At 48.6% G+C, this 144,179-nt stretch overlaps 1 protein-coding gene across 1 annotated transcript; it reads left to right on the plus strand.

Moving 5' to 3' along the window:
• Positions 1–49,987: 49,987 nt before the first annotated feature.
• APBA1 (amyloid beta precursor protein binding family A member 1) lies at positions 49,988–121,022 on the plus strand. The gene is made up of 12 exons (XM_056118746.1): positions 49,988–51,402; positions 84,571–84,666; positions 90,337–90,376; positions 93,472–93,617; positions 104,362–104,394; positions 105,401–105,487; positions 105,947–106,132; positions 108,830–109,009; positions 110,224–110,436; positions 118,548–118,667; positions 119,531–119,671; positions 120,820–121,022. The coding sequence occupies exons 1-12, from the start codon at positions 50,044–50,046 to the stop codon at positions 120,889–120,891; spliced, it is 2,673 nt and encodes an 890-aa protein (XP_055974721.1). The 5' UTR covers positions 49,988–50,043; the 3' UTR covers positions 120,892–121,022.
• The last annotated feature ends 23,157 nt before the right edge of the window (positions 121,023–144,179 follow it).

Raw genomic sequence — 144,179 nt, forward strand, 5'->3', positions numbered from 1 at the left:
TTGCAAGAGAGGCATTGAGTGGCAATCATGTTTGGTCTATAGTCTACTTTCAGCATGCTTCTCCCATCCTGGGAGGATTCTCCCAACATCCTTTATTTGGTGCTCCCTTCTCTATCTGAGCTCCCTTTTCACCTAGCACGTGTGGCTGGCCTTCCAGTCATGGAGCAAAATTCCTGGTACTAATCTCAGCCATTCTTGGGTGTTAGTCTCCCATTTTTGTTACTTTATGTTCCCCAGATGAATGCAGTCTTTTTCTGTCTATCCCTCTCTTTCTGACTCATTTCGCTTAGCATGATACTTTCCATATTGTACCACTTGTATGTAAATTTCATGACTTCATCTTTTCTAACAGCTACATAGTACTCCATTGTGTAAATGTACCAAAGTTTCTTTAACCAGTCAACTGTTCTTGGAAGGCACATGATCTTAATGCACACAAACCTGAGAGTGGGCAAATCTGATTCAATCCCCTGTACCATGTGGTCTCTAGGGCATCATTGGGTGTTACCCTAGAAGCTTTGGGCATCACCCAGGGGCCCAGATACTTCCCAGCACTGCATGTCCCCAGCACTACCACACCTTCACCCCTTGCGTTGAACTGCCAACCCAGGAAGCTGATCATCATCGTCAAAGGGGTGCCCAGCCTCCTGAGCACTGCTGGGTTTGGAACTACTCGGTTTTGTTTTTCTTTCTTGGGTTTTGAGGCCACTCCCAATGATGCACAGAGCTGACTCCTAGGTCTGTGCTCAGGAGTGACCCTTGACAGGAGAGCACTGTATATGGTGGGGTGGGTGAAGTGCTAGGCAAGCTCCTTAAACCCTGTACCATCTCTGCAGCCCCTTGAACAACTTTTGAGCAAATCACTACACATCCCTAGGGTAATATACTTTCATACATTACGCGTATACTTATGAAGATTTTAACACAACACGGAAAAAATACATGTGACTTGGATAAATGCCTTTGGGGTAGCCCCAGCCCCTACATTTCACGTTGTCAAATGTTACAGCCTAACGAGGGAGGGATGGAAAATCACTGGTGTGGCTCTGCAGATCTTTGTTCGCCTGCATACAGCCTAATGGATGTTTAAAATCTGGGTTGAGCTGCTTCACATGGGCCCAGATCCCTCATAGGCCCTGGGAAGTGGCCGTGCAAATATTCTGTTTTCTTGATTAAATCATCAGCTACTGTTTCGAAGAAACCCAGATCGCCTCCAAGCCAAATGAATGTCTGACGTTGCAATGTTCTTGTGTACAATGCTTCACTTCATTCAAATACGTAACTTATGGGGATGTCGTCTTCTCGGGGCATGTGCAGGGCATCAGACTGACCAGTCAGTTCTCGTCTCCCTTAGCCCTTCTCTATCCTCTCATTTGTTTATGTCTGCAACGGGTTCTTAAGAAGCTCACTTGTGAAGATTCCCGAACTTTCTGCAGGTGTGCTTACTACGGAGTCAAAATGAAAAGAAAAACCTCTCAGAGGAAGGCTTATCTTGGGATTCTGTGCTATGTGAATGTGTGTTTGAAGCTAAAAATAGCTAACAGTCTTTGCTATTCTTAAAAGAGTCTGCCTTATTGGAGAGGCAGTCGCAAAATCACACAATCACAATAATTTTATTTTTAAGGTGGGAAAAATTAGAAGCGATGAAATGTTTTGACAGCCGCAGCACTGAAGCACTGATGATGCTGTTCTTATAAGCTTTTGTTTTATAATATTTAAGCACACGCAAGTGCTGGATGCAGATGCAGACTCGGAGGTCTGTCTGCATGCCAATTTTTATGGCATTTTTGGGATTCCTTTTCAGGCAAAAGCATGGTGCTCATCAGCAAGACTGATATCTGATTTGCCTGAGGATGGAATGTTTGGTGCGTCCTCATTTTATGATCATGTCTGAGTTTAAAGAGGACCCACAAGGATTGGAATGTGTGACTGGGAGCCAGGATCTGGCTCTGCTGGATGTGAGCTGTATGGCCTTTATTTATTGATTGATTCATTTATATTTATTTTTTAGTGAATGCCTAGTCTGTTTTTATTTAGACAACAAAATCCCCCTGTCAAGTTTACAGTATGTAATTAAATTTCAGAAATAATTACTCCAATTGTCATAATGCCATTACCTGTCACATAAAATGAAGAAATCGTGAAAACATTTTCCTAATGGAAATTATTGTACAGTTCAAAACCCTAAGCCTGCTTGGTGATTGGATATTGAGAAGTTGGTCGATACGTGGGATACTATATATAATGCTTATTATATATCACGGTCACGGTCCTCCCGTTGTTCATCGATTTGCTCGAGCAGGTCCAGTAACGTCTCCATCGTGAGACTTGTTACTGTGTTTGACATATTGAATATTGAATACGTCACGGGGAGCTTGCCAGGCTCTCCGAGAGGGGCAGAGGAATCGAACTCGGTTCGGCCATGTTGGCCGCTTGTAAGGCAAACACCCTACCTATAGTATTTATTAATTATCTTGTATGAGCTTTACTACCGAGAGTATCTCACCCGCACGGCAAAGCCTGGCAAGCTCCCCGTGACGTATTCAATATGCCAAACACAGTAACAAGTGTCACAGTGGAGACGTTACTGGGCCCGCTCAAGCAAATCGATGAACAACGGGAGGACAGTGACAGTGACCTTTACTTAATACCATTGAGTTTCCTTCCTCACCTGGAATGTGGGAATAACAACACTCACTTATTAGGCTTGTAATGATTAAAGCTACCTTGTGTAATCTATAAGAACCAACACATAAAAATCATCGCTATTGCTTCCTTAGCATCTTCTTAATATGATATACACTAGTACTGCAATAAATTGCTTAATTTACCTGATCACCATTGCTTTATGGTAAAGGTAAAGGTAAAGGCCCTCCCGTTGATCGTCGATTTGCTCGAGCGGGCCCAGTAACGTCTCCATTGGAGACTTTGTTGTTACTGTGTCTGGCATATCGAATACTCTCGGTAGCTTGCCGGGCTCTCCGAGAGGGGCGGAGGAATCGAACTCGGGTCGGCCATGTTGGCCGCTTGTAAGGCGAACGCCCTACCCGCTGTGCTATGAACCTAAATTGACTGCAATCGTTTTCATTTCAATCCTGGGTGAGGAATTGCTCCAGTTGAGCTTTCCCACTGGTTCTGTGCATTTTCATTTCACTGGCATCATTGGTCAGTGGGTCCTTGTTTTCTGAGAGTTGAGAATGATGCTTTTCTCACCAGAAAACCGGCAAGCTCAAACAGGATTCAATCCACACTTTTATATTCATTAACACCATGCTGGACCACAGATATTTAATTGGATCCTTAATAATTCTGATTCCAACACTTTATATGGTGTGAGAAAGATATATTCTATTTATGTCAGGAACTTGTAATGTAAAGTATCCAGAACAATCTGTAAAAAAGAAAAAATCTGTGCCCATAATTTAGAATGCTGAGTTCATTTTCTATGTTTCTGTAGTCCAGTCTTAAACCCTCTGAAGATCTGTCAAACAGAAATATCCACAGTGGAGATGATCCAAATAGCCACCAATAAGAGAAGAGATGAACAAAATTGTAGCAATAAGAAATCTTGGGTTATTGATAGATGCAGTGGCATAGATTAAATTTAAATATGTTATGCAGATCCAAGCCAGACTCAGAAAAAAAATGTTCTAGATCTTTGGTTTTTGTCATATTCCAGAGGAGACAAATCTTTTCCCTGGTAAGAGAAGTCAGAGTTGCAGTTGTGTCTGGGACTAATGGCTATGATTGGGGTAACAGGAAATTTTTCTAGGGCAGTAGTTTACAACCACCAATCCAAACTCATGATGCTTTGTGGGCTTGAAAAAGATGGAAGGGAACCTGGGGACACTGATGCTGGGAAATGTACACTGGTGGAAGGATGGGTGTTGGAATATTGTGTGACTGAAATCTACTCATGAACAACTTTGTAAGGGTCTATCTCACAGTGATTCAATAAAAAAAAAAATTTTTTAAAGTTGAAGACCTGGGGCTGGAGTAGGATGTTTGCCTTGCACGCAGCTGACCCGGGTTTGATTCCCAGCATCCCATATGGTCCCCCAGCACGACCAGGAGTAATTCCTGAGTGCATGAACCAGGAGTAACTCCTGTGCATCGCTGTGTGTGACCCAAAAAATCCAAAAAAAAAAAAGTTGAAGACCTGTGCTCTGCTGTAGTGGTACTTACCTGCCCATCAGTGCACTGGTGCCTGGGCAGGGGGTGTTCCTCAGGTGTAAAAAGGTAAAAAAAAAAAAGTCTTAAGATGATAAAAAAGTGTTCTTTTATAGATGCAAAATATGTGTATACATGTATCAGAAAATACACTTTAGATGTGTGCATACACAGAATAGAGTATAGCTTATTTGCAGGAGAACAGATTCCCGGCAGTGTTTGGAGACCTGGGAGCCACTTGCTTTGATACTTGGCCCAGTTCCACAGGTCTGACAGCTTGGTGTTTGGGCTGGTCGAGGGTGGAGGTCACCTAATCAGCCCAGTGGTCCAGTGTATACACTCTAGCCCTATGAGTCCCATCACTGTATCACTGTATCACTGTCATCCTGTTGTTCGTTGATTGCCTCGAGCAGGCCCCAGTAACGTCTCCTTCGCCCTAGCCCTGAGATTTTAAAAAGTGCCACATTCAGTGCTCTTTCAGGGTTAGGAGAATGAGACCCATCATTGTTACTGGTATTTGGCATATTGGGTACGCCACGGGGAGTTTGCCAGACTCTGCCATGTGGGCAGGTTACATTCGACCCGGGTTCAATTCCCAGCATCCCATATGGTCCCCCGAGCACTGCCAGGAGTAATTCCTGAGTGCATGAGCCAGGAGGGACCCCTGTGCATCACCGGGTGTGACCCAAAAAGCAAAAAATAAAAATAAATAAAAGTATTGTAAATCACAGTGCCTCAAATAAATAAAATAATAACTAAATAAAAAACAGATCTACCTTTTTATTCTTATTTTAAAACTGAATACAGTTTGTTAGGGAAGCTCCCAGTCAGTAAAATGGTTACCCACTCTTTTGGGGTGTCTCTAGCTGGTGGTACTCAGGGACAACGACTGAGAGTTCCTCGGGGGTTGCCCCCAGGGTGCCTGGGGGACTGGGGAGACAGGGATGGAACCAGAGTGAATTGCATAAACCAGCAGTTTTCAACCTTTTTAACATCCATGCGTCAAGCCTGGTCCAGTAGAAAGCCACTGGCATAAACAGTCCCAAGTCAACAGTGAGTCCAGCCAATAAGTGATAAAACGTCCATCTGTTTTGAACATAGAAGTGACATTGATTTGATTTTTATGTATTCCTTGGTTTGAGACCCAAATGAGCAGTGCCTGGGGGCTACTTTTGGGTGGTGTTGAGGGGTTAGCCAGCGATGTTTAGGAAAGACCACTTGGGATTGAACCCACGATTTCCATATGCAAAGTATGTGCTCCAGCCCTTTGAGCTGGTTCCCGAACCAGAGGGACAATGATTTTAAGTGTTGCTTTGGATGCATCAATATCAGTAAAGAGCGATAAACAAGTTATGTCAGAAATTTATTTTCCCCTTTTAGGCTCGTTAAACTCCTGCATGGGAGAAGAAGGAGGATGAATTCCTCAGAGTTTAGTGGGAGCATGTGTTTAGACTCAGTGTAAATTGATTTTCATGTGGACATCTTCATTTAATGCATAGATACGGAACCATTAGTTGATGACTCTCTGTTCCCTGGCCTGCTTCTTGTGAAGGCAGAAGACAAAATCACAACGAGTCAAACAAGAGCGGAATGTTTGAAGCAAACCTAAATAAATGCCTGATTAATGAAGACCATCTAGAAGGCAAACACTTCCTTACTCCATTTTTCCTTCTAAAACTTCATGATGGCTTTTAAAATTGTGTAAGCAAGCTTCTCTGCTATAGCTGTCAAAGCCTGTCATGATCCTTTGCTGTCAGTCTTTCTAAATATCCCCACTCTGTTTTTTTTCTGCAAGAAACCACATACTCAACTTTCCATCCACTGGGAACTGTGTGAGATTTCTTAAAAACTCTAAACAGGGGCCAGAGAGATAGTACAGCACACCTAAGGCATCTGCCTTGCACATGGCTACCCTAGGTTTGAAATGATCCCTGAGCACAGAGCCAGAAGTAAGCCCTGAGCACTGCCAGCTGTGGCCAAAACAAACAAACAAACAATTTCATTTTGGTATCTCAGCCTGACACCTCTCCTTATTCAAGTATTTCCCCAACTCTCACTATAACCACAAATATCTACCTTGGGCAAAGGAGGTATGACAGGTTTGCAGAATAAGGGAGGCGGGAAAAGAGGACGCCTGTTTATTCCTGAACTGCAAAGATTAAAAGGAAAAAGGAAATTGTTTCTGATTCCCCATTTCATGGTAGGAGGATTTGAGGCTCACAAAGATTTCATGGAACCACTCAAAGATCTCATCCCTGCTTTAAAATTCCATAATACCGAGGAGTAATATTTTCATTTCAGAAACAAAAGTTTGCCAGACACTTTTTGTAACAATATAAACAACTCAAAAAAAATCTAGGTAGGAGAAATATTGGCACTCAAACTCTGTAAGTTAAAATCTGCAAGTGAAGAGATTATTTTTAAAAATATGAACTTGAAGTTTAATCCCCCTCCTCCCACTGTGAACCCCCAAATATGCCAACATCTTGAGCAACCATAACCCCATCTCCTAAGATCTGTCACCAGAGCCAAAAGATATCCATGGAATTGTTGTTCCAAACAAACTTCTTTCCAGGAAACTGAATACTTGAGGACATATGAATATGTCAGCATTCTTTTTTCTTATAGCTAAGGATGCAGCATTACTTATGACACAGTTGTAAGATGTGCATGCAGACATTTAGTTATTATATATTTATATACATAAGAACTATTATGTGGGACTGGAGCACTAGTACAGTGAGTAGGGCATTTGCCTTGCATGCAGCCGACCCAGGTTTGATTCCCAGCGTCCTATATGGTCCCCAAGCACCGCCAGGAGTAATTCCTGAGTGCAGAGCCAGGAGTAACCCCTGTGCATCACTGGGTGTGACCCAAAAAGCAAAAAAAAAATTATTGTGTATATATATTTATGGAGGGACTTCCCAAGCAGTGCTCATGAGTCTAAAGATCACTCCTGGCAATACTCAGCTGACCAGACCTGACAACTCAATGCCAGCAAGGCGAATGTGGGGCTGCCTAGACCTTGAAGTGCCCTAGACCACCAAGGGTACCCAGGTGGTGCTCAAGGGCCAGCAGGGCTACACCCAGCAGCTTTGGGGAGCCATGTGGCATCAGAGATAGAACCGGGGTCTGGAACATGAAAAACTTACACCTCCTGACTCCTATGTTATCTTCCTGGCCTCTACAGAATATTCATTGTCATTAAAGGGTTACCCCCGCCCCACCGTATCCATTAAATGGAAATCCATTATTGACCCATGTTGTGCAGAGGAACCGGCAGAGGAACAAAGGCATGCGGGTCCTGGGGCTGAGATCTCCAAGCCTGTTCGGATCGGGGCTAAGCATCCTCCACCCAGATCCTCCATCTTCCAGTAGGCGGGGATCACACCCACCAACTGGCCCCCTGGCACCATGTAATCCCATCAACAGCCAAGATCCAGAGACTATAAAACCCAGCTCCCGAAAGTGCGTGGTCACATGCGCAGCCGCACAACATCTTATTATCTCATTCTTACTTTGGACAAATTGGCAGGCTACAGAATGTAGCCTGCCCACACGGCAGAGTCTGGCAAACTCCCCGTGGCGTACCCAATATGCCAAATACCAGTAACAATGACAGGTCTCATTCTCCTAGCTCTGAAAGAGCCTTGAATATGGCACTTTTCAGAAAATCTCAGGGCTAGGATGAAGGAGACGTTACTGGTGCCTGCTCGAGGCAATCGACGAACAACAGGATGGTCGAGATCATGATCGTGATTGTTGTACATTATCTTTGCTTCTTCTTGCTTCTCCCTCAAATTCTTTGTACCTGCTGTGCCTTCTATCTGGAACACTTTCCCCAGGTAACTGTTGACTCCCTCTCCTATCTCAACCCCTACTTCCTCCTTTTGCAGTCCTCAGACCTCAATAGCTGTATTTGTGTCCTGCTCTGGTCAGCTCCACAGTGCCAGACCCTCAGGGGCAACAAGCTGGTGTGCTTTAATCATTTGATGACTCTGCTACGTCACACAATGTCAGGCCTAGAACAGGAGCTCATTAAATATTAGCAAGATGCATGGACCAAGGCATGACTCAAGCCACTGATTCAATCCTCTTCCATCCATGCGTCCCCTCTGTCTTATTACCTATAAGAAACTTAATTCAAGGACACTTTTCAAACCATATGGAACAAACCAAATACAGAGGAGATAAAAAACAAATCAAATACATGCCCCAAGTTGCCTTGAGAAAGAGGAGGAAAACTTTAGAGAGCATTTAAAAGAGAAGAAATTATCCCCATTTGACAATATGGAAAACTTTCTGCTGGATAGAAATCATATCATTTATCACACAGAGTCTCCTGCCCCCACACCTGGCTGTCCTCACCGGGGCCCCTTGGAGGGGAGCGGGTTGAGTTTTCCTCTCCGCCCCGACCAGGGCTCCGGCAGCTGAAGACCTCCAGAACCAGCCACCACCATGCTGAGACCACTCTCTGCACACATGAAGGTACCGGCAGAGGAACAAAGGCATGTGGGGCTGAGATCTCCAAGCCTACTAGGATCAGGGCTGAGCATCCTTCACCCAGATCCTCCAAATTCCAGTAGGCGGAGGTCACACTCACCAACTGGCCCCCTGGTGCCGTGCAATCCCATCAACGGCCAAGACTCAGAGACTATAAAACCCAGCTCCCAGAAGCGACATCTTATCATCTCATTCCTACTTTGGACAAACTGGCAGGCTACCGAATGTAACCTGCCCACATGACAGTCTGGCAAACTCCCCGTGGCGTACCCAATATGCCAAATGCCAGTAACAATGAAGGGTCTCATTCTCCTAACCCTGAAAGAGACTCGAATATGGCACTTCTTTTAAAAGTCTCAGGGCAAGGACGAAGGAGACGTTACTGAGGCCTGCTGGAGGCAATCGACGAATAACAGGATGGTTGTGATTGTGATTGTGATCATTTATCACACTCGTTGTGTGTATGTGGGGGGGAGGGGAGAACGTCCCCAATTGTAGGACCCCAGAGGTCGCTCTCTGAGTAATTAGTCTTGACAATCCAGGCCTCACAGATGCTTGGGCCCAACAGTGCATGGGGCAATAGGTATTACACCTAGCAGTATCCAGGGGGTTATGTCATGCCAGGGATCAAACTGTGGCCTTACACATACAAGGAACATATTCTACCCCTTTGAGCTATCACTCCAACCTCAGATTTTTGTTTGTAAGAAAAAAAATTAATCTTTTGAACCCCTAAGAAATGTTTATCTGAGTAGCATTTTGTGGCTAGAAATACATTAGAAATAATTGGTCCTCGCTGGGATTTTACCCCCTAGCTTTCCTTCCTTATATACCACTTGGGAGTAGGATCATTGGCTGTTTGTCTTTATCATTCTGACTTAATTCACTACCAAGACCCCTCCAATTCCATCTGTGTTGTCACAAAAGGCACGATTTTGTCTTTTCTTGCAGCTGAGTGGCATTCCACTGTGTACGTGGCATTCCACGTCTTCTTTTTTCACTCAAATGTCTTTGGGTACTTGGTTGTTTGCAGATCTTGCCTCCTATGAGTAGTGCTGCAAGGATTTTTGCAACAAAGTGCAAAAATCTCTGGGAATTAGTGTCTTAGGTTCTTCAGGTGAATACCTAGGAGTGGAATTGCTGGATTCTATGGTAAAGCTATTTTCGGTATTTTGGGAATTCTCCCTACTAATCCATAGAGACTGAACAGTTTGCGTTCCTACCAACAGTGTGTGTGTTATATTTCTCCACACCTCTTTCAATACTTATTTTTATTTGCCTTTTTTTGTAGGCTATTATTACCAAAGTAAGGTGGCAATTCTCTCTTTTATTTTGATTTACATTTCCATAATAATAATAATGTTTTGTTTTGTATAGATTTAATTTCATTTTTTATTTATTGAATCACTGTGAGAACAGTTACAAAGCTTTCAGGTTTAAGTCTCGGTCATACAATGATCAAACACCCATCCCTTCACCAGTGCACATTTTCCACCCAGTATACCCCCATTCCACCCTTCCCCGTGCCTGTGAGGAAGATGAGTTCCACTTAACTCTCTCTCTACTTTGATTACATTCGTTATTTCTTTTTATTTTTTTGCTTTTTGGGTCACACCTGGCGATTCACAGGGGTTACTCCTGGCTCTGCACTCAGGAATCACCCCTGGCAGTGCTCAGGGAACCATATGGGGATGCTGGGAATTGAACCCGGGTTGGCCGCATGCAAGGCAAACGCCCTACCCGCTGTGCTATTGCTCCAGCCCTACATTCATTATTTCGACAAAGGATGCACTATTATTATTTGGAATTTTCCCCCAACACTCAAACCTGCTGAAAAGGCATCATGAAATAATTTATTTTCTATTGAGGGTTATGAAGACCATATGATGTCTCGGCGCGAGACCATGTGATTTTGGATTTCTAATATTTTACTAATTAAGTCTGGAGGGATTTCTGCCAAAAGCTGAATAGTTCCGAGATTGGTTTGTGTGCCTCTGGGTCCATGAACGTGCTGGAGAGCTGCTCACGGGGGGCAACTCATGGTCTCTGCAGGGCAAGAAAGACGTGTCGGTTCCGCCCCCCATCCCATGAGGCCACAGTTGCCCTGTCACCGCCGGCTTATACCTGGCTGTCCAATAAGCTGAGGCGGTGGCCACCATGCCACCGGGGGGGGGGGGGGGGGGGGAGGGGGGGGAGGGTGAATGACGGAAGAGACAGACACCCTTTCCCTCCTGGGGGTAAGGGGGTGCACAGCGCCATAGCTTAATTCACATTTCTGCCGGAAGCTGCTGGGTTCCAAATTAGGTCCGTTTGCCTCTGGGGCCATGGCCATGCCAGAGAGCCGCTCGTGGGGGGCAACTCATGGTCTCGACAGGGTAAGAAGCGATAATAAGAATTTTTATTGTTAGCCGTCTCTAAGTCTTCTCGGCTGAAGTGTCTAGTTAGCTTTTCTCTCTACTTTTTCATGGGATTATCTGTTTGTTGTTGTCGATGTTGTTGTTGTTGTTATGTGATTTACTTATTATTTATTAACCTTCATCATGGAGTATGAATGCATTCTTCAATTTGATAGGAATTTCCTTCCTCCCTCCCTCCCTTCCTTCCTTCCCTCCTTCCTTCCTTTCTTCCTCCTTCCCTCATTTTCATCTTCATGTATTTCGAGTCTGGAAGTCTGATGCCAAGATCTTTGATCCATTTGAATTTGGATGGGTTGAGTTTCCATGAGTTCTTTTAACATAGGGTTGAACAGTTTTCCCATTCCCAAGTGTTGAAGACTGACCTTTCTCCACTTATACTCCTGGCTTTATCTGTTATGAATCTGTTGTCTATAAATGTGAGTATTTATATTGTACTATAGTCATTATTACAATAGGCATTAAAATTTTTATTGCTCCCATTTCTCAGGTGTGTTGGCTAAGTTTCAGGGACTTTAAATGACTTCCTCAAGCTGGTTTATTTTAGGCATTCCAGATTCCAGGCTTCATAGTAAATTCCGAGGGGGGAAAAAGCTATAAAATAAATTTAGATGTTTTCCTATTGACATCCACATAAAGAAATTTATTTTTTTTTCTTTAGATTACAAACTCATTATCGAAGTCCCATACTCTCACTTTCAGACGCTCTTGGTTGAACTGAAGTGATGGAATGAATTGGGTGCAATGGAATCATTAGCTCTGCAGTTTCTTTCTTTAACCACGAGAGGTCACTTGCGACCCATCCAGGCCATCTAGACTATGGAGGGGTTTTTGAGCTGTCAGGGCAAGGGAAGGAAACTCTCATGACCCCTGGCAAGGTGTGTTGATGACTCGGAGACCCGATGGGAATCCAGGGATCAAACCTGGGTTGGCCCTGTACACAGTAAATACCTTACCTGCCCAACTCTTTTTTTTTTAATTGTATAGGTTTTTGGGTTTTTTAAATTTTTTTATTAGTGAATCGCTGTGAGGTACTGTTACATACTTACAAACGTTCGTGTTTTCATTTCAGTCATATAACGATCAGTTACCTATTCCTCCACCAGTGCCCATTCTCCACCACCAATGATCTCAGTATCCTTCCCACTCCCATCACTCTCTCCCCCTCCCCACCCTGCCTCTGTGGCAGGTCATTCCCTTTTGTTCTCTCTCTCTCCTTTTGGGTATTGTGGTTTGCAATAGAGGTATCAAGTGGCCATCATGTTCGGTCTATAGTCTATTTTTGGCAGCTCCCAACCCGAGCGGGTCCTCCCAGCACCCTTTACTTGGTGTTCCCTTCTCTGTCTGGGCTGCCTTTTCCTCCAGCATGTGAGGCCAGCTTCCAAGCCTTAGGGCAAACCTTCTGGTCCTTATCTTACTATTCTTAGGTGTTAGTCTCCTATTCTGTTACTTTATATTCCACACATCTTTCTATGTCTGTCCCTCTCTTTCTGACTCTTCTCACTTAACATGATACTTTTCATGTTGATTCACTTATATGCAAATTTTTTGACTTCATCTTTTCTAACAGCTACGTAGTATTCCATTGTGTAGATATACCAGAGTTTTCTTAACCAGTCATCTGTTCTTGGGCACTCGGGTTTTTTCCAGATTTTGGCTATTGTAAATGGTGCAGCAATCAACATACAAGTGCAGATGTCATTTCTACTATACTTTTTTGCCTCTCTGGGGTATATTCCCAGAAGTGGTATTGCTGGGTCAAATGGGAGCTCAATTTCTAATTTTTTAAGAAGCATCCATACTGTTTTCCAAAAGGGCAGAATCAGTCGGCATTCCCACCAGCAGTGAAGGAGAGTCCCTTTCTCCCCTCTTCCATGCTAACACCTAATTGCTTTTGTTCTTTTGGATGTGGGCCAGCCTCTGTGGTGTAAGATGGTATCTCATTGTTCTTTTGATCTGCATCTCCCTGATGATTAGTGATGTAGAGCATTTTCTCATGTACCTTTTAGCTATTCTGATTTCTTCTTTGAGAAAGTTTCTGTTCATTTCATCGCCTCATTTTCTGATGGGGTTGGATGTTTTCTTCTTGTGGAGTTCAACCAGTGCCTTGTATCAGCCCTTTATCAGATGGGTATTGGGTGAATATCCTTTCCCATTCTGTGAATTGTCTTTGTATTCTGGTCACTGCTTCTTTCAAGGAACAGAAGCTTCTTATTTTAAGATAGTCCCATTTGTTTATCTCTGTTTGCACTTGCCTGGTCAGTCTGCCCAACTATTTTCTTCAGCCCCTGACCAAATTATTTCCTTCTGCAAACACTATTTTAGGCTCCCGGGCATGTCTCAGACACTGCCCTGGGGGTTTGACAGCAAGGATACAAGCCTCTTCCTCCTTGAATACTGCAGAGTGATTGCCAGCTGCCACGTCCAATAGTGTCTGCGCTTTGCTCTGGGGGGGAGGAGCTTACAGGTTGAGTACCTACGTGGGTCTGCACGCTAGGTTTGTCCTGGACCAGACCCCACAGCTCCGTGGTTTTGCAATCATTTGCTTTTTCATAAACTTGCTGGCTTCACTTTCTGATGCCAGCCTGGCCCGTGGACACATATGGGTTCGGTGCCTGTGACTTCCCTGTCTGCTGTTTCTCATCTCACCCTTGGTGAAATGGACCCTGGTGTGCTTTTGGAGGTCTGGTTACCAACCAGGCATTTTCTTCCTGTCTCAGCAGCTGCTGCAGCTAAGGAGAGGGCAGCGGCTTGGCCACCAGATAAAAGCTGAAGACAAATGACCTTGTCTAAAAGAGAAGAGCCAAAGGGCCTGGCCCAGGAGCTCAGGGTTGCTGTGCGGCCAATTAGTGGGAGTTTTTAATGGCAGCATCTTGGATGTGCCACCCGAGAGCGCCTTGGCCAGCTGTCGGGTGGCACCAGACCTCGGCCAGCAGACAGCAGACAGCTCTGCCCTTTGTCCCCCCAGGAGCTCTCATCTCTCCTCCCATCTTGTCTCTTATCTCCCTTTGTGTCTTACTTTGTCTGGTTTCCCTATTCTCATCTTTCTTCTCTTGTTATCAGCAATATCTGCCCCCCAGGTTGTTTGGCTGGTGCTGGGCTTGTTTCGTTCTTTGTTCTTTTTCCACACATTGAGATTTAAATAATAGTTTACAATCATTTTCAGGATTACTAGACGTCCCACCCCTTTTTTTTCAGCCACCCCTGGCAATGCTCAGGGGCTACTCCTGGCTCTGAACTCAGGAATTACTCTTGGTGGTGCTCCGGAATCATATGTGGTGCAGGGGACAGAACCCAGGTCAGCTTCTTGCAAGGCAAGCTCCCTACCCATGTACTATCATTCTGGCCCCAGAAGGCTCCCACGTCTGATCCCACTTCTCTGTGTCCCCATCCCTCCACCACTCACCCCCCTATTCCACCCCACTCCACCCCCCTCCTGACTCCTTGACATATACTTTTTTGGGGGGGTCACACCCAGTGATGCACAGGGGTTACTCCTGGCTCTGCACACAGGAGTTATTCCTGGCGGTGCTCAGAGGACCAGATGGGATGCTGGGAATTGAACCTGGGTCGGCCGCGTGCAAGGCAAATGCCCTACTCACTGTGCTATCTCTCCAGCCCCAACACATACTTTTTTTAAAAAAAAATTTTTATTTTATAGAGTAGTTCACAATATTTGCTTACATTTAATATTAAAACACCAATCCCACCAACATTACACCTTCCCACCACCATATTTTGGGTGTTTCCATCCCAAACCCCAATCCTTGCCCCAAAGCAGAACCCAAACAATATAATATTTCCCTCCAAGGTTGGTTGCCACCTACTTTGAATCCCATCAAATGTGAATCAAGAAAAGTTTCACTTGTGAGTGAGGCTCAGCCCAAGCATGTGGAAAGCAGCTGTGAGCATGGCGGCAGTTGAGTTCTGGGGGTTTTCGGCTGCCAGGGCTGCATCCGTTGGGGCAGGGAGGGGTTCTCACTTGCCCCACTCTGGGCTGCCCTAAGTTAAACAGCCTGGCACGGGGTCTGGCAGCAGACACATAACGTTTTTAAGTGTAACGGTTGTTGTTCAGGTCCCATGTCTACAGCTAGCATTGCGATTAGTGTTTAAGTTACTTCTGGATCTCTACTTCTTGGCTTCCTCTTCCATTTTTCTCCTTCCTAAGCATTTTTCTTTTCGTAATCTAGACTCAGTGTTTTTCCCCACCTTTGACCTGCATTCGATTCCTCCGCCCCTCTCGGAGAGCCCGGCAAGCTACTGAGAGTATCTCTCCCACAGGGCAAAGCCTGGCAAGCTACCCGTGACATATTCCATATGCCAAACACAGTAACAACAAGTCTCACGATGGAGACATTACTAGGCCCGCTCAAACAAATCGATGAACAATGGGAGGCAGTGCAGTGCTGCTACCATCATTCCCTAGAAGTTATTTTATATTCTGTCAATTTATGAGAGCATTCAATATTTGTTCTTACTCTTCTGAATTACTTCATTTAATCTCAGATCCTCCAGTTCCATCCAAGTTGGAGCCAGTAGCATGATGTCATCCTGCCTGCAGCCACGTTGCATTCCATATATACATCACAACTTCGTTATCTAGATGCTCATCTGTCCTTACTCCCTTGGCTTGTTTGCATCTCCTGGCAATTAGTGGACATACGTATGCCTAGATCTTCTCAATTGAATATTTTTCCATCTTGTAGGTAAATACTAGGAGTTGCATCACAGGATGACATTGGAAAGTTCTAGTCTTACTTTTTTGGTTTTTTTTGTTTTGTTTTGTTTTGTTTTTTTAAGGAATTTCCATAATGTCTCCCAGAAAGGCTGAAGCAGACAAGAGTTCCACCTGTCTGGTGCTGGGTTTTAAGGTCGCTTGCTTTCGAGGGCCTTTAGCCATAGCCTCCACTGTCTAGTTCTTGGCCTGAACAGTTAGTCACGGCTGCTCTCCACATGCTTGAACTGAACCTCACTCAGGAGTAAACCTTTTCTTGGTTCACATTTGATGGGATTCAAAGTAGGTGGCAACCAACCTTTCATTGACTTCCCTCCCCAGCACTAAGGCTGCCAGCACGACTAGATGCTACATCTGTGGTGCTGGTCCCACTGCTCAGGCATGGCTCTTCCTGCACCAGGATCTCACACTTCCTGGTTCCCACCCCCCTTTAACTTATCCTGAACAAGTGGTGTGTCAGGTATAAGTTTGCCATGTGTGAAGAGCACGGGCTGACTTGCTGATGCCGAGGACCTTCTTGTCTGTGTTCCTTGCTCCTCCTGGTACGAATCATGAGACACCTGAGAGACTTGACATGACAAATACTTTTTCTCCCTTTGCCCGCTTTATTTAAACACCAGGGTTTAAATAGGATCATACTGTAGACTCTTCAGGGGCCATTATTTAACTTTAAACTTCTTAAACATTTCCCACTTGTAACCTTTTTCACCAAGAAGTTTTTACCCAACCCAAGTATATCAAATAGACATACAAATCATTTGCACTGTACCACTGTCCCCCCATTGTTCATCGATTTGCTCGAGCGGGCACCAATATGGTCTCCATTGTGAGACTTGTTACTGTTTTTGGCATATCGAATACGTCATGGGTAGCTTGCCAGGCTTTGCCATGCGGGCGAGATACTCTTGGTAGCTTGCTAGGCTCTCTGCGAGGGCCGGAGAAATCGAACCGAGGTCGGCCCGGGTCTGCTGCATGCAAGGCAAGTGCCCTACCCACTGTGCTATCACTCCATCCCTTAACTGATACTAAATCATAAATGTATTTTATTTTTTAAAACCATCTTTACTGTGGTACCTGAATTTACAAAGCAATTAATCATACTCTTCATGCGCACATCATTCCAATACCACCCTCACCACCAGTGTCCCAATGAGCCTCTTCCAACCCCTCTCTCTCATTTTTGTTCCATTCTACAGACAAAATCTTTAGTTCTAATGTCTTTGGCCACTCTCCCTTACTATGTTTCTTTTTTTTTTTATGAAATAGGTACCTTTTCATAAATTTGTTTTAAAACTAAAATATTTGTGATACCCTCCTTCCAATTCAGTTATATGACCCTATCTGGAGCTGGAGAGATGTACTATGCAAAGGGCACTTGCTTGGCATGTGGCCAACCTGGATTCGATCTCTGGAACCACATATGGTCCTTTGAGCCTGCCAGGAGTGACCCCTGAGTGCAGAGCCAGGAGTGAGCCCTGAGCACCTCCAGGTGTGGCCCCCAAGAACAAACAAACAGAGAAGCCCTGCTCTCTTCCTCCAAACCATCCATCCCAGTCCTTGGGATCTTAGTGAGTTCTCACATCAATCACGTTTCTTATTAGAATTGGCAGTTGCTTCTCAAGGTGGTTCGAATGCACCCAGTAAGGCACTTAACCAACAGCAGGGGAGCCTGAGTTGTACCTTCTCTGAGATCAGGACCTGAGGGGGTTTCTCTATGAGGTTGCCAGCTGCGTGTGTGCTTGGAAATGGAAAATATTGGTGGTCTGAATTTTTCATTACCAAGGGTCATTATCGATGCTTTCCTTTTAATTATGCACCTAGATTTTATTGGGGAAAGTGAAAAACAAAACAAACAAATAACAACAACAACCAAAAAAAAAAACCAAAGCAAGCAACAAGGCCGATGATTCTATATGATCCTTATAATCAAGTTTCCTTAAGGGTTAACACTTTTTTAAAAATATGTATTTTTTTATTTGAGGCATCGTGATTTACAATACTGTTAATGATAGGGCTTCATGAATACAGTGTCCCGGTGCTGTTGCCCCCCACCAGCGTGTCCCCTGATGCCATCAATCCATACCCCTATCTGGTTCTGTACTCCCCCACCCCCCCCCACCCCTCCGCCATGGTTAGCTAAGTTCTATAGACCAGTTCTTCTCAGGTTCTGTTGTCTTTGGCCATTTGGTGTGACATATTTTGAGTTGAGGGATATAAATAAAAATCTTTGGATAAGCAAGAAAGAAACATCTTTAAAGCAGCTGATTCCACCAATACACACCCCTTCTCAGCCCCCCCACCCCCAACCCGTCTAGTCTACAGCCTGGAATACAGAAATGATGGAAGGTGCTCAGATGGTCTGTTTTCTTGAAACACTGTGTAGGAAAATCAAGTCCTACAGATGGCAGATTGGAAATCTGGAAAGGGCCAATTATTACAGAAACCCCATAGCAACCCTGGACTACCTCCTTCTGGATTTCTTTTCTTTGAGAGAAAAATATGCCAGTGATGCGGTGGGAGAGGAGAAAACACTGGGAATATTCTGTTTCTAAGCAACTGAATTAAATGCCTCTCTGGCCTCAGCTCTATCAATTGATTCTTATTTTCAGGACAGTCACAAGATTGAGACGAGTCTTCTAACAATAGAAAATGAGCTGTAAAAAAAAAAATAAGCTTTAATTCTACCAAATAATTTAAAAAGTAGTTACAAATGTATGCTAATACTTTTTAAATTACAGAGGATTTTCGTTTGTTTGTTTTGGGGACTACACCTGGGAGTGTGCTCGGGGTTCACTCCTGGAAGGCTACAGAGGATTTTTCATATACAGCATCTTTTTTTTTTAATCTTAAAATTACTCTCCAAAGCAGGTAGGTCAGATATTGGTGATGCTTCAGGAAATGGACATTAAAGAGCCTTAGCAATCTCCTCACAGCCCCCCAGTCCTTATTATCTTGAGTCTAAGCCATTTGCTCTTTCCTGGTTTTCTTTAAGAGTTCTTTCTGAATGTTATATTTTAAAAGACCCATTTGTAGTATTAGAAAAAAAAATTTTTTTCCTAATTGTAGCACTGTAGCACTGTCCTCCCGTTGTTAATCGATTTGCTCGAGCGGGCCCAGTAACGTCTCCATTGTGAGACTTGTTGTTACTGTGTTTGGCATCACGGGGAGCTTGCCAGGCTTTGCCGTGCGGGTGAGATACTCTCGGTAGCTTGCCGGGCTCTCCGAGAGGGGCGGAGGAATCGAACCTGGCTTGGCCGGGCTGGCCGCGTACAAGGCAAACACCCCACCACTGTGCTATCGCTCCAGCCCTTTTCCTAATTATGTTTTCTTAACATTTTTTTCCTTTTAAACCTACCATGCACATTTAATATAGAGACCGTGTACGGTTTTTCTTCTCAACATTTTCTGCCCCCAGTACGGAAAATTTCACTAAAGTGGATTGTAATTAAGGAGTCATCAGTTTCAACACAGAGATCTCTAAAATGCAGTAGGCAGGGCCTGGGGATACATCTGGGATCCTGGAAGCCCCTGGCAGTTGGGCCCTGGGGTGCTCTGACACTTTCAGGCTCTCTTAGTTGCTGCTGATTAAAACACAGGCTGGCGGGTGAGAACAATTCCTAGAGAAACAGAATCATGGTCTGGAAAGGCATCCTATGAGCCCTGTGCAAGATATTGCCCAGCATGAAGAGAGTTTGATTGCTGAGTAACTCCCTCAGACACTCTAGTAAACTGGTCAGAAAGCCGTGACATTTCCTAGTTGCCTGGGATAGCCTTGAAGGCAAGATGCTGAAGTAGAAGTGGAAATAAAATCGAGGCCCCCAAATATAAACAACACCCCAGGCCCACATGACCCCTTGTTTTTAAGACTGTGTCCAAAAACCAGACAGACCGATTTCATCTAAAAGGCTGATGAATTTTCAGTTCAAACTCTGAACTGTTCCAAGTAAATCTGACCTGTGTCATTTCAAGATCACAATATTTGGGGGAAATGTATTAGTTGTTGGTGTATTCCTGCCAGTGAGAACAGTGATTGCTCTTCAAATCACTGCCTTTTCTTTGAGGAGGAGAGATATCTTCCCTAATGCTTAGTAGTCTTTCTGGGGCTGGAGTGATAACTCAAAAAGCTGAGTACATGCTTTGCTTGTGGGGAACCTGGGTTCAATCCTCAGCGCCCATGGAAGCACCCCGAGAGCACAGAGCCAGGAATCAACCCTGAGCATCTTTCAGTGAGGGCCCCCAAACCTAAAGTAAACAAATTCATAAAATAAAATGTCCTATGCTGAGTGATTCTTTATTGGTTAATCAGATGTCTTAGATATTCTGTTTTCAAATTCTGTTTCTTTTAATCTGAGATCATTTCACATCTAAGTCAGAGGGGTAAATTGGAGATTGTGAAGAAAAAAAAATCAGCGACCTGAATTCAAATAGATAGAGTGCTCCCTAAGCTGGAGCAATAGCACAGCGGGTAGGGCGTTTGCCTTGCACACAGCCAACATGGTCGACCCGAGTTCGATTCCTCCGCCCCTCTCAGAGAGCCCGGCAAGCTACCGAGAGTATCTCGCCCGCACGGCAAAGCCTGGCAAGCTCTCCGTGACGTATTCGATATGCCAAACACAGTGACAATTGTCACAATGGAGACGTTACTGGGCCCGCTCGAGCAAATCAATGAACAACGGGAGGACAGTGACAGAGTGCTCCCTACCACAAGCAGGCTGCAGACAGCCCCGGGGAGCAGAAAAATGAGGAGAACAGGAGAAGAAGAGTTTGTGGTGGGTTGGTTGGAATTTTGCCTCGCTTTCTCCTGCCCTGTTTTGGCTCTGCTGTGCCCATCAGCACATCTCCCAAGTACACTGTATCCAAGCAAAGTCACTACTTCTAAAGTGATTTAGGTTTCCCTGTTCATGAAAATGGTCCTGATTAGAACTGAGACGGGTGACTCCCATTTCTAAATTCCCACAGAAAGAACTTTCTCTGCCAGGGATAAGGGTCCACCCCTAGGCTTGTGGATAAGGTCAGGTGGAATACCAAACAGCAGAGGCCAGCAGGAGAGATGACACAGGAATTATCATGCCAGTTTTGCCTGCAGCCAGCCCTGCTTTGATCTCTGGCAAGACATCGGGTCTCCGGAGCACTATTTGGGTGGGACCCCCTGAGCACAGATCCAGGAGTAAACCTTGAGCACAGCTGCGTATGGCTCCAAAACCAAATCATCATTTATGACAATAACAAGAAAGACCAACCCATAGGCTCCTGTGGTTGAGAGTAAAGAAATTCTAGAGACAATGGGACAAAGTTTTGCAGAATCCACAAAGGTATCTTATCGCCTGACTGAAAACTGTGTATTGGTTTCTGTCTTGTGAGCCAAGGTCTTGGGTGAGGAATGGCAGGTGTGTGTGTGGGGTGGGGGGGTGTGAGACCCCTGATTGTAAGGGGAGGAATGTCTTCCTTGAGAGCATCCACATAGCTAAAAAGCATGCTTCATAGAGCAAATAAGTAGTGTGTTCTGAGCACTGGGGTGTGGGTGTTTTCCAAATGGTTGGAGATACTCATCATTCATGCCATTTGAATTTCTTTAAATGCACTGCTGAATTAATATGTTTTAGTCACAGGCCTCTTCAGTCACTGGGTACTCAGCGTAAAGCTGAGTTCAGGATTTCCCTGGCTGCAGAATAATTGAGGAGCCCTGGGTGTATGGTATGGGAGAGAGACAATATTAGTAGTGATGAATATTGACTGGGATGAATATTGGCGGAGATGTTCAACAGGAAGCTCTTCACAAAAATGTTATTGAAATGGCCCTCAACAATTTTATGTTTTATAAGTCTGTTATAGAGCCCCCCCCTTGCTTCAAGTAAATTGGTGTGTGTGTGTGTGTGTGTGTGTGTGTGTGTGTGTATGTGTTATTCGTTGTCGATTGCCTCGAGCAGGCCCCAGTAACGTCTCTTTCATCCTAGCCCTGAGATTATATTCAAGGCTCTTTAGGAGAATGAGACCCATCATTGTTACTGGTATTTGGCATATTTGGTACGCCACGGGGAGTTTGCCAGACTCTGCCCTGTGGGCAGGCTACATTCGATAGCCTGCAAGTTTGTCCAAAGTAGGAATGAGATAATAAGATGTCATAAAAAGATGTCCTGATAAGGCGTCGCCCGGCCGCGACCGCGTGGTTCTGGGAGCTGGATTTTATAGTCTCTGAGTCTTGGCCGTTGATGGGATTACACGGCACCAGGGGGCCAGGTGGTGGGTGTGACCCCCGCCTACTGGAATTTGGAGGATCTGGGTGGAGGATGCTCAACTCCAATCCGAGTAGGCTTGGAGATCTCGGCCCCGGAACCCACGTGGCTTTGTCCCTCTGCCGGTACCTTCAGGTGTGCGGAGAGTGGTCTCAGCATGGTGGTGGCTGGTCCTCCAGGTCTTCGGCTGCCGGAGCCCTGGTCGGAGCGGGGAGGAAAGCTCAACCTGCTCCCCTCCAAGGGGCCCCGGCGAGGAACAGCCAGGCACAGGGGCAGGAGACTGCACTGGTCTCGTCCGGGAGCTGGATTTTATAGTCTCTGAGTCTTGGCCGTTGATGGGATTACACGGTGTGTGTGTGTATTTGATGGAAATACCATTCTGAATAACAGCGAATGTTGAAGTGATCGGGCTTTATTTTTACTATGTTCAGAAACTCGGACTACAAAGGGTGAATGAGTAGTCAGGGCCCTTTTCAATGCACCAGAAGGTATATTTAAGCATGACTTGTCATTTTCATGGTGATTTCTGACATTGGAGTAAATGCTTTTAAAGTGTTTTAAGTATTGCCCTGGAGAGATATGCAGGAGGCCTAAATTCAATCTCTGGCACCACAAGATCCTCCCAAGGACCCCAGGGAGAACCCCAAACATGGAGCCAGGACTAGGGCCAGACCCACTGCCAGGCGTACCCCCCCAAACAAAAAAAAATAAAGGTGCTTTAAACACTAGACACCCTGTTTGCACTATTACAAACTCTATTGCTTAAGGAAGGCTTTGTTTCAGTCTAAAAATCACTGAGTAACAACAAAACCCTTGTGAACAGCAAATGCTCCCAAGGGGTTTCTTGATGTATGGCCGTCAGTATTCTACATGCTTCTTTTCTTTCTATTCCTGCTACAAATGTCAATACTGCGTCTACTCTGATTTTAGAGAGCACAAAATTGAATCTGAGACACCTGCAATTCATGTCGAATTATCAGGATCTAAATTAAGGTGCTTTTACTTTGTAAAATACACCCTCCATGGCTGAGAAATCCAGCAAACCCGTTAGGTTTCCTGGGGAAATTGAGTCCGCGACAGGGTGTGGAAGAGACAGAACACAGCTCTGTCATCAAGGCCAGATTCTGGCACAAACCAGACAATGTACACTCACCCCCCCCCCCCCCCGGGAGTAAATCATCTTTAATCCTCAAACCAACTCCTTGCTTTGTGACCCTGGGCAAACTTACTCAATCCCTCTGTTCCTGTTAGGCCTGAAATCCTGCGGATTTCAGCGACTGGAGAGATAGCACAGCATAGTAGGGCGTTTGCCTTGCACGGGGCCCACCCGGGTTCGATTCCCAGCATCCCATATGGTCCCCTGAGCACCGCCAGGAGTAACTCCTGAGTGCAGAGCCAGGAGTAACCCCTGTGCATCGCTGGGTGTGACCCAGAAAGAAAAAAAAAGACGATTTAAGTGCATAGGAGAGTTCCTGGAGTGTCTGAGGTGCAGGGATGGGCCGTTCTGCTTTTATGAGGTCAACCGCAAATCAGTGTGGTCCACGGTGGATTTGCAGCCCTTGGCCCCGCGGAAATCCTGCAGCTCAGAGATCCTCACAGGCTCCCCTCCAATCAGCAGCCACAGCCTCCTTGGGGACTGGGTCGCTCCTTCACTATTCATCCGTGGAGGGCCCTTCCAGGCAGCTCGGGACCGAACCAATTGGACCCAGAGCGATGGTTTTCGGCAGGTGTGCCTGTGGGGTCTGCACAGTCTGACCACGTGCCTGGCCCAGCTGCAGCCGCAGGAACCTCTTAACCTCACTCTGCTGCTTCCCTGCCAGGACAATGAGGGCCGAGCGCTCACCCTCTCTCCAGCCCCCTCAGCAGTGCTCGGGAGATTAATGGTAAATTGATTCATTTTTGATTTGGTTCAAAGAAACACAGCTACAAGAAATTCTGTTTGTCTGGAGCAGAGAGACGCTGGCTCTGAAGCGACTGTAGCTCACCCAACCTGGGAATTCTGAAAATAAAGGAGAGGCACTCAACACCACTGCAATTAAGCGCTCTTTACAATAGCCAGAAACTGGAAGAAACCTGAATGCCCAAGAACAGATGACTGGTTAAAGAAACTTTGGTACATCTACACAATGGAGTACTATGTAGCTGTTAGAAAAGATGAAGTCATGAAATTTACATACAAGTGGTACTACATGGAAAGTATCATGCTAAGCGAAATGAGTCAGAAAGAGAGGGATAGACATAGAAAGATTGCATTCATCTGGGGGATATAAAGTAACAAAGTATGAGATTAATACCCAAGAATAGCTGAGATCAGCACCAGGACGATTACTCCATAACTTAGAGGCCAGCCAGGTATCCTAGAGGAAAGGGCAGTTCAGATAGAGAAGGGAGCACCAAATAAAGTATGTTTGGAGGATCCTCCCAGGAGGGGAGATGCATGTCGAAAGTAGACTATGGACTGAACATGTTTGCCACTCAATGCCTCTTTTGCAGACCACAACACCCAAAAGGAGAGAGAGAACACAGGGGATTGCCCTGCCACAGAGACAGGGGGGATGGGGGGATGGGGGTGGGAGGGATATTATCCATGGTGGTGGAAAATGGGCACTGGTGGAGGGATGGGTATCTGATCATTGTATAATTGAAACCAAAGCACAAAAAATTGTAAATCTACAACTTTAAAAAAAATAAAATAAAATAAAGGGAAAAAAAAACACCACTGCAATTATATACATCTTCTTAGAAAACAGTTGAGCCAGTTCATTTCTGGGGGTGGAGTTGGGGGCGGGTAACACTCAGTGGTGCTCAGGATTCGGTCCTGGCTCTGCGTTCAGTCAGGGATCTCTCTGGGGGGTGCTCAGGGATCCAGATGTGGTGCTGAGGATCAAGCTGGCGTTGGCTGCGGGCCAGGCAAGTTCCTTCACCCCTGGACTGTCTCTCTGAGCCCCCAGTTTAACAATTTTCTAACAAAACCACATACGTTTATTCTTTTGTGAGCCTAGGAAAAGGGCTGCAAATCCACCGTGGACCACACTGATTTGCGGCTTGACCTCCCCCTCTCTGCTCCTCTTCTTTAGATGAAAGGTGGGCCTGGCCACTTCGGAGAGCTGGTCTGAGGATGAAAGGCGATCTAAGTGCATAGGAGAGCTCCTGGGATGTCAAAGGTGCAGGGTCAGACAGGTCTGCCTCTGTGAGCCCTGGCCCGCTAGAGCAGTCCTGAAGGGGTGGGGGAAGGTCCTAGGGACACTTGTCCAACCTGACCAGTCATTTCAATACTGGGGTCCGAGATGTACAGCTGCTCAGCAGTGTCAGGGACCATCTGGCCACCCAGAGGTATTTAGGGACCTCCAGGGCCACACCTAGTGGTGCTCTGGGACCACATAGTCCCATGGATTGAACCCACACCCCCCTGCACACAAAGCGTGCACCCCTGGGGCTAGAAAGATAACTCAGGGGTTAAGGCACTTGCCTTATTGGTTGTAGACGAGGGTTTGATCCCCAGGACCCCATATGGTCCCCCGAGCCTCACCAGAAGTGGTCCCTGAGTGCAGAGTCAAGAGTCAGCCCTGGTGTGGTCCCCAATGCAAAGTAACAGCAAAAAAAAATCAACTAAAAAGCAAGGTATGCATGGAACTTGGATGCAATTGACATCTTCAGTAGGTGAATAAGCGGAGGTAGTGTGGTCCCAGCAATGGAACATTATTCAGTGCTAAAAAGAACTGGGCAAGCAAGCCTTAAAAAAATAGATTTAAAGAAGAGCCAGAGATACATAACACTAAATTTATTATATATAAAGGTAAAGGTAAAGGCCCTCCCGTTGATCGTCGATTTGCTCGAGCGGGCCCAGTAACGTCTCCATTGGAGACTTTGTTGTTACTGTGTCTGGCATATCGAATACTCTCGGTAGCTTGCCGGGCTCTCCGAGAGGGGCAGAGGAATCGAACTCGGGTCAGCCATGTTGGCCGCTTGTAAGGCGAACACCCTACCCGCCGTGCTATATTAATTGAATCTATAGGTTAAAACAAGGAAGCGTAGGTACAGATCAATGACTTAATGAGCTATAGGATGTAGGAGAAAATAGTTTTTTGTTTTTGTTTTTTTTAATTTTTATTAGTGAGACATCATGAGGTACAGTTGTAGACTTACAAATTTTTGTGCTTGGGTTTCAGTTATACAATGATCAAGTACCCATCCCTCCACCGGTGCCCATTCTCCACCACCACTGATCCCAGTATCCCTCCCACCCCTCATCCCCCCATCCCAACCTGTGGCAGGGCATTCCCTCTTGTTCTCTCTCTCATTTTGGGTGCTGTGGTTTGCAAAAGAGGCATTGAGTGGCAATCGTGTTTGGTCTAGAGTCTACTTTCAGCATGCTTCTCCCATCCTGGGAGGACCCTCTCAATACCCTTTATTTGGTGCTCCCTTCTCTATCTGAGCTTCCTTTTCACCTAGAACGTGTGGCTGGCCTTCCATTCATGGAGCAAAATTCCTGGTACTAATCTCAGCCATTCCTGGGTGTTAGTCTCCCTTTTTGTTGCTTTATGTTCCCCAGATGAATGCAATCTTTCTGTGTCTATCCCGCTCTTTCTGACTCATTTCGCTTAACATGATACTTTCCATATAGTACTACTTGTATGTAAATTTCATGACTCGTCTTTTCTAACAGCTACATAGTACTCCATTGCATAACACTAAATTTAAAAAGTTATTTGAGGTCCAGAGAAATAGTCCAGTGGATGAGGTGCTTGCCTTGCACACAGACCATACCAGTTCCATCTGGAGCACTACCAGGAGTGATCCCTGAGCACAGAACTAGGAGTAAGCACCAAATACATCCAGGTGTGAACCAATAATAAAATACCAAGGAACCAGTCAGAAATAGTAACAGACCATGAGTCTCCCTACTCTGCACTAAGGAAATGGCGATAGGTTTTTTTTTCATTTGTTTGTTTTATTTCTAATATCTCTTTTCTGTTTCATTATTTGTATAGAGGGAAGCCATGAACTTTTGCATGTTGATTTTTTAATCTGCCACTGCTGAGTATGGCTGGGAAAGACTCCCCAATTATGGAATTGTGACCATATTTATCACCTCCTTATAGTCACATTTTAAAACTATTTTTAAAAATATAATTCTTTGAACAAAAATTCCTCTTATTAAACAATAATGCATTTGGGTAATCTTAAAAATTTTAGGACTGTGATGTCTTAGTCTCAAATAAAATCCCCAGATTTGAAGCTTCAAAGGAAATATGGATCCAGCATATCGATTGGCAAATGACTTTCCTCGGACATATTTCCACTTCTGTGGAATAGCAATGCTGTCAAACGTGTCTCTCCTTCTTCTAGATTTTTCTTATTGATCTGTTGTGTAGGTCACATTGTATCCAGAGTCTAAAACACATTGATGCTGACACTACCATTTGTATTAATTAAGACATGTTCTTGTGGTACATGCCAGAGTCAACGTGTTAAATGTTTTACATATACTAATGAAGTTCAACTAAGCAGAGAATGTTTGGCTACATAGGTAACTGACTAAACTGAGCACATGCTTTGCATATGGGAGGTCCAGCTTCCACCCTGGACACTGCATGATCCCCTGGACAAATCACCAGGAGTGAACCTGAAGTAAAGAGTCAGAAGTAATCCCCAAGCATCACTGGTTGTGGCCTCAAAAATAACCACATAAATAGTGGGTTCATTCATCTTCAGAAAAGGTATTGGGCAGTTTTTTGTTGAAACAGACTATTCCCGGGCAGGGGTAAGATAGTACAGCAGGTGAGCACATGTCTTGCACACGGCCAACCCAGGTTTAATCCCCAGCACTGCATAGGGTCCTCTGAGCACTGCCAGGAGTGATCTCTGAGCCAGGAGTAAGCTCTGTGTGGGCCACCCTGTGTGACGCAGAAACAAATGAAAAAAGTTACAAATAAATTAAACAGGGGCCACGGTGAGAGTACACTGGGTAAGGCACTTCCCTTGCACAAGGTCAAACTGAGTCCAATTCATAGCATCTTATATGGTCCCCTGAGCCTGCCAGGAGTGATTTATGAGTGTAAAGCCAGGAGTAACCCTTGAACATCACCAGGTGTGGCCCCCAAATAAAAACAAACAGAACAGTGACATTGAGCAGGGTCATGAGGAAATGACAGAAATAAGTCATCTGACAATTACAGGGTACATCATTCTATAGTGAGGGAACAGACGCTGCCAGGCACACATTGGCATGTCACAGAATTGCAAGGAAACTGGTGCACTGAGCAGACGTCAGCCCTGAAAGTTGAGATAAGAGAAGAAGTAAGGGCGAGATCACATAGAGCCCATAAGTCATTATCAGGATTTGGGTATTTACTTAGTGGGAGACAGGAAATCATTAGAAGAGATTCATCATCTGACTTGCATTTTGGCAGGATTGTGGAAGCCTGGAGACCCATTAGGAAACTGTTGAAATGGTCCAGGTAAGAGCTGGAAGTGGTTTCCATGAAGGAGGAGTAATTTTATTTTCAAGTCTTGATTTATTTTGGAAGTCCAAGCATTGCTGACAGATTTGATATAGGATATGAGAGGGAAGATTTAAGGGTACACCGAGGTTTTGCCAGAGCAACTGAAAGAAAGGCAACAGGAAAATTGTGAAAGAAAACAGTTCAGAGTGCCAAAAGAGAAATTTTTCTCAGATGTAATATTGAGGTGCCTGTCGGGTATCCATGGTGAGGTCTCAAGGGGCAGCTGGTGTTTAGAACTGTTGTGGGAAGTTGTGGGAGTTGTGAATGAGATCTGAGAATTATCCTTTTATGGATCGGTTCATACATAAAGCCACGAAGCATGAGATCATTTGACAGGATAGTGCAGATGGCAAAGAGGAAGTTCCCAGGATCCTCCAGCGTAGAGAGGCCTGGGGATGAAGAGAAACCAGCCACTGTAACAGGGAGACAACACCCAGAGAGGAGAATCAGGAGAAAGTGGCTTTCCTGGAAGCCAGAAGAGAAAAGTGCTCAGAGAAAGAGGGTGTGATCAGCTCAATCAAATGCAGTCAAGCCCAGGGACTGCCCAGTTTGACAAGATGAAATTTGTTGATCTGGACCAAGGGTAATTCAGTGGCATAGTAGGAATAAGAATCAGATTAGAATGGGCTGCGCACACAACAGAAGAGAAAGGAGCAACTAAAGTTGAGAAAGGTTCAGGAATAACAACCCATCTCAAGGGAACACTCTGTGAGAGGGATTGTGGTTCTAACTTGGATCTTTCTTTCTCTGGACACCTGACAACAGGGGAAGGAGTTTTGCACAAGGAATTGCTACCTCTTTGACATTACGGTTATATCAAGGGCTCTGAAGTTAGATCTCTCTCCCCTCTCCTCTGTGTTTCCATACCTAGCTAACCTTTCCCTTCCCATCCCTTTCCTTCCCATTCTTCTCTTTCTACCTTTCTTCTTCCTTTTCTTCCTTCCTCCCCTTCCTCCCTCCCTTTCCCACCTTTATCTCTCTCTCTTTCATTATTGCTTCTTTCCTTCTTTCTTTCTTCTTTCTTTCTTTCTTTCTTTCTTTCTTTCTTTCTTTCTTTCTTCTTTCTTTCTTCTTTCTTTCTTTCTTTCTTTCTTTCTTTCTTTTTTTCTTTCTTTCTTTCTTGGCTATGCCCAGCAGTGCTCAGAGTTACTATTGCCTCTGTGCTCAGCACTCACTCTTGGCAGGGCTCAGAGGACCACATGGGATGCTGGGGATTGAAACCCATGTGCAAGTGTACTATCGCCTACTCACTGTACTATGAATCCCTTTGGCTGCTGCTGATCTGTTTCTTTCAGGTGCCCTACATTGCTAAGTAAGAGTAATAGGTAACTGGACTAGCCTAGAAGGTAGGAGAGGAAGTTAGGGGTGACTCCTGGTGAGAAGGGCAATAGCCACTTCTCCTTTCTGAAATAAATAAGGAGGTTGGACCAGGAAAATCCCAAAATGCTTTCTCGTCCTTATACAACATGGACTTAGGAGATTATCACCTCTTGTCACTTCCAGAGAAGGAGAAGAACTGAGTTGTTATTTTTTCCACCCCCTTTGGGTGGATTGGCGTTTTAGAGATATCAACCCCTGACTAGAATGTCAAAGTGGGGGAAATGTGTGCTAGTCACTTTAGATACAATAGTACAGGAGATTAAAATCATTTTGAAGTGACCTCATTCACTTTCCAAACTGTTTCCATTGCTTTTACAATTTTCCACCCTGTGAGTGGCCAGGGTGACATATGGGTCGCTGGGGGGTTACTAGTAGATTTTGATAAAGTTATCTTTGTCAGCCAAAGAGAAAAGGTAAAATGATTACAGCATGTATTATTTCTTACTGCATTCATAAGAACACAAACAGACCTCAGTCACTTTCAATGGGCTATTATAATATTTCCAATAGGCCTGGAGTACATGAGATTGTATTGTATTTCATTGTACCAAAGCAGCCCTTATCTTGCTGGATGATGCAACGAAAGAAAAGCTTTAAGTTCCTCCATGAAAAGAAAAACTGCAAATTCAGTCAAAATACAAAGCAAGACCCAGGGGGGAAATATTAACAACAGTGTGATAATCAAAAGGCTAACTTCCCTATTATCAAGAATGTCCTACAAGTGGACAAATAAAAGATTTGATAGAAAATCAGGCAGTCCACAGGGGAAAATGCATGGAAAATAAACCTATGAAAAATAGGTCACCTTGTTCTAAGGGAATTTTATGTTAACAAATCACCTTGTGGATTGGCAAAAATGAAGTGAATTGAAGTATCACTCAGGGAACGCTATTTCTTTCCCTTGTAAGCCATTGGGGTGTAGCACTTGGGGCCATCTCCTTGTCTCTCATTCCCTCAGCTCCTGAAAGGGAAACATACTACTGAGGAAGGAAGCTGAATGGATAGGATTTCTGCTCTCTGAACATTCTTTGCCAGTTCCAACTGCCAGCAGTGATACTTCAATGTGCTCCTAATTGAACTTAGTCCCAAGTAGGATCTATACCTGGGAGGGACAGTTGTGACTGACTGATGTCCCAATGATGAGATAGATGTATTTCTCTAGTGGAAAATTTGGCTAAAAATTTGGTAAGACCCAATCCAGTTTTTCAGATGTTATTTCCAAATTGTCAGTTATGTGGCTTCTTTGCCTCTTACTGGTTCAAAGTAGAGAAAAGAGAAGAATGTTTGTTTTCCGTCTTCTGTCCCTTCCACCAGAGCGGGAAAGGGGAGAAAAACATCCATGGCAGAATGTTGAGAAATAAAATTCCATGGAATTGAAAGATAATCAGATTTCGGGGAAGTGCCTATTAAAATTTTAACATGTATATGTTAGCAAGACATTGGTTTGGTGTCTAGCATTTGTTTTAACATAATCCAAGAGGAGGATGAAAGTAGGTAGGGCTATGGATGCATCAAGACTAGTCTTTGGGGGAGGGGGGCGGAGAGATAGCACAGCGGGTAGGGCATTTGCCTTGCACGGGGTTCGATCCCTGGCATCCCATATGGTCTCCCAAGCACCGCCAGGAGTAATTCCTGAGTGCAGAGCCAGGAGTAACTCCTGAGCATTGATGGATGTGACCTAAAAAGAAAAAAAAAAGACTGGTCTTTGTGAGATGGAGAGATAGTTAGGTGCTTGCCTTGCACATGGCCTGCCCCAATTCAATCCCCAACACTACAAATATTCTTCTGAGCATTTCCAGGAGTGATCCTTAAGCACAGAGCCAGGAGTAAGCCCTGAGCACTGCTGAGTATAGACCTTCCCCCACCCCCCCCAAAAAATAGATTTTTATCATGTCTGCAAGGTTTTACACCATGTCCATCAAATTAAGACAATGTTTATACTATTTTCTTCAAATTTCTATTTATTTGACATTTTCCATAATAAAGGTTGTCATATAAAGGCATACATCTTTCAACCAGCAACCTTACTTTTAAGAATTTATTCCATAGAAATAACTATCAGCTATAAGAATACAAACCTATGAAGATCTTTGTTGAAGCACTGCATAAGAGAAATACAGAAATTTGTTGATGATCATGAATCAAAGGAAGTTTAAACAATGGCGTATCATGATATTGTTGAAGAACAATTAGGGGAACATACTTATTCAACACCAAGGAAAGCTCATACATATACCTAATCCTTGATTTTTATTTATTTATTTATTTATTATTTTTTACTTTTTGGGTCACACCCGGCGATGCACAGGAGTTACTCCTGGCTCTGCACTCAGAAATCACTCCTGGCGGTGCTCAGGGGACCATATGGGATGCTCGGAATCGAACCTGGGTTGGCTGCATGCAAGGCAAACGCCCTACCCACTGTGCTATCTCTCCAGCCCTTTTTATTTTTAAAATATTAAGGAAAGGTAATTTTGATCACATGACACTTGCTTATGAAGATGTGAAAGGAGATAAAAAGGGAAATACATGTTCAAGAGCGAATATGGACTTTTCCAGAGTGGAAATAGACAAACAAAGAAACATAAAGACATTCAAGTGAGATGCATGTTTAGGAGACAACATGGCATGTTGAGCAAGCCTGATCCTTGTCTCTTAATTACGAAAGGACAACAATCACCAATACATGTGTGTGGGGCTTGGGGAAGAGGTATAGTAACATGAAAGAGAAAGACCAAGTTCAACAGAAATACTGACACCAGAGAAGCAAAAGGCAATCTAGTCAACTTCCAACAAACAATAGCGCCTATTCAGAGATCTTGAAATTCATTATTCATCAAATGAGTGATAGGAAAAAAATAATAGAGTGGAAATTCTTAGAGATCAGACATAGGCTATTTCAAATTCCAATAAAAGGATTTATGGAAAGGTGAGAGAGACAAATCTAATACAATACATAGTGGGAAAAGAAAGGGAACGAGAAACTGAGAAGTTACCTGAAAGCTCTATTGAAGCCACTGTGGAACAAAATACGGAGGGTCCCCTCCAAATTAAAATTCCAATGATCATGTAATGCAGAAATCTCATTCTGTATCTCTCCAAAGCAAAACAGACCACTGTATTAAAGCAATAGCTGCATGCTCCTGTTCATTCGTCTTATTCACATTCAATCTAGGATTATTTTTCATAGCCAAGATATAAATACAACTTGTGTCCAAAAATGAATGGATGGATAGAGACTATGTGAATCTATATACATGAATATTACTCAGCCATGAGATGTAAAGGAATCCTTGGCATTTGCAATGGCATGGGTGGAGACCCCAAGGATATTATGCTACTTGGGATAAGCCAGACAAAGACAAATACTGTATGACCTCATTTATATGTGGGCTCTAAAAGATCCAAATTCATGAAGACAAGAATAGAAGGGAGGTTAAAGGGCTGAAGTGGTAATAGAAATGGGGAAATGTTGGTCACAGCATACAAACTCCCTATTGTAAGGTGAATAACTTCTACGGTTGGTGGAAATGTCGACTGGTTCAGCCCTTCTGGAAAACAGTATGGACAATTCTCAAAAAATTAGAAATTGAGCTCCCATTTGACCCAGCAATACCACTCCTGGGAATATACCCCAGAGAGGCAAAAATGTATAGTCGAAGTGACATCTGCACTTGTTTGTTCATTGCAGCACTCTTTACAATAGCCAGAAACTGGAAGAAACCTGAATGTCCAAAAACAGATGACTGGTTAAAGAAACTTTGGTACATCTACACAATGGAGTACTACGTAGCTGTTAGAAAGGATGAGGTCATGAAATTTACATACAAGTGGTACAACATGGAAAGTATCATGCTAAACGAAATGAGTCAGAAAGAGAGGGATAGACATAGAAAGATTACATTCATCTGGGGAATATAAAATAACAAAATATGAGATTAATACCCAAGAATAGCTGAGATCAACACCAGGGGGATTACTCCATAGCTTAGTGGCCAGCCGGGCATTCTAGAGGAAAGGGCAGCTCAGATAGAGAAGGGAGCACCAAATAAAGGGTGTTTGGAGGATCCTCCCAGGACGGGAGATGCATGTCGAAAGTAGACTATGGACTGAACATGTTTGCCACTCAGTGCCTCTTTTGCAGACCACAACACCCAAAAGGAGAGAGAGAACACAGGGGATTGCCCTGCCACAGAGGCAGGGGGGATGGGGGATGGAGGTGAGGGGGATATTATCCATGGTGGTGGAAAATGGGCACTGGTGGAGGGATGGGTATCTGATCATTGTATAATTGAAACCCAAGCACAAAAATTGTAAATCTACAACTGTACCTCATGGTGTTTCACTAATAAAAAAAAAGAAATCTAATAAACCTCTTTGTGATTAAAGCTAATAAATACTATTATATACTTTAACATCGATCTGAACTATCCTCACCACAAAAAAGAAAAGGTAATAGTTTGGCCTGGTAGAGGCATTTGCAATGCTGTGGTGGTAATCATTTTCAGTTTTAGTTAGCCTCTGAATTTTAACATGATCCCCAGCTGATTCGTATGCATATCAATGAACCGGAACACAATGCCTCATGATTTCACAGTAGGAGGGGGAAAAAATGAACTTAGGATTCTATGTCCAATAATCAGTTGAGTGTAAGGAAGAATCCAAGCACTTGAAGGCCTGCAAGTACTCCAATCTCACAGACACTTTGCTTGAAAGTTTCTGAGGATACGGTCTAGCAAAGAAAGAGGGAAGAGAGAAAAAATGGAAGCAGCCAAAAGATCCAGAATTCAGGGCCAGAGAGATAGTACAGCTGCTAGGTGCTTGCCTTGCACACAGCTGACCTGGGTTTAATCGAAGACATTCCATATGGTCCTCTGAGCACTGCCAGGAATAATTTCTGAGTGCAGAGCCACGACTAAGCCCTGAGCATTGCCTGGTGAGGCTCAAAGAACAGAAAACAAAACAATATCCAGAATCCATCTTTCCTATCAGGAGACTATGAAAGGAAAATTCATCACTGTCCCTGTGGATTGAAAGAATTAATGCTGTTGAAACATCCACCCATTCAAAGCATTATACAGATTCAACAATATGACTTACTTTAAAGAAGTTTATTGAATTAAAGAAAAAATGTGGGGCCAGAATGATAGTACAGTGAGTAGGGCGTTTTCCTTGTATGCAGCCAATGCGAGTTCAATCTCCGGCATCCCATAGGGTCCCCCACCTGAGTGCAGAGCCTGGAGCAACCCCTGAGCAATGCTGGGTGTGACCCAAAAAGGCAAAAAAAAAATGCTATTTTAGCTTCACTACTAGCAAAGTTCTTTGAAAGCCCCAATAGTCGAGATATTGGATTTATGAACACAAAAATATAATTATTGTTTCTCCAGCACACTGGGTAATATTACTTACATAGTCATAATGAATTAGGTATTGTTCACTGGTTTTTCAATACTTCTGGTCAAACTATAAGCAGAATATATAGGACATAGTTGTGATTATAAGACAATTCAATGTCATGTCATGTTGACAAGCATAACCCATAAAGTTTCAGTTGACAACAGACCAAGAAATAAGGTAACAAATATAGTCAACTGGTCTTTGGCAAAGAAGCACAGGGAATTCAATAGAGTAAATGCAGTATTTCAATACTGCAGATTACCTGCAGTGCAGATTACCAAGTAGTGTGGGGAGAAAGGAAAAAAGGTGACTAGAGGTGGTGCAGTAACTTTGTATTTCCAAACCACAAACTAATATTTATTGTAACCACATTACCCGAACTATATTAATATATTTTTAAAGACACCACATTCACACCAAGGCCTATTCATGGGTACTTAAAGTTACTTTATTTTTAAATGCCCAAACTGGAAATTCATCAGATGTCTTTCGTAGGTAAAAGATAAACAAGCTATAGAACAATCAGACAATAGAATATTTATTCTGCCCTGAAGTATAAAATGCTACCAAGTCACCAAAGACCGTAAAGGAAACTTAAATGCATATTACTAAGTATAAGAAATCAATCTGAGAGGGTTATATGCTTTATGACTCCAACCTTATAGCTTTGTTGAGAGAGGTTTTGGAGCAGGACAGATGAACTGAATTCTTGTAAATCCTTTTTCTACTGCTTCCACTGGGGATTTGTCACCACTTGTCATGTTTTTTACAACCTTATTGCAACTTAGCCTGTGTTTCTCTTTAAGCTCCTCTCCCCACCACTCGGAGCTCTGTTGGTAGATTGCAGAGAGGGAGGTGGTAAGTAGGACCTTCTCAATAAGGAAGGATGATCAGTTCTCTGAGGCTCCTCACACTTACTTCATAAAGCAGCCCTGGTGCCAAGAGGACAGGTGGAACAAGTTAATATGTTCATGACCAAGTTCAGTTTCCTAAATAGGTTTATGGTTAAAATATAGTAGCACTGTAGCACTGTCCTCCCATTGTTCATCGATTTGCTCAAGCAGGCACCAGTAACGTCTCCATGGTGAGACTTGTTGTTACTATTTTTGGCATATCAAATTTGCCACGGGGAGCTTGCCAGGCTCTGCCGTGTGGGCGGGATACTCTTGGTAGCTTGCCAGGCTCTCAGAGAGGGATGGAAGAATCGAACCCAGGTCGGCCATGTGCAAGGCAAACACCCTACCTTCTGAGCTCTCGCTCCAGCCCTGGTTAGCACTGTAGCACTGTTGTCCCGTTGTTCATCAATTTGCTGGAGTGGGCCCAGTAACGTCTCCATCATGAGACCTGTTACTGTGTTTGGCATATCGACAACATCACGGGTAGCTTGCAGGCTTTGCCGGGCGGGCAAGGTACTCTCAGTAGCTTGCCTGGCTCTCTGAGAGGGGCAGAGGAATTGAACCTGGGCCAACCGGGTCTGCCGCGTGCAAGGCAAACAGCCCAACCTGCTGAGCTCTCGCTGCAGCCCTGGTTGACATATAAAAAAGAATAAAAGATAGAAAGCTTTCCATCCCACCATCTGTTCAGTTCTCAGTCATCACCACCACCACCACCACCCCAACCTGTGCCAGCTTTGTAACTGATAGATTTGAGAACCCTGTCTGACGCAGACAGCGGGACAGACAATAAAGTGAAGGATATAGACATTTATTTGCAGGGGGACCCTAGAAGTCGCCTCCCCAACCCGCAGGGAGGGTTCCGGGTTCCGTATGTGCAAGGAGGGATCGACCGAATGGACATACAGACACAAGAAGAGACAAGAAGCTAAGAGAGAGAACAGGACAGGACAGGACAGGACAGGACAGGACAAGCTTTATTTAGGTCAGCAAGGTCTTATATACCTATCAGTACAGGAAACTATGCATACAAAGCATGAGGCAGTTACACAAAAAGGTCATGTCCATATATGGTTAGGAAAGTTACAAAGTCTATACGTTTCACATACATGGTTAATCATTGTCAGTTACTTCTTGTTTTTGCAGACAGCTATGACAGATGTTTCTGTGAATAAAGCCTGGTTGGTGGCTTCCTATCTGTCACCAGGTAGGCCATAATTCCTGTCTTCCGCGCTGGGGACAGGGTGATCTTTGATTCTGGGAATGTCACTATTTCATCGGCTGACCACCAATTGGTTTCGAGCAAACCTTACAGTTATATCAGAGAGGCTTACGTGTGGGTACTTTCTTCCCTTCTGTACCACATGTGATACTCACTGCACATTTATCTTGTCCTCTCTTATTTTGATATCTAGACTTTCCCTGGCTCTTCAAAAGGAAAAAAGTCCCAATTTGGTATGATTTGCTAAGTTGTGCACAGGATTTGGGTGTACTTTTGGCGTTGCTTTATATGGAAAACAAAGCATTCTCGGGCCCCCCATGTAAATCATCCCAGATATGAATGTTCTTCTTTTGCTGTGTGTGTTGGGGGGCTGTGGGGGGCTGGGGACTGAACCTAAGGCTTCACACATGCAAGGCATGTGCTCCTTCGCTGAGCTATGAGCTGAGCCCTAGGAGTGCTGCAACTTAGACAACTCCCAGTGTCCAACTTTCCTGTGTCAAGACTTGAAGATCAGCCGTCTGTGTTTTAGAATTCTCTCTACAGTATATTTGACCAATATCTTAACAACTGACTATTTCATTGTTTCTGGGCTTTTGTGAACACAAACTATACTTCAATCATTTCATATACTTTAATCATTTTATTTTTGTGTGTCAACCCTTCACATACTTGTGCATGAGAGTATCTGTAAATTCTCCAGAGTGGTTATTTTGACAAGACACTTTCAAATTAGCACCATGGACCTGCTTGATAGGTAAAAAAAGATGGTAGGAATTTGTGATACTCAAGGGCAGTGAACAGCTTGCCTTCTCATCGCTAGGACTTTGCTGAGCTGGAGCTGGCTAGATGTGAAACATACAAAGTGAGAGAGATTTAGGGTTGTAAGCTAAAACCGGGCTGCTGGGAGGTCGGTCAGTAAAACCTCTCGATAGCTCACCGAGGCATGAGCTGGCAAAATGCAGATGGTGCTAACACGATGGGAAGTCATAGCAGCAGATGTGAGCAGGGCTTCGAGCCAGGAGTCCACAGTATGGACTCTGGCTAAGTGGAAAGCTTCAGAAATAGCAACCACGTACAGACACACACTCTCACACTCACATGGTGAACGTTCAGACAGGTGAGCAGGAGGTAACACTTGATGCCAGTTGGTTCTTGCAACCTGCTCCTGGCTGGACCCCTCAGGTCGTAGCAATGGAACTGGAAGAAGACTGTGGCTCTCCTGTGGCTGACCCTCAGGTCACTAAAATCCAGTAAGTAGGACTACATAGATCTGTCAAATTGTAGCAACCTTGTTTCTTTTTGATAATGTCATATTTCCATCTATAGGTAGGTGTATGATTCATCTACATCTATATCATAGCAGGCATTTATATGATCTCGACACATATTTACAATATAGCTATTGTATAAGTAAAACTATATATTTTTCACTTTTAAAAAAATTATTTAGGGATGATGATTTACAAAGTTTTTTTTCTTTTATTTTGGTTTAGGGCTCACACCTGGTGGTGCTCAGGGCTTATTCCTGGCTCTGAACTCACAGATAATTCCTGCTGGGCTCAGGGGACCATATAGGGTCGTGGAGATCAAGCCTGAGTCAGCTGCAAGCCCAGCAAGCACCCTACCCTCTGTACTATCTTTCCATGCCCTCTAAGTGTATTTTTAAATTTTAGGGCAGTTTTTATGTTCACCAAAAAAAAAAAAAATGGGTGGGAAATGCATTGTTTCTGTCGTTACCCTTGTCCATCTTCCCTCCTGTCAACATCCTGACATGGCAGGGAATATAAATCACAACCGATGAACCTTTTGTGGACAAATCAGCATCACCCAAAGCCCGCGGTTCGCATCGGGTTTTGCATTTGGTGTTGGACATTTGATGGGTGGACAAGTAAGCTTTTCCGTTGTTGTCTTTAGTGCTGCGTTTACTAGTTAAGTTTCTGATCACCCACTCAGAGAAGAGGTATCTGAAGAACAGTGAGATTAGGAGACTTGTCCTAGATCCCACAGTGAGAGTTAAAACTGACTTTGAACTCAGATCATCTGATTCTGTGTGTATTTGACCCCAAGCTGCCTGTGCTGCTATCCCATCATCCCTGGGGTTCTCCTGTCCCGTCCCACCCTTCCGGTTCCCGAAAGCTTCTCTCGGCTTTCATATGCCAGACCCACCTCTGCCCCCCTTGTTTATTTGAGGCATCTCTGAGCAACTTCTGCCACGTTTGTCTGCAGGGGGGAGTCCTGGAGGCTAAAGGAAGGGAGTGAAGGTTCACTGTGGTCCTGATCCTGGAGGTTTTGAGTGTCAGAGGGGAAGAGGAGAGCAAGGCAGGGAGAGATGGAGAGGGGTGAGGAGCAGATACATCCAGGCTGGACTCAGAGCTCCTCAGAGATGTGCAAGGTGGACAGCAGTGACGGGGAGGGAGTCTGTGAGACTAATGATGAGCTGGGCAGGGTCAGTTCACAGCAGAACCAGGATTCTCGCACATTCATGTTATTCCTGATCTCTTGTTATTCAGAGGGGAGTTCCAGGTAACCGAAGGAAGACCTTTTGTTCCCTGAAAAGAGAGGACACTGATAAAGTGTCTCAAGAAGATGGTTTAAGCATCCCAGAAGAAAGATCTAGAACTGAACTGTTCATAGCACACGTGGTTGTTGAGCATTTGAAATTTAGCTCATTTTGAAACAGACCTAAGTATAAAATGACATTGACTTTTATGGCATAGTAGAGAAATAGAATCAGTCTTGGTAATAATTATTTATATTGATCAGATGTTTACACAGAACCACTTTGAATATATTAGGTAAAATAGAATGAATTATTCAAATTATTTTAGTTTATGTATTCTTTAATGAGGCGACTGGGGTGGAGTGATAGCACAGTGGTAGGGCGTTTGCCTTGTGCCCAACCAGCCCGGTTTAGCCGGGTTCGATTCCTCCACCCCTCTCGGAGACCCTGGCAAGCTACCGAGAGTATTCAATATGCCAAACACAGTAACAGGAAGTCTCACAATGGAGATGTTACTGGGCCCGCTCAAGCAAATTGATGAACAACGGGAAGACAGAGTAACAGACAGAGTAATGGGGCGACCAGGAAAGTTTCAATAACCTACATGATTTACATATATTTCTAGTGAACTGATATATCAAGAAAAATAAAAGCCATGAAAACTCAGAAATGCAGCTTCATGAGGGAAAGAAACTAGGGGATGGGGGAAACTTTATAAAGGAAGATGTGGAAACTTGAACCAAGGCAAATGTTCTTGGAGAGTGGTGTGATATGTCATGTAATCTCTCACCTTGGTCCACATCTCTCAAAAGTGAAATTAGGGCCGGAAAGATATGCAGCAGGTAGGCTGCTTGCCTTGCAGGTAGTTGGCCTGGGTTCTACCCCTGAGCACTGCTGGGAGTGATCTCTGAACACAGAGCTAGTAGTGAGCCCCGAACACCACTGGGTATAGTCCCAAAACAAACAAACCAAAACAACAAAAATTCTCTTTTGTCTACATTATTCACAAATTATTACTTTTTAAAAAGTTAATTTGGGGCTGGAACGATAGCACAGTGGGTTGGGCATTTGCCTTGCACGCGGCCGACCCTGGTTTGATTCCTCCGCCCCTCTCGGAGAGCCTGGCAAACTCCCGAGAGTATCACGCCCGCACAGCAAAGCCTAGCAAGCTACCCGTGACGTATTCAATATGCCAAAAACAGTAACAACAAGTCTCACAATAGTGATGTTACTGGTGCCCACTCGAACTCAAAATTTGGGCTGGAGCCACAGCACAGTGGGTTGGGCGTTTGCCTTTAAGGTGATTGACCTCAGTTTGATTCCCAGCATCCCAAATGGTCCCCCAAGCCACTCCAAGAGTAATTCCTGAGTGTATGAGCCAGAACTAACCCCTTTGCATGGCCGGGTGTGACTCAAAAAGCAAAATAATAAATAAATAAATAAATAAATTTTTAATCACTGTGAATTGCAGTTACAGAGTTATTCATTATTAAACTTTCAGGCATCCAATGTTCCAACACCAATCCCTTCACCAGTGCCCACTTCCCTCTACCATGGCCCCCAGTTTCTCTCCAGCCCCTGAGCCTGCCTCTATGGCAGGCACTTTCCCTCACTATTCCAGTGTTCTCTTTTCTAACTCATCCCCCCACCCCCATTCCAGTGGCAAGCTTCCTACTGAAGAACAGTTCCCCTGCTCTTCCTTTCTACTGCCTTTGAAACTTTATTTATTCCCTTCCAATGTTCACAAATTATTTTTTTATTAGTGAAACACCATGAGGTACAATTATAGACTTACAAATTTTTGTGCTTGGGTATCAGTTATACAATGATCAAGTACCCATCCCTCCACCAGCGCCCATCCACCACCACAACAGGTCCCAGCATCCCTCCCACCCCCCTTCCCCCCATCCCACCCTGCCTCTGTGGCAGGGCATTCCCTTTTGTTCTCTCTCCTTTTGGGTCCTGTGGTTTGCAAGAGAGGCATTGAGTGGCAATCATATCTGGTCTATACTCTACTTTCAGCATGCTTCTCCCATCCTGGGAGGATCCTCCCAACACCCTTTATTTGGTGCTCCCTTCTCCACAAATTATTTTTTAAGAGAAAGCAATTTTCCCCTTTTCCCATGTTCTCTTTCTTTCCCTGTTTAGCCTTTTGCTAATGTGACTGAGTTAAGAGAGTTGATTGTCTTGGGAGGTTTTGAATCAACATGGGATTTCTAGCACATCAGATTCAAATTCAAGTCATCACCAGTGTTACCACTGACTAGTTTCTTAATGGATTTTGGTTATTTGGGATTTGTGGAGTCAGGGCCGGAGAGAGAACATTTTTGGATATAGCACTAACCCATCGTCTACTGTCATCTTGGTATCAGGTCTGAAGCCTTACTAACAACCCAGTTGAGACCGGGGCGTGCGTACCCTGGATTCCTTTACTCATCTTTGAATAAGAAGCTTGAAAACAAGAATTTAATTTAGAGGCTTTCTAATTATGCTCATGGCTGACATTCTGGTGTGAATTTGGGAAAAGAAAATGCTAGAGGAGCTGCAGAAAACACGAGGGAGTCTAAAGGAGCAACTTAACTGACTTTCTAATGAGCCAAGTAATTTGTAAAAGCAACAGCAGCAGTAAATTTGAGGTGACGTGGTCTCAAAGGAAAGATTCTATTTTAATGAATTACTGTTCATTTCATCCCTCGCCCAACAATCCCCTGTTCCCATCCCATTTTTGCAGAATGAAGTAATGAGCCTCTGAAAACTAACACAGCTAAAGAGAAGGCCTGTCTTTTACACCCCAATGTGGTTGCATGTATGACTTCCTGCAAAAAAACAGAAATATCAGGGAAGTGGATTAGATGGATAATAACAAAGATGCATTGCTCCTGAAATTAGCATTAGGTAGCATCAGAGACAATAAACTTATGAAGGTGAGGAAAAAAATTGTGGAGTGGCATGAAAGAAGGAATGGATTCAAGAAGAGTTTGTGCAACTGTCAATAAAAATGGATTTATTTAGTTGAAGCTCTGCTGGCTTTTTATACCAGGGGCATTTCACAGAAATTCAGATAGGCTTTTAATCAACTATGATTTCCAGAGAAAGTCCTTTGAGTTTTTTATAAAATTTGCAAGATTTCCCCTCTGACTTTCTGTAATTGCATTTAAGCTTATTTTATATACTTATTGGAATCAGTAAAAGACAAATTATTTGATTCTTAAAGTACTAGACAAAGAGCAAACAATGAAGTCTGGGTACATTCAAAATTTTCTCTTTTATCAGAAGCAGGCAGGGTTGCAGTTGACGCTTTTGAGTTGGCACTACCAAATCCGTTCAAGCCAACAAACTGCCTGATTAATGTTGTGCATGATTATAGAGATTTCAAGGTCAAGGAAAGTAAAAAACCTTATTCCTAGAAATCTCACAAGTATATATTCATCCAAGTGGTCTGCATCCCCTTGTTTACACTATAAAGATAAACCCTTGTATTAAAGTTGTGGCCACTGGCCAGAGCAATATTTTATTATTTTTTTTTTATTAGTGAAACACCATGAGGTACAGTTATAGACTTATAAATTTTTGTGCTTGGGTATCAGTTATACAATGATCAAGTACCCATCCCTCCACCAGTGCCCATCCTCCACCACCACAGGTCCCAGCATCCCTCCCACCCCCCATCCCTCCCATCCCACCCTGCCTCTGTGGCAGGGCATTCCCCCTTGTTCTCTCTCTCTTCTTTTGGGTCCTGTGTTTTGCAAGAGAGGCATTGAGTGGCAATCATGTTTGATCTATAGACTACTTTCAGCATGCTTCTCCCACCCTGGGAGGATCCTCCCAACACCCTTTATTTGGTGCTCTCTTCTCCATCTGAGCTTCCTTTTCACCTAGCACGTGTGGCCTGCCTTCAAGTCATGGAGCAAAATTCCTGGTACTAATCTCGGCCATTCCTGGGTGTTAGTCTCCCGTTTTATTGCTTTATGTTCCCCAGATGAATGCAATCTTTCTGTGTCTATCCCTCTCTTTCTGACTCATTTCGCTTAATATGATACTTTCCATGTAGTACCACTTGTATGTAAATTTCATAACTTCATCTTTTTTAACAGCTACATGGTACTCCATTGTGTAAATGTACCAAAGTTTCTTTAACCAGTCATCTGTTCTCGGGCACTCAGGTTTTTTCCAGATTGGCCAGACCAATTTTTAAAGCCATCTTTTGGAATAAAGTTCAGAAGTTGAACTAAATAAGCATTTACAAAAATAATTGTGACTGTTGCAGGAAGGGGGATATAGTAGGGCTAGAGTGTTTGCCTCTCATGGAGGAGCCCTGGTTCCATCTCTGGCACTTCCCTACCCCAATATATTACTTGTTTCACACCTTCATTCTTTAGATACAGACTTGATATTTGGAGAACATCAGCTAGCTTTCACAGCCAAATCTTGTATATAATGTGGGTGTTAAAATCTTGATGATATCCTTAGGAGCAAAAAAAAATTCAAAGATGACTCAAGACAACTATAGCATATTGAAAGTTATTTTCCGGTAACTTCAGAACCTTTCACTTGAAATCTATTCCCCTATGGAAGAAGCAAAGTGTGAGGAGCAAAGGCAGTGACCTCAGAACATGCAAGTCTAGCAACTGCCAAGGTGACCATTCTAAGAGGAATGACACTAATGTAGGTGTTTTGTTTTGTTTTGTTTTTGTTTGCTTTTTGGGTTACACCTGGCAAAGCACAGGGTTACTCCTGGCTCTCCACTCAGGAATTACTCCTGGCGGTGCTCAGGGGACCATATGGGATGCTGGAAATCGAACCCAGGTTGGCCGCGTGCAAGGCAAATGCCCTACCCGCTATGCTATCTCTCCAGCCCTTGTAGGTGTTTGTTTTTAAAAACCCATTGCGTTGCTTATTACTTTGGTGAGACTGTAACAGGAGAAACATCATCAGGGAGAGCCAAACTGATTGACTTTCACCTCTTTGGCTCTGAGTGACCTTGGATAAATTATTTAATCTGTTTAAGCTTCAGCTTCAAAATTAGCCACTGGAGGGCTGGGGAGGTAGTGAGGGGCTGACTGTATGCCTGGCATAGAGTAGACCTCAAGTTTAAGCCCTGGCACCTCATTATGTCCCAAGCACCCCTGAGTATGACACTAGTGGCCACTGGCCTGCTGGGTCCAAGCAGCACTGCATTGCTGATCCAAACATTGAACTGTGTGGCCCACATGGCCAGGCTAATATCGTTGGGAATGGTCCTGGGTTCCCTGAGCAAAGTTTGGGAGGTTCATCCCACCTCCAAAATTAGAAGCTTGGCATAATAATTCCCCTTGGGGCTGTGGTAAGGTTTAGAAACATAGTATATACAGTGTCACATATATTAACTTACATGCCCACAGTACAGGGCTTGTTATGATTATATGATTGATGGGCTCATACCCAGCCTTATTTTACAATGGGTTAAAAGTAGTTTAATGCTCGTTTCCTATATTATATGATGTATGCAGAAAACACATCAATAAATATGAAATAGTACTTATAATATATCAGACACTTCTGATTTTTTATTCATGTTAACTCATATCAGCCAATAACCCTATGATGTAGAAACCGTTACTCTCCTCTAGTGGATAATTTTAGAACTGGAGCATCTGCATCACAACTGTGAGTTAAGCTAGCCAGAATCAAAGAGGTAGTAAATGGAGAAAAAAAGGAGACACATCTAGACAGTCTGAGTGCACCCCGTCCCATGAGCACCTCAGTAAGTGTAGTACAAGATGGGGTGACCCATTAGGAATGGATGTGCTATTGAAAAAATTTCAAGCAGCATTCCAAACCAATTCTAGGTAATAATGTAAGAGATGATTCTCTGAGGATAAAAAGAAGTCAAATATGACTAAAACAGAGTAAATTTTTTTGTGGATGAATTTGAGCCACACCCAGTAGAGCTCAGGGGATACTCCCAGCTCTGTGTTCAGGGGTGATGCCTGGTGGTAATGGGGGGCCAAATCTGTGTTGACAGCATGCAAGGCTTAACCCTTATACTATCTCTCTGGCTCTATCAATAGGGTATTGATAGTGGTTTGCCCATAAATTAAGTCTGAAAGCTCATCCATTAAAGAAGTGTGCAGATAGGCTGGAGAGACAGTACAGGGGTTAAGACATTTGATTTGATGCCTCTAACCCTGGTTTGATCCCTGCACTACATGGTCCCCCAGCACAGAACTGTAGGAGCAGACCCTGAGCAATACCTACTCCCTCCTAATGAAGTAACCAGAGTCTTTTGAGCCAAGAAAATGGCTTAAATGCATAATAAGTATTGAGCCTTCCTAGGTAGACTGAGGAAGATCAGGTCCCACCTCCTCACGTTGAACCATTGGTGGAAGCCAAGTTCAACTCTTAGTGTGTGAAAGGAAGTTGAGTTCAGCAGTGAGTCTTCTCTAAGGCTATGACAATCATCATTGAGTTATTTGAATTATTAATCCAGAGAATCGGGTATCTAAAGTGATGAAAAATGGGGAGCAGAATTAAGGCAATCTGTCTGTAAAGGAAGAAAGAACCCAAAGCACTGATCAGCAGCCAGATCCTCGTCCTTGAGTGAGGAGCAAAGGTGGGTCCAGAATTGGGTTTAGAGAGAGACTCAGAAAAGCTGAGCCTAACAACAGCCTGAAGTTTAACAACAGCCTGGAGAAGCAGGAAAGATCTCAAGTTCTCTGTCTTTGGGAGAGAGAGAGGCCAAGTTCCAGGCAGGCAGACAGGTGGATTTTTATGCTCCCGATGATCTCCCTCATGGGCTGTCTCTGTCAGTACTCTGAATACTGCATCTCCTTTGAAGAGACAGTGCTGTGAGTTTAGAAGACATAATAGAGCCTGGTAAAGAATTTCCACTAAAGTGGAAAGCACCTTCATGATTTTTACTGTAGTTGTAGTATTTGTCTTACTTTTATTTGTACATTGACTAAAAGGTATTTTGATTTATATTTTTATTACCTACCTACATGAGTATTGTCTTCAGGACCAATTAGAGTCTGAGTGAGCAGGAAATGGATCACTTGAATAGATGAGAAGAAGGGAGTTGGAAAGAGAGGATAATTATAAGGGGAGGGGGTGTCTCTATGAGGTACTATTGCCATCCATTACCCTGGTGGGATAGAAAGGAAATATCACGTGAAAATATGGAAAAGATTCCAGGATAGGGGCTATGCTCTTTGTACAAGGAACATTGGCAATCCCAGGAGATCTTGTAGAGAGGGAACTTCGAATACAAACCCCAACTTTAGTCTCTCTGATGTCCTATCATAGCTCTCCAGTAGTTAAACCAAATGCCAGAGGAATAGGGAGATACTGATGAGTGAAATTCATGAAACACAGAACTGAGTAAGAAAATACAGAATGGAACCAGGGTTGCGGGATATGGGTGGACAGAGATATCCTGCCCTTGCCTTCATCTAAGCTGGACAGGTCAAGGGCATAGACCTGAGGTCTAATCACAGATATCTCACTCTGGTGAGCATCTAGCCACTCAGCAATACTCCTGGAGTTCAGAATTCAACTCACTCTCAATTCATTATCAGTACTATCTGCCAAGCCCTGCTTCACAATTTCAGGCACAAGGATATCAAGGGAAACAAAATATTTTGCTGAGACAAGATGTTCTGCATGGGAAGGCTTTTGCTGACAAGCGAGCCTATTCAAACTGAAAATGGTTTTCGGGAAAGAGAAATTCATGGTCTCCATCTTATATACCAGTATCACTAAGTTTAATTTCCAAATGAATCAAGAAGATTAAGCTTTCAGGAACCCCGATCTTCTTTATTTGTCTTTTTACTTTTACTCTTATAAATAGATGCATTGCATAAAGAAGTGCTGGTGATTTGAGAAGGGTTCTTGATGGCCTTTGGGTTCCCTCCTAGATGTTCCACAACTCATGGAAAGTTGTGTCCTGCCATTACTACATCACTCATAGTTCATGGAAAGAAACCATATTTAGGGGGCTGGAGCATTGCACAGCGGGTAGGGCATTTGTCTTGCACGTGGCCGACCCGGGTTCGATTCCCAGCATCCCATATGGTACCCCGAGCACCGCCAGGGGTAATTCCTGAGTGCAGAGCCAGGAGTAACCCCTGTGCATCGCCGGGTGTGACCCCAAAACAAGCAAAAAAAAAACCCACCACATTTATCAAATACCTTAATTCTTACCGTCATCTTTCTTGAGAACTATTTATCCTCCAAACTACTCAGATTGTAAACTTTTCCAAGAAAACCTCTCCTCACTAATGACTGTTTATTGCTACGGAAATTAATAAATTGCCTTAATCTCAGGGTCATGAGCTGCCCTTCAAGTGATGTGAAGGCAAATAGCATGTTAACTGGAATAGTGTGTGTGTGTGTGTGTGTGTGTGTGTGTGTGTGTGCAAGTGCATTCAGATAGGCCTCAGACCCAAGTCATGGTACATTACTTCCATTCCAGCAGAAGATGAGACCAATCATTAACTCCATGGGAGGTGATAGTACTTCTTTAATACATGCAAAGTATAAAACACACAAATGGAATAACAGTGTTCATTCTTGTTTGGGGGAGAGGTTGGTTAGCAAGGGTTTTTGGACCCTCCCTCTATTTCATTTTTGTTTCCTGTACCTGCATTACCACACACACACACACACACACACACACACAACACTACAGGAAATCCTGTATGCATCCTGTATCTTCCTCCCCTTAAATATTCACAATGAAAAGTTAACTCGAAGTCAGCATGTCCCAAACTTATTTGACTCTGAGATTTTCAGTATAAGAGCTATTGATAGCTATTAATAGCTGTTAATAACTCCTACAGCAAGTCAGTTCACTCTCCCTGTGGAGGTCCAGAAAACTAAGCTGCTTGCTGTAGTGAAGGGAGGCGGTAATGGCAGGACACGAAGCCATGGATGGTTGGTAGCCGCTTTGTGGATGGCTGCAGACATTTCAAGATTGTTTTCCCCCTTGAAATGTACTTAAACGATCGTTTCTTGAGAGCATCTAGGATCCTGGCTTAATTTAGACAGATTTATTCCTTAACAGATGGAAGATGTGTCGATTGGCCCATTCAATTTAGTTGCGCTCTTAATTCACGCCACAGAAATGGGACCTGAATGGTAAGCGTGGTGGTGAACCAAACGCTCCTGAGGATTTCGGTCTAAGGAGACGAGAAGGGCCAAAGCCAGTAAGCAATTAAGCAAGTAGAGGCCTAATTGCAAATTACTAGATTAGCACCAAGCAAGGGATCCATGGGCTGGAGAGATAGCACAGCGGGTAGGGCGTTTGCCTTGCACGCGGCCCACGTTCAATTCCCGCGTCCCATGTGGTCCCCTGAGCACTGCCAGGAGTAACTCCCAAGTGCAAAGCCAGGAGTAACCCCTGTGCATCCCAGCATCCCATGTGGTCCCCTGAGCACCGCCAGGAGTAATTTCTGAGTACAGAGTCAAGAGTAATCCCTGAGGGGCTGGAGCAATAGCACAGCCGGTAGGGCGTTTGCCTTGCACACGGCCAACCTGGGTTCGATTCCCAGCATCCCATAGGGTCCCCCAAGCACCACCAGGAGTAATTCCTGAGTGCAGAGCCAGGAGTAATCCCTGTGCATCGCCAGGTGTGACCCAAAAAGAAAAAAAAAAGTGATACATGTGCTGTCAGACTGAGCTGAGATTTGCAACCATTTTTTTTAAATGATTATTATTGGGGCTGGAGCAATAGCACAGCGGGTAGGGCGTTTTCCTTGCACGCGGCCGACCTGGGTTCGATTCCCAGCATCCCATATGGTCCCCTGAGCACCACCAGGGATAATTCCTGAGTGCAGAGCCAGGAGGAACCCCTGTGCATCGCCAGGTGACCGCCCCCCCCCAAAACAAAAGCAAAAAAAATGATTATTATCGATTCACACTCCGACGGGATCCATCGCGATGGCTTTTGGTTTCAGTTCGCTGCTAGGCTGCTCGGACCGGGTCGGAACCACCTAACAGCCCCGCTCATTCTTATTTATTTATTTATTTTTTTATCTTTCCAGGGACTGGACCAAAATGAGCGCTCAGTGAGCCGGCCCGGCCTCTCTCCCAGCCGTCCCCGACGCCCACCATGAACCAGTTGGAGGGCTCCGCGGAGGTGGAGGTGACCGAGGAGGCGGCAGGCGGGGAGGTGAACGAGTCGGTGGAGGCCGACCTGGAGCACCCCGGGGTGGAGGAGGACCACCACCACCACCACCAGCAGCAGCAGCAGCAGCAGCCACCGGGGTCGCCGCTGCCCCCGCCGCCGCCGCCGCCGCCGCAGTCGCAGTTCGCCGGCCGCCCCGCGCGCGGACGCGGCGCCGTCGGGGACCCCCGCGCGCCGCCCGCGGGGGCCCGGGGGCCGGAGGAGGAGGAGGAGGAGCGCGGGGAGAGCCTGGCGCGCTCGGCCAGCACCGAGAGCGGCTTCCACAACCACACGGACACGGCCGAGGGCGACGTGATCGCCCAGGACGACGACGAGGCGGAGCGCGCGCAGGACCCCGAGGATGAGAGCGCGTACGCCGTGCAGTACCGGCCCGAGGCCGAGGAGTACACGGAGCAGGCGGAGGCCGAGCACGCCGAGGCCAGCTCGGCCCCGCCGCGCCGCGCGCTGCCCGGGCCCCTGCAGCTGCCCCCGGGGCTGGCGCGCGAGGAGGCCGTGAGCGCCGCGTACTCGGGCTACGTGTACACGCACCGGCTCTTCCACCGCGGGGGCGGCGGCGGCGACGACGAGCCCTCGTACGCCGAGCCCTACGCCGACTACGGGGGGCTGCAGGAGCACGTGTACGAGGAGATCGGGGACGCGCCCGAGCTGGACGCGGCGGCGGCGGCGGCGGTGGCGCGCGACGGGCCGCGGCTGTACCCGCGCGAGCGCGACGACGCGGCCGCCGCGTACCGGCACGAGGCCCTGGGCGCGCGGCTGCACCACTACGACGAGCGCTCGGACGACGGCGAGTCCGACAGCCCCGAGAAGGAGGCCGAGTTCGCGCCCTACCCGCGCATGGACAGCTACGAGCAGGAGGAGGACATCGACCAGATCGTGGCCGAGGTCAAGCAGAGCATGAGCTCGCAGAGCCTGGACCGGGCGGCCGAGGAGATGCCCGAGGCCGAGCAGGACCTGGAGCGCGCCCCGACCCCCGGCGGGGGCCGCCCCGACAGCCCCGGCCTGCAGGCGCCCGCGGGCCAGCGGGCCACGGGCACCACGGGCACCACCGGCACCACGGGCACCACCGGCGGCGGCGGCGAGGCCGTGCAGCAGCGCTACAGCAAGGAGAAGAGGGATGCCATCTCGCTGGCCATCAAGGACATCAAGGAGGCCATCGAGGAGGTGAAAACCAGGACCATCCGTTCGCCTTACACCCCCGACGAGCCCAAAGAACCCATCTGGGTCATGCGCCAGGACATTAGCCCCACCAGGGACTGCGATGACCAGAGGCCGGCGGATGGAGATGTGAGTACGCGCGCGACTCGCGGGGTACCATTCGCTCCCCGAGGGGGGTCGGGTGTTCTGTCGGCCTGGTCTGTCCCCGGGATTGGAATGACTTTGAACTAGGGGCTCGGTGCACCCGCCCACCCACCCACCCAAGGAGGCACACAGTGAAGCCTCCGGAGTGAAGGTAAAGAAAAGTTAAAGCCGTGAAGGCGGGAATGAGACCCATAGAGAGGTGCCTATAATAAGTTGGTGGCTTGCAAACTGCATGCACCAGGGGTACTTGTTTGGAAATCGATTTCTGGGCGCCTTGCCCAGTGATTTTCATTGCAAAAGGTCTGGAGGCTGGCCTGGGATTCCCCCACTCCCCCGCCCCTCCAGTGCGAAATTAAAAAGTCAGGATTGAGGCAGGAGAGACTCTGCTGGAAACAGTGCAAAGGAAAGAAGGCATAGCAATAACTGAGGACCGTTGTAATAGATCCTCTGACTGGGAGTCCGCAAAAGCCTTTAGGGTTGGGCCAGTAAAAAAAAAAAAAGGAACAGGCGGGGCTGGAGCAAAAGCACAGCGGGTAGGGCATTTGCCTTGCACGCAGCCAACATGGCCAACACAGGTTCGATTCCCAGCATCCCATATGGTCCCCCGAGCACCGCCAGGAGTGATTCCTGAATCCTGACCCAAAAAGCAAAAAAAAAGGAATAGGTGTTTATATTATTTTTTTTATTTCTTTTTGGTCACACCCGGCGATGCACAGGGTTTACTCCCGGCTTATGCACTCAGGAATTACTCCTGGAGGTGCTCGGGGGACCATATGGGATGCTGGGAATCAAACTTGGGTCGGCTCGTGCAAGACAAATGCCCTACCTGCTGAACTATCACTCCAGCCCCAGGTGTTTATATTATTTTATTGGGGGAGGGGGTCCACACCCAGCAGTGTGCTCTAAGGCTTACCCCTGGATCTGTGCTCAGGACTGCCTGGACCCAGGGTACCATATGGGGTGTTGGGAATGGAGCCAGGGCCTACCCACTATACTCTCTCCAGCCCCTAAAGGAAGAGGGTTTATAGGCAGGAGTAAACAATGCCGGAAAGAGCAAGGTGTGAGAAGTGGAATAACAGCCTGGCTTGTACGTGTTGCAGGAGTCTTTATCTGAGTCCTGCCTTTTCTGGGAAGGGCTTTGGCAGTGGGGTATGTTCTGGCCAAAGGCCAGTGATTTGGAGGAAGGAGAGATGCTAGACCAGAAGTGGTATAAATCGTCTTTTGTTCTGTTAGTCAACAGTTTGGCTTATCACTAGTGAGACTGGAAGGGGATTTGGAAGGTCTATGTCAGGCCAGGTCCTAGGTATGCTGGAGGACCCTGTGAGTCTTATCTAGGCTTCAGGGACCTGGATATTTGTAAACTGCCTGGGACAGTGAGGGTGAGGACTGTGATGCATCACTAGCCCAGTGATGCAGGTAGTGCTGGACGATAATCTGAGAACCGTTAAAGGATTGGGGAGGGCAGTGGGGCCTCTTTGCAGGGAATGAAGAAATTCCATCTGAGGGCTAGAGAGATAGTACAGCAGGTAGGGCACTTGCCTTGCACGTGGCTGATCCGGGTTCGATCCCCATTTGGTCACCATTTCCTCCAGGAGTGATCTCTGAGCACAGAGCCAGGAGTAAGTCCCATGCACTGCCAGGTGTAACTGCAAAACGAAACAGCAAACAAAAAAATTCTTTCTGACACCATTCCTGCCAGGAATTTTGTGCGGCTTTTTTCACCAGCCACCCTGTGTCTCCTGTGACTTTCCGTGGGGCTTCATCTTCTCTTCCAGTAGAACAAAGAGAGCCTCCTCACATCACAGAAAAGAGGGCTTTTTAAAAAAAAATTTAATTTTTATTAGTGAGACACCATGAGGTACAGTTGTAGACGTACAAATTTTTTTGCTTGGGTTTCAATCATACAGTGATCGAATACCCATCCCTCCACCAGTGCCCATTTCCCACCAACACGGATCCTAGTATCCCTCCTGCCCCCCCATCCCCCCCATCCCACACTGCCTCTTGGCAGGGCATTCCCTTTTGTTCTCTCTTGGGGGCTTTTAAAAAAACTTATTTTTGATTTGGTCCCACTCCTGGTGGTGTGCTCAGAATCTACCTTGGGCTATGCTCAGTGGTCGGTGAAACATTTTTGTTGCCAGGGATTGAACCGGGTCAACATCCGAAGGTGTCTCTCCCGCCTCGCCTTTTGCTTTTAACCTGAATTCAACTTCCTTAGGAAGGGCTTATGAAGTGCTGAAGCTGGGTCCTGAGAAATAGTAAAGGTGGGTAGGACCTTTGCCTCTCACACAGACCACTTGGGTTTGATCCCAGTGCCGTAAGTGGTCACTGAGCACCACCAAAAGTGATTTCTAAGCACGGAGCCAGGAGTAATTTCTGAGCATTGCTGCTGTGGCCCCAAAACAACAACAAAAAAATTTTTTTTTTGCTTTTTGGGTCACACCCGGCGATGCTCAGCGGTTACTCCTGGCTCATGCACTCAGGAATCACTCCTGGCGGTGCTCAGGGGACCATGTGGGATGCTGGGAATCAAACCTGTGTCGGCCATGTTGGCTGCATGCAAGGCAAACGCCCTACCCGCTGTGCTATCGCTCCAGCCCCCCCAAAGAACAAAATTTTAAAAAGAAAGAAAACAACTGCTGCCTCTGCCTGTCTTATTTTTCTCTTTTTTGATTTGTTGTTGTTGTTGTTGTTGTTGTTGTTGTCGTTGTTGTTGTCATCGTTTGGGGACCACATCTGGTGATGCTCAGGATTTATCTATGGTTCTGCACTCAGGAGTTACTCCTGGAAGTGCTCAGGGAACCGTACAGGGTGCCAGGGATCGAACCTGGGTCTGCCGCATGCAAAGCAAGTGTCCTACCTGCTGTCCTGTGCCTTAGTGCCCTTACTTTTTCTTTTTTGAAGTAAGCACGGTAAGCACTGTCCTCCCATTGTTCATCGGTTTGCTCGAGCGGGGCCAGTAACGTCTCCATTGTGAGACTAGTTGTTACTGTGTTTGGCATATCCAATACATCACGGGTAGCTTGCCAGACTTTGCCATGTGGGCGAGATACTCTCGGTAGCTTTCCAGGCTCTCCGAGAGGGGCAGAGAAATCGAACCTGGGCCGACCAGGTTGGCCGCGTGCAAGGCAAACGCCCTACCCGCTGTGCTATTGCTCCAGCCCTTTTTTGAAGTATCTAAGAAATTTGGTAACAGACTTGGGTGTCACAATATTTTCAAATTAAATCAAGAAGACTAACCTTTGCTCCCAGTCTCTTACAATAAAATTCTTTCAGCCTCTACTCTCACTTTTCCATTCACTTGAATAATTCTTAAGCAATTTCATTTAAAATGTTGGAGCTTCAAGGAAGAAAGGGTCAAGGGGTTAAATGTAGTTTTATTTAATTCCGCCTTTTATTATGTGCTATTTCCTCGATGTGTCTTTCAGAGCTAGAAACTGCTATTGGATACTGTTTGTTCTTTTTACTTATATGAATAAACCTGTGTAGGTCAGAAAGGTATCATTCACCTCCTCTTTTAGCAATCGAACAGCTGCTGTTAGCTGATTACATTGCTGGCACTTTTAAGGAAAGACTATGTCATCCTGGAAAAAAGGCACAGGAACAACTGACTAGAAAAGAGGAACTTTTTTGGCAGTGAAACCACTTCCATTCCATGGCATAGACTGGAGAACACATTCAACAAGAGGGAATTGGGAGTCTGGTTCTAAGCCCAGCAGATGTAACAACTTATACATATGCTAGTAGATTTTCAAGGAACTCGTGCATATTCATGAGGGAGAATGGTGAACAAGTGCAATTGAGGAGTATAGAAAAAAACATATTGCATGTATAGAGAATGGTGGAGGGACATCACGGGGGTGGGGGTGTGGTTTAGTATGGTAATGAAGCCCTAAGAGACTCAAGTGGGCCTGGGTTCTACTGCCCAATCTCCATTGGCCAGTGCTGTTAACCTGGGGCCTTTGGGCCTTATCAATGCAGAAAGGTTCCACTTTGGCCCTTTTTATTTTTTTATTTTTATTTATTTAATTTTTTTTTTTTTTTTTTTTTTTTTTTTTTTTGCTTTTTGAGTCACACCCGGCGAGACGCAGGGGCTACTCCTGGTTCATGCACTCAGGAATTATCCCTGGCGGTGCTCAGGGGACCATATGGGTTGCTGGGAATTGAACCTGGGTCGGCCGCGTGCAAGGCAAACGCCCTACCCGCTGTGCTATCGCTCCAGCCCCTTGGCCCTTTTTATTTTTTTTTCATTTTTTTATAATTTTATTTATTGAATCACCATAAGAGCAGTTACAAAGCTTTCGGGTCTAAGTGTCGGTCATACAATGAAACACCCATCCCTTCACCAGTGCCCATTCTCCACCACCAAAAATCCCAGTATATCCCCATCCCACACCCTCCCCCTGCCTGTGGGGCAGATGATTTCTACATTACTCTCTCTCTACTTTGATCACATTCAATATTTCGTCACCAGGCCCACCATTATTATTTGAGATTTTACCTTTTACCCCAACACTCAGATCTGCTGAAAAGGCAACAGTAGACAATTTGTGTTCTGTTGCTGGTTATGAATAACATATGATGTCCGTGGCTTCAGTAGGGCCATGTGATTTTGAAATTCCGAAATTTTAACACTTAAATCTGGAGGGATTTCTGCCAAAAGCCACTGGGTTTCGAGATTTGCTCCTGAGTCTCTGGGATCATGGCCGTTGAGCAGCTTGATCAGGAGCCAGAGAGGCCGTTCGTGGGCGATGACTTGGGGTCGCATTGGGGTGGGGAGGACAGGCCTGATTCCACCCCCCCTCCCATGAGGCCCAACAAGTTTCGCCACTGCGGGCCCAAGCCTGACTGTCCAGTGGCCTCTGGAGGATGATGGCCACCAAGCCGCCAGGGGGAAACAGGCGGAGGGACAGCACCCTTTCCCCCCTGGGGTGGCCCGCCCTTGGCCCTTTTTAAAGCCAGTAAAATGCAACGACTGCTTCTCCCAAATAGACGTTGTCACATCCTCCAAATTGCAGGCCTTGGGCCAATCTGTTTTAGCTTTTCCTAACTCCAGAGAGATCTCCTAAATTTTCACTGAGAAAAGAGAAGGGACAAAGTCGCAAAAAGCTTTGCCGATTTGTCAGTTGTTTGGAAAGAACCTGCACTCTCACCAGCAAGGGGGCAGCATCGGCTTAGCATTGGCTTGCCGGGCTACTTGCCCGGCAGACAGTTTAGAGCAGTTGAGCTCCTGGTGGAAACTTTCCCAACCCCACTGCCCTTCCAACCCTCAAACTGTCCATGGGGTGCTCCCATGGCTGGGAGGGGCACATGAGGCGGTTTCCAAATGAAGTGGAATTGGAGCAGGTTTTTTTGAAAATAGGGAGCTGGTAAGACCCTGGGTTCTGCATCCTTTTAGAAACCTGGAAAGACTGCCGCGTCCGGCGCTGCGGGGCCAAGCCAGGGGAAGGCCGTCAGGGTGAAAGCAACAATTGAGACACACAGGGCTCCGTCATGCAGGAGATAGTGAAGGATCTCTGTTTATTGTTTCACTCCACAGGTATTTATCCCCCCTCCAAGTCAGGCAGGAAAGGGGAAGGGGCAAGCATGGGCGTGGGATGAGTCACGTACTGTCAGTCGGCTGATAGCCCCCAAGCCCTCATAACCTTTACATGTGTCTCAATGTAGTGGCTGCCACATCAGTTTTAGACATAACCATAGAGGACGTGCTAAACCGAGGGTATGCTCTAGATAAACATTTACAAGCTGGGATATTTCCCAAAACTGAGGCCATGCTATTGATACCAGGAGGTTGCCCATAATGTGAGTGTGGGGGAGGCAGCAGATCAGGCATCCATTTTGTGCCAGGAGGCAACAGAAGACATGAAAGGAAAGGCTGTGTTGGGGGGGGGGGGGGGGGGCGGGGAAGATGCTGACCTCTTCTCTTCCTAGCATGCTCCAGCCCCTGGACTGGCCAGCTTAATTCCACCTTATCCGTGTACACTCACCACAAACCCATGTGAGGACCAGAGCTTTGCTTTGATTCTTCTAAGCTTGGACAGTTGAACCCTATTCTGCTTAGTTTCTTTCAAAAGGTAGACTTTGTGAACACATCACGTTGGAAGTTCAAATTGATGCCAGGAAACTAATGAGTTTGGGTGTCCCAGGATTATGAATAGCTTATGCCAATCATCACGATCACGATCATCCTGTTGTTCGTTGATTGCCTCGAGCAGGCACCAGTAACGTCTCCTTCGTCCTGAGATTTTAAAAAGTGCCATATTCAAGGCTTTTTCAGGGTTAGGAGAATGAGACCCATCATGGTTACTGGTATTTGGCATATTGGGTATGTCACGGGGAGTTTGCCAGACTCTGCCGTGTGGGCAGGTTACATTCGGCAGCCTGCCAGGTTATCCAAAGTAAGAATGAGATAATAAGATGTGGAGCTGGGTTTTATAGTCTCTGGGTCTTGGCCATTGATGGGATTACACGGCGCCTGGGGGGGGCCAGTTGGTGGGTGTAACCCCCGCCTACTCAAAGATGGAGGATCTGGGTGGAGGATGCTCAGCCCTGATCCGAGCAGGCTTGGAGATCTCAGCCCCGGGACCCGCATGCCTTTGTTCCTCTGCCGGTACCTCCATGCGTGTGGAGAGTGGTCTCAGCATGGTAGTGGCTGGTTCTGGAGGTCTTCGGCTGCTGGAGCTCTGCTCGGGGCGGGGAGGGAAACTCAACCCACCCTCCTCCAAGGGGCCCTGGCGAGGACAGCCACGTGGGGGCAGGAGACTCTTCGCTGTTCTCTTCCGGGATCTGGGTTTTATAGTCTGAGTCTTGGCCATTGATGGGATTACACGGCACCAGGGGCCAGTTTGTGGGTGTGATCCCCGCCTACTGGAAGATGGAGGATCTGGGTGGAGGATGCTCAGCCCTCCTCAATCATAAGTTGAAAAAAAGTATGATGGGGCCACAGAGATAGTGCAGCAGGTAGTGCATTTGCCTTGCATGCGGCTGACGCGGATTCCATCACCAGCACGACATAGGGTCCACCAAGAGCACAGAAGATCCGTGAGTTGAGAGTCAGGAGCAAACCATGAGCACAACTTGGCATGACACAAAAACCAAACCAATCCAGACAAAATACACAAATCCACTTCATTTTAAACTGTTTAAACGCGCGGGTTCTTTGGTGTTTGGCAGGCCCCTGATATAAGCATCTTCTTTTGCTGTCCCTTTGGTGGTGTTATCCTGACAGTGACTTTATTCCTGAGCTCCTGCATTCTTGAGAATCATATTAAAGATTTGCATACAAAACTTTGATGCCGATGAAATTAACCTTTATTGTACAGACGAGTGGGTAGGTTTGGGTCCCTAGTGTATGTCACTTGTCTTGTTTTCTCCCTACACGTCTCTACCCTCTGTACTGGTTCCGGGTGTGGAATGTGCAAGCAGAACCCCACCACTGATGTCCCCTAGCTGGGCCCTGCTGCTGTGGATCCTGGTGCTGGGCCTCTCTAGGACTGTCCCCTAGTGACTCTCTGTCATCCTGGCTTTCCTTCATCCCCGCCTTTAGCCTCTTGTGCGTGGGTGGGATCCCTACTGACATGTCCTGCCGTCTGTCTGGGCCTAAGGGACAGGCATGGAGCCCTCTCTGCCAGGCCGGGTCTTCATTTTCTCTGCTCTCTCTCACCCCCACCTGTCTCATGATCTGTTTTGAGTGGATAAAAGGTCCAGTTGGATTGACTAGTTCACCCAGCGCTGAGCCCACCCATGATCTCAGTGGTATTGGAGGGGTACAGAGTATGTATCCTGTGGCTGGCCTCCTTACACCACAGCTGCTCAGCCCCCATGTTCACTTGTTGAAAATGAGAAAGTGCTGCTCATAGCAGTGTTGTCTAGAAGTCACTCAAGGAGGTGATTGTCAGAAAAGCATTGCCTTTCCTTTTCAAATCAGAATCCTGGAAGGTGAAACCCAGTGATCTAGTTTGGGGGTTCTTGTCTCTTTTCTTTTTTGGGCCTCGTCTCCATTTTGTTACACTCTCTCTGTGATTTGCTTTTGATGTTGGTGGAGGGAACACTCTAAACAGTGCTCGGGGGCGGAGGGGGGGGCAGGGCTGCTCCTGTTGAACTCAGATGACAGGGTGGCAATTCAGTGCTGGATTCAAGGATGCTTCTCGGGCTCTGGAGTGCTGGAGACCACAGGGCCACCCAGGAAGGGCTGGGGTGGCTCTGGGGATGCACTCAGTGATGCTTGGGAGGCCTGTTGCACCCCGGTTCGAGCTTGGGACCAATGCAAGCAAAATGGTGTACTATCTCCCCATGATTGCATACGCAAACAGTAAAGGTCCACTGACTGCAAGGGTTGTGGGGAAGGAGTAGAAGGATCCTCTGGGCAGTAACCCCTTCCCCAACAGAAAGCCTCCAGGTTTGAGATGTAATTAAATCTGTTTCCAGCACAGATAAGGTTTTTTGTTGTTGCCTTTTTATTGGGAGCTCACACCCAACAGTGCTCAGGGCTTACTCCTGGCTCTGCACTTAGGAATCATTCCTGATGGGATTTGGGGGACCATATAGGGTGCTGGGGATTGAACCTTGGTCAGCCGCATACATGGAAAGCCCCGTACTTATTGGACTATTACTCTACCCCCAGCACAGATAAGATTTTATCAGAAGGGCTGGCGTGCTGTGGAGATCCTCAGCACTGCTAGAGAAATGCTAAAAAAATACAAATTGTTGGCTTTGGTTAATGATTTCACCAATCAAAGAATGAATTCTCAGTATAAAACCTGAGAATTCTCAGGACAAAAAGTAGTGCAGGATCAGTAACCACAGCACAGCTAGCGCAAAAGATATGAAAATACCACTGTGACCGCTTGCCAGGCACAATCCCCAACAGCAAAATCTGCTTTTTAGTCAACTCTCGTCAGAACTTGGTGGGGTTTTTTTCTAGCTATGTTGCAGACATTGTGCATTAGCAAGTGCTTGTGGGATACATACAGGATGTGCCCGCTGAGTGAAAGAACTGTTTTGTGAACTTTCGAAAACAGAAAAGAAAAAAACTCAAAACATTTGCCCGTGCTTTGCTTCCAGTAGAATTTCTCTTTTTCAGGTTTGTTAGCTGTCTCCCAACTCCCTCCTTTACAATGGTTGGGTTTGGGGGCTGGACCAACAATAGCACAGTGGGTAGGGCGTTGGCCTTGCAGGAGGCTGACACGGGTTCGATTCTCAGCATCCCATAGGGTCCCCCTAGCACTGCCAAGAGTAATTCCTGAGTGCAAAGCCAGGAGTAACCCCTGTGCATCACTGGGTGTGACCCAAAAAAGAAAAAAAAAAACCTAAAATGATTGGGTTTGTCTTGATGCTTAAAATAAAATAAAATGATCCAAATTTGATCCCTGGCACCACATCTGGTCTCTCAAGCTCCTCCAGTTGTGATTCCTGAGCACAGAGCTAAAAAAGAAAAAAAGAAAGGAAGGAAGGAAGGAAGGAAGGAAGGAAGGAAGGAAGGAAGGGAGGGAGGGAGGGAGGGGAAGGAAGGAAGAGAGGAAAGAAGGAAGGAAGGGAAGGAGGAAGAGAGGGAAGGAGGGAGGGAAGGAGGGAAGGAAGGAAGGAGGAAGGAAGGAAGGAAGGAAGGAAGGAAGGAAGGAAGGAAGAAAGGAAGGAAGGAAGGAAGGGGAAGGAAGGAAGAGAGGAAAGGAGGGAGGGAAGGAGGGAAGGAAGGAGAAAGAAAGGAAGGAAGGAAGGAAGGAAGGAAGGAAGGAAGGAAGGAAGGAAGGAAGGGGGAAGGAAGGAAGGAAGGAAGGAAGGAAGGAAGGAAGGAAGGAAGGAAGGATGGAAGGAAGGAAAATCAAGCACTTCTGTATATTCTGCGCCCTGTGTATAGAACAGGATTGCTTTATTATCTGTTATATGGGAAGATGAATGTTCTGAGCGTTTTCATTTTAATTCCATGCTGGGTCTGTGCATGTTCTAGGCATGAACATTTGCATTCGGCTTACAGTAGACACAGGAGAACAGAGTAAAAGTGGGTCACAGCACGGGCAATCCTGCTGAAGGTGAGGAGTCTTTATTGGTAAGGGTGAGGATGAAAAATCCTGGAGCTTTCGGGGAGCTAGGGGCCTGATAATGGGCCTAGAATTTGGACTCACTGAAGCCTCGTGGGAAGGAGAGGAGCAAGAACACTCACGAGTAACTGGCGTAGGAGTGATGCGAGACGAGGTTAGGTGTGGTTGCATTGATTTCTCCTGGGACCCAGACTTAATTCAGGTTAATGGTTTTACTTTTAAAATAAATGTTTTTAAGAGACCTCCTCTACCAGGCTCCATTTCAAAGCCCCATTCTGTAACTTCAGTTCAGCAGCAAATTTACCATATCGTTGCCAATGGAGAGTAATGTGCTGGGTAACGGAGAACTTAGTTGCTGTCAGGAATAAGAAATGAGCTGATTTTCTATGATCAGTGCAAACCTGGTGTGACCAGGGTAATTTCTTTTTAAGCTACCATGATCTTATTGTTACAACTTCAAAATATAAAGAGCTTGACCTTAACATCTCTTTTAGAGAGCAGATCATTCATTTCGGTGATACTGAGAGAGAGAGGGAAAGGGAGAGAGAGAGAAGAGAGGGGGATGGGAGGGGTGGTACTTTTTTTCTTTTTGGGTCACACCTGGCGATGCACAGGGGTTACTCCTGGCTCTGCACTCAGAGTTACTCCTGGCAGTGCTCAGGGGACCATATGGGATGCTGGGAATCGAACCCGGGTTGGCCACGTGCAAGGCAAACGCCCTACCCGCTGTGCTATCGCTCCAGCCTATGGTACATATTTTATCTCTCCTTTCTGGTTGTGAAGCCTCAGCCATGATGATTTTGTACCACCACACCCCCAGAGCCCCTACCCCCATTTTATTTAAACGACGTGGTTTAGGAATTTGTTCATGATAACTTGTTACAGGTATTCAATATTCCAACACCAATCCCACCACCACTGTCACCTTCCCTCTACCATAGTCTCCATTTTTCCAATCACCCCCAAACCTGCCCCTGTAGCAGGCCCATACTAGTTTATTATATATTGCCTGTTACCCCTAAATTGTGAATGAAATGATCAAAAAGTGTTTCTGTAGAAAAAAAATGTGTGAAAGTTGCAATATCTCACCACGAGGACATTATGTAGGTAAGTAAGTCCTTGTCTCAGGATTTACTAAGTTGTTATTGCAAGTAAACCTTCTGTGTTAATGTATTTGTTGGTCGAGATTGTTGGTTTCTCTGTTACATTCCATCCATCCATTACTGGGATGTCAGTGTTGTAGATGTTGGAGATGTTGCAAAGTTCTAGAATTTTTAACTGGGCAGTCTGACTAGAGTCAAAGTTTTGACTTAGAGAAGTCCTGGAGATTTTGCCATCAGGACCAATGTACCTGAAGTTTTCAGCAGATTAGTTTTTCGTGAGACTCAGTCCTGAGGTGACGGAGTCCTGCTGACCAGAGGCATGTCAGTGGCATTGAGGTGTGGGAGCAGCTGTCAAGGCTTTGTTTGGGCAGGAGCTAGCACGCCCGCCTCAGAGAGTGCCCCAGAGGTCTCAACCAGGAACGGGTGTCTGAGAAATTTTTGCAGATAGGTGATCTCTTTTGAGATTTATCTGCATCTCTGGAACAGGGCTGGTAGAGGAGCCCACATGGCAGCAACAAGGATGTGGTTGTAGCTGCCAGGGCTTCCAGAAGTAGAGGGAGGTCGCCCATCCCGACTCTGTGAAGCCTTGATGAATTTGACTCACCACTAGAGTCTCACCACATTTCAGCTCCAGGCAGCCTTTGCTTATGGGGCCTAAGCGTGTCTCCTCAAGAAATCCCAGTGCCACATATTGGGGCGAAAACAAGCAGGTCTGCTGATGTGCACGGCAGAAGGCAAAGGCTCCAATTACTTTGTGTTCTATGGAGTCAAAAGGAAGTGATGGGAAAGATTGATTTGTTTTTCCTTAACACTCAGGCTTCAGCTTTTTCTTTTCCCCCTCCCCCAAAGAAATTTTTCTCAGTATTTTTCTTTTTTCTTTTTTTTATTATTTTTTAAATTTAAATTTATTTATTTATTTATTTATTTTGAATACCCATCCCTCCACCAGTAACCATTTCCCACCACCACAGATCCCAGTAACCCTCCCACCCCCCTTTCCCCCCCCATCCCACCCTGCCTCTGTGGCAGGGCATTTCCTTTTGTTCTCTTTCCTATTGGGTGTTGTGGTTTGTAAAAGAGTTAAGCCTGATTTTCAGGGAGAAATGTTGGATAATTTACTTTCCATTGATCACTTTATATATAAGGAGATGTTGCATGGCCGTATAAGCGGCCGTGTGGCTTGGAGTAAAAGTCCTGGTTCCTGAATAACCAAGCTATGCTGGTAGAGGCTCATGGTCACCGGGGTTCCATCTGGAGGAGGTGGGATGTGGCACCTACCCCATCTGGGGCTTCCCGGTGATCTCGGCTCTCTCAGTTTTTTTTTTAATGGCTGGTTTCACTTGCTGGTGTATATGAAACTGTGTCAAAAAATGACTAATGGGTAATGAGGAAAGAACTGATGATTTAGCGAGTGAGTATTTTGTTATCAGCTTCTAGATAGAACTTTCTACAGAGGACCACCGTTGGGGTGTCTATTATTCAGTTGGGACACAAGACACTTCCCAGGAGTCTTTAGAAAAATTGTGTTGATCTCCCCATTGGCCAATCTCAATATGTATTTTCTATGATAAATGGACTGTGCTGTATGGAAAAGGAAGACAAGGTACAGAGAAAAATAGATATATCATAGATAATTGAATTCTATATGTAACCTAATTAAATCCTGGGCCCATGTAGACCTAGGGAATTATGAAATGTGATTTATCTCTAAATGGAGCCCTCTTCAAAATGAGAAATGCTCCCGTAATGATTAGATCTGGTAACACATCCCTAATACAAAATGTTTCTCCATCCACTTTCTTTGAAATGCAATTTCCACTGGCCATTTTCTCGAGAGACACCCTAGAAAGCTTGTTATTTCATTTAGACAGAGGCCGCGTCCTTCTCCTGAAGGGTTCCACTGGCGGTTCCCTTTTCCTGCTGATTTCCATCTTGAGGCAGCAGGCACTCAGCTGCCCACTTGGCATGCCTGGTGACCCCTTTCGCCGGGCAGCTCCTGCTGGTAGAATCCCAGGTGCTAAAGAAGGCTAGGAATGGATTGAAGTGACTTGGTGCCAGAAGGGACATGGGTTATGCCACCCAGTGACCTCAGCCTGCCGGTATCAGACTCGGTCACATGTCACAGAGCCTTAGGAAAAAAAAAATCTGCTGACACCACGAGTTCCCTGTGTTTGGGGCAGAGGAATAAGAGGCCTCCCCTCCTCCTTACCTACATATCCTCCACAGTTAATTTCCCAGAGTAAATCCTAGTGTGCCAAGATGAAAGAGTCCCTTGGTGTGTAAGGAATTCACCCTTCTGCAGTCTGAGCTCACCTCCTTTACTATTTAACATTCTCAATCCATTTGCTCAGAGTTGCCCCCCTCCAGATTCTGTACTGGCCCTCCCCACCGTCCAAATCACGTTCCCAGCAATACAGTAGAGTTCCGCTCTTTAAATATATCTCAGTCTGGCCCAGATAGTACAGGGGTTAAGGCATTTGCCTTGTGTGCAACCACCTTGGCTCAAATCCCTGGCACCACCTACATCCCCCAGGTGCTGCCAGGGGTCACTCCTGAGCACAGAGCCAGGAATAGCCCCTGAGTGGATCCAGGGCAGGAGAGATAGGACAGAGGCTAAGGCGCTTGCCTTACACACAACTCACCCACGGTTTGATCCTGGCACCATCTATAATTTCCTGAGCCCCACAGAAGTGATCCCTGAGCACTACCGGGTATGAGTCCAAAACCCCTAAAACACACAAAATCAGAATTTAGATCCAAAATGCCTAAACTTCCTGACTAGAATCTCTCCAGGCAGCTGGGTTTGGTATTTCTGAGGCCCAGTTGGAATTAGTCGCCCCTGATTTAGACCCTGGTTGGTGGCTTAAACACTTAGTTCACTGCTCCCTTCTTTTCTGCTCATCTTCCAGGCATAAGCTGTCCGCCTCTCTCATTCCCCAGTCAGTTTGGTCTTGGCCTAGTATCATGGCCTTCTTTCAAACCTCAGAGCACTCAGAGTTTGATGCTCAGCAAGTATTCATCTTCACCCTGACCTTGGTTGGCTGCAGATGCATCAGTCAGCTTACTTACTTTCTTTGGCATTTTTTTTTCATCCATAACAGGAAGCACCAGATTTACATATGGGATTTATTTTGTGGGATGAAAGAGAAAATAGTCACCCAAGTATGGCAGAGATTAGTACCAGGAATTTTACTCAATGACCCGGAGGACAACCACACATGTTAGGGGAAGGGGGAGCTCAGAAAGAGAAGGGAACACCAAATAAAGGGTGTTGGGAGGATCCGCCCACAATGGGAGAGCATGCTGAGGGTAGACTGTCGACCAAGCATGATTGCCACTCAATGCCTCTTTTGCAGACCATGGCACTCAAAAGCAGAGAGAGGGAAATGCCCTGCCACAGCGGCAGGGTGGGATGGGGGCTGGGGGGGGGGGAGGGGATGCTGGGATCCGAGGTGGTGGGAAATGCGCACTGGTGGAGGGATGGGTGTTTGATCATTGTATAATCGAAACCCAAGCACAAAAATGTGTAAGTCTACAACTGTCCCTCATGGTGTTTCACTAATAAAAAATAAATAAATATAAAAAAAAGAAAGAGAAAATAGTTTGGGCAATACGAAGTCTGCTCTAGAAGTGTAGAGTGATTGGTATATGAGTTGCCTTATGAGTGAGGCGACGTTACTGGCGCCCGCTCGAGCAAATCGACGACTAACGGGAAGTTAAGTGATTAAGTGATGAGTGAGGTAAGAGCTTATTGAAGTCAGGCAAAGGCTGAATTAGAGGACTGTAGCATCCCTTCCTGGTCTGCACCTGGCTTGTTTCCCTCTGCTTCCCTCCACCTTTGAGATCTCTCCTGTGGCCTCACTGAGGGTACTGAAGCAGTGGGATATCATTAACCCCCAACCCCAAGGCCGGCCTTGTCTGAATCTGCTCATTTACAATAATGATAGCATGCACTCCCCCAAAACACACACACACACACACACACACACACACACACACTTCCCTTTGGGACCCTCCATTCCAGAGACCCAGAGGAGAACTGTTTGGCACATCAGGAAGCAGCCACTCTTCCAAGGGGGGAAATATCAGAATGCCGGATGTGAGGCTGGATGTTAACACCTGTACCATCATGTTTGCTTTTATGCCTGCCTTTTAAATTTTTTAAAAAAAATTTATTTGGAAAGGGTGTTGTGAGGACCCTCCCAGGGTGGGAGAAGCATGCTAAAAGTAGTCTATAGACCAAACATGACTGCCACTCAATGCCTCTCTGGCAAAACACAGTACCCAAAAGAAGAGAGAGAGAACAGGGAGGAATGCCCTGCCACAGAGGCAAGGTAGGACGGGGGGGATGGGGGGGTGGAAGGGATGCTGGGACCCGTGGTGATGGAGGATGGGCACTGGTGGAGGGATTGGTGCTTGATCATTGTATAACTGAACCCCAAGCACAAAAATTTATAAGTCTATAACTGTACCTCATGGTGTTTCACTAATAAAAAAAATTTAAAAAAAAGCAAAAGTCATATATCTGCACAACAACAAAGTTCTTCAACTTCAAGGATATTTATATACATTTCACAGATTGTCAATTGAGTTTTGTTAACTTTACTTATTTAATTTTTTTAAATAAATGAAACTATCAAAATTTTAAAAAAAAATTTTATTTGGGGGGTCACACGCAGCAATGCTCAGGGCTTACTCCTCCTGGCTCTGTGTTCTGGCTTTGCTTGGGGAACTATACGGGGTGCTGAGGATTGAACTCAGGTCAGCTGCACGCAAGGCAAACTCCTTACCTGCTATACTATCGCTCTGACCCCTGCTTTTTAAAATTTTTTAATTTGAGAAATACAAATCATGAGCGTTCGGGCTTTATCTGAGCTTATGGTTTCCCTTTCCCCTGTTCCTTCTCCCTCTTCTCATTTCCAGTTATTTCTTCCTCCCCTCCCCACCTTTTTTCTCCCACCCACCCCCCACTCAGATTCCACATCAGCCCACAAGGGAGTTTTAGACACAGTGATTTGCAATACTGCTCATGCTACAGTTTCCTGCAGACAACATTCCAACACCGCACCCTCCGCCAGAGTGTCTCCCTCCCTCCACCATTGTCTTGGGGATTTTTTTCCCCCGCTGTTGCTTGGCAACAATTGACCAAGGTCAAGTGCACATGCTCATTCATTAAGGCTGGTTAGCAGCATCTTCTCCTGTTGTCCTTGTGGTCCTGCTACTGGCTTACAGCAATGAAGGGAAAGCTCTGTGTGGTTGCTCTGTGCCATGGGGGACTCGGTGACAGCTTTCTGAAAGGTTTCCTGGAGACCAGGCACAGCGGAAGGAGTTCTGGCCACCCACCACTTCCCCAGGATCTCTGGGTAACCAAGAGGCAGCCCCAAGACAAGGAGATCGACTTTAAAATAGATGTGTGTTCCCTTGGGGCCCGAGTGAGCCAGCGAATCTGTCTCTGGCTGGAGCTCGCTGTGCTGGGCAGGTGGAGGGAGAAAGGGTTGTCTGTCATAAGGTATTAGCTCCGTTCTATGTCCCTTAGCCTGAAAATAATTTCACATCCTGCCCTTGTTCTGCTGGCCTGCTGCAGGAGAGGGTATGGTGTTGGCATCAAACCACCTTCTACAAATGACAGGTCTCAGACTGCTGGAACAAGGGGACCTGGCAGGGCCATCCATCCACTGGTTTGCATCTCTGGTGCTTACACAGACAGCCTTCAACTCAGGATCTGCTCGTAGGCAGCAAAAAGGTGCTCCACTAGGGATGGGTACTTGATCATTATATAACTGAAACCCAAGCACAAAAATTTGTAAGTCTATAACTGTACCTCATGGTGTTTCACTGTCACTGTCACTGTCACTGTCCTCCCGTTGTTCATCGATTTGCTCGAGCAGGTCCAGTAACGTCTCCATTGGAGACTTTGTTGTTACTGTGTTTCACTAATTAAAAAAAAGGGAAAAAATAAAGTAATAAGTATAAAAAAAAAAGTGCTCCACTGCACAGACCTCAGGGTACCACAGGAAACGTGCCCTGAGACACAGGAACAGAACCCGAGGAAGCGGTGTGTTCCCCACCTGACAGCTTGTCTTGTGAAGGAGTCGTGGCTCTTCCTGACACACAGATGCACCAGCTCCCTGTGTGTGTTTCTGTGCCCGGCCAGTTCCTGCCAGTTCCCAGCCCCCCAACCAACAAGCTTTTTATTTTGTCTCTGAACCACAGAGCTTGCTTTTGCTGTCCTATGTCAGAAATCCAAGCATCTCTCTCATGAGCCATGCCACCAATATTTCTGAATTCCTCCTAGTGACCAGGCTTGGCTGCAAGACACCAGTGACCTAGCAGACCCCTGGGGTACAGAAAACTGGAATAGATTTGGGGCTACAGGTTCAGAGCCCATCATTCCAGTCATCCGTCATCTTCCAGTGGCAGACCTTGCAGCCGCCTCTACTCTGGGGTTTCTCTCTGACGCCTTGTGGAGTATCTCAGCTACAGCTGGACGGACGGACGGGGTGGGGGGGGAGGGAATGGGGGGCGTAGAATAGGTTACCTCAGTGTAGCAGCAGGTAACAATGAGCTTCATCTTTTCTGTAGGTGGGAGGGGGAATGGCTCAGCTAAAATCCTCTGCTCTGGCCTGTCTCGTTGGCAGCAAGCAGGGGGTTATGGCCTGTAGTGACTTCAGCTCTCCAGGGAAACTGCTTGTAGCATGACAAGTCCCTCAGGGGCTAGGAGACAGCGGGCTTCAGGGTCTCCACCACCAACTGTTGACCAGGAGTGTATTTGATTTCCTGCCCGTTGGGGCCCTTCTGCCTGGCAACCTCTCGGATGTGCCAGACCAGAAGGCCGTGGAGTCAGTTGACAGGATGGAAGTCACGATGCTTTGTAACTTGACCTGAGAGAGACAGCCAACCCTCTCTGCTCTGTGTGTGTGTGTGTGTGTGTGTGTGTGTGTGTGTGTGTGTGTGCAAACGCGCATGCGCGAGCAAGCTGAGAATAACTCTCCAGCTCATATTCCCTCCGCAGGCAGGGAATTACCTAAGTGTGAACACCAGGGAGGTATGACTACCACGGGCCATTTGCAGAATCCACCCGCCACATATTATACAATTTTTGTTCCTTAGGCCACAGGTAGTAGTGCTCAGGGATCTCTTCTGATGGGACTCAGGAGGCCTGATGTGGTGCTGGGGATCCAACTCCAGTCAGATGCCTACAAGGCAAGCACCCTGCCCACTGTACTCTCTGGCCCTACCATATTTGGGGGGGGGGGGGGTTGTTTTGGGTGGGGAGCCACACCTGGATGTGCTGGGCAGCTAGTCCCAGGACCTTGCGGGGATTGAACCTGGGTACCTGTCTACCCTTCCCTCCACCCCCCCCCCCCCACACACACACACATACCATGACAACTGCATGGCATTGCACTCAGCTCCTTGAGTTCTCTGTGGTGCCGCCTGCCTCTTTGGGGGGTCTGTTGTGGTACCAGCAAAGTGCCGCGTGACTTTTAGCCCAGTGACCCGCCACTTCGGGCATCATCCACCCTCCACAAACCTCACCCCCCACCCTAGCTCCATGACAAATTCACGTTTCCTTTGGCTGCGGGTATGCAGACCTGCACGTTCTGAAAGGACGTGAAGGGAAGGGAAGGAGGGAGGCTGGTGGTGATGTCAGAGAGTTGGGACTTGGATAATGGGCAAGAGGAGGGAAGGGCCTAAAGGAACGAGCATGTTGAAGTGGATTCCGCACAAATGACATTTGGTTTTCATTTGGGGACCACACCCCGTGGTGCTCAGGGGCTCTTCTTTACTCTGTGGCCCAGGACCCACTTGCAGTGCCCACTCTCCACGGCTGCATATAAGGTCAGTGCCTTCCCTCACGTCCTGTCTCTCTGGCCCCGTGCATAGGAGTTTAACTATAATAGGGATGGTTGGTGTTGATTTCGCCCTGAGCATCCAACAAGTAGGTGCTAGGGGACTGCTTGGGGAACTGGGTGGTACCTGGAATAGAATCCAGCAAACCATGCACTCCCGTCCCAGGAGCTGTGTCCGTGGCCAAGGCCAGTGTGCTGCTAGACCTCTAGGCTCTGGACATACAGTGACCAGGCCACCTGGCATGCTGAGGTAGAAGAATTTGGGCTCCAGAATGATTCCCATGGGTGTAGGGTATGATGTTGAATATTATTTCTCAGTGTGTACACACACACACACACACACACACACATATACACATACACACGCATATGCATTCACACACAAGAAAGGCTCTGAGAGGCACCGTAGAGTCTGGTTGTGCTCAGAGACCCATGCAGGAGAGAGCAGACCTCAAGGCTGGCACTCCCCTCCTGGCTTGGTGTCCCCTGCATGGGCCATGTTCCCACTTGCGTTACATGTCCCCCTTCCTGCCACGGGCTCCTCTCCCATCGCACCCGAGATCCATTATTGATGAGGCCCCAGAAGGCCACGCTGAATAATTCAGCAAGTTCCAGCACTGATCAGATGGGAGAAGAAAGGGACGACCAGGCGTAAGAGGACGGCGGAAAGAATCTGGTGGGGCCCCTGGGACACAGCAGGACGGAGAGCTTTCTGGAACTTTCCAGAAGACCTGGCGTGGTTTGTCTCTCGTCTCTGATGGCTTACGGCCTGTGTGCTGGTGGTGTTCGGAGTAATAACGGTGAAGTTACCAGTTTCCCATAGGAGCAGAGGCAGCTTCTGCCTGGTCTGGGTGCTTCACGGATCCAAACCAAAGGCCATATCCAAGGGTGATAGAGGGAAAATGATTCCCCGTGAGCTGGAGAGGGTTCAGGGCTAGAGCAAGTTCACTGTGGACACTTGGGAATGTGCCTTCTTTTAAGTGTCTGGTGGAAGGAGGAGGTACTCGAGATGCCCAGGGCAGCCCCTTTAGGCTGGATTGCCTCCTGCAATGCGCCTCATTTTCTAGAGGGCTTTGTTGTTAAACAGGGTGACACCCAGCAGTGCTCAGGCCTGGGGTGGTCAAGGCCCAGCAGGGCCACACCTGGTGGTGTCCAGGGGTGAGGGCCATGCCAAGCCAGGGATCACGCTCAGGGCCTTGCATGTGCCAGGCATGTGATCCCCACTGGAGCCCTCTCCCCAGCCCCCCACAAAGAGGGTGTGCTCCCCTGACCCAGATCACCCCAGATGCCACCTGACTGCCAGTCAGAGGACTCAAACACGGGGACAAGCAAAGAGGGCAAGAAGTGTCACACAGACCCTTTCCCTGCCCTCCGTTCCGCCATGACCACAGAGCTGGGAATTGTCCACTAAGAATAGGTGAACTTTCCCGCCTTGGAGATTCTGGTCCCCTGCATCCCTTTTTCCTGACCCTTTGATCAGATCACACACCTAAATGAGCACCAGGTCTGAATCTAATAGCTTAAGACCAGCCTTGGTCTCCCAGCTCCACCTCACTCACGGTATTCAGATCGGGCTGGAGCGATAGCACAGTGGTAGGGCGTTTGCCTTGCGCACCGCCAGCCCGGTCGAGCCGGGTTCAATTCCTCTGCCCCTCTCGGAGAGCCCGGCAAGCTACCCAGAGTATCTCGCCCGCACGGCAAAGCCTGGCAAGCTACCCGTGACGTATTCAATATGCCAAACGCAGTAACAACAAGTCTCACAATGGAGACGTTACTGGGCCCGCTCGAACAAATCGATGAACCATGGGAGGACAGTGCTACAGTGCTTGATCAGATCACACAGCATTAATTGAGCACGTCAGCTCAGAGCCCTGTCTGGCTCCTGGGGAAAGGAGACTGCGGCCTCCTCCCATCTCCTGGGTGTCCTGGAGCTTCTGTTTCTCATTTCCTGTGAGCTTGCCCATTGCCGTGCTTTGTCTCTGGTAGAGCTCCTTCTGGTATCCCCTCTTCCACACCTCACCCACTGTCCATTCCATTCCCACCACCTGCCTGCAGCTTCTGACTTCCTTCTCGCTGCTGAGCACCTGTGGTCAGCCTGATTGGGGTTTTCTGGCTGCTCACCCCAAAGCCAGCTTTGCTGTCAAGGCCTGTGCACACCACCCCCTTCTCCTAGTTGCAGTGAAAGGAGGTTTGAAACGGTCCCGAGGTGCCGTGAGGAGGCAACGAGTGGGGTGGACTTACCCCATCCCGCAGCCGTGCTCCTAAGCTCTGGGCTTAGCCACCCCGTCCGTGTTCTCAAAAGGTCCCTCACGTGCCCAGGTGCCCCCTGACACAGAGCCCCGGAAACTGCTTCCCCCACCCCAAGAGCTGGAAACTTTTTTGTGTGGGTTTTTTTTTTTTTTCACAGATTCTATAAACACAGCAGCAGAGTAGAGAGCGTGTGAAAGTTTCTGGTAGCACCTAAGAATCGAGTTTATTTTCCCCCAGAAATAGTCTGGCTGCCAGCTGGGGTCCGCGGCCCCTTCACGGAAGCGTCAGATGATCTGTCTCTGCTAGTGACGCACGCCTCCCGGGCTGTACGGGCACACAGGGGTTAACACGCCAGCACAGGCCCCCTCCCCCGGGGGGGTGCCCTCTCTCCTGTTACAGTGGCATTATTGACTGGGTATCAGACACCCCTGGAAACAGTCCACCCCCGGGAGGCCACTGAGGTCGGAGCCCGCGGCTCATGAGTGAGTTCTCCAATCCCATTCCTGCCCCTCTGGGAAGATGGAGAATTTCTGGATGTACCAATTCGAGGGGCACGAAGAAGAGGTAGGTCGACCCCAGGGCTTTGGGATGTTTGCGGCGTTTTTAATAGCATGTCTCTGTTTCTCCTGGTCTCGTCAGATTCTGAGTTGCTCTCTGCATTTCCCGCAGTGGAGGGAAGTGGTGGGCAGAGCTGGGAGAGTGGAGAGAAGGACCTTAGCTTGCTTGGGGGGAAGGGGAGGCTGTGCCTGGGACTTGGCAAGGCCAAGAGGACCTTGAGGAGAAGGCTGTTGGGAGGCAGAGAATCTCTTTCTCTCCCTCACTCTCTCAGCCGGTGCTCCCTGTGCTCCTCGGTTGAGCCTCACTGGGCCCAGCTGCCTCCCGTTTCCTGTCTGTGTGCATCTTTCAGTGTTGTGGTGCCGTTGGAAACTAAGGGTGATGGGGACCCAGCCCCAGCTGTGTGGAATGTCGTGCAGGGCAGGATGGGACCCACCCAGGGCGTGACACCCAGCACGTCCTCCAGGCTTCCAAACCAGCTGTGCCAGGGACCTGAGCAGTGTCTCTGCCAACCAGCAGAAAGGGGCTGGTTTCCTTCCCACTCCCTGACCTCAGGGGCCAGGGACCTGTTGGAATGTGAGTTGCAGGGAGGCCGGAAGGAGTGGAGGGGTCTGGGTAGGGAGATGAGAGGCATTCTCCCATCCCGACTAGTCCTGCAATTCTCATCAATACCCGCAGGCTCTTTCTAAGGGGAAAAAGACTCGCTCCGTTTGGCTGATAGCTTAGTCAGGTGGGAAGACAGCTTATGGTGCTCTGGTGTGCTGGTCACACTCATTTCTGTTCTGAGGACTCAGTTTGGGGGAGGGAGGGGAAATGCTAATTGCGTCACACCTGTTGATGCTGAGGGGTTAGTCCTGGCTTTGTGCTTAGGAATTACTCCTCATGGGGCTCAAGGGACCATATGGGATGCCAGGGATTGAACCAAGGTCAGCATTGTGCAAGGCGCTTAAGCACCCTACCTGCAGCTCTGGCTCCAGGTCTCAACCCTTTGGATGGTAATGAAAACACCCTCATTTGAAGCGATGGTGTCATGGCAGGCTCTGGGGTAAGGAGGCAGCCCAACCTCCACCCTGCAGCCTTCATACAGGCTGGAGGAAGAGAGGATGGGGCCCTGGGTAAAGAGAATGAAACGGGCTAAATTATCTTAACTGACAAGTTATCTCAAAATGTTTCGTTGGTATTAATTGACTCCATTATAAATGTGTATATAGAACACTTCATTATGCCCAGGCTATTATCATTTTGATGGCATAATTATGCCCCAACAACGCCTATGCTAATGACTTTCTTCTTCGCCGCGTTACAAGAAACCAAATGTGCATTGATAATCTAGTTTGGATTGAGTGTGAATATTTATGTATATCTGAACCGGTTTCAATTTTCAGAAGCACAAACATCTTAGAGCACCGAAAAAAAAAAAACCCAAACCTGGTCATATGTGTGTCTATCATGTGGCATAGGGCTGGAGCGATAGCACAGCAGAAGGGCGTTTGCCTTGCACTCAGCTAGCCCGGCCGAGCTGGGTTCGATTCCTCTGCCCCTCTCAGAGAGCCCGGCAAGCTACCCAGAGTATCTCGCCCGCACAGCAAAGCCTGGCAAGCTCCCCGTGACGTATTCGATATGCCAAACACAGTAACAGCAAGTCTCAAAATGGAGATGTTACTGGGCCCACTCGAGCAAATCGATGAACAACAGGAGGACAGACAGACAGACAGACAGAATGTGGCATAAGGTGCATTTGAAACCGTTTGTACTGGTGAGGCAAGGAAACACGTCTGCGTATTGCTGAAGTGGGATAAAGTGGGATTCACCAGGTCCGTCGTCACCTTCAACACAGACCCAGAGCAGAGCTACCTGCCCTGGGGAGCCGCAGCTCTGCCGTGCCCTGTGGAAGAGGGAGTGCACCTCGAAAGGAAATGAGTGGCCTCGAGCCTGCTCGCAGTCTATCTGACCTGCCACCTACACACTGGCCTGTGCCCAGCACAGGAGGCTGTGTGATTCATCCAGGGTTTCTGTCAAGGAAGGGAGCCAGGCGGGTGGAGAGGTAGAACAGCGGGGCAGGTGCTTGCCTTGCATGCTGCTCACACTGGCATCACTTATGATCCCCTAAGCACCATCGGGAGGGACCCCTTAGCACAAAAGCGGAAGTAAGGAACTTTAGCCCCCAGGAGCCCCTCTCCCAAAGATAGAAGAAAAGTGAACCATAATGAATATTTAATGGCGAGAGCCCAGAGCTACGTGTGAGGATGAGTAGCCAGGTCAGCGCATCTGTACAATTGCTATGCATGGAGGATCTTCTCTGTAGGGCAGCCTATTGTTATAACGGTTATTGTAAAAATACATGAACCATTCTGTTTCTTTTTTTTTTTGCTCTGGCACGTGTATGCATATCAATATATACATACATTCAGCACATTTATTGAACAGCTGTGGTATCTTGTATGGGGAACCTTTACTTTCTTGGAGAAGAAAATATATATGAAACCTCACTGGACACTTTCTGGTACTTATTTAACTGTGATTGTGACCGGCACGTACAATGATATTTTTACAGATGACCAGGGAAGAAGGGCTGCAACCTTAAAGGCATAGATAAAGCACCAGCTGTTCTTGTAGGAGAGGGACGCCTCTCATTTGAAGAATTGGAAAGATTTCAGGAGACAGGGAGCGTTTGCAGTCTGCCTTGGAGGCCTGTGAATGTATGTGGAGTTGAGATGAGCAGAGCAAAGGCACTGTAAAGAACGCGGGCAGTGGTTGGGGGCCAGAGAGTGATTTACTTTGGCTTCAGGAAGGATAGAGACCAAGGAGTGAAACGGGAAAATATGATCAAGAAATAAAGCCAAGCCTTGGAGTACATTAAATGCCAAGGTAAGAAATTGGTTACTTATATGCAAAAAAAAAAAACAAACCCAAACTAAAGTTTTTGAGTTAAAGAATTTGACTTGCTCAGAGCTTATTAAAATGGTGTTTAAAGAATAAAGGCCAGGGGGCTGGAGCAATAGCACAGCGGGTAGGGCATTTGCCTTGCACGCGGCCGACCCGGGTTCGATTCCCAGCATCCCATATGGTCCCCTGAGCACCGCCAGGGGTAATTCCTGAGTACAGAGCAAGGAATAACCCCTGTGCATTGCCGGGTGTGACCCAAAAAGCAAAAAAAAAAAAAAAAGGCCATAGGCCCTGAGTGAGAAATCTCTTCTATCTTGCTCTGTTTGTGCCATTAGAACAAGGTGAATGACTCAGACCACTGAAGTGTATTTCTCTCAATGCTGGAGCCTGGAAGTATGAGGCGAGTGTCCATCAGGGTCAAGTTCTGGTGTCTTGTTCCTGGTTTGTAGATGGTTGTCTTCTTGCCGTGTCCTTGCCTGGCGGAGACTAGAGAGAGAGCAAGTTCTCCAGCATCGCTTTGGAAATCACTGGTCCCATCATGGAGTCCTGTTTTCTCCCCGAGGCCTGTGTGCTAAGGCCATGACACTCAGGGTGTCAGCCTGAGTTTGACAGAGTGCAAGCACAAGGTCTACAATGAAGAAGGTTCATGAACTCTTGGACCAAATTGTATTAGTTTCTGGGTTCTGTAAATTGCTCCACAGAGATGAAATAACTAAATTCAGTCCCAGATAGATTTGGTAACTTTGAAGGATGATCACGTTACATGAATAACTTTGATTTTGTAAAGAATAATTTTCTCCTTCCCTCGGTTGTGGTGAAATATTCACCGCTGTATTTTTTGGACCAGTCTGTATTAGATGCATCCGGGGTGGCTGGAACTGGGGAGGAACCTTCACTGGGTAGAGGGTCATGTCCTGGATAAGCTTAGCTGTATGATAAATGAACACCAGAACCAGGCATACTCATTCAATTCTCTTTTATAAAGCTATGAAGTGAGTGGTAGCCACTCACTTTCTCTGCATTCATGTTCCAAAATGCTGGGGTCAGAGCAATAGTACAGCAGGTAGGGCTTTTGCCTTGCATGAAGCTGACCCCACCCCACACCCCCCAATCTCCCTCCCCACCAGGCACTGCTAGGAGTCATTCCTGAGTGCAGAGCCAGGAGTAACCCCTGTGCATCGCCAGGTGTGACTCAAAAAAAAAAAAAGGAACCAAAATGGGGATGTTTTTAGTTTTGTTTTGTTTTTTGCTTTTTGGGTCATACCCGGCAATGCACAGGGATTACTCCTGGTTCATGCACTCAGGAATTACTCCTGGCGGTGCTCGGGGGACCATACGGGATGCTGGGAATCGAACCCGGGTTGGCCGCGTGCAAGGCAAACACCCTACCCACTGTGCTATCACTCCACCTCCCAAAATGGGGATATTTTGAATGAAAACACACGAGTGAGGAGCTGTATTACCAGCACCCTAGGAAGAGTCACTGAATCTTTGTGTTCTGATTTCTTGGTGCCTTCTGTGCATTTTTTATTTTATTAATCGAATTTTGATAAGCAAGGAAGCAAGATGAGGTGGAGAACACTTCCACACGGGAACAGTTTTGTTTTGGTGAGACTCATCTCTGATAAGACGTGGCAAATGTTGACCGAGTGCCCCTTGTCGACCAAGCCCTGAGCTCACTTCCTCTATGTATATGGCCGAATGCTTCCATCAACCCAGGGAGGAGGGTGATTGCTTGCTCCTACTTCTTGGGGTGATCAGAGAGGAGGGCAGCCACTCAGGGTTGTGGTGAGAAGAACCAGAATTCCCTCTGCCCAGTGCTGGGCCTGAGCATGCGGCCACTTCACGCTCCTAGAACTTCAGGTGCAGTTAGAAATTCCCTGCTGTAGTCCGTAGTCTGCAGTCTGTAACGAGAACCTCGAAGTCTGATTCCAAAAAGACATACAACTCTTGCTCCCCATTGTCACACAATGCTTTGGAGAATGAGCCCGATGATTGGACAGCCCGATGGTGATGGTTTCGCCAACCACACCCAGGCATTGTTCTGGGACCTCCTGCATCTGGGCTCTGGGCCAGGAAAGGCTTCTGAGTCTCCATCCCAGAGATCTTGCCTGACAGGGTCCTGCAGGTTGTCTCCCCACATACGTGCTGTCAGGATTCCCTCTGTGCCTAGCTTGCAAGTGTCCTGGCACAGTATTACCACGGCAAAAAGGATTTCTGTGGAACACCAGCACAGCTGCACCTTCACAAGGTTAGGTAGCACTGATTCACTTAGTGCTATGTGGAGAGGTGCTTGCCTTGCACGAAGCTGATCCCAGTTCAGTTGCAGGCACTGAATATGGTTCCCTCCACTCCTCCAGCACTGGCAAGAGTAAGCCCCAAGCACTGCCAGGTGTGACCCAGAAACCAAAAAGAAGAATATAAAAACACACCCATTAATTCATTTTTTAAAATTTTTATTGATTGATTGATTTGCTTTTGGGGTCACACCTGGCGATTCACAGGGGTTACTCCTGGCTCTGCACTCAGGAATCACTCCTGGCGGCACTCAGGGGACCATATGGGATGCTGGGAATCGAGCCCAGGTCAGCCGCGTGCAAGGCAAACGCCCTACCCGCTGTACTATCTCCCCAGCCCCCCATTAATTCATTTTACACAAGGACCAAAACTTCCAACTCAGAACAGGGAAGAGGAATTCCATTAGAACTCAATCTCAAAAAACAAAAACAATAGTAAAAACTATAAGGGCTGAAGAAACGGTACAGAGATTAAGGGACTGGCCTCACGTCCAGCTGACCCCGTTCTGTTGTGGCATCAAGCGATCCCCCAACCATCAGTGGGTGCAGTCCTGAGCACTTCCAGGGGGGCCTGGGAGTTCCTGGCACCATATAGCCCGAGCAGTACCACGTCCTCAGCCTTTTGCATTGAACCATCAAGCTGGTCAGCCAAGAATTGCCAGTGGGACCCCTGAGACTCCAAAACACCGCTTGGGAGGCTCCCAAAAATAATAATAAAAATTATAAACATAACTTAGTTTATTGTACGACCAGTAACATGTATATTATAGTCTCCACTTGGCTCATTCTTAGAGAAGAAGTGTGGAGTCAAAACTTTTTTTTATGACATCTTATTGTCTCATTCCTACTTTGGACAAACTGGCAGGCTACCGAATGTAGCCTTCCCACACGGCAGAGTCTGGCAAACTCCCCGTGGCGTACCCAATATGCCAAATACCAGTAACAATGATGGGTCTCATTCTCCTAAAGAGCCTTGAATATAATCTCAGGGCTAGGATGAAGGAGACGTTACTGGGGCCTGCTCGAGGCAATCGACGAATAACAGGATGATGAAATGAAATGAAAAAATGAAAGTGTGGAGTTAAGGAGTTTTGATATTTTTATCTGCTTCATAGAATAGAAGTAGTTTGCATTTTGCTTCATTGACTCCTTCAGTGGAACAACCACTGTAGACTCATGGTGACTTTTGTAGTGTGATCAAAAGACCTTTCCATTCTAAAGAGGACTAATCCGGAAAAATTATCCTATTGATATATGTGGGCTGGAGCGATAGCACAGCGGTAGGGCATTTGCCCTGCACGCGGCCGACATGGCCTATCAAAATTCGATTCCTCCGCCCCTCTTGGAGAGTTTAGCAAGCTACTAAGAGTATCTCGCCTGCACGGCAAAGCCTGGCAAGCTACCCGTGACGTATTCGAGATGCCAAACACAGTAACAACAAGTCTCACAATGGAGATGTTACTGGGCCCGCTCGAGCAAATTGATGAACAAAGGGAGGACAGTGACAGTGATTGATATATGTCGTCTTGGTCTTACCAAGTTCCTCTTGTTCTGTCATGCTCTTGAAAAACTCCTCTGGTGCCATCATCCTTTCCATGTTTCTCTTTTTCATTTTCCTTTTATTCAGTTACCTCAGGCTGGTTTGAGCAGCTTTTCAACTTTGACTTTTTCACCATGATACAGTTCTGTTGTTCGGATCCTTTATTTCGCAATCATTGCACTTCTCTGCTTTTCTTTTGCTGTCTTCATCAAGACCCTGAACGATCGGTTTGAGGTTCTTTGTGTTCCTAGAATGAGCAGACACCATTGGGCTACACTAGCATGCGACAGGGACAAATGGAGACGTTACTGGCGCCTGCTCAAGCAAATCGATGAGTAATGGGAAGTCAAGTGATCAAGTGATCAAGTTTTAGTGTGAGCTTTACTCTTCCTTGTACAGGCAGATGGACGGCCATGTAGACAGGAGCGTTTGAGCAGTAGGACAGCGAATGGAGCACTAATTTGTGACCATCGGCTTCTCAGTGCCTACTTTTCTGTTGGTGGTCTTCACTTTCCTCTGAGACTTGGGTAGTGACCAGGTCTTGTGCATAGCTTCTGGACCTCAGCTGATGAACCTCTTTCCCCACCAGGCCCAGCTGGGGTGCACACCTCCCTGTCTGCAGATTTGGTCTCTCCCAATGTCTGAGCTTCCTGCCACAGCCCTGCTGTTCCACGTTGTCCCCTTCCCACTGCTCAGGCTACAGGAAGGACACGGACCTAGTATCTTTATTCTTTACTTTCTGGCCCAGTATCAGGAATTCAGGTGGGCATGGAAGGACGAAAGGAGCAACAATTATTTGAACGTGACTTTTCTCCCCTCTGAACATTGCCAGAGAGTTCCTTGATCTCATCCTTGCCATAGTGCTTGCCCCAAAGAGATGTTTCATCAAGTTACAGTGATTTTTGTATCCTTGGACACCTGTGGTCCAGAGTTGGGTCTGTCCGTCTCTTGTCCTGCCATTGAAGAACTTGAGTCCAAAGCCCAGAGCTCTGCTTAACGAAGTCCCTGAAATGCAGTTGCATAAATTTAGATCATTGTTGAGAAGAGTCTGCTAGAATACAATCTGCAGAAGATAAGATGTGAAGGAGACCAGTAATTATGCAGAACTGGGGCTTATAACCTCAGCAGCGCCGGCCACTCCATCCTTTTAAGTGTCTTTTGGTCTCAGTAGCTTATAATTGACTTTCTGTCATGTAACCCAGATGACAAAAGACTCTAGACAAGGGAAAGTATCATAATTTGTACTTCTCAGATCATCTGTCACTGGTTAAAATTTGCATTCTTTTGTTCTGGTGGTGTTCGGGCACACCTGACAGTGCTCAGAGGTGATACATGTTGGTGTTGGAGGGAGTCTTTGGGGTGCCAGGGATTTGAGCCAGGGTTGGGCACATGCAAGGCAAGTGCCTTATATCTCCGTCCCCTCCAATTCATTCTTCGAGAGTACAAAATTTCTGATTTTCTCTCCACTTTTTAGAGTCTAACAGAAGTGGGGGTAAGGGGCAGAGACCTTTTTTAAGACCTTTATTTAAATAGTGTGTGAGTGTGGGGGGTGTGAGGGTGAATCTGCTGTGGGTGTGGTTGTGAGTATGAATCAGTGTGAGAATGTGTGTGAGTCTGGGAGTGTGGGGGGTGTGAGTATGAGTGTATAAGTGTGTGTGGGTGTGTGAGTGAATGAGTGTATGAGTATGGGTGTGTGAGTGTGTGTGTGTGTGTGTGAGAGTATGGGTGTGTGAGTACGTGAATGAGTGTGTGCATGAGTATTGCGAGTGTGGATGTGTGAGTGAATGAGTGTGTATATGTGGATATGTGAATGTGGGCATGGGTATGTGAATGAGTGTGTGAGTATGTATGTGCGTGTATGTGTGTGTATGTGAGTATATGTGTTGTGAATATGTATATGTAAGTGTTTGTGTGTGTTGTTGCCAAAAATTGAACCCAGGGTCTCACATAGGCCAGTCAGTTGCATAGTCAATGAAGGACTTTTTTTTTAAAAGCAGTTCCCTGAGGTTCATGGAGATGTGGTTTGTCTCTCTGGACATTTGTCCACCTTGGCTTTGTTGGCTTTGTTGGGGCCTCCTCTAGCCAGGGTCCTCCCTGCTTGGAGGAAGCTCTCTGCTTGCACAGAGCCTGGAGCTCGGATCAGAATCTTCCCGGGCAGAGACCATTTTGTCTAAGTGTCTGGGCAAGCGGTGATGCAACATCCTTCACTTGCAGCCCCGAGAACGGATTTCTTACCCCCCACATACACCTTGGAACAGTGCCGTGGGCTGCCCGCTTCCTCTGCAAGCTAGAGAAATGGGGCCAGGCTGGACATGACGTCTGCAGCGTTCACAGAACCCAGGGCTGGGCTCTGGGAGCGTGAAGGTGAACACTCCAAGTTGGGAGATTTCACACTGAGCCTCAGCGAGGAGAGAGAGTCCCTGTGATGGAGGACACTGTCTGCAGGCACCTGGATGACCTCATTGTTGTGCAGCAACCAGAGGGAAGAGGTCCCCGAGACAGGGCTGCGTGGGTCCCTCAAGGGCCTCCACGAGAGCCAGGTCCACCAAGCATGTTAATGCCCCTTCTGTGCTGCTCTGTGGCAGTACCTGCTTGGGTCTGGTCACATAGCCCACCTGGAGGTGTTGCCTGTCCCCTGGCCACATAATCCTTCTTCTCCCCACTCAGAAATGAGGCGATGCCCACACACAGCAAAACACCTGGAATCAAGTGTTTCCAAGACCTGCAGCACCAAACAGAGAAGTTGGGACTATGGGGTTCTTCTTTCAAGTTTATATTCACTCTCGGCAGTGGCCTTTGTCGTAACTCTGCTGATGTGTACCGTCCGACCCAAACCTATCTTTTGGAACCTCATTTTCCAATTCAGGGCCCGGAGAGAGAGTACAGCAGGTAGGGTGCTTGTTTTGTACACAGCGGACTAGAGTTTGATCCCCAGCACACTTATGGTCCTGTGCACTGTCAGGAGTGGTCCCAGAGCACTGCCGGGTGTGGCCCAGCCTCCCCCCACCCCAAATAAAAATATCCTTGTTGTTTATCAACAGTAAACTATTTATTTATAGTTTCTAAGAACAGCCAAGGTGCTGTCTAGATACCAAATTGTCTGTGAATTTTCCGTAACCTGTGAATTAGAGCAGAGTCTTTGAAAGTGAACTAAGCACCGCGGGGTGTTTTCCAGCGATCAGAGCAATCCCATCATCTCTTTGGGCATTTAAATTTACTGTTTTACTCAGATTATCTCGGTTGATTTTATCATACATTTCATAGCCCATTTCTTTACATCTTCTGGAGCGATAGCACAGCAGGTAGGGCATTTGCCTTGCACATGGCCAACCTGGGTTCAATTTCTCCACCCCTCTCGGAGAGCCCGGCAAGCTACCGAGAGTATCCCACCCGCACGGCAGAGCCTGGCAAGCTCCCCGTGGCGTATTCGATATGCCAAACACAGAAACAACATGCCTCACAATGGAGACGTTACTGGTGCCTGCTCGAGCAAATCGGTGAACAATGGGAGGACAGTGCTACAGTGCTACATTATTGGGATTCTGTGTTTTACAATACTGCTAATGATGGTTTTTTATGCACATAATTCCAACATCACATCCATCACCAGTGTACCCACCTCCCTCCTCCAAGGTTCCCAAAATCCCTTTCAACAACATCCCCCCCCACAACTCCATTTTCTGGATCAGTTCTCCCATTATATTGCTTTTGGTCTTTTGTTGCTGCCTTGCTGTGTATCTTTGACACAAGAGAGATCATTCTCTGTCCCTATCCTTATGACCAACTTCACTCAGTATGATGCCCTCTAGTTCTGTGTAGGTTGCTGCAAATTGCATGATTTTGAAGAATTAAAAAAAAAAAACCACCCTGTGAGCATTTATGCATCAACTGTTAACTTAGTCATCAAGAACTTTCAGTTTGACCGTCAACTTCTGCTGTTTCCATACTTGGTCTAAAGGAGGGAGTCGAACTGGGGTCCGTGGGAACTGGGCTCTTTTGAAAAAAAGGGAAAAAAATTGAGGGGTTTTGTTTTTGGACTGGAGCGATAGCACAGCAGTAGGGCGTTTGCCTTGCACGCAGCCAACATGGCTGACCTAAGTTCGATTCCTCGCCCCTCTCGGAGAGCCCGGCAAGCTACCGAGAGTATCCCGCCCGCATGGCAGAGCCTGGCAAGCTCCCCGTGATGTACTCGATATGCCAAACACAGTAACAACAAAGTCTCCAATGGAGATGTTACTGGGCCATTGAGCAAATCGATGAACAACGGGAGGACCGTGACCGTTCCTGTTTTGGGGCCATACCCAGCAATGCTCAGGGTTTACTCCTGGCTCTGCACTCAGGAATTGCTCATGGTGGTGATGCTTGGGGGTACCATCTGGGATGCTGAGGATTGAACCTGGGTCAGTGTCATGCAAGGCAAGTATGCTACCCGCTGTACTAATGCTCGGGTCCTGAAGGCAGTAATTTGAAAGAAAGCTGGAAGACCCACCCTTTGATGGATGTTTTATTTCCCAGGGAGTTTGGCCGAATGGACTGTGGGCTGCTAGGTCGGGCCTTCCCATCGCTCGCTGCGCCCCAGTCCCACCCTTCACCCCCAGGCTCTCACTGGGTTGTTCCCTTGCTCTGTTCCAGACTCCATCTCCAGGCAGCTCCTCGCCCCTGGGTGCAGAGTCTTCAAGCACACCCCTGCATTCCAGCGACCCCACGGAGGCCTCCACCAACAAAGAGGTAGGTCGCTACTGTTCCATTTTGGAGATGCCCAGCCCCTTAAGATCTACTTCTCCGTTGGCCTTTCTCCAGCTTGCACAGGTGACCCCCTGGGGACACATTCGAGTTTCTCCTCTCCTACATGGAATTCAGTGTCACAGCACACTGCGTCCTCTAAGCCAGTAGCCCTCCTGCAGGGTGTCTCTTTCCATGCATGAAATAAAAATACCGTTGCCGGGGCAGGAGGCATAACAGAATGGGTATACATGCAGCCGGCCTCAGTGCAAATCCCCGGCATCACTTGTGGTCCCCTGAGCACCCCTGAGTATAGCTAGAGCAGCAACAACAAGCCATTTCCTCAGGCACTTGGGCCACCTTCTGTGTGGTCCGTGGGACCCGGAACGACTCTCTTGGCCAGGGGAGGTTTCCATCGCTGCAGGAATTCTCCAGCAGCATACTGGGTTGGCATGCACACTGAGTGGCAGCCTCACACCTTGGGTGTGGGAAGCCGCCGGTCCTGCCATTTTGTGTTGGGGCCAGGGCTGATTGATTTCCAATATAGGCATTGATTTCCGATTCCAGGGCATCTGACACCAGGGTGACCTGATTCTAGTTGCCCTGCGAGACAGTTCCAGTGCCGTGACATCTGCTGTCCTCCCCATTGTCCAAAGGGCCCCCCAATATGGCCGGCGCTGTCCAGTGACCTCGCTGTGACTTGGAAGAAAGGTTCTAACTCACGCTAAGCTACACAGTGCTTACTGGACAGAGCTGGTAGCTGAGGAACTGAACCAATCACTGACTCTCGAACTCCCGGGCCTTTTTTGTTTTGGTTTGGTTTGATTTGGGGCTACATCCAGCTATGCTCAGGGCTTACTCCTGGCTCTGTACTGAAGAATCACTGAATCACTCCTGGTGGTGCTCAGGGGACCCTGTGTGGTGCAGGAGATTGAACCCGGGCCTGCCGCATGCAAGGTAAATGCTTTCCCCGCCATACTCTCTCTCTCTCTCTCTCTCTCTCTCTCTCTCTCTCTCTCTCTCTCCCCGTTTTATTTTTTTATAGGGGTCCTACCTAGCAGTGTGTGGGGACCCAGGGCCACCACGTCAGAGGTGGGCTCTCAAAGCTGCAGTGCTCGGGCTGCTGGGGGCACTAGAGGCAGGCTGTGCCAGGCATCAAACTCAGGGTCTCGGAGTGCCAGCCAGCTGCCTGACTGTTGGAGCCAGCTCCCTGGCCCTTGCATTGTAATTAAGTGATGTCCAGTGGCCATGTGCTGCTGTCCTTGTGAATCTCAAGTGTCCCTCTTGGACAGCGAGTATGCGATGCCCAGCTCACAGAGGCCCAGCGGAGCTCTGGGGAGAAGATTCATGGGCATGCAGGCTAGCCCACAGCAGATTGGTGGGAATAGAAAAAGGAAAGTTCAACCCTGATGTCCACCTGCAACTCCAGTACCACCTGGCCATGGGCACCCAGCTCACTGCCACCCCTGTATCAGGGAAGCACTGAACTGCTCCGTCTGTGTGTGGCCTCTGCCCACTCTGAATATTGAGAATCTAGTATATAATATAGAGTCAGGTATATAACATAGAGCCTGATATTGACATCATCTAATATATAATGCATAGTCTAATATATGACATCACCATCCTCCCGTTGTTCATCGATTTGCTCGAGCAGGCACCAGTAACGTTTCCAGTGTGAGACTTGTTGTGACTGTGTTTGGCATATCAAATATGCCATGGGGAGCTTGTCAGGCTCTGCCATGCGGGTGGGATACTCTCGGTAGCTTGCCAGGCTCTCTGAGAGGGACGGAGGAATCGAACCTGGGTTGGCCACGTGCAAGGCAAATGCCCTACCCACTGTGCTATAGTTTAATATGTGATCCATAGTATAATATAAAAAGTATATGATCCATAGCATAATATAGAAAGAATAGTCTAATATGTAATACATAGTCTTATGTATAATTTAGATTAATACATAATATAGAATCTAATATGTAATACAAGGTATATATTACATGTAGTCTAGTATGACAGTATAATACGTAGTGTAGTATATATTATGGAATCTAATGTATAATTTAGAAAGTCTAATATATGCCTCCAATACAGAAACTGCCTGATCAGCACTAAGTATAAGTATAAGCATGGAGGTAAACTCCGTAGCTTTTCTCCTCACCCCTTTTGGTAATGATTTTTTGTTAAATGCAAAGGAAAATAGTAATCTCTTTTAACCCAGTAGCAGATTGTATCGAAAGGTTAGAATTTACCCTTTAAATAGCAGTAAATGAACATATATTTACCATTAAATACTCATGCAGGGGAGAAAAATGCATATGTATATATATATTTTAAATATATATATATTGGGGTTGGAGCAATAGCACAGCGGGTAGGGCGTTTGCCTTGCACGCAGCCAACATGAGCGACACAGGTTCGATTCCCAGCACCCCATATGGTCCCCTGAGCACCGCCAGGAGCAATTCCTGAGTGCATGAGCCAGGAGTAACCCCTGAGCATCACCGGGTGTGACCCAAAAAGCAATATATATATATATACATCTTTTTATTGCAAACATAAGAAACCATGTTGACATTGATAGAGACTTGAAATACACTCTGTCCCCATGTGGTCTTGTTCCTCAGACCCTGGGTAATAACAACTGAAGTTTCTCCCAACCCTTCAGCCCACAGCTTTGTCTCATAGTCTAGTAATAGCACACAGACAGACGGGTGGATGGACAGACAGGAGGATAAGAACAAATAGAGAGAACAAGCATGTCAGTAGGAACAGCAGTAATGGGAGTTACCTTTTTTTTTTTTTTTTGCCTTTTTGGTCACACCCGGCGATCTGGTGATATTCAGGGGTTACTCCTGGCTCTGCACTCAGGAATGACTCCTGGTGGTGCTCGGGGGACCATATGGGATGCTGAGGATGGAACCCAGGTTAGCTACGTGCAAGGCAAATGCCCTCTTCACTGTGCTATTGCTCTGGCCCCAGTTACCATTTCTTGAGCCTTGGCAGCACTCAGACACAGGACCCCACATATCACAGACAGGATTGTGTGTAAGAAACCCTGTGAGTTAAGCTCTGTTGTCCTCCGGTGCTGGTTGAAGAAGCTGAGACTGGATCACCCTCAGCTTGTCCTGAACCAGTCCAGGATTTGAACCCAGAGCTTATGAGGATGCTGCCTCTCACCGGCAGGCTCTGTACTTCTGGGGCTGAACCCGGCTTGCAGGTCAGACGTGGTACTCCGGGAGCTTATCCTTTATTGTTCCAAATGTAAGGCCACATCCAGGCTCCACCCACCAGCTCCCCCTGGGAAAGCCCAGATATTTGGGCTTTCATATCTCTTTTAATGTGGCTTTCTTAATTCTTCAGTGTTAAGTATCCACTGATGTTCCACTTTGTCCACATAGGAGAAAACAAAGGCCTAATGAGACATCCGAATATTCAGCATCTGATTACTCATCGGCTATAATAAGCCGGGCAGATTTGTTGGTTTCTCAGTTCCTGCGTGACTTGGCCCATGTTCCTGCGTATCCTTAGAAATAGTAATGAAAATGCAATTTGTGTTGATAATTAGAGATCCTTTCATTTCACAGAACTCAAGTGTTTAAAAAAAGAGAGATAGCGAGAGAAAAGAAAATTTACTACTCCCAAGACTAGAGCAAGCCAGACTTGAGCTCCTGAGCAGAGAATAAGGGACTGTACCAAATGCCCTTCATCGTGACTCTAAATGAAATGGTAGCTGGTAAAGCTATATACCAAATGAATTCTTTCGTAGCTCCTGCTGAAACCTGGATGCAGTCTGCGACATTAGCATTCAGAAAAGTAGCTCAGCAGCCCAGGAAGATCTGAATTGACTTCTTAGGTGTCCCTGGAGGCTAAGCTATTTGGATTAAACAAAGTACACTCTCATTATCCCAGGCTCCTTGCTGCGAGGCAGGGAGATGGTGGGAAGAATAGTAATTTTAACTAATTTGGGGGTGGGGTGGGTTTTGGGGCCCCACCTGGTGGTGCTCAGGGCTTTCTCGTGGTTCTGTGTTCAGGGATCCCTCCTGGTAGTGCTATGGTGTCAGAGACCGAGTCAGGGTTACTTGCATTTAAGGCAAGCACCTTTATCTCCTGTATTACCTCTTTGGCCACAATTTTTAGCTTGTAAGACCAGGATTTCACAAAGGTACAGAAATTTTTTTTCCCTCGTTTAAACCAGGGGCTTCCAGACTTACTTGGCCTAAAGACCTCTTTGCAGGAAAAGAAATTTCCCCAGAAATCTACTCTATTCAACACACAGAAAGAGCTCATTAAAGTTGGACCCAAAACTACCACCACGACCCCCCCTCCCCACCCCCATCGTTTCATTGTCCCCTGAGAGGCAGAATCATGCACTTTGGGAAATTCTGCTTTAAACCAACCAGAATTAGACAAGAGTTGGCAGCCAGCACTGAATTGGATTTGTCTTCTCACTTGGGTAGATAGAAAGCCGTGAGTGTAAAGTACATGGAAGTTACTTTTTCTTTCTTTCCACTTATCTTGGCTTCAACCCAGAGAGCACTTTTCCGCAAAGGAATTAGCAGCCAGGGACTCTGTGCTTCTAGTACACTGGTGCCCTTAGTTTCTCTAAAGTTGACTGTTTTGAGACGAGGAAGCTTCCCTGACTGAGTGAGCACCGTTTCATCACCCGGTTCCATCAGTGAGATTTCCAGGAGTAAGCCCTGAGCACTGCCAGCTGTGGGCCCCAAAACAAATTAAATAGACATACAAATAAACTGCCATCCACGCTGGTTTTCGGTTGATTCCGTCCACTTCCAACAGTGAGGCAATTGATTTTTGCTTTGAGACATTCCTTAATGTAAGAAATCCAGAATATCTAATTTGCTCCTTTGTTTGATGTGGTCTTATTTTAAGGTAACACACAGTAAGGAGTTACAGAGTGGAACCTTTAAGCAAAAATAAATTAGTAGGAGATGAAAGGGAGCAGTAGAAACTCTAGCCAATGATTTTAGCACAGCAAGTGATCCCTGCAACAAAGACCAAAAGTGAAACAGAATTCTCCAAGGAAACAGATTGCTGGCGCTTTTCATCACATGGTTGGTGCTTTTACTAATCAGGGTTTTCCTTAGGAATCCAGATGCTTTTCTTATCAGATCATATGACTTGGAGGCCTCCCAGGCAGTGCTTCGGGGCTCAGGGGCTCTCCCTACAATACTCAATCAACCATGTGAGGCAGTGTGATGCTTGGATTAGGTGATGTGGCGCTGCCCAGGCCCACCTGAACCAGGGGCTCCTACCACCCCAACTTTGGTAGTGCTCAGGGGTGAGGGGGGCAGTGCTCAGTGCTCAGGATCAAACTCTGGCCCTGGAGCTCGGATTCTCAAGATTGTCCCTTGAGCCCATTTCCTTGCTGTTGCTGCTGCTGGCTTTGGCCTGTGGGATACCCACCAGGCTCCAAGACCTTTTTCTGATTGTCAGTGTCAGCTTTTCAGGTGAGCTGGAGGGCACATTAGGTGGCTTATAGCCATCAGTGCAGCTGTTTACTCACATTTGACTCCTGGAACCAAAAACGCTTAATAAATAGTTAATATCTGTTGTGGGTGATGGATTTTGGTCTTCTGTTGCATGCATGGTTATGTTGGTGTATTTTTTTTTTATCATGCTGCCCTGTTTGAAACCTCTTTGTTTTAATTACAGTCCAGAAAAAGCTTGGCTTCCTTCCCAACCTACGTTGAAGGTAAGAGCTGAAAAGGGAGCCCTGAGCAACTCATGAATCTTTTAATATTTGGGGGATTTGAAAACCCTGGACCTTAAAACAGTGGAGGAAAAGCCACAAGATGACTTACTCAGGGTGCAAACAGCCTTGGGCAATAGGAACAATAGCTGTAATGCTCTGTTTGGCATCCCCGTCAAACTGGCATCTCTCCTCCCTGTCTTTGTTCTTTCCATCTGGGAGAACCCAGGACAGGGAAGGCTTAGGGGTTCTGCCCAGCACAATGATGAAAACATTCTATGTAAAACCGAGCTCTGCCTCCTTCTGGTCCCATATGCCTCTTCCATCCACCAAAGATCGACTGAACAGAAGTGCACTCTAAAGGAGAAATCAAGGTCCTCTTTCTTTAAAAGAAAAATATGAATAAAGCAAGAGGAATTGCTTGAATGAGCTAATAACACCTAGTAAGTTCTTCCTGTCAGGTACCATTTTGTGCACTTCCTGAGTTCATTGAATCCTTGCTAACATGGAGCCTAGAGTGAACTTATTAAAATCAGGACTTTCTATTACTTTGTGTAATACTCTGACATTTGATTGTGATTAATTTTTTGGAAGATAAATGATCCAAGATTATTTCTCAAACATTTGCTTTAAGGTCAATAGTACTTCTTTCCTTGCTTGATACACAGTCACTTAGATTTCAATTTTGTTTTAAACAGACCTGCACATACACAATTATTTATTCTGACTGAAGAGTTGACCATTTGGCTGACGACAACTAAATTAGACAGGGCTATATGAGTTTCAAAGAAACTGTTATATTTTAAGTTTTTTTAACATCCATTATTTTCAGGGTATGAAGATTTTTCTTTAAAAAATGTCACCTAATGCAGTCTTTTTTCCTCAACATTGAGTTGTAACAGTGATTACATTCCTTTATTTTACTGTAGGTTCAACACAGGAATTTACAGTAGAAGATTGGTTATCTTTTATTTTTCACAAAGCAGAGTGTTGCCCAAACTTGCCTGTGTATCATTTCATTTAGACTAGTGCTCTTCACTATCTAGCCTCTAGTGTGTTTTCTGAAATCTGTACAAGTTTTGGGGTCACCTGCATGTGGCTATTGAGGAGAACGTGAATAACTGGTTTGTGATGGAGTCAGATTTTGCTGTGTGCACTCCCTGTGTTTGTCGAGAAATGTTTCCAGGAAAAATTCAAGAGCAAGACAAATTATAGGCTTCTTTAATTAATTACCACACAGGGGCTTTGTGAAGGTCTTCCTGAAAACACTGTTAATTGCTTTGTCTCAACTACCCCCTTGGTTTTAGAGAAATGAATGTTCTCTGTACCCTGATTTGTAGCTTGTCGTGGAAGGTGACTATTTAAGCTCGAGATGACATCAGTGTATAAAAAACAAAAATAGGAATCATTCAGATTCCTTCATGAGGAAAAAGCAAATTTTTTTCACTTTAAGTTTTCTCATGTAGGATACTCAAATTTTAACAGTGGACTAAAGTGAATAGTTTGGTCTCCCCAGATACGACCTTAAAGGCCAAATAAAATGCTTGTTTTTCTTGCAGAACTTAAGTGCCTTACTGCCAGTTTTGTAAAGTGATGCATTTGTTAGTCTCAGGCGTGTTTTACTTCCGAGTAGGGATACAGGTGATTATGGCTTGAATCAGATGCTCCTGTCTTAAATATTTAGAAGGAAAGTTTGATTTGCAGGGCTGGTCAGTGAGAACAGGAAACACTGCCTTTCTTTGCAAATGCTCTGTGTGCATGCCGGTGGGAACAGTGTGGTTGGACCACATGCCCACTTTAAAGTCAGTGCACGTGAAAGTCAGTGCATCTATTTCCCACGCTAGGGTTCAAAGGCCATGATGGGAAGCCAGCCATTCTGAAACAAATGTCCCATTCCCCCCATGTATGAAATGTGCTTCCCTCATTATAGATGAGATGGAAGAGTGTATCCCAACTGGTGGCAAGTACAGGTACCCTCGTCAAATGAGGTTTGCTGATTGTGTGAACAATCATCTCATTGAAGTTAGTTCACATTCCTTTGATACCCATGGGGTAACAGACACTAGCTAGATATAGGTAAGTCAGAGAGGAACATGATACAACCTTGTCCCCAGAAAGCTCACAGTTGGACTGAAGTAAAGATAATTCATCGCAGTGGGATTATGAGTTTTATGCTTAGGCGTTTGCATTGTTTCTGTGGTAAATGGTTCATATAGAGTAAATTAATCTTAAGAAACGGTCCTTCTATCTGAAATTGAGGGCTATATGCAACAACATTAACTCAAGAAGACATATACACACCTGTGTTCTCTACAGCTCTTAGTACCACAGCCAGAATGTGGAAGCAAACCCTCAAAAAGTAGATGTGGAATGGAATACCATGCACCCACAGGATAAAAAGAAAGCCAGGCAGGTTATGGCAACTGGGATTGAATTGGAGGGAATCATGTGCTGAGCAAAATAAACCAGAGTCAGAGGGACAAAACCAGGATGATCTCACTTATCTGTGGTATGTTAGAGAAACAAATCAAGGTTAGGGACAATATTAATGGATAATAAACCTTGGATACTAGAATGCAGACCTGAGAGCACCAGGTTTGGGGGAAGTGGAAGAGGGGATCTGTGAGGTTGATGGGACGCAACAGTGGGGCTTAGGTGGAGGGTCTGGAACATATGGGGGCGGTGACCTAGGGAGGTAACAGTCTGCACCCAAACGTAACTATCAATCAACAAAAAATGGGGCTCGGGGGTGAGGTGACCCCAAAGAAAGGCAGATCAGAGGTGGCATAGGGACAGGAATGGAGGGTCATGGGCACTTCAGTGGACATGGTGTATGGTGACTTTATACATCAATGCCATAAACTGGAACACCACTATAACACGATCACCGAAACTATAATTAAATAAACTGTTTGAAAGGAATAACAAAGAAAGTGGGAGTTGAGTGAAGGCAGGCCAAGAGGTGCCTGAGACAGACCGGTTGACAGGACAGCACTGAGGACTCCAGACAAGGTGGAGACGGGGTGGTGTGCTGTGGGGGCTGAAGAGGACCCACCCCGCGGTGGTCTCACTCACTAATGTGACTCTCCATCTTGCAGTTCCCGGACCTTGTGACCCTGATGACTTGATTGATGGAATCATCTTCGCCGCCAACTACCTGGGCTCCACCCAGCTGCTCTCAGATAAAACTCCCTCCAAAAACGTGCGCATGATGCAGGCCCAGGAAGCAGTGAGCAGGATCAAGGTGAGAGGTAATCAGGTGCTCGGAGCAGGTGTAGCATCTGCGGCCCACGGCCCACAGTGGCCGTCCAGCACCTCATTTGTTTCTGCCCAGTTAGGAGGAAAGCAGACTGGGATGCTATTATAGGCAGCACTTGGATACTGACCTGCCAAGGGATTCAAATAGAAAGAAGATTTTCGAGCTGTCCTACAGATGTGATTCATAATGGCTAGTCTTGAGAAAGGCACATAGGATCATAACTTTTGAAAAGTTGGTAGAAGGAGGAAGACCTTTACTGTAAGAGTTCCCAATGGAGAGATCCACTACTGTATTTTCACTGGCATCTGAAAGTCGGTGACTTCCAGAACCTGTGTTACAGAGTGGTTCATACTGGACCTTCTTGTTTAGAATTGGTTGGTCCAGCTCAGGCCAGATTGAACTGGCTTGCTTCAAGGAAAACAGATCATTGGATTCAATCTAATCTGTCTAGTCTGAGCAAGATGGAACAAGGGTAACCCAGTTGAAACTTGTTCAAGGCAATCAGAACTGGTTGGAACCTGTTTGTTTCATCAAGATCTAACAGGAGCGAGTCCATTTGATACAGGAGGAGCATTTTGGTCTAAATTTAGTTTAAATCATCCACAACTAGGCAGAACCAGCCCAACCATTCTGAGGAAATGCAGAGTTTTAGCAGCTTGACCCCAAGGCCAGCACCACCTAGAATCACAGAGAAGGCCAGCCTGTCACCCACTGCCACTCAGAGCCAGCAGAGCAGCACACAGAAGTGCTGGGCCCCCCACGGGACCATTTTCACCCAGACCCACAGCACTGATAGCACCTCAAGTGAAACCCAGAGTCAGGTATTTCAGTGAGTGGAGTAGGTTAGGACTCCCCAGGCTTGATTTTTTTATTCCCATTCAGCTGGTCGGAGTCTATTTCCTCCACAAGGAACCATTCCTTTTCTTTTCTTTTCTTTTCTTGATTTTTTTTCTTGGTTTGGTGTCTCTCACTCACACATTCCAAAGTTTCATCTCTGGTGCTTGGATGGTCATGGAGATTCTATGAGAAAGAAGCACAAATGCAAAGCAGTGAAGATGTTCCAGGATGTCTCAGGAAGGAGGGAAGGGAGCAACTGAGAACATGAGGTTCTTATTCTCAATCCCATCAGCACCAGTGGGAGACGAGTCGCACCAGCCGGGTCCACAGGATGCCTAGAAAGTTGAGAATGGGCTTCTGGGCTCAGGTCCCCAGGTGTGCCTGGGACACCCAGAGGTGAGGAGCTGCAGGAGTGCAGAGGGGAAGACTTTGGAGTTTCCAGGCTAAGTTCAGATTGACTCATTTAAATTTAAGAAAGGGGGGGGGGGGGAGAGAGAGAGAGAGAGAGAGAGAGAGAGAGAGAGAGAGAAAGAGAGACAAAGAGAAGAGAGAGATTGGGGTTTGCTAAGCTCCAGGGAGGTATCATGGATCAGGGGATAGGGTGCAAATCTGGTAGTGGTCAGGGACTATTTCCAGCTCCATGCTTGGGGTCAGTGCTGACAGGAGTCAGTTTTGACAGTGCTCAGGGGAATCATGTGGTGCTAGGGATAGAGTCCAAGCCTCCCGCATGCAAAGGCACGTGCTTTAGCTCTTTAAGGATCTCTCCAGAAATCCCTGGGAAGCTTATCTAAGGGGGTACAGGGGAGTATCTCCCAGGAGGCCAGGAAGAAGCAGTGGATTGTGAGCGCAATGAGTGGGAGGTCAGATCAGGACCTTATATTCCTTTAGGACCACGCAGGCTGCTCTCCCTGATGGCGGTTTCTCATCACTGGTCTGCATGCAGAAAGCTGGCCAAAAAGCAGATGGTTGTTGCTTAACAGGCAGTGGTGTGTCCTCAGACCATTGCCTCCTGGCTGGGCATGCAGGAGTGAAAAGCTGGAAGCCATGATCTAGGACATGGCCCCTGGAGAAAACCAAGGCCCGTGTGAGGATGGATGCCCAGGCAGCCTAGCTCTGCTCCCCGACTCTGCACAGCACTGCATTTCCCTGGTCATGGCATGATCATTAGCGTCTCCGAGACGGATGCAGTGGAAGCACCTGGCTGTCCCACGTGCCACTCACTCCTCATGGGAACCACCTGCTGAAAGGGTGCATGGGAATGTGCAGGAGTGACAGTGGCAAACCACACTTTGATAGTCATAATGTCTAAGAAGGCATTGGGGCGGGGGTGGGTATTTGACCCATGGAGTTTCCCTTTCTCAGTGCTCAGGGGACTGTGCAGGGCTGGGGAGGAAATTCAAGCATCCCACAGGCGAAGAATACGTTGTGGCTTTTTGAGCCATCTCCTTAACCCTGGGGGACATTTTCCCCCCTGACATTAGTGGGTCAGGACTGGGATTGCTTGATTTCCTGTAGTGCCAGAATGACGCCAGAGGACAGAATTCTCTCCACCCAGATATCGCGTGTCCTTGGGACAGACCAGCAGTTCAGCAGATCAGGCACTTGTCTTTTACATGGCTGACCCTGGCTTGGTCTCCAACACCCTGTATGGTCCCCTGAGCCCTGCTAGAAGTGATCTCTGAACACAGAGCCAGGAGTAAGCCCTGGGCACTGCCAGGTACCCCCCCCCCCCCACACACACACCCTGAGAAACAAACAAGCAAAAAAAAAAATTGCACACCCCTGTACCCTCTCAGAGAACTCTACCAGGCCCATTCAGGTGAAGCTTACAGAAAAACAGCAGCCTGCCCCCACCAGAGTGCTGAAGACTCCGAGAGAGGAAGCTGTGAGTTGCAGGAATTTCTCCAAGGTTCTGTCCATCAAGAATTCAGACGTGGTAAGATTGAGGTTTTAATCCGGGCACCTCGTCTATGGACCTCCTGATTATTAGCAGCTGGAGTTTCTCTTCTTGGCACTGCAGGGCAGACGCAGAACCGTCACACAGAGGGCGGAGTCTTCCAGCTAGACTCAGAGCCTAGAGCCCCCATCCTGAGCCCGTCCAGTGTCCAGGGAACCATGAGCTTTGCCTTTTTAGCAGAGTCTGAGAGCCTGACTTTCCCTCGTTTCAAGTCCAGAAAGTTGTGAAGGTTCCAAAGGACATAGCGACAAGCCCCATGTTTTATTTGAACCCCAAAATGAAATGGCTTTGTTGATTAGAGCAAGAGTGTCTGATTATAAATCCCTTGCAGACATGCCTGGGGCAGAGAGGTATCTGGGAAACACAGCTTTCTCTCCATGGCACTTTATCCTAGTACAAGGGCTTCATACTAGACTGGGGAGATGAAGGTAAAGGTAAGGTAAAGGTAACGGCTCTCCTGTTGATCGTAGATTTGCTCGAGCGGGCCCAGTAACGCAGTAACGTCTCTATCGGAGACGGTGAGATTTCATCTCCTGGGATCCTGTTAGAAAGTACCCATAGATACCGAAAGGAATCTTTGCCTGGGACCAGAGAGATAATCCAGTGGGGAGGGTGCTTGCCTTGCAAGTGGCCTACCCAAGTTCAGTTCTCTGCACCACATACTGTCACCCGAGCCCCCCGCCAAGAGGCATCCCTGAGCACAGCTGGGTGTGGCCCAAAACACAGACCAATAAAGGGCACCCTGCCTGTCCCTGTTTTCTGCCTGAAGTTCTGTTTCCATCCACTGAAACGCTATCAGAGGATCTGACTGGACACCCAGCCTGATGCGCATTCAAATTCAGCTATTGGGCTGGAGCGATAGCACAGCGGGTAGAGCATTTGCCTTGCACTTGGCCAACTCGGGTTCAATTCCCAGCATCCCATATGATCCCCTGAGCTCCGCCAGGAGTAATTCCTGAATGCAAAGCCAGGAGTAACCCCTGTGCATTGCTGGGTGTGACCCAAAGAGCAAAAAAAAAAAAAAAAATCAAATTCAGCTGTTATGTTTGCTCCCGTTTTTATGTCTACCACCCGAGAAAGACTTCATCACTGCAGAGGGCACTCAAGAGTCTGCAGCACCCTTGGGTCATGTGGAGGGCACGTCCTCCAGTGCCTACACCCACTATTCCCTAAGCCCCCCTTGTGTCTGCCCACTCAGACCAGCCTGCAGAGAGCTGCAGAACAGACTGTGGCTATACTGGGCAGCAGCTGCCCAGGAGGAAGGGAGGAAGAACATTCGAGGATTTCTGTTTGGCCATCCAGGTGACCGCCCGCGAACCATACACGCCGGTCATGGTCACTTCTGTTTGTCTGCTCTCCCTACACAAAGGCAGAGTATTTGCTGCCTTTGGGGTCCATTTGGGCCCCTCTGCCCTCATTGTTCACACACACACACACACACACACACACACACACACACACACACTCCAGCCACTCCGGGATGCAGTGAGTCTCCCTCATTGGGACGCCACACCAAGCAGAAATTTCCATGGTGCCCCAATGCCGGCAGAGGCTGAGCCCCGGGCTTGGGTCTTCCCATCCACACCGGGTTGACCTTCCGTTCTGTGGGTCTAACTGTCACCTCCTGTCACTCGCATGGCACCAGCTCTGTCCTCGAACTGAATATTGCTTCTGGGATTTATACTTGGGGGTTTGAAGAGATGCCGTTTCCTTCATTTACACAGAATGTACAGGTCGATTTGTGAAGCAGGAGAGGAGGGTTGGCACTGCGGTCCGGCCAGCTGCGCTTTACTGAACGTGAGCAGAAATCAAAAAGACGTTGGCTCAGAGACGGCACGGTCCCCATGTGCAGACTGCCCGCGCTAGGCCCCCAGGGAATAAAAATAAACTCAGACCTTGACCTTGAGAAATATGCATTCTGAAACAGCAGCCGAGAAGAAGTGTCTAGATAACAGTTAAGCAAAGGTGGGCTGAGGACTTAAAGTCTTTTCCATCCCCCACAATAGCAGGTGTGTCTGAATGCAGAATTGGAAGACATCCTCCATTTTTTTTCCCTTTGTGTGGGGTTGGAGCGATAGCACAGCGGGTAGGGCGTTCGCCTAACAAGCGGCCAACATGGTCGACCCGAGTTCGATTCCTCCGCCCCTCTCGGAGAGCCCGGCAAGCTACCGAGAGTATTCGATATGCCAGACACAGTAACAACAAAGTCTCCAATAGAGACGTTACTGGGCCCACTCGAGCAAATCGACGATCAACGGGAGGGCCTTTACCTTTACCTTTTTTGTTTATTTATGGGTGCAGGGTTGCGGGGGGAGCGGCATACCTGACTGTGTTCAGGGTATGGCTCTGTAGTCAGGGATCACCCCTGGTGGGATTCAGGGGACCACATGGGGTGCCAGGGCTCAAACTTTGGTTGGCCGCATGCTATGCACAGTATCTCCCCACTGTCTCTCCATTACCTCTTTATTTCTTTAGGTAGGGGGCTTGGGAGGTTTTATGTTTTGGTTGGTTTGCGGACCACCCCTGGTAATGCTCAGGACTTACTCCTGGCTCTGTGCTCAAGGGATCACTCCTGGCAGGGCTCAGGGCACCATATGGAGTATCAGGAATTGAACACTGGTTGTCAGCATGCGATGCAAGAACCTTACCGACTGTAAGCCACCGTGTTGTCTCTCCAGCCCCTGGGTTGGGTATTTCTTAATTTTTGGTCTTCCCTCATGGCTTTTCTCTGCATTTGCCCATTTTCATTTTCAGTAGAAGTGGCACCCGTCCAGGAAGTGGCCGCATAACTCAGAAGTGCACTGGAACATGGTTCTTGACATCCACTGAGCATGTACTCAGTCTCCCTCCGCTGTCAGCAGCCCATGAAGGGGTAAAGGGCCCAGGGGTCTGTTTCCTCATCCTCCAGGAGACTGTGATGAGCACTGTGGTGTGGAAGCCACTGCCAGTTCCTATGGAGCAGAGCAGGGGAGGACATCCAGCCTTAGAGACGGTCACTGGCCTCCAGCCAATGCACCAGTCACGCCCAGGGAGTTTCACCCATAGGAACTGATTGGCAGAAAGCTTGAGCTTTCTTGAGACTCTTGCTTTGGGGCATGTGCTGCCAGTTTCCTTAGGAAGTGCTCCAGGAGATCTGTCCCAGGAAGGCTGACTTCACTTTGTGTTAGTAGAAACTCCCATCACAGTTTCCTTCCATTTATTTGTGTATTTTGGATCTGGGGCCTCATCCCAACAGTGCTCAGGGTTTACTCTTGCCTCTGTGCTCAAGGTCCCCGTCCCCACTTCCTCAGGATCCTGTGCAGTGCCCGGGATTGAGTTGGGGTTGGTCACGTGCAAGGCAAACGCCTCAACCCCTGTGCTCTCTCCAGCCTCGCCCCCATCACCCTTTGAACACAGAAAACGTCATCACCGTGGGATGCTTGGTGAAGTCTCCTGGCTGGGATTGTGTGGAATGAGGGAGAAACTACTAGAACAGTGCCCCAGATAGAGCCCCCCGCTTCCTGACATAGGCCCCATGGGAGACCTGCTCCTGACCGCCAGCAGTGCTCACTCACTCGTCCTTTGTGCGACACTGTGTCACTTTGTCTCCCCTCCCCCTGCCTCACTCTCTGCTCCTCCACCAGAAGACAGACTGGCCACCTGTCATCACGCAGACTGTGCTGTGTTGTCTCCATTCTCTCTGTGCTCATGAGACTCCTGCCATTTGCTCACAAACGGTGTTGGGGCTATTTTCGGTAAACGTTCATTGTCAAGCGTTTTTATGTCTGTCTTCCCTCGCCTGTCCCCAAAGATCAGGTTGTTCAACCCTTTTTCTGTTTTGTTCGTGGGGACACACCCAGCTGGACTCCGAGCTTACTCCTGGCTCTGTGCTCAGGGGTCAGTCCTGGTGGTGCTCAGGGGGCCCTAGGTGGTGCTGGGATTCATTCAAACCTGGGTCATACAAGCCCCTGTGCAAAACAAACCCCTGACGCCCCTGTCCTGTCCCTTCAGCCCTTTTCAATCCTTGTATAAAAAGTTTTCTTTAAGTGCAAAACCAAACCAAACACTATCCTCCCACTGTTCATCAATTTGCTCGAGCGGGCTCAGTAACGTCTCCATTTTTTTGAGACTTGTTGTTACTGTGTTTGGCATATTGAATATGCCACGGATAGCTTGCCAGGCTTTGCCGTGTGGGCGAGATACTCTCAGTAGCTTGCCAGGCTCTCCGAGAGGGGCGGAGGAATCGAACCTGGCTCGGCCAGGCTGGTTGCGTGCACGGCAAACGCCCTACCACTGTCCTATCGCTCCAGCCCTCATTTCATTGTAGATAGAACAGAAATATCTGTAGGTCAGGAACGCCCTCAAGTTGATGTCATTTCCCATCAACTTGAAGAACCTCTGTGGTCCATGAAGAGACCATTGTCACATAGATCAGGGCCTTGTCATGGGAGAGATGAAGAATCCCATAATGTAAGTAAATGAACCTGCCTCCATTGCCCAATTCATGGCGTGTAGAAGGAGAGGTTCGATCTCTATTCTGCAACTTTAACAGCTGTGCAACTTGGCCTCGTTGTACCTTGGTTTCTCCTTTTGAGCCATGAGGGTAATGTAGGGCCTGTCTGGCAGGGCAGTTGCAGGGTTTTGCATGGGTTGATGTGAGCCCATTAGAGGGATGCTGACACGGAAGCAGAGCCCAGGCAGTATCAGCCGGGGAAGGAACCTGGAGTAGCTGAGACTCTCCAGCCTTGGGTTGTGACAGCACTGATTGCCCAGGGTGCATGGTAGACGAATGTCTGCATGGAGGAGACATGCCCTGTGTTCCCTGTACATGGCTGCTGGGCAGAGAGCCAGACTCCATCCCGTGAGACGCAAGCATTTCCACGGGCAGCCCATTCCTTGCTTCCAAACGTGCGCTGGCCTCACACCCCGTTTCTCTTGGAACCTCTGTCCCTACATCACTTGTTCTGGCTTCAGCCGCCTCAGCATGGCTGACATATGTCGACTCTTTTTGCTATTGTTTGGGCCTCAGAAGCAGCGCTTGGGAAGTCTAGGGGTCCCATTGGTGGTTCTTGGCCAGCCAGGCCTTAGATTCCGCTCATGGGCTCGAGGATGTGGTGCTGTTTCCGTCCTGCAGTGCCTGGGCCACCCTGATGGTGCCAGAGGTCTCCAGGGTTGCACCCACAGCTCTGCACCCTCACCTCCTAAGGCTCATGAGCACTGCGTAGGACTAAAAATTGATCCCAGGTGTAAGTGTCCCAACCAGTCTGCTTTCTTTCTCCCAGCCCGGCTCTTTACATTTTTAATTATAAATGTTGTCAGGGCACTTGGATGTACTCAGTGATTTAAAAATGGCCTCGCTCCGAATCACAGAATGCTCAGGAATGTCCTTGCAGAATGCCTTGCATGAAACTCAGTTTCCCTTTTTGGGGGTTCTCTTCCTCACCACCTGCTCCAGAATCTGTCCCTTCCAGGGTTTATCGGCTGGTAGACAGACTTCTCTGAAAGAATGTTTTCAGAGGTTGAAGACATAAAGGTTAGGTGTTTGCCTCGAATGCACTCAGCCCAGGTTCAATTTCTGGTACCCTGTGGGGTCCCTCAGCACTGCCAGGTGTGATCACTGAGCTCAGAGCCAGGAGTAAGCCCTGAGTACTGTCAGATGTGACCCAAAACAAACAAACAAACAAAAAACCACCAACAATAACAAAATATTTTCAGATCACTGTGCCCTGAAGAGAAGAATTTATTATTATTTTTTTAATGAATCACCTTGAGATATAGTTGCAAAGCTTTCATGATTGAGGTTCAGTCATACAATGATGGAACACCCATCCCTCCACCAGTAATGTCCCCAGTATTCCTCCTGCCATTTGCTTATAATTGGATGGACATGAAGAGTATCATACTAAGTGAAATGAATCAGAAAGAGAGGAACAGAAATAGAATGACTGCACTCAAGAGAAGGATTTTTGACTAACACTAGGTCTTGGGATCCAGGGCAGCAGAAATTCCTCTCTTGTGGTTGTGTTGTGTCAGGGGCAGTGGTAGTAAGAACCCCCATGGGGGCATGGTAGGATTCCTGAGCACTCATCTGTCCTGAGGACCAGGACTGGTCCAGTTCAGCTGCTCTGCAGAAGGACTCTCAAATTGCACGTGGCCAGTGGCAGTGTGGCAGCGGAGGGCCACATCTGTGTCTCGGGCCATGCTGAAGAGAGCACCATTCCAGCGTGCAGAATTTTCTAGAGCCACCTGCTCCCCAGGAGTTCAGCAGCGCCCATAAGCACTGTGGGCTGGGGCTGTTTGGTTTCCTGGGTGCACCAGAGATGAGCTCTTTAGGCCGTGGGGGGCAGAGGGGGGTGGAGGCAGCTGACGCATCCAGTTTCTCTTCAGTGAGTGAGTACGGGGTGTGATGTGTGGCGGTCACTAATGAACAGAGGAGGGCATCCGCAGGTGAGTACAGAGGAGTGTCAGCCATCATTTCTTCCTGCTCCCACCCCTGTCACTGCAGCAGTGTTCTTCGTTGGGCCACTGACTACCCATTCCTCGTACAAGACCTGTCAGACAGAGCCAAGAAATAAGATCCTAACCTTGGTCAAATTGCAGTGACATAACTGCAACACAGATGCAGAGGTTCTAGTGCATCAGAACTGATGCAGAGATCTTTGAGTATATTTATTATATCCTCCAAACATATCAACTTTCTCGTTTTACAGATGAGGGGGAAACTGAGGCACGCAACTCTTATTAATCGAAAGACTCCAAATCCAGGAACGAAAACTCAGCAGATCCAGGGTTTAATTTTATATGATCTAGTCCCCAAATATCTACCGTTGCCAATTGTACCAATTTCATTTATACAGAAGAAAAGAGAGAGCATTGATACCTGTTCTTGCTAGGGGAAGGACTATGGTCATGTTACACAAACTGAAGGCAGAAAGTATGAGTAGAGCTAAGATAACAATGAAGAGATCACATCAGCTGGGAGATGTCATCGTCTTCAGTGTTTCTGTCCCTTATAACAGAGTCATAAACTAAAAACATACGAACAGAACCAAAGGGAGAAGCAGACAAGTCACTACAGCTCTAGTATTTAACACATCTCCCTCCGTAAAGAGTAGAACAGCAAACAGAATAGCAAGAATGCTGAAGGTTTGAATCGCCAAATTAGTTGACTTTACCTGTGTTAACAGAACATCATTTCAGCAGCCTCCAAGTGTACCTTTGACATCCACGTAACCAACAAGCCAGCCCTTATAAGCTAAGATTAAGCAGTTTCCGAAGGATTTGAAAATCAGAGCCTGTTCTCTGACCGCAGTAGAATTATTTAGAAATTAATCATGAAAAGATACCTTTAAAAGAATATATATATATAATATTATGCCAATTCCTGACTGACCCAAAATCCAAAAAAGAAATCACCATAAAAGTTAGTCACTGTCTTCAGTGAAGCACTACTAAAATTGTAATGTATCAAATTGTGGGATGTTCAGCCCCAAGAGAACTTCTATTTCAAAACTTTGGTTTTGAAATAGAAAAAAAATCTGAATTTTCATAATTCAAGCGTCCATCGCAAGAAGCTAAAAAAGAAATCAGCAAATTAAACCTGAAGAAAGCGGAAGGGAATCAATACAGAGGCTGAGTTTAGTGAAATAGAAAATTACAGGAAATCAATCAAGGAAATCAACAGAACCCAAATCGTTCTTTGGCACGATCAGCTGCAGTTCAGTGTCATGGAAGTTTAGCACTTCAGTTTCTTATCTTCCTCTTCCTGCCCTGCCTGCTTACTGAATTTCAAGATAGGAAATTGGCCCCAGACTGATTTTTTTAAGCCAGAGCTCCACCCACCAAAATGCCTGATATCCTGATCAATATTAGTTTGTCGATTCCTTTTTGACTTTTGAGTCTCTGCAAATTCTTTTCTAACTGTTCTCCTGTCTCTGTTTGTTCCATGCTAAGCAGATGGCCCAGAAATTAGCCAAAAGCAGGAAGAAGGTGCAGTAAAAACGATTTCATCAGCTTGGTGTTATGCCTGTTCTTTTCATTTATTTACATTCTGCCTTTTTATGATTTCGTGTTTTTGTTTTCTGCATCCAGCAAGTTTTTGTTCCGATTTCTTTTTGAACCGCCCCATAAGCCAACGTTTTCCAAAACTCAGTTGCCCACCCTGGCCGTTTTTCTGTTGCTCATGAGTCATTTCACTGCAGAGGAATGGCAGGGAGCAGATTGGAGATGCTACATGAACCATCCAGGAGTGTGGAAGTCCCCCCACCTGTTTCAGGAGCAGTGACACTGCAGGGACCTGGGTTAGCTTATTCACAGACATGACTGATTTTCTGGATTGTCAGATTGCTGGATGCAAAAAAGAAAACTCGCTAATAACCACGTGTACGCGGAGTTAAGTCCTGAGTAAATCAGACGGGCGTGCTTTTTAGGGTTGTAAAGCTTCTAGGCGCACTTATGGGCTTGCTTCCTGGGGACATGGAGGCCTCGGGGCGCTTTCTTAGTGGGTGGCTTCAGGAGGGCCTACTTGCTTCTGTGTGCTGTCGCAGAACACTGAGACCTCTTACCAGAACTGCATTCAGATGACTTCACCTCTCTGCTAACAAACGGCCCCATCGCAGAAACTCTTGACTTGCCTAAGTTTCTGGGGCAGGCGTCTGTGACCCTTGGGTCTTCCATCTCTTGGGCTCCAAAACCCATGTAGAAAACCATTCCCCAATGGAGTACATCCCACTGCAGTGAGTTAACTACTTCTGCAGGGAAAGAAGGAAGGGGTTGAGGGGGTCCCGATTCCCAGCCCTTGTGTCCTGGAGATGCTGTTCCCCATGTTTCTCTCTTTTGTGTGGTACCCCCAACCTCAGCCAGTCTAATTGCCCCCCCCCCGAGTCTGCATGGCTGTTCTGGTGACTGTGTCCACGCCTCTGTGTGTGAGCTAACCTTGCTCCCGTGTACCCGAGGCTGATTTTGAACTTCCCCTTGGTGCCTCTTTTCTTCTCAGGCTCCTGAAGGCGAGTCTCAGCCCATGACCGAGGTGGATCTCTTCATTTCTACCCAGAGAATCAAAGTGTTGAACGCCGACACGCAGGTACCAGCAGCACCCACCTTGCCCTGTGTGTGCTGCTTGGCGTCGTGGCAGTGCAGAGCCATACCACTGCCTGTGGGTGGGTGTCCCGGGGGCTGGCCCGCCTCCCTGCAGGTCAGAAGATCACGTCCGCCCACCTGTTCTGCTGGGGGTCTTGGGGAGGATCCGGTGGAGAAGACTGAGGGTGACATTTTTCCTTCAAGATCAAAGTAAGAGGCAGTTGCCTCAAACCACTGGGGATGTTGTTGTACATTTTTGTCAGAGACCAATATGAGTTGAGAGACATGCCCCAAGCCCAGGTAGGGGCATATTCACTGCCAGAAGGGTCTGTCTGCTCTGTGAGCCCCAGATCCCCCTGCACGTGGACCCAGAGGATGGGGGGGGGTAGTAGGGGACAGGATCTTCTCTTCAGGGTCAGTAGATGCACTACTAGAATCGCCTCCTTCCTCCTTCTGGGCCCAGGAGACGATGATGGACCACCCTCTGAGGACCATCTCCTACATCGCCGACATCGGCAACATCGTGGTGCTGATGGCCCGCCGGCGCATGCCACGTTCCAACTCCCAGGAGAACGTGGAGGCGTCGCACCCGTCCCAGGACAGCAAGAGGCAGTACAAGATGATCTGCCATGTGTTCGAGTCTGAGGATGTAAGGGCTATTCCCCTTGCCTCCCTCTGCTGTCCTGAGTCCCTGGGGTGTGTGTATGTGTGTGTGTGTGTGTGTGTGGGTGGGTGTGTGTGGGTGTGTGTGTTTGTGTGTGTGTTGGGGGCACAGGGGGCTGGAGTCTCCATCTCTCAGAACCTGAAAAGGTCCCCTTGTGCATGAAATGAGTGTTTGTTGAGCACACCCTGTGCTGTCCTAGTGCCCAGGTCATCAGTGAGCTGAGTCATTTAGATGAACATCTTGAGGGTGGCAGGGATGGATAGAACATGAAAACAGGAGTTGTCCTTAATAGACATTAGGAAGTGGGACATTAGGGCTGGAGCGATAGCACAACAGTAGGGCATTTGCCTTGCATGCAGCCAACTGGCCGACCTGAGTTCGATTCCTCTGCCCCTCTCGGAGAGCCCGGCAAGCTACCGAGAGTATCTCGCCCACACGGCAGGGCCTGGCAAGCTCCCCGTGATGTATTCGATATGCCAAACACAGTAACAACACAGTCTCCAATGGAGACGTTACTGGGCCCACTCGAGCAAATCGATGATCAACGGGAGAGCCTTTGCTTTTACTTTACTTTAGGAAGTGGGAAGTACAACAGGAGAAAGTAAAATGGAAATGAAAAGGTTTAAAGGGGTGATGCCTTGATCACCCTTGGCCCCAAAGTATAGGGAGGTGAGGGAAAGATAGAATGTGAAGGGAGGGAGGAGAGATCAGTGAGAAGCAATAGGAGGTAGGGGCCAAGGGGACTCAGGTACTTTAGTGGGGTTACGGAATCATAGAGATAAATATCCAAACCATAGGGTTAACAACACTGAAATCATGAGACCCAGATTTAACAACTGAACATCAAAAGGTGCCCGTCAGGAAGGCAGACTGGAACTGGAGGCGGGGATGGGGTAGGAGAAGGAACCCAGGAACACTGGTGGAGGGATCAGTGTTGGAGCATTGTATATCTAAAAACCAACTAGGAACAACTTTTTAATAAAATATGAAAAAGTAAAAGTAAAACGAGGTTAGAGGATAGAGCACAGATGCCCAAACTTACATGGTTTCATCCCACCCTTTCGGAAAAAAAAAAAATCAGTGCCACTCCCTTACAAATTTTCTTTCCTTTTCAAAAAAAAATTTTTTATTTTTTTGCTTTTTGGGTCACACCCAGCGATGCACAGGGGTTCCTCCTGGCTCTGCACTCAGGAGTTACTCCTGGAGGTGCTCAGGGGACCATATGGGATGCTGGGAACTGAACCCGGGTCAGCGGCGTGCAAGGCAAATGCTCTACCCGCTGTGCTATCGCTCCAGCCCCTCTTTTTCAAATTTTTTAAATTAAAATAATTTATTGCAAAGTGGTAAGATATAATGAATATACAGTGTGGTGTGCTTTTACTTTTATTCCCCCTTGGGTTTTTTTTTTGGGGGGGTGCCATTCCCAGCAGTGCTCGGGTCTTACTTCTGGTTTCGTGCTCAGAGATCACTCCTGGTGGTGCTCAGGGGACCATATGTGGTACCAAGGATTCAACCCGGATAAGCTGTGTGCAAGGCCAGTGCTTTCCCCACTCTATGATTTCTCCAGCCTGGAAGTCTCCCCTTTTGGAAAAAAAATGTTCACAAAATACTCAAAGCATTTTACTCTAAAAGTAGCACAGAGGTGAAATGAAGGGAAGGCAGGTGGGGATAGAATTGTACTGAGTACAAGATTTAATATGCCAGTGCTTGGGCCAGCCATTCCAGAAGGAATGATGGAAGCATCCGACGTTTACTTTCATCAGTAAGTTTGGGTACGAGAACACAGTCTTGAGCTGAATGTTGTAAACACTCCGTGCAAGGTGGTGAGTTGAGAGGTAGACGAGAGCACAGGTGGACAGAAGCACTAACACGCACACATACACACACGCACACACATGAGCACACGCGCTCACACACGAACACACATAGAGTCACCCTGCGAGGCAGTAGATTTGCAGTGTTGTGACTCCATACCAAGAACATTAGCAGATTCGTTCGCAGGCAGCTATTTTCCCACCTCTAGGAAAGGCCAGCCCCGGGTGAGCCCAGGCACACCTGTCTGAGCACTGCTTTCCAGGTCACACCTGGGTGCAGCTGGACACACACTGGGCCCCTGGGCAGCCAAGGAAGAATCCAGCCAAATTTAAGAGGACACGAACCTCAGAGAGCAGCACAAAGAAACAGCCAGAAAATAGCCAGTTAGAGGGACTGGAAAGCTAGAACAGCGTAGAAACCAAGTGTCCCGCACCAGGCTGACCTGGGTTGGATCCCTAGTACCCCGCATGGCCCCCAGAGCAGCATCAGGAGTTATCCCTGAGCACAGAGCCAGGAGTAAACCCAAAGCACCATCATGTGTGGCCCCCAAACCAAATTAGTTTCTTTAAAAAGAGCTGATCCTGGACTCAGAGGACACAGCCTTTCTGTGTGCACAGATGCCCGGGCATAAGTTGAAAATTGTGCAGGAAATAGAATGACTTCGTGTCATATTGTTGGACTCGCCTTGCTTGGCAGGAAGCCCTGCACCTCCATGCCCCATGCCAGTGATTCCCTAGTGCTGAGTCTGAAAATGGTCTCTAGAGAGCAGGAGCGCCCGTGGAGAACACCAGGCTGCTGCCCAACTGGCCCTGAAGGGGCCCCGCCATCTGTCTGTCCATCCTGCTGACCCTCGCACTCTGTGTCCAGGCCCAGCTGATCGCACAGTCCATCGGCCAGGCATTTAGCGTGGCGTACCAGGAGTTCCTCAGGGCCAATGGCATCAACCCCGAAGATCTCAGCCAGAAGGAGTACAGTGACCTGCTCAACACCCAGGACATGTACAACGACGACCTGATCCACTTCTCCAAGTCAGAGAACTGCAAAGATGTGAGTGTGCAGAGCTTCACAGGCCGCTGTCCCCAAGGACAGGATTTTAATGTGTTTTTTGGGGATTGCAGTTCAGGGAACATGTTGACACAAGCACCTAAGGTCGTGTGTTGTGGGGTTTGTTTTTGTTTGGGGGCTACGTCCAGTTATGCTCAGGACTTACTCCTGGCTCTGCACTCAGGAATCACTCCTGGGGGCACTCAGGGGCCCGGGTCTCAGACCTAGGTCAGTTGCGTGCAAGCTGCGTGCACCATCACTGGCAAATATTTCTTCACGTCAATAGACACTTATGTGCTCCAATACTTAGCACAGGGCAGCTGTGGCCTGATGAAACCATTCCCAACCCAGGGCCTCTCCTCTGGGCCACTCAAACTCCCTGCTGGAACCTTCCCTGCCAACCCCCATCCTGGGTCGCAGCATCCCGTTCACATGTGGATGCCTTTACCCCCAGTATGTTAGAAATTGTCCTTACTTAGAAATGAATCTTGTTTTTCTTTTATCCAGTGCAGGGAACCAGCCCCAGGCCTCATGCACACAAGGCGTGTGCTTCATTCATCACTGAGATACACTGAGCTCTGGGCCCCACAGGGCCCACAAACGCTCCATCTCCCAAGCTCCACTTCTGTCTTCCTATGAATGCACAGAGATCTCACGGTGGCGCTACCCTGAGCATCTGTTTTTTTTCCCCCTTCATCTATGCTGGCATAGAAATGTTTCTCTTGCATATTTACTTTCAACTCAAGAATCTGAGTATTAGAATGTGTAAAGCACCATATAATTTGGTGAGGGTGAGTGTGTGTGTGTGTGTGTGTGTGTGTGTGTGTGTGTGTGTGAACTTATGCATAGAATCTGGAAGCGCATTCTGGAAGCCAGAACGTGCCACCAAAACTTCCACCCACACAGCTTCTTCCCTTCTGCACTGAGGGACAAGAGGAGGAAGTAAATACATAAATAGATAAATAGCTCAAAAGCCTGGTTCCCCTCATGGTGGCATTGTCAAGCCTGCTGCTGTGAAATTATATCTGCACAAAAGGGCAGGAGTCCCTGTTGTCATTCCTTAACCATGGACGAAGGAGAAGACAGGCCTAGCCCAGGTCTGGAGCATCAGGGAAATAGTCAGGACAGGGGAGAGATGGGAAGACACTTTGATTTCTAGGCCTCACGCCCAAAGAGTGCAGATTCGGACGTTCTTCTAAGTGTCTTTCTCCCGCCAGGTCTTCATCGAGAAACAGAAGGGGGAAATCCTGGGCGTGGTGATCGTGGAGTCAGGCTGGGGGTCCATCCTGCCCACCGTGATCATCGCCAACATGATGCACGGCGGGCCTGCCGAGAAGTCGGGAAAACTCAACATCGGGGACCAGATCATGTCCATCAACGGCACCAGCCTAGTGGGCCTGCCGCTGTCCACCTGCCAGAGCATTATTAAGGTATGTGGGAGTGGGGGAGACCAGCTCCTCAGGTTGCCCTGCGATGACACTGAGGTTGACTGTGGTTTCTCACTGATATTCATGGGCAGACTCGGTGCCATGCAGAGAAGGCTGCCACATACTCATTGCCACGTATAGTGGAGGAAGCAGATGCAGAAGACTGGCTCTGGGGTTGCTTCTACCAGGCAACTCAGAGCTTCCCTGAGATCATTTTCACTTGAGGGGTGTTGGGCTCAACAGTGTTGGGCTCCGGGAACCACACCCTCCACTCCTGAACCCTCCCAGGCATCTCTGCTCCATTGCCACGGTCCTTCCTCCCAAGCCCAGTGCTTTCTCCCCTCAGCCCCATAATCCAGACACCCCCTTCCAAGTGGTTGACAGTGCTCAGCTGATGTGCCAGCCCTTGGGTAAGTCCCAGAGAGGCTCTCAATCAAGAACACCTTTCCCCCTTAGAGCAATCTTCGTTGAGTCAGGGAGGTTATCTTAGCCCATGTTGGTCACCGCACACACCAGCGCCATTGAGGGGAGGAAACTGGGGTGTAGCCTGAGCAGGATTGTTCCCTCCACTCCAGCTGATGATTTTGCATGAAGCTAAGAAGAACTGCTTAAAGAAAAGCCCATGATGAAAAGAAATTAGACGTTCTTCTTAGAAATGAGGCATCACTGTGCCATCTGCACTGGCCTATACAGTCTATACAGTCCATCCCTGGCTGTGCTCAGGGCTGACTATGGCTCTGTGCTCACAGATCACTCCTGGTGGTGCTTGGGGGATCATTAAGGGCTCTGGAGATTAAACTGGGGTCAGTTACATGCCAGGCAAGCATCCTACCTGCTGTACTACCTCTCCAGCCCTCCATAAGCAATCTTTAGGACACATTGGAGCCTGCTGACTACCTAGACGTCAGCTCGAATATACTCCACAACCTCTACCATGGCTGTAGACCTCACGCGCTCTGTACCCAGCTGTGTCACTGCAGGCAGGGTTGCTGGGATCTTGTCACTGTTTCCTCCAGGTTTCCAGAAAAAAAATTGTGGGCTTGAACATCACTCTGTGTGTATGTGTGTGTGTATGTGTGTGTGCGTGCATGCATGTGTGTGTGTATATTGGGGATATGTGTGGATGAGAATTCATTTAGTAGTTACTCAACACACACATTCAAACACACAGAGACACACAGAGTTTTCTCTAAACAAAAGAAAATCATAAAACCAACATGCCTTGAGGGGCTGGAGCAACAGCACAGCAGGTAGGGCATTTGCCTTGCATGCGGCCGACCCGGGTCCTATTCCCAGCACCCCATATGGTCCCCTGAGCACCGTCAGTGGTAATTCCTGAGTGCAGAGCCCTGTGCATCTCTGGGTATGATCCAAAAAGCAAAAAAAAAAAAAAAAAGAAAAAAACAACATGTTTGTCCACAGACCGGGGCTGGGCGGTAAAGGGGTGTGTGTGTGTGTGTGTGTGTGTGTGTGTGTGTATGTGTGTGTGTGTGTAGAGCATAAAAGTGGGTACCTCACTTTAATGAAATAGATCAAACTTCATTTCCTCTGAGATTCTCACTTGCAGAAAGAGTCATCTTTGATTTCATCTAATTTCTTTTTTTTTTTTTTTGCTTTTTGGGTCACACCTGGCATTGCACAGGGGTTGCTCCTGGCTCGTGGACTCAGGAATTACTCCTCCCCGTGTTCAGAGGACCATATGACCATATGGGATGCTGGGAATCGAACCCGGGTCGACCGTGTGCAAGGCAAACACCCTACCCACAGTGCTATCGCTCCAGCCCCATGATTTCCCCTAATTTTTTGGTTACATTTTGCTTACACTTAAGATAATTCCACCTCTTGCTTGGCATCCATTAAAGATTGGATTAAGGGCTCTACCTCGAACCAGCCAGTGTGTCCATTCAGGTGGATTTCCTTGAGCCGCTGTAGGGAGAGCTGAATGGTGGGGGCCAAACAGATGTGGGCAAGGATCTGATGGCAGATGTTCTCTGCACCCTAACCCCCAAGAGCTGCATTAAGGTGGGATGCTGTGAGCTGAGCGGGTTTTGTCCCTGGTTTCGAAGGTGGGTGGTGAAGGAGGAGACCTGGGTCAGGGCAGAAAGGCAAGTGGCTTTTGGGGCTCTGCTTATATTGCTGGGGAGGGGAAGGCCAGGCTTGACCTGGTCACGTGGGTGGGCCCAAGTGACAGTGTGCAGAGGCCAGCGTTGGGGAGACCACCCCTGGTGGTCATCTCACTCTCGCTTGCCAATGTTCACGGGGCCCCTCCTACACCAGTAAGCAAGTTCCCCTTCTCTTCCTTTCTCCTCCTCTTCCCTCTTACATCCTTCAGTTTCGGGAAGCACCCAACAGTGCTCAGGGACAATTCCTAGCTTTCTGCCCAGGTATGACCCCTGGCAGTGCTCCAGGGAATCATGTGGAGCCGGGATGTGAACCAGGGTTGCGGCCACCACAGCTGCAAGCAAGTCAAGTGCCTTTACCCACTAGGCTGCTTCTCCAGCCTTGAGTGAGCAGCTTCCAATGCCCTGTGCCCATATGATAAATGACGCAGGGTGGTGGGAACCAGCAGCATGTTAAATATGATATGCATATGATTGCCAGCATATTAAACATGAAACGGACCCCAAAGAGTGTGGTCTTGTAGAGAGGCAGAAACTGAAAGAACCGGGGACTAACAGCAGTGGTGTCCCTGTGACTCTGGAGGGTTCTTAGTTTGTGGGTTCACTTGGAGAGCCTCTGTGGCAGCTTTCTGTGGGGTGGATATTGTCCTCTCATTGTCTGAGGTAGAAAACTGAGACCCAGGGGCTAGAGTGATAGCACAGCAGTAGGGCATTTGCCTTGCACGTGGCCAACCTGGGTTCGATTCCCAGAATCCCATATGGTCCCCTGAGCACCACCAGGAGTAATTCCTGAGTGCAGAGCCAGGAGTAACCCCTGAGCATTGCCTGGTGTGACCTAAAAAGCAAAAAAAAAAAAAAAAAAAAAAACTGGGACCCAGAAAAACAGTATCAACCAAGGTCATACCAAAGTCAGACAATCTAGCTACCAGATGTGATTCCAGCGGAATGCACAGTCAAAGATTAGCTTCTAGGCCCTTGAACCCTAGGTGTATGGTTCTCAGATGAGGACAACTAGTGCCCCAGGGGACACTGGTCATTTCAGGGATAGTTTGAGTTTTTCCAACTAGGGTGGAAGAGATGTTCCTGGGACCCAATGGGCAGTGGCCAGGGATGCTGCCATATGCCCAGGGTGACCAGGAGGTCTTTTCTAACAAAGGGGCAGCCACACCCCTTATGGGCAATGCAGAGATGGGTTGGTCAGCGAGGGGTCCAGAGCTGAGATGAGCTCATGCAGGAGAAAGAGAGGGATCCCCCAGGGAAGGGAAATCAGATCAGGGAGAGTTAATCAGGTCTGGAAGCAATAGGAGGAGGTGGGGGAACTTGCCTTAGGCAGGCTGGGGTCTGCATGAGACTCTAACATGGTGTGAGGAGGCCCATCAGTACTTGCCATGCACCTTTTCTACCTCTCCCTGTCTCGCAATACCAACTTTTTTTTTTACAGTTGTAGACTTACAAATTTTTGTGCTTGGGTTTCAATTATACAATGATCAAATACCCATCCCTCCACCAGTGCCAATTTCCCACCACCACGGATCCCAGTATTCCTCCCACCCCCCATCCCCCCATCCCATCCTGCCTCTGTGGCAGGGCATTCCCTTTTGTTCTCTCTCTCCTTTTTGGTGTTGTGGTTTGCAAAAGAGGCTTTGAGTGGCAATCATGTTTGGTCTATAGTCTACTTTCCGCATGCTTCTCCCATCCTGGGAGGATCCTCCCAACACCCTTTATTTGGTGCTCCCTCCTCTATCTGAGCTCCCTTTTCTCCTAGCATGTGTGGCTGGGGAACATAAAGTAACAAAATAGGAGAGTAACACCCAAGAATGGCCGAGATTAGTACCAGGAATTTTGCTCCAGCTTCTTTTTTTGTTTTTGTTTTGTTTTAGAGTCCCACTTGGTGATACTCCTGGCTCTGCACTCAGGAATCACACCTAGCAGGCTCCGGGGACCGTAGGGGTTGCTGGGGATTGACTGTGTTCAGGAGACAAATTCCCTACCTACCCAACTGCACTATCTTTCTGTTCCTGAAAGGCCCCAGTTTCTTTAATTTAGGGGCAGTGACACCTTACTATGGGTCCCCTGACTGAAGGTAGGAGCCATGAAAAATTTGGCAAAAGCCAAAAGGCTTCAGGACATGCACAAAAATAAATTCAGACTCAACTCGGTATAAGGAATCCCAGGTATTTTAGCAGTGCTTGCTCCCTGTTTCGTTTTCTGGGTGAAAAGAGGCTGCAGGGCCGAGAACCAGCACAGTGGTCAAGCCTTGGATGTGGCTGACCCTGGTTTGAATCTCAGGCCCCACAGATGGGCCCCACGGACACTACGAGGAGTCCTTTGCGAGCACCGACTCAGGAACATTTCCCAAGCAACCAAAACAAACCCCCGTGCCATCTCTCTGGCCCCACCATAAACGTTTTATTTATATAACATTTATTTAATTAAAGAACTGTGATCGACAGAGTCATTGATAATTGGGTTGTAGGTGTACAGTGTTTTGACACCAGTCCTGCCACTGTGTCAGCTTCCCCGACAGACACCTTTCAGAGTTCTGGGGTGTAGTTTAGATCTCACGATGGCAGTGGCGTTGCGTTTGTGCTTCAGACGTGTGGCTCTGTGCAGCTGTAGGGAGATATGAAATCATGCACTTAGCTGCAGCCTGATTGGGTGATACCGGGTCGAATGAAGTTAGCCAGAAGGACAGACACACGATGATCTCACTTCTCTGTGTTCATAGAATGTAATGAGGGAGAGAGTCTTCAATTAGCCTTGACCCCAAAGTATAGGGAGGAGAAGGGAGAAAAGAGAGAGAAATCAAGGAGTGGGGAAGGAGAAGAGAAAGGGAAGTAATGGAGGAACATGGGATGGGTCAGGAATCTCACTCCACTTCTGGGCCTCTACCCCCAGGGCCAAAAAAATCATTCAAAAGGTCACATGCACACGATTATTCATTGCAGCACTCAGTACAGCAGCTGAGATAGAAATCAACCGAGGTGTCTACTGACAGGTGAAGGGATTGAAAAGATGTGGCATGGAATCCTATCCAATAAGCATTTGAGATGAATGTTTAGGAAAATGTGATATGGATTAGGAAGATATGAATGATTAGGAATGTGAGTGATTTAGGAAGACACGATTAGAATGATTAGAAAGATCTGAATGGATTAGGAAGATGTGGTGTGGAATACTTTTCAAAAGGAGGGGAGGGGGCTGGAGTGATAGCACATAGGGTAGGGCGTTTGCCTTGCATGCAGCCAACCCGAATTTGATTCCTAGCATCCCAAATGGTCCCCTGAGCACCACCAAGAGTGATTCCTGAGTGCAGAGCCAGGAGTAACTCCTGAGCATCGCTGGGTGTGATCCAAAAAGAAGGGGAAAAAAAGGAGGGGAGTGGGGGGGAAGGGAAAGGGTGGGGGGGCTTCCAGTGGAAAATCTCTGGAGCCAAGCTCCAGACAGGAAGTAGGTGTGAGGGTCTTCGAGGGAGACCCGAGGGCAGTGCTGATGCCTCCTGCAGTGAGCACAGGGCACTCCTCAGTCTGCAGAATGCACAGGAGGAGGAGGGCAGGCTCTGAATGTCGACCACTCTCTGTCTAGGCAGTTTCCTAAGGGGGAGGTGGCTTGTTTGCGGGAGTGGCTGACCTTTGCTGTCTGTGGGGTCCCTGTGGAATCAGAGCATAAAAAAGGCCAAGTGGCAATGGAAGAGCTGTTAACTGATGGGGCCAAGGCCAGCAGTGCCTTCACGGTGGTCCCCAGAACAGAAGCTCTCACCAAATCAGCCCTGTCAGCCCGGTATCCTCGTGCCAGGGACGTGCGGCTTTGTGGTTGGGCCACTGTGTGGCTGGCCCTGGGCATGGCTGGGTGGAGTCTCAGTGCTGGTTCTAGGCGGAATTGTCCATGCCTAATGGAGATCCATCATGGGACTTGTCTAGAGGGTGGCGAAGTTTGTAGCCACACACCCCCCCTTCTTAGTCCGCACCTGAGGAGTACCTCCTCTGTAGTGCTTGAACTTCACACTAGTCTTGCTTGGCTCATGGCTGCGTGGCCACCTTGGCACTGGATTGTAGCAAAAGTCGTGCTCTGCACACTTACATTTAAATGACTTTCTGCAAGATGAGGCAGGAGAAATCATACCGAGGGCCCTTGTCTTGCGCACAGCAGGCCCCGGAGGGCCCATCTCAGCATCCCATAGGGTCTCCTGGGCGTCTCCAGGAGTGACCCCTAAGCACAGAGCCAGGAGTCAGCCCTGAGCTCTGCCGGCTCCCGAACCAAAAATAAATAATCAGGGGCTGGAGCGATGGCACAGTGGGTAGGGCGTTTGCCTTGCACGCAGCCGACCCAGGTTCGATCCCCAGCATCCCATATGGTCCCCCGAGCACCGCCAGGAGTGATTCCTGAGTGCATGAGCCAGAAGTGGCCCCTGTGCATCACCGGGTGTGACCCAAAAAAAGCAATAAATAAATAAATAAATAAGTAATCAATGAGTTACCCAGGGGCTCAGGCCTCCTTGGGACGCACCGACTTGCCACTTCTCCTTCTTGCCACTTTACCGGACATCGGCCTTTTTCTGCCTCTAGAAGAAAGAGACCATGTTCCTGAGTCCTGAATCCTGGGCTGTTTCCATGGCAGCCCTTCCCAGCTCTTCTTTCCCCTCTCATCACCCCCGATGCATGAGTCGGTAGACAGAGCTTATCAGCTGCCTGCCTGTTCAGCCTGTTCAGACGCCTCCAATACTACCCTCTAGGAGATCGGTTTGGGGATTGTTTTTCTTTCCTTCACTCTCCCTGCCATGGGGGCATCATGGTTCTGCTTCTCCGTTGCCATGGAGACTCCCTGGCTTTTCCCCCACTCCACCCCTCCATATTGCTTTATCTGCTGCACCCGTCCACCCAGTGCCATGGAGGTGGGATGGCTATTTATTTCATAGGCACCTCCAATGAAGTGGCAGCTCAGAAGTACACGTTAACGGACCCCAACTATGGCTTGAGTGAGGAGGCCATGCGAAGGCAGGGTATAGGTCGGGATTCATATCATTCTAGAACTGCTTCCACCAAGAAGCGGGTCAGGCAGCTAGGGTCAGTTCACCCAGAGGAGGGACTCCTTTGGAGCAGAATGGAAGTGGATAGCATCCTCCTCCTTCTTGGAGCCATGTCATGACAAACTGCATGGTCGCACCTTTCCTTCCAGCTGGGTGGCCTTCGAGGTCAGGGGTATCCAGGACCAAGAGATCAGCTGTGGGGCTTGAGCCCGCAGCTGTGAATTCTGTATCCAGAGTAAAAAAAAATGCAAGAAGAGTACTTGCTGGAGTGATGAGTTCTTTGGAGAACGGGCTGGTTTCCCATTTGTTTCATTGTCCTGAAAGGTCCCGTAATCAAGCACACCAGGACAGAGATTTGGCGGGAAAACAAGATCTTTCTTTACACTGGCAGCCCACTGCTAGACAAAGCACCTGAAACTATCTATGGTCCAGGGACCAGGGCTTCCCAGAGCACTTACGTAGAGCATCGGTAGGACTTGTGATTTATTATCTAGCATGAACTGGGCAGTCCTATCATTGGAGTGACCCTATGGCAGCAGGTATAGCCGTGACATCAGATAAGGAGTCACCACATCAAGGGAAGTTGAGAAATAGTCAAGGTTGTTTAAGGCAGGTAAAAGGGAGCTCCCTGAAATGGGCCCGGGGCGCAGGGACGGAGTGTCTTCTGGTGCTGAGTTAACAGCATGCGCAAACCATCACACACATTACAGTTTTGCTTTGGGTGATAGAAATCTCCTGCTTCCTCCCTCTTTCCAGCCCAAGTGCCCACGTGGCCTCCCTTTCCCAGAAGGAAGAGGCATTGCCCAGACGTCGCTCCAGCCAGGCCTGCCCAGGCTGCTGATGGTCAGGTGTCCTGCTTGCTCGGGGAAGCCTGCCTTTTCGGAGTGAGCTCCCCTCACCTGGGGTGCTGCTCTGTTCTTACAGCCCCGGGGTGCCCATCTCCTCCTGACCCCTCTCTCCCACGGCAGGGTTTGAAGAACCAGGCTCGGGTCAAGCTGAACATCGTGAGGTGTCCCCCGGTGACCACTGTGCTCATCAGGAGACCAGACCTTCGCTACCAGCTGGGCTTCAGCGTCCAGAATGGAATCGTGAGTCCCTCCCTACACGCTTCTCCCCGAGTCTGTTGCAAATGAAGCCTGCTTTTGGGGGGCTCTCCTTATTGGTTGTGAGGCCATTGTTCCTGGTAAGAATCCAGTCAGGGAGAGACAGAGTCCCCCAGCTCAACCCCCAGCATCATGTGCACCCTTCCCCCCGAATCTGCCCGCACCACTAGGCACCTAGCTCTGGTGACCCCTGAGCATGGCTGGGCCCGACCAGTCCCAGGAGTGGCCCTTGTGAAAATCAGCTGTGGGCTGGAGATATGGCAGTGTACTTGCCCTGCCTGGGGGTTGGGAGGCTGGGCTCTGTGCCCAGACACACACACACACACACACACACACACACACACACAACACCATACCACACACACACCTCCCAATTTCTGTTCCATCTCTGTTTTCTATACCTATGAGCCTGGAATGCAGATAATAATAGCTTCAGTGTGGACGGGCTGGTGGTAACGGGGTGGGGGTGGATGGATGGGGGCACGCAGTGACATCACGCCCGATGTCACTGGTCACTATGACATTCCAGGCAAGCTGTAGGGACCCAGTGCTCACAGAGCTGGACCATCCTCAGAATTCAGGGTGCCCTGAGACCCAGCAGGGTGTGGGCTTCCCCGTGACAGACGTGACCGAGGGCCTCACGCGAGCTTTACAGCACGCTATTTCCTGTGAACAGAAAAGAGGGAATTGCCCAAATCCTAACCACAGGAGTGCCTCCAAGAAGAGGGTGCTGGCACTTTTCTGTCATCCTTCCACCACCCCCTGCCGAGCTCCACCCCTCCCCCTCCCCCTCCGGCCCCGTGGGAGCTGGTCCTCTTTTAGGGGGTGACTCTCCTCTGGCTCCCCAGATCTGCAGCCTCATGCGAGGAGGCATCGCCGAGAGAGGAGGGGTCCGCGTGGGCCATCGGATCATCGAGATCAACGGGCAGAGCGTGGTGGCCACCCCCCACGAGAAGATCGTCCACATCCTCTCCAATGCCGTGGGGGAGGTAGGATGGGGCCAGCGTCCCGGGAAACTGCGGGGATGGAGCCTGCCCTGCCACTGCGGGCCTGCCCGGGTGCCCTGAAAATGCCCTTTCTAGTCCTTGAACCCCCACCAAGCCCAGAACATTCTGGCTGCCACCCACCCCTGAAGGGTTCTCTCAGCACAGCTCTGGGGAACACAGGCCCAGTCCCTCTGGTGGTCAGCTGGCCATCCGTCCCAGTGGCTGTCTGCCACGGCTGACCAGGCTCTCTTGCTGTGACCGATTCATCTTTCCAAGTACATCTGGGCCATTGAAGCCTTAGATTCGAGTGTGATCCACAGATCTACCTCCAGCGGCAGCTGCCTGACTTGCGTGTGTATGTTGGGGGGCAGGGGGTGCTCACCTAGGTCCTGAGAGCTCATTAGAGCTGGGGGTCCCCTCACCTGCCCCACGAGGGAGTGGGCGTGGGAGTCCACAGACAACACAGTTAACAGAGTTCTTTGTGGACGGGGCCAGAAGGACCGTTAAGGCTCTTGCCGTGCCTGTCCCAGTTTGATATCCAAGTGGTTCCCAGAGCTCCAGCCAGGAGTGAGCCCTGAACAAACAGAGCCAGGAATACGCCCTGAGCACCCCCAGGTATGGCCCAAAGACAGTCACTGTCACTGTCCTCCCATTGTTCCTGGATTTGCTCAAGCGGGCCCAGTAACATGGTGAGACTTGCTACTATGTTTGGCATATCGAATCCGACCCAAAGAAAGAAGAAAAAAATATATATTGTGTGTGGAATAAAAGAACAGAGCAAGAGGGGCATCCAAGAAAATAAATATTACCTAGAGTCGTGGTTCCGCTTCCATCACCCCAACATTTTCTTTTTTTTGGGGGGGGGGTCACACCCTGCGGTGCTCAGGAGTTATTCCTGGCTCTGCTCTCAGGGACCTCTCCTGGCATTGCTCATGGGATGCTGGAGATAAAACCCGGGTCCGCCGTGTGCAAGTCAAGCACCACACCCGCTGTCCGGTCACGCGGGTCCCCATCGCCCCTTTCCCAAGCCCCCCCATCCCACACCGGGCCCTCCGTGGAGAGCACGGTGCAGGAGGAGGGGTTTCTGGGGCTGCCTCCCTGGCCCCCCGCCCCTGCCCTCACCCCCGCCCCCTTGTTCTTTCTGCCCCCAGATCCACATGAAGACGATGCCCGCTGCCATGTACCGGCTGCTGACGGCGCAGGAGCAGCCCGTGTACATCTGAGGCGCGCCGCAGCCGGGGCGGCATGCATGGAGGGCTGTCCTCACTCGTGGTTGTGTTTCTCGTGCTGCATCTGTGTGCCCACTGCGACATTCCCCTCTCGCGCGGGAGCTCCGAGTCCCCGCAAGAAGGAAAAGAAGAAGAAGCCGCCCGGGGACCCCGCTACGCGCGCTGCTGCGCTCAGGGTCTTGCAGGCGCTCTGCAGGCGCGGCGGCTCTTCCTCATCCCTGGGGGACGGGAAAGGGCGACCGTTCACCCGGTTGCCGCCCAGGGCCCTCCGGAAGGGCCCTTCGAAGTCCTGAGGAAGGGTGGACACTGTCCGAGGAGGGGGGGTTGGGGGATCGCCCTCCCAGAGGGGCGGAGGGCGCCCGGAGCGGGGAGGAAGCGGGTTCCCGGTGCGTCACCGACACCTGATGATGCTGGAGAGCAGGTTGGTTGCAGGGTGCAGGTAGAGGTAGGAGACCCCCGCCCCGGGGAAGCTCTGCCCTGCCCTGCCCTGCCCTGCCCTGCCCTGCCCTGCCCTGCCCTGCCGTGGTGTGCTGGGGCCCGATTGCTTCCACCCAGAGTTTCTGAGCCAACTCTATGCCTAGAGCGAGTTTTCCTTTCAACGTCTGTAAGTCTTCCAGTGTGAGTCTCTTCCTTCACCGGAGAGTGGAAAGCGGGGTGGGGGTGGGTGGGTGCGTGGGTCTGCCCTGGGCAAGGACGGTCCGGTCCAGTATCCGCACCCACACTCGGTGGGTGGCCATCGGAGGTTTCCAGCTGTTAGACCCAGGCTGCAGCGCCACCTCCCACACGGCACACACACAGACTTCCACACCTCTCCTAGCCCCCCTCATTCTTCCCCGCAACAGGCACAGCCTCTCCCCGCAGAACCCACTGACCTCGGGGAGGCCCCTCCCATGGCTCAAGAGCCCCTGGTGGTCGGTGGCGAAGCCTGGCCCTGCCAGCGCCTCCTGTTGGAAAGATACCCCTCGTGGGCTCTCACACATGCACCGCGGGCACACGCAGACACATGCATCTGTGCGAACGTGGCCTGACCCCGCTCTGAGGATCAGCTGGGGGCCTTGGGGGGTCTGTTTCCTTGGCAGAAGGCAGGACCAGCTTGCTTCTCGGCTCAGGGCCGCTCTGCAGGAGGTAGCGTTGCAAATAGGCCGTGCACCGGCGGGGATCATAACCTCAAGCGATGCCTGGGCATCCCCCAGGGTGTTCAGCAAACCGCCTCTCCCTGCCGTGGCCTCAGCCTGGGTGGTCGGTGGAGTCCATCCCCTGTCTGCATCCGGTGCCTCCCGCTGACTCGGCCGCCCAAGGCTCCACTCAGCACTCGGGGGTCTGCAGGAAGGAGGCTTCTTCTGAGCCAGTTTCCTCCTCTTCTCCGGCCAAAGAGCACTTTTTTTTTTCTTCACGTGGGTGGGGAGTGGCCCGGTTTGGTTTTTGTCTTGTCCCCTTCGTGGCGTCAGTGGAGACCGGGGGAGACTCGCTCAGCTGCCCTGTCGTGCCCATTTCGCCCTGTTCTCTGTGACCTCCTCCAGGTCTTCTGTCGTGTCTGTGGAACCAGGAGTGCGCGGTGAGCCTGTCAGCTGTCTGCATTTGCATGTCAGGTGGAGGGATCAGTGGGGAGGGCCAAGACCGGGTGTGGAAAGAGAGCAGGGGAGCCCCTCGGTTCTGTTTGGGTCAGGAAACCCAAAGGTCCTGGGGCGTTGGCATCAAGAACCTCCCGTCCGTAGTCGGAGCTCTGACAGTGAGGCTTCCCGGTTGCCTCCATGTCCCCTCTGGTGGGGTCTCCTTCTCCAGGGGATCCAAAGTGGCAGGTCAGTCCTACTGTGCATCTTTTGAGCAGCTCCTGGGGCTGATCCCCACAAACAAGCAGAGCCTGGTACCCGGCTTACCATCCCCGTGGGAGCCATTTGGCTGAGTGTCTTGGTCTTGGCATGAAACACGAGTCATGAATTGACTTTTCCGCAGCCCCAAAGAGGGAGTGAAACAGGATGGAGACCCTGTTTGTGGCCTTGGGGGAGGGGGCGTCCATGTGAGTCCCGCACACCCACCCAGAGGCCCGCCAAGGGGCACCCTGCTCCCCTCTGCAGCCCCATCACCTCCTTCCTCACCCGCTTCATCATCTCAATTCGTTTTGCCCAAAGTGGCAGGGGAAGGGACTATCCTATGTTAAACAGAAATCCTAAAATGTTTGGCAAGTGCTGGGAAAAAAAAAAAAAAAGACCCTATGGCAAACTCTCCCCTGGGAGACTGCTGTGTCTCAGGTGGTCTGTCGAGTTTTCCATTGCTTCAGAGCAGAACTGTGTGCCCCCCACCCCTCCATACCTCCGCCGTGCAGCGGGCAGGGCTGGACTCCAGTCCAGGGCCATGGGGACATGGGTTCGTTTTTTCTCGGCGCCCAGGGATGAAGGCATCGGCCCTGCCCGCTTTTCCCATCAACCCTGCAGCGACCCAATCGCTGCCTGGGCTCTCCAGGTCCCTGGCGGACAAAGCAGGGTCCGTTTTCCTTCTGACGCCCCCATCTGCGACGGGATGACTGGAACAGGGGAGACAGTACAGAGCAGCCCCGGCTAACGCTACCCCGAGCGAGAGCATCACTCTTGCTTCTCGGCGCCAGGGATGCGCTTGGGGACTTGGGGACAGAGCCTTCTTCCCTCTGTCTTCCTTCGTGGAGTGCACCCAGGCTGTGCCGGGCCCCACCCACCTTTGCCTTCTTCCCCGCGAGCATTTCAGGGAGCCACCATCAGCCTTGACTCCACGCGAGCAAGAAACCCCCCCCAGTGTCCGGCGCCTCGCGAACCCCCCTTCGCATCACCAACAGCGGGCTTGGCGGAGGCTGGAGGCCCACCACTACCAACCACCAGGGTTGGGGGGCTGGACCCCGAGCCTCTCCCCACCCCCAAGATGGGTCAGCTTTCCGAACAGTGTCCAGCCCTGCAGCACTGGCCTCCCGGAGTCCCACAGTAACCTACTACCTCCCCGGTCGCTCCTGCCAACCCGCCCGCCCTGCCCGCACCCCGCGCCCTGCCCCGGCACCCAAGGAAACACACTCACACGGAGCCTCCACCCAGTGGTGTGGCTGTTACCCATGTTTACAACCGAGAGCCACCTCGGGGGAGTCTCGGAGACTCTCCCACCGACAAGGCCCCCCGAGTGGTTGGAGCTCCGCGTGCGTCTGCTCCTTCTCTGCCGTGGGCCCCTGCACGCGCAGCGCAGATGCCCCGTTTCCCGTCCCTGCGTGGGTCCCCGTGGCGTGGATGCCCCGTTTCCTGTCCCTGCCTGGGTCCCCACGGCGTGGATGCCCCGTTTCCCATCCCTGCGTGGGTCACCGCGGCGTGGATAACCCGTTTCCCATCCCTGCGTGGGTCCCCGCGGCGTGGATGCCCGGTTCCTCGTCCCTGCGTGTGTCCCCATGGCGTGGATGCCCCGTTTCCTGTCCCTGCCTGGGTCCCCACGGCGTGGATGCCCCGTTCCTCGTCCCTGCGTGGGTCCCCACGGCGTGGATGCCCCGTTTCCTGTCCCTGCCTGGGTCCCCACAGCGTGGATGCCCCGTTTCCTATCCCTGCGTGGGTCCCCGCGGCGTGACTGCCCCGTTCCTCGTTCCTGCGTGTGTCCCCGTGGCGTGGATGCCCCGTTCCTCGTTCCTGCGTGGGTCCCCACGGTGTGAATGCCCCGTTTCCCGTCTCTGCCTGGGTCCCCACGGCGTGGATGCCCCGTTTCCCGTCCCTGCTTGCGCCCCTGCAGCGTGGGTGCCAGTTTCCCACCCTTGCGTGCGCCCACCCAGCGTGGGCGATGTGTGTTACGTCCCACCCCCTCGAGGCCATGCGTGGAGAGCGTGGAGAGGACACTTTGTGTACATACTCAGCACAGTATGACCTTGTACTATTGTCCTGTAAAGGGGCTGATATAGAGCTTATTGTAAAGCAAGCGTCGGGAGAAGTAGAGTATTGTATTTGTAACAATAGCGTTCTTTGTATACACAAAACTCGGCGATCTCTATATATATGGTTATAAATAGATATATAAATAAAAGAGATATTTGGTGAGCCTGGAATGTCGATGCCACACACCCACTGAATGTACTTCCTTGCACAGTCCGTCCGGCCGGTCCCCTGCTCCCGGGCACCACGGCGGGGTTGTGATGTATGTTAACAATGTGCCCTCCTCCCTTATTTAACTGAACGCTGATGTCTGTAAGAGTTGCTGCCACAATAAACGAGAACTTCACCTTGTCGCCCTACGAGTGTATTAGTTTGGGGGAAAGGGCTGGGTCTCCTGGGTCCCCAGAACGTGTTGCTGGGCAGAGACGCTGCCCCCAGCCCGTGAGAGACAGAAAAGAGAGAGAGACACAGAGAGAGACAGAGACACAGAGAGAGACAGAGAAGAGAGACAGAGAGAGAATGCATGCATGCTGCCCCCAGCCCAGGCAACCCAATTTTTTTTTTGCTTTTTGGGTCACACCCGGCAATGCACAGGGGTTCCTCCTGGCTCTGCACTCAGGAATTACCCCTGGAGGTGCTCAGGGGACCACATGGGATGCTGGGAATCGAACCCGGGTTGGCCTCGTGCAAGGCAAACGCCCTATCCGCTGTGCTATTGCTCCAGCCCCGGCAACCCAATTTTGGAGGGAAAGGGGTTTCCAGGGATCAAACTCGGAGCCTCACAGAAGCTCTACTGTTGAACTACCTCCTGGTCCTTCAGGTTTTTTTTTATTTTGGTTTTGGAGCTCCACTGCACAGTGCTCAGAGCTAGCTTCTGGCTCTGTGCTCAGTGATCACCCCCTGCAGTGCTCAGGACCATGCATTCAGGCTGGGGTTCCAATCCTAAGTTTGGGCTCTGTCCTGTTCGAAAGCATGCCATCTCCCTGAGCCCCACAGATGGGATCCTCACCAGCTCCCTGCAACTTCATAGCCCCCAGACACCATGCACACCCCAGGGAGGCCCCAGACTGTGAGGTGCCTATGAATGCTGGTGTCACCCCTGCACTCAGGTTGCCCAAAGCCCGAAGTCCCAATGTGGCTCTCAGAACACTGAACAGTGGTGGTAATGCTGCACACCCGAAATTCAGAAGATTCAGGGCTCAAGAGAGTTCACTGCGGTTAAGGCTCTTGTCTTGTCAACACTGATTCGATCCTGGCCCCTCATGGTCCCCCAAGAACCACCAGGAGTGATCCCTGAGTGGAAAACCAGGAGTAAGCCCTGAGCACAGTCAGGTGCATTCCAACAACAAACAAAACATATATATATATATATATATTTATGATATAGTTATAATTATATATAATTCCATGAGCTGGAGCGATAGCACAGCGGATAGGGCATTTATTTGCCTTGCACGCGGCCAACCTGGGTTCAATTCCTCCATCCCTCTCGGAGAGACCGGCAAGCTACCCAGAGTATCCCACCCGCAAGGCAGAGCCTGGCAAGCTCCCTGTGGTGTATTCGATATGCCAAAAACAGTAACAACAAGTCTCACAATGGAGACTTACTGGTGCCTGCTCGAACAAATCTGATGAACAGCAGGAGGACAGTGCTACAGTGCTATATAATTCCATATATTATATATAAATTTTTAATTATATATATAATTACAAAAACATCATACTGCTATGTTATATCAATAAATATATATGTAATTCAATAAAAGAACTTCGCAAAATTTTTAGAAACCAGTGTCAGCTGAGAAGACAGCTGAGAGGTAAGATGTGTGTCTTTTTTTTTTTCTAAATTTTGTCACGAATCACTGTGAGATACAGTTACAGACTTATAAACTTTCGTGCTTACGTTTCAGTCATACGATGATGGAGTACCCATCCTTCCACCAGTGCCCATTCCCCAACACCAATGTTCCCAGTATCCCTCCCACAAACCCCCCCCCCACACACACACACACCCTCCCCCGCCTCTTTAGTGAGTGGATTCTTTTACTCTGTCTCTCCTTTAGGGTGTTGTGGTCTGCAATGCAGGTATCAAGTGGCCTTTATGTTCGGTCTATAGTCTACTTTCAGCACACATCTCCCATCCCAAGCAGGTCCTCCGAGCATCTTTTACTTGATGGTCCCTTCTCTGTATGAGCTGCCTTTCCCCCCAGTATGTGAGGCCAGCTTCCGAATCATGGAGCAAACCTGTAAGAGGTATGTCTTGAATGCTCAGATCTCAAGTCACATGAGCCCCACTCAGACCCCATGCCAGCACCAATGTGGTGGTTCTGATGGCCAAAATAGAATTACACACATCAGTGACCCAATGACCTATTCTCTCAGACTGAGTGTCCCTGGGAGGGGCCCCTGGGACCCCAAATAGTCCCACCAAAAAACAGTGTATTTAATTCCAGCCCACAGATGCAGACCTTTTTATTTTGTTTTGTGGCCACACTTGGCAGTGCTCAGAGCTTACTCCAGGGATCACTCCTGGCAGGGTTCAGGGGACCCTTGGGGTACCAGGGATCAAACCTGGGTCATGGACATGCAAGGCAAGAATCTTAACACCCTGTTCTAACCCTCCACCCATAGACGCAGATTTCAGTCCCTAGAAAAAAGAACTCCAAGCATGTTAATGGATTTTTTTTTTAGTGTGTGGTGGTGGGGAGTCACACCTGGTGATGCTCACAGCTTCCTCCTGGCTTTGCTTTCCAGAATTCCTCCTGGCAGTGCTCAGAGGACCATAAGGAATGTTGAAGATTGAACTCAGGTTGGCCGTGTGCAGGCAAGTATCCTACCTGCTTACTATTGCTCTTGCCCCTGGATTTTTTTTTTTTAACTTAAAAACATGACTGTCAGGGCTGGAGCAATAGCACAGTGGGTAGGGCGTTTGCCTTGCATGTGGCCAACCCGGGTTCGATTCCCAGCATCCCATATGGTCCCCTGAGCACTGCTAGGGGTGATTCCTGAGTGCAGAGCCAGGAGTAACCCCTGTGCATCGCTGGGTGTGACCCAAAATGCAAAAAATAAACAAATGAATAAATAAATAAATAAATAAAAGCATGACTGTCACACAAAGAATGAAAACGTAGCAGGAATGTGTTATCTCATTAATGACAAAAAAACGCAATGATAAAGCCGGTCATTTGGAGGACTATTTGGAGGAATTATTTCTAAGCCTTTAGAAAAGACAATTTCTCATCAAACTTGCTTGACTAGATATCCAGAACTGGTTAATGTCCTTTACGGTACTTTAGCTCCCATCTCTGGAACTCGATCCCACCACCTGAGTACCATCTGCATCTCTAGTTAAGAGTGAGGCTGGGTTGCTGGCTGAGTCATGCTTTGTAAGCTGGGTTTAGTCCCTGGCCCTGCTTGGTGTTCAGAGCACAACCAGGACCAACTCGCAGCACTGAGTCAGGAATAGGCACTAAACAAATGCTCTGCAGTGCCAGGGAGATGCTTTGCATGCAGGAGGTGCAGGAGGTCTGGGATCCAGCCTCAGCACCACTTGGTCCCCGGAGCTCTGTCAGGAGCCACTCAAAAGCACAGAGCCAGGAATAGCCCTTGAGCATGAATGTGTGGGATCCCCAAACACAACCAAAAAATTGCTATGTAGACGAATAATGCACGTAAAAATAGTTGAAAGGGGCTGGAGCAATAGTACAGTGGAACTCACCTTGCATACAGCCAACCTGGGTTTGATCTACCACAGCTCAGATGATCCGCCCAGCTTACCAAGAGTAATTTTTGAGCACAGAGTTCCTGAGCACTGCTAAAACAAAACAAACACCCCAAAACAAACAAACCAAAAGAGAATTGAGGGCAGGAATTCAGACATATTTATACACCGTGTTCATAGGGCCGTCACTCTCAGTAGTCAGAGCATCCATTGATTGGTCCTGAAGTGAATAAACAAAACGTGGTGTTTACATACGGTGGCATATTCAGCCCTCATGAGGAAGCAAGTTCTGGCATGTACTACAACAAGTGCGAAGCCTGACAACACTCAGCTCCATGAAATGCTCCAAATTTCATGCTCCAATCAGCTCCAAAAGGATAAAGGCTGATTTCTTGCTCCAATCAGCTCCAAAAGGATAAAGGCTCTGGTCAAAACCATAGAAACAGAAAAGTGGCGGTTGCCAGTGGCAGGGCATGGTCCAATGAGGACCTCTTGCTTGAAGGCTGGAAGATTTCTAACTGGGAAGGTGGCAGGCAGCGAAGTTTATACAGTGCAAATAACCAGACTGCAGAACTTTATCACGGTCACGGTCACGGTCCTCCCATTGTTCATCGATTTGCTTGAGCAGGCCCAGTAACGTCTCCATCATGAGACTTGTTAACTGTGTTTGGCCTATCGAATACATCACGGGTAGCTTACCAAGCTCTGCCGTGCAGGTGAGATACTCTCGGAAGCTTGCCGGGCTCTCCGAGAGGGGTGGAGGAATCGAACTCGGGTCGGCCATGTTGGCTGCATGCAAGGCAAATGCCCTATCCACTCTGCTATCGCTCCAGCCCACAGAACTATATAGTTTCAAATATTAAAATATGAGCTAGAACCATGGATACAACAGGGCAGGTTCTCATCTTGCCCTTAGTCAGCCTGGGTTTGATCCCCAGCATCCTGTATGGGGCCCACCATGAATGATCTCCTTGAATACAGAGCCAGGACAAAGCCCTGAGCTTAGCCCTTTAAAGAAACTTTTTTTTTTGCTTTTTGGGTCACACCCGGCGATGCACAAGGGTTCCTCCTGGCTCTGCACTCAGAAATCACTCCTGGCAGTGCTCGGGGGACCCTATGGGATGCTGGGAATTGAACCCAGCACCAATGGTGGGTGAACTGGCCCAGAGGCCTGGGGCCAGATCTTCGTGGCAGCGTTAGATTGGGGCTGGAAGGCAGCTCAGAAGGGCAGAGAAAGCAAGGCAGCGGTTGAGATGAATGAGTTGATGGTGGTAAACGTGGGTGGTTGGGCGAACTCTGATGCCACATGCACACATATACACACAGTTATTTCCATACAAACCCACACGCTCACACATCACACCCAGCTCACACATAACAACCTCCTCTGAGCTCCCAGCGCGAAACCTTCCCTTAGGAATCAGGCAACAAGCTGGCAGGGGCTGGGATCTGGCGCCCTCGGGTGGACAATCCCCGAGCGATGCCAACTCTGGATCACCACCTCAGCCTCACGGATTGAGGATGAGTCCAATGTAGTCGCCCATGGCGGCACTCTGGGTTTTCTAGACTCGGAATCTGAAGACAGAGAGAGACAGACAGAGAAGACAGAGACAGACAGACAGACAGACAGACAGACAGAGGTGCGAGAGAGAAACTGGGGCCATTGGTGGTGGAAAATGTACACTGGTGAAGGTTGGAATATTATATGACTGAAACCCAACCATGAACAACTTTGTAACTGTGCCTACCACTGTGATTCAATAAAAAAAGGATTTTTTTAAAAAGAAGCCAACATATAAGGTGGAAAAGGAACTTTTAAATTTTTAATTTTTCGCTTTTTGGGTCACGCCCGGCGATGCACAGGGGTTACACCTGGCTCTGCACTCAGGAGTCACTCCTGGCGGTGCTCAGGGGACCATATGGGCTACTGGGAATCGAACCCAGGTAGGCTGCGTGCAAGACAAACGTCCTTCCCACTGTGCTATCACTCCAGGCCCGGAAAAGAAACTTTTAAAAAATAAAATCTGACTTCAAAGATCTCGAGGAGAGAATGAAAGAAGTCGAGCCATCCAATGCCTTTCATTTCACAATTGTATGTGTCAGGTCGTCTTTTTGGCTAGCAATTGGCTCTTAATTTACTTTGGGGTCTTTTGTTTCTTTTAGTGGGGGGTGGGGTGGAATGATCACACCCAGCAGTGCTCAGGGCTATTCCTGACTCTGGACAGGAGTGACCCTGGCAGTCCCCAGGGGCCCCTATGTGATGCTGGGGACCCAGCCTCATGTGAGTGTCTGTGCTTATTCAAGCCAGATGGAAGCCATTGGGAGCACTGAACAGAGGAGGAGCTGGGCTCAACCGTTTTAGGAGAGTCACTCTGGCTGCTTTCTGGGAGATGGGTGGGAGGGGGGGAAAGGTGCTAGGTGAGTCCTGGTTGTCCCCCCCACCCCCATTCCCACATGTCCAATCCGTCAATCCTCCACTGATGACTTGTCTCCTCGGCTGCTCAGGGCCATCCTCTCGTTCCTAACGGGCAGGCCTGCATCTCAAGCCCACCTTAGGTCTTTCTTTGTAACCAGTCCTAAGGCTACAGGCTTATCCGTGTGCATGCACACTTCCCAACACTGACCAAGGCAGAGCAAATGGGCAGGGCTCCCGTTCCCACACTCCTGGGGGGCTCCTTCCACCTCCCCCGCCCCCCCCGCCCCCACACACATTACAGTACAGCTCCCACCCACACTGCCAGCATTTCAATCAATTCAATACAATTTGATCACATAGACACTTAGAGATTCCTTCTGCTTGGAACACTAGCTCCGCTTCTCCCTGGGCTACTTCAACAGGCCCTTGTTTTTGTCCATTGTGCCCCGTTAATGAATATCTTTGTTCTTTTTTTGTTTTGTTTTGTTTTTTTGGGTCATACCCAGCCGATGCTCAGGGGTTCCTCCTGGCTCTGCACTCAGGAATGACTCCTGGCGGTGCTTGGGGGACCATATGGGATGCTGGGAATCAAACCCGGGTCGGCCACATGCAAGGCAAACGCCCTACCCTCTGTGCTATTGCTCCAGCCCCTGAATATCTTTGTTCTTAAATCTTGGACTTGCCCTGATGAGATCTGCGATAATATCCCAATAGGGGTGGCTAGCACCACCTTCTCCACCCCAACCCGAACTCCCCTCCACCCTGAGCTCCTTCAGGGGGTTCCCAGGCCCACCCCCCAGTCCAATCTTTAACATCCAGTTCTGACTCTCACCCTGCCTCGGAGGCTACAATTCATGGCTTCCAGACACTGGTAGCACTGGTAGCACTGTCCTCCCGTTGTTCATCGATTTGCTCAAGCGGGCCCAGTAACGTCTCCATTGTGAGACTTCTTGTTACTGTGTTTGGCATACCGAATATGTCATAGGTAGCTTGCCAGGCTTTGCTGTGAGGGTGAGATACTCTTGGTAACTTGCCAGGCTCTCCAAGAGGCGCGGAGGAATTGAACCTGGGTCGGTTGGGTCTGCTGTGCACAAGGCAAACGCCCTACCGCTGTGCTATCGTTCCGGACACTAATGTTCTCCAAATACAGCTGTCCAGAACTAGACTCAACCTCTGCTGTAGCTGCCCTGTGTCTGCCTGCAGAATTCTCGTCCCCTTCCCCAGTCCCTCCCAGAATCACTGCTAACCTTGCTGCTTTGAGAACAGTAGTTTATTTGGGGTGTGGGGTCCCCCCAAACTCAGGGGGCCCCAGGCTCCTCCCCGTCATCTGGCTTAGACAATGCCAATGCAGTGCGGTGCTTCTCTGTCCCTGAGGTGCTCAGGGCTTTCAGGGCTGCACCCCGACCATGTGGTGCTGGGGAGGGTGGAATTGACCTCCCTTCCTACAACTCACCCTACCTCTTCTCCCACTCAAAAAAAAAAAGGTTTTAAAGGAACTTAAAAAATAAGATTTTCTTTCGAATTTGAGTGATTTGCAATGTCATTCATGATAGGGATCCCCGCCTACAGTGTTCCAACACCACACCGTTCACCAGAGTGTCCACCAGTCTCAGGGTCCGCCCCGTCCCCTGCCCAGCTCTGTTCTGTAGTCCAGAACTCTGGTTCTGTTGCGTTTGGCCATTTGTCATTCCTTCACTGTGCTTTTTTTTAACCCCACCTATGAGAGGTCCTTCCCCATCTGTCTCTCCCCTGACTTCACTGAGCATGACACCCCCTCTATTTTGATGCTCTTTCTTTTCTTTTTTTTGTGGCTTTTTGGGTCACACCCAGCAATGCACAGGGGTTCCTCCTGGCTCTGCACTCAGGAGTTACTCCTGGGAGTGCTCAGGGGACCACATGGGATGCTGGGAATCGAACTCGGGTCGGCCGCGTGCAAGGCAAACGCCCTACCCGCTGTGCTATCGCTCATATTTTTCTACTCTGAGTGTCACGCCGGGGAATGTATTCATCTTGCTCACTCCTTTACCATAACACCCAGCCCAGTGTGTGTGTCAGACACGAGTATTTGCTCAAAGGCTCAACCGCCAGTGAGAGAAACAGCCTTGAGCCAGCAGCGCCACCTTCTGGAACGAAGTGGCTATGACAGGAAAATGCACCTGGATCCAGCAGGTCTGTCCTCCGCCTTCCTCCAGCAGGCACCGCCTTTGATTATTACTGCAGTCTCCTAACTGGCTCCCGTTTTCTCTCTCCTGGCCAGAGTGAGCTCATTTGATGTAGGCACTTAAGATAGGGAAGGGCCCCTCCCCAGGCAATGGCAAAAGCCAGCCCTGCAGAAAACAGGAGCTAAGGCCTGATAAGAACCTCACCTGGCTCCAGCAACTGACCCAAAGAAGCTCCAGCAGGTCTAGAGTCTACTTTCAGCATGCTTCTCCCATCCTGGGAGGATCCTCCCAACACCCTTTATTTGGTGCTCCCTTCTCTATCTGAGCTCCCCTTTCCCCTAGCATGTGTGACTGGCTCCCAAGGCATGGAGCAAAATTCCTGGTACTGGGGCTGGAGCGATAGCACAGCGGGTAGGGCGTTTGCCTTGCACGCAGCCAACATGGCCGATACAGGTTTGATTCCCAGCATCCCATATGGTCCCCTGAGCAGCACCAGGAGCAATTCCCGAGTGCATGAGCCAGGAGTAACCCCTGAGCATCGCCGGGTGTGACCCAAAAAGAAAAAAAAATTCCTGGTACTAATCTCGGCCACTCTTGGGTGTTAGACCACAACACCCCAAAGGAGAGAGGGAACAAAAGGGAATGCCCTGCCACAGAGGCAGGGGGGGATGGGGGAATGGGGGGTGGGAAGGATACTGGGGCCCGCGGTGGTGGAGGATGGGCACTGGTGGAGGGATGGGTACTTAATCATTGTATAATTGAAACCCAAGCACAAAAATTTGTAAGTCTACTACTGTACCTCATGGTGTTTCATTAATAAAAATTTAAAAAGAAAAAAAAAAGAAGCTCTGGCAGAAACAAAAACCCAGGAAAGGAATTTCAAAGAAGACCATCACCATTCCCAACTGCCTGGTGACTTTAGCAATGGACTTTGACCTAGGAGGAAGCCCCAAATGGGGCCAGGCTGGAGAAACCATATAAAGGCCACCTTGAACAAAAGAAGGACACACATATGCTGCCTGAGCCCATGTGCTGCTTGTGCCCACGTGGCCGAGCACATGTGTCGCCCGCATCTCCCCTCTTGAGATGTGGACTTTCATGCTTTCGTGTCCAAAGCTGGGATGTGTGTAGGGGCTCTCTCTGCCCTTGGAGAAGCCCGCATTCTCTTTTGCGTGCTTCTCTCTCTCTCTCTCTCTCTCTCTCTCTCTCTCTCTCTCTCTCTCTCTCTCTCTCTCTCTCTCTCTCCACACCTTCAAAAACCCTCCAAATAAAATTTATTTACTTCACTGCTTGTCTACTCCTGAAATTCCTTCCCTTTCTGCGAGGTGAGACAAGAACCCAGTAACCCTGGGTCCCGGGTGGCAGAAGCGGGTGGGGAGAAAGTGACCGTATTTCTCCTCCTCGCTTCACATAAGTCACCCGTGAGGCCCACCGACATCACATTCATAGGATGAGGTCAGGTTCACCCTTCTCATGCCTCTCCAAACTGGACCCCAGAAACATCTCTTTCAGCTAGAACCCAGGAAGTCAAAAATATAGGGTGGGGGCAGCCCAAAACATGGGACTGCTCACCCCAGCTGACAACGATAAACTGAGGCATCCTCTTTCAGGGTCCAGAGGAAGTCTGGAAAATTGACCCTGGGACAGATGCTTTCAAAGCCCTCACTCGAGAGCTCGGAATCCATAACCAGGTCCCCTTCAGGGACCAGCCCTGACACTCTGTTCTTGGCTGCCTCCCCGCCCTCCCGTTCCCCTCCACAAGCCCCTCCGCTCAGAAGACTGCCTGGGAAAGTGAATCAGGGCCTCTTGAGAAAGTTCTATTTCTCAAGAGTGCAAGAGGCCAGGCGTCTGAAACGGAGATGCTGAAGCAGTCCTTACACGCTCGGAACTGGCAGACACTTTGCAAGAGAGGAACCATGACTTGTGAATTTTGACCCTGTCTCCGTTGCTAAGGTGAAATACTAGGAAACTTGCTGGTTGCTGGTATTACAGTGGATTTAATTAGGGTTGGTTGTAGGTTGGTTGGTTGGTTGGTTTTTAGGGTTTGGGGCCACACCTGGCAATGCTCAGGCTTTCTGCTGGCTCTGCACTCAGGAATCACTCCTCGAAGGGCTTGGGGATCATATGAGATGCTGGGGGAGGAGGGAGACTTTGAATCTGGATTAGTTTTTTTTTTTTTTGCATTTTTTTTTGCATCTGTCCCAGGGTCAATTTTCTAGACTTTCTCTGGACCCTGAAAGAGGATGCCTTTCAGGTGCAAGGCAAATGCCCTACCTGCAGTACTGGCCCCTAATCAACATTTTCAGTCTCGCAGGCCAGAAAAGGTGTCCTGTCAAAATCAATCAGGGGTGGGAAATAATGAGAAAGTGAAGCCCCCGCCCCCACAGGGCAGCTTCCTCTGATAAAAGAGCATGCCTCAGTTTACCCTGGTCAGCTGGGGTGAGCAGTCCCATGTTTTGGGCTGCCCCACCCTACATTTTTGACTTCCTGGGCTCTAGCTGTTAAACTGGGAGTTAACAAAGGTCGAACATAAAATTCTGCCCCAGAGCTCAGACTCAGGGAAGCTCAGATAATAGAGAATACCTAAGGCAATGGCCAGACCAGGACCTGAGATCCTTGCATTCTTGCTTCTCAATTGATTAAAAAAAAAAATGCAAAGAGCCAAATTTTCATTTAGAAGCGTCTACAGAAAAAATAAATAAATAAATAAATAAAATTAAAGGGTCTACAGGAAAACCTTTATCTTAACTTCCCGGAATTCTCAACACAAAGACCCAGTTTTCCTATTTAAGAAAAAGGGTGGAGGGGGCTGGAGTGATAGCACAGTGGGTAGAGCATTTGCCTTGCATGTGGCTGACCTGGGTTCAATTCCCATATGGTCCCCCGAGCACCACTAGGAGTAATTCTGGAGTGCATGAGCCAGGAGTAACCCCCGTGCAGCAATTGTGACCCAAAAAGCAAAAAAAAAAAAAAAAAAAAAAAAGAGAGAGTGCTTAGCTTAGTCCTATACTAAGTTTCTCCCCACAAGGGAAGTTCCTTTTCCTTTCTCTTCTACTTTCCAATAAATTTTTCTACTTCCAACTCTGAGTGTGGGCATCTTTATTACTCGATATTTTCATCCTTGAAATTATCAAAGGACGTGGAAATCCTGGATAATCACGGACTTGCTCTTGGAGGGGATAGCGCCTCCTACTGGCCTCGCCTCGCCCCAGCCGACTGCAGGACACAGAACCACAGAAGTTCGCATCCAGGCATGTGACCATGGCTGGGGAACTACGGAAAGCCGCCGAGGGGACAGAGAGCTGCTGGGCGGGGCTGCCCCTGGGACAGACAACACACCCACACCAGACCTCTGGACTCAGGACGGGCATACCTGGAAATGCACATACAACCAGCGTGGACAGCGTGGACACAGAACATCGGACTATCCCAGGTGACCTTCTGGAAGCTGCAAATGCAATACCTAGAGATAGCTTCATATCATCTGGACTTTTGCACACACACATCTTGCATCCACTACTCAAGGAATAGCTCAGGAGGAAGTCGATTTTTTCAGTAGTGTCTTGATCAAAGGGATGGGTTCCCACCGAGACAGTGTATGCTGAGGCCTGGCTGCCGGTGTGGCCGGGGGCTCTCTCAAAACATCTTTTCCTTCTCACTCCTTCAAAGACTCTCCCCTCCTGAACTCTGGGCCGCCTCCTCTCTGCACTCTCTTACTGATCTTGGGCTCTGACCTTTAATCCAGTTGTAAGTAGAAACCTGTCAGCTCACTTGAACAAAAATCACCCATCCTTGGCATCCAATCGCCCTGGACTGCCTTTATCTGGAGCTCCTGGGCAGTTGGCCTCCAGGAATCCCTCCACCTCCATGATTTCTCTAAGTCATTTTCCAACCACTGATCCCACCTTGACCTACTGGCTCAAAATTCCCACTTGCCTTTGTACTGTTCAGAACCCCCTGCTGCAGAATGCCCATTGTGATGTTGTGGAGGCAATGAGTCATGAATGAACAGAGAGACAGCTCAGGATAGGATAGTGAGTTTATTAGAGGGGATGTAGGCAGGTAGATAGGGAAAGGCCCTTTGCAATGAAACAAAGTTTCATGGAAGAAGAATTCTAGGAATGACCTACCTTGCGGACACAGAAAACAAAGCCCTGATAAGACCATCCCCAGACCCTGAAGATATGGGCCTCCTCCTCGTGAAATTCCTCTTTTTCTTCGAACCTCCCTTTCAATCCCGTTAACTCTAGTGATCCAGCCCAAAGAAGACCATCACCACTCCCAACCTCACTGGTAACCTCCTTAGCAACGGACTTTTACCTGGGAAGAAGCCCCACCTGGGGGCAGACTGGAGAAACCCTATAAAGGCCACCTTGAACAAAGGAGGGGCGCGCATATGCTGCCTGAGCCCATGTGTGCTTATGCCCACGTGGCTGAGCACATGTGGTACCCGAGCACATGTGTCACCCGCATCTCCCCTCTTGGATGTGGACTTTCATGCTTTCGTCTCTCTCTCTCTCTCTCTCTCTCTCTCTCTCTCTCTCTCTCTCTCTCTCTGTCCCCCTCCGCACCTAAACCCTCCGCACCTAAAAATCCTTCTAATAAAATCGATTTGTTTCACTGCTTGTCTTCTCCTGAAATTCCTTTCTGCGAGGCGAGACAAGAACCCAGTAACTGGGTCCCCGGTGGCAGAGGCGGGTGGGGAGAAAGTGACCGTCTTTCTCTTCCCCACTTCACATAAGTCACCCGTGGGGCCCACCGACATCAGAGGCTCAGCACTGAGGACCCCAAGTCAGAAGAGAAAGAGACTCACTCGGAGCCCCGTTTGCTGACAGGGTGTCTCTTTTATCCTCTAAGGTGTGGCTACCATCTATGTCCATTCTTATCTGTGAAACAGGGAATACAGAGGGAATAAGTAAAAGAAAAACAACCAATGCATCGTTCCCACTTGGTGGGCCTTCAGGTGCTCAAAGGAAACAGTCAGTGTCAGTATCTCTTGCCCATTTTTGGCACAGCCTTCGGGTACTGATGTAGGCAGGTAGACAGGGAAGGCCCCTTCCCAAGGCAATGACCAAAGCCAGCCCTGCAGAAAATAGGAACACAGGAACTAAGGCCTGGCAAGACCCTCACCTATCTCCAGCAACAGACCCAGGGAAGGAATTTCAAAGAAGACCATCACCTTTCCCACCACCCCCCTGGTAACCTCCTTAGCAACGGGCCCACCTGGGGCAGGTTGGGGGAACCCTATAAAGGCCACCTTGAACAAAGGAAGCACGCGCATATGCTGCCTGAGCCCATGTGCTGCTTGCGCCCACATGGCCGAGCACATGTGGTGCCGGAGCACATGTATCACCCGCATCTCCCCTCTTGAGATGTGGACTTTCAAGCTTTCGTGTCTAATGCTAGGATGTGTGTAGGGGCTCTCTCTGCCCTTGGAGAAGCCTGTGTTCTCTCTTGAGTACGTTACTCTCTCAGTCTCTCTCCCTCCACATCTAAAAATCCTCCAAATAAAGTCTATTTATTTTACTCCTGAAATTCCTTTCGGCGAGACAAGGACCCAGTAACCCTGGGTCCCGGGTGGCAGGGGCGGTTGGGGAGAAAGTGACTGTCTTTCTCCTCCCCGCTTCACATAAGTCACCCGTGGGGCCCACCGACATCAGCACCATCTCATGTGCATTCCCATCAATATCTGATGCCAGTGTGCTCCCATCAATCTGGGCTAGTGGGCCCTTGACTGGGGTCATAAAGGAACGCTTCTGTTAGGGCGCGGAATGAAATCTCCCTTTAATGACAAAGAGACTCCAGAGACTGCAAACAGCAAGCAGGGTTTATTGTAAGACTGACTAGCCAGGGTCCCACCGCCTACACAGACACGCAGGTCCGGCAGGTTGGGTAAAGACCCCGAACTCCTTCAAAGGCGATCTTATATAGGCCTTCACCGACCGTTACAGCAGAGCCCGTGCATTTCATAGCCAAGAGATTTGTAATAACAGATACTTTCCTAACCAATCCAATTAAGGGTACATCACTTCTTAGCCTATAGTTTAAAGATCAGCATTTGCATCAGTGCTTAGGAACGTCCTGGTTTTTCGGGCAGTCCTGGGTCTTGCAACATGGGTCTTGTGAGAGACACCCGGTTATCTGGTCAGACCCCCACCCTTCGAGTACCTGTATCTGAATTCCTTCCTCAGGGGCAGAAAAACCAGTTATTTTGCAGTGCAGGCTCCTGTAAAGCAGATCTGAAAAAGCTTATCTAGACCTGTTCCTCGAAAAACCAGTCATTTTGCAATGCAGGTTCCTATTAAGCTAAGCTAAATTAATTCTGGTGATGGTCCATTTTGGGCCTGTGCCTCACAGCTTCTCCCTCCCTTGTCTTGATGAATTTAGGGGGTCAGTTTCAGTTTCCCAGTCCCCGTCACATTGTCTTCATGTTCCTTAGTTTCATAATCCCCACTACATACAGCTTCTTGTTTGTCATTACAGCTCCAGTTTGTACTGAGGAAGGGCTCCTCTTCCATGACGAGTGTGACGAATGATCTTTCTGACGCCAGTGGGCCCCACAGATGGCTCATGTGAAGCGGGCAGGAGAAAGACGGTCACTTTCTCCCCATCTGCCTCTGCCACCGGGACCCAGGGTTACTAGGTTCTTGTCTCGCCTCGCAGAAAAGCATTCCAGGAGTAGACGGGCAGTGAAATGACACACTTAATTATTTGGAGGTTTTGAAGGGAAGGAGGGAGAGGAAGTGGGAGAGAGTGGAGAGGAGTCACGTGCTCAGGAGACAACCCGGGCTTCTCCAAGGGCGGAGAGAGCCCCTACACACATCCCAGCATTAGACATGAAAGCATGAGAGTACACATCTCAAGAGGAGAGATGCAGACGACACATGTGCTCGGCCACATGGGCGCAAGCAGCATATGCGAGCCCTTCCTTCGTTCAAGGTGGCTTTTATTTATTTACTTATTTATTTATTTATTTTTGCTTTTTGGGTCACACCCAGCGATGCTCAGGGGTTACTCCTGGCCCATGCACTCAGGAATCGCTCCTGGCGGTACTCAAGAGACCATATGGGATGCTGGGAATCGAACCTGTGTTGGCCATGTGGGCTGCGTGCAAGGCAAACGCCCTACCCGCTGTGCTATCGCTCCAGTCTCCAAGGTGGCTTTTATAGGGTCTCTCCAACCTGCCCCCCATGTGGAGCTTCTATCCCGGTCAAAGTCCCGTTACTAAGGAGGTTGTCAAGGGGGTAGAGTTGGGAGTGGTGATGGTCTTCTTTGAAATTCCTTTCCTGGCCTTTTGTTCCTGATGGGGCTTCTGTGGGAGGGGTCCAGCCTCCCCAGGGTCAGTTACAGACTGGCACCAGTTCTCTATGAGGTCAGGGCTATGACTCCCCAGGGAATTTACTGCATTGCCTTGGGATTGGGGAGGGGGGGAGTGTCTTCCCCATCTGCCTGCCTGCCTACATCATTTTCATGTCTCTCTTGCCACATGCCCAGGTCAGCAGAGCTGGGCCTCGAAGCCTCGAGCCGGGAACTGCTTCCTAACCAGGGGCGAGGGCTGCTTTCAAACAGTCGGTTCTGTCTGGGCTTTAGGTTGACCCAGGAGGGTCCGGCTCTTCCCCTTCTGGGCTCTGGGAGCCGCTCAGACATCTCACACCTGTTTTGCTCCCTCCTTTCCCTTAGCTGCTCTCTTCTCTCCAGCACTGAGACTCTGCAGCCGCTCAGGAAACACCTGAGAGATAAGCAGGAGAATGGAGGGTGCTGCAGGGGGAGGAAATCTAGAACCTCCCCCTTGGGCCTCCGTGAGTCGGGAGCTGTCCTGAGCTGTCCTCCCGTTGATCGTCGATTTGCTCGAGCGGGCCCAGTAACGTCTCCATTGTGAGACTTCTTGTTACTGTGTCTGGCATATTGAATACGCCTCGGTTAGCTTTCCAGGCTCTGCCGGGAGGGCGAGATACTCTCGGTAGCTTGCCGGGCTCTCCGAGAGGGGCGGAGGAATCGAACCTGGCTCGGCCAGGCTGGCTGCCCGCAAGGCAGACGCCCTACCGCTGTGCTAGAGAAGGGAGGAAGCCTCTGAAACAAAGGCTCCTGGTGCCGCCTCTCCCTGTCCCAGCACCTGGGATGGAGATGCCCCTGGCCTGCCTCCATGATTTTTCTCACACTGGGCGGGGGCCTGGCGGCCAACACCTCCTTCCTGGACTCCATCCTTCATTCCGGAGGGCCTGGAGGAAACCCCAGATTCTGAAGTGTGCCCCATCCCCCTGGGAGGGCAGCCGCAGCCTCAGGCGACCACCAAGACACTGAGCTGGAAGGTGGCCGGTGTGCCCTCCAGGCCCGGTCCTTCCCCTCCAGACCCTTCCCCTTCCTGAAAGAGGAAGCCTCAGTTGACCCTTGCCAGCTGCTGTAAGCAGTGTGATTTTTGAGACTTCCTACGAATTCCTGGACTCTTTCTAAGAGACAAGGGGTTAATGGATGTATTAAATCCTTCCTAACTTGTGGTGCACTTTTAATAGACTTTTTTCTAGACTTTGTCTTGTCCTTGAATTCTTTCTCCCGCAGAGAGCCTGCAGAATGGCTGGATGCTGACTTGGTTCTCTCCCCTTGCACCCTGGGAGAGAGTCCAATTTCATTCTGACTCAAGTTCCACACCTTCCCAGAGAGAGAAAGAGAGAGAGAGAGAGAGAGAGAGAGAGAGAAAATACGTGTGCATTTGTGTGTGCATGTGTGTGTTTGTGTGTACAAACGCATGTGTTTGTGTGCACATGTGCATGTGTGTGCATTTGTGTGTGTGTGCGTGTGTGTGTGCGTGTGTGTGTGAGATGGCTCCCAGTTGTAGATAAAGCCAGCAATGTGAGTGCAGCACCTCTGTGGGCTGGCCCAGTGGGCGCCTGTATTAAATCCTTCCTAACTTATGGTGCATACCAGGGCGGCACCAGAGCCAGGGCTCAGCCGGGCCCCCCACGCTGACTTTCAGGTAGCAGCTGATGCTGTGAGCATTCAGGAGCCCCGGGAGAAGCATCCGCAGGGGCTTCCTCAGAGGCACCGCACTGGGGGCTCGAGTGGGTGGAGGAAACGGATGGGGTCGGAAGAACTGTGTGAGTGTGTGAGCTCTGAGGCTGGCCCTCCCGTCCCCTCAGCCTAGCGTCTCCTTTCTCCAGACCAGCCAGAAGCACCCGGGGGTGGCAGTGCGAGGGGCTCCCCTCCCCCCCGCCCCTCCCCCCTGCGCGGGGTGGGACCTCCGCCAGGCTCTGCGCCAGCCCCTTCTCCCCCAGGCTCCTGTCCTGGGCCCCCTTTCCTGGCTCTTGCCCTGGACCTGGAAACGCTCCCGGTGACTCTCAACCTCAAGCCCAATTCAAAAGTCATTTCCGCAGGGAAGTTTCCTGTGGCCGCTCCCTTCCGTGGCCCGGGCTGTAAACACGGTCCCCAGCACGAATCCAAGCCCGCCTGGAAAACTCCAGCCCAGCGCCCGCCGGACACAGGAACTGCATCAGCTTGGAATCGTGGCCAGGGGTGGGTCTCTGCCGATGAAGGAGGCTGCCTGGGCCTCACCACCAGGCCACGGAGGCTGCCACGTGCCAGGTCCCCACCCCAGCCACACAAATAATGCCACACGGGAGTCCCAGGTCCAACGCCAACAGGTTTATTCCCCACCCTGCCTGAGCCACCTCTAGGGTTACAAGCCCGAGTCAGTGGAGCCCACCAGAATCTCCTCCCCTCCTGCCATCTGCTACAATGTGTCACTGAGGATGCTGTCTGTCTTTTCCTTGAGGGTGTGTTCTGAGGGCCGCCAGAACAAACACAAAGGCAAGATGTGAGGATTCCAGAGCATGAAAGTTAACCATCCTGCTTCTAGGTGGGCGAGTCCGAGGAGCCGTGAATAACCCCAGGATGTTCCTCGTCCGGGAGAGAGGGAGCACTTGGGAGGAGGGGGGGAAGAGGAGGAGGAGGAGGAGGAGGAGGAGGAAAAGAAAAGGGGGAAGAACTGGAAGAGAGGGAGAGAAGAGGAAGAAGGTAGAGGTGATGGGTGGAGGAAGAGGTGGAGGAGGAAGAAGAGGAGGAGGAGGAAGAGGAGGAGGAGGAGGAGGTAGGGGAGAAGAGAAAAAGAAGGAAGAAAAGGGAGGAGGAGGAGGAGGAAAAGAAAAGGGGGAAGAACTGGAAGAGAGGGAGAGGAGAGGAAGAAGGTAGAGGTGATGGGTGGAGGAAGAGGTGGAGGAGGAAGAGGAGGAGGAGGAGAAGGAGGAGGAGGAGGAATTGGAGGAGGAGGAAGAGGAGGAGGAGGAGGAGGTAGGGGAGAAGAGAAAAAGAAGGAAGAAAAGGGAGGAGGAGGAGGAGGAAAAGAAAAGGGGGAAGAACTGGAAGAGAGGGAGAGGAGAGGAAGAAGGTAGAGGTGATGGGTGGAGGAAGAGGTGGAGGAGGAAGAGGAGGAGGAGGAGAAGGAGGAGGAGGAGGAATTGGAGGAGGAGGAAGAGGAGGAGGAGGAGGAGGAAGAGGAGGAGGTAGGGGAAAAAGAGAAAAAGAGGGAAGAAAGGGAAGGAGGAGGAGGAGGAGGAGGAGGAGGAGGAGGAGGAGGAGGAGGAGGAGGAGGAGGAGGAAGAGGAGGAGGAGGAGGCGGAGGGCAGCCACCAGGGGCCCGGCGGGCAAAGATTCATTCCTGCCACCTCCTCCGGCATCCAACCAACCCCCTGGGGCCGCTGGTCCGCGCTGCCCCGATGCCCAGGAAGGGCGAGGGGCAGGAGCGACTGTCCATCGGGGGACCAGGCCGTGCGTCCGTCCGTCCGTCCGTCCGTCCGTCCGCGCGGGGCTCACAGCACCGTCTCCCGGACCACCCCGATGAGGCTGTGCGGCCGCTCGGGGTCGGCGCGCCGGGGCCTCCTGCGGGCCTGGGGTCGCGCGGCCGGCACGAAGGTGCTGAGGTCTCCGCAGCTGCGCAGGTACAGGAGGCCGGGCGGTGTCCTGGGGGGCGCGGGGGGCCGCGCGGGGCCGGGCTGCGCCGGGGCCATTATCTTAGGGAGGAGAAAGACGGTCAGGAGAGGGCAGGTCCCGGGAAGGGGGCCTTGCACGCGGCCGACCCGGGTTCGAATCCCAGCATCCCATATGGTCCCCCGAGCACCGCCAGGAGT

Source organism: Sorex fumeus, unplaced genomic scaffold (genome assembly GCF_029834395.1).
Source record: "Sorex fumeus unplaced genomic scaffold, SorFum_2.1 ptg000038l, whole genome shotgun sequence".
Lineage (NCBI taxonomy): Eukaryota > Metazoa > Chordata > Mammalia > Eulipotyphla > Soricidae > Sorex > Sorex fumeus.

Excerpts from the sequence above, each read along its gene's own strand:
- APBA1 (XM_056118746.1), top strand. The coding sequence starts at position 50,044 with ATGAACCAGTTGGAGGGCTCCGCGGAGGTGGAGGTGACCGAGGAGGCG. Across the intron at positions 51,403-84,570 it reads AGAGGCCGGCGGATGGAGAT|ACTCCATCTCCAGGCAGCTC; the intron begins GTGAGTACGCGC and ends GCTCTGTTCCAG. Across the intron at positions 93,618-104,361 it reads AAGCAGTGAGCAGGATCAAG|ATGGCCCAGAAATTAGCCAA; the intron begins GTGAGAGGTAAT and ends CATGCTAAGCAG.